This window comes from Pelobates fuscus, chromosome 13, assembly GCF_036172605.1.
Source record: "Pelobates fuscus isolate aPelFus1 chromosome 13, aPelFus1.pri, whole genome shotgun sequence".
Classification (NCBI taxonomy): Eukaryota; Metazoa; Chordata; class Amphibia; order Anura; family Pelobatidae; genus Pelobates; species Pelobates fuscus.
This window is the reverse complement of record NC_086329.1, coordinates 9,750,501-9,882,205: the sequence shown is the minus strand read 5'-3', so window position 1 is coordinate 9,882,205 and position 131,705 is coordinate 9,750,501. Positions and strand designations below refer to the sequence as shown.

General features: G+C 41.4%; 5 protein-coding genes across 6 annotated transcripts in view; 2 read left to right on the top strand and 3 right to left on the bottom strand.

Annotated features, from left to right (window-relative positions):
* Positions 1-5,735: 5,735 nt before the first annotated feature.
* Positions 5,736-14,611, top strand: TIMM9 (translocase of inner mitochondrial membrane 9). The gene is made up of 4 exons (XM_063440076.1): positions 5,736-5,801; positions 8,085-8,150; positions 13,538-13,633; positions 13,880-14,611. The coding sequence occupies exons 2-4, from the start codon at positions 8,109-8,111 to the stop codon at positions 14,012-14,014; spliced, it is 273 nt and encodes a 90-aa protein (XP_063296146.1). The 5' UTR covers positions 5,736-5,801; positions 8,085-8,108; the 3' UTR covers positions 14,015-14,611.
* A 6,160-nt stretch (positions 14,612-20,771) lies between these two features.
* On the bottom strand, positions 20,772-85,696 carry ARID4A (AT-rich interaction domain 4A). 2 transcript variants are annotated; one of them, XM_063440248.1, is made up of 25 exons: positions 85,607-85,696; positions 83,509-83,565; positions 80,585-80,695; positions 77,924-77,989; positions 76,261-76,351; positions 73,048-73,127; positions 72,868-72,962; positions 69,186-69,315; positions 60,817-60,896; positions 54,537-54,610; positions 50,570-50,730; positions 35,959-36,031; positions 32,381-32,475; positions 32,176-32,273; positions 30,419-30,641; positions 29,962-30,218; positions 28,964-29,161; positions 26,920-27,004; positions 26,423-26,612; positions 26,218-26,280; positions 24,044-25,198; positions 22,413-22,517; positions 21,857-22,066; positions 21,513-21,659; positions 20,772-21,024 (listed from the first exon to the last, which is right to left on the bottom strand). In XM_063440248.1, the coding sequence occupies exons 2-25, from the start codon at positions 83,512-83,514 to the stop codon at positions 20,921-20,923; spliced, it is 3,897 nt and encodes a 1,298-aa protein (XP_063296318.1). In that variant the 5' UTR covers positions 83,515-83,565; positions 85,607-85,696; the 3' UTR covers positions 20,772-20,920. The 2 variants fall into 2 exon arrangements, with proteins under 2 accessions (XP_063296318.1, XP_063296319.1); XM_063440249.1 differs by lacking the exon at positions 28,964-29,161.
* A 343-nt stretch (positions 85,697-86,039) lies between these two features.
* Positions 86,040-94,902, top strand: LOC134582788 (THAP domain-containing protein 1-like). Its single transcript, XM_063439439.1, has 3 exons — positions 86,040-86,289; positions 89,040-89,125; positions 93,198-94,902. Exons 1-3 carry the CDS (start codon positions 86,074-86,076, stop codon positions 93,754-93,756), a joined length of 861 nt encoding a protein of 286 aa, XP_063295509.1. The 5' UTR covers positions 86,040-86,073; the 3' UTR covers positions 93,757-94,902.
* A 12,563-nt stretch (positions 94,903-107,465) lies between these two features.
* On the bottom strand, positions 107,466-121,580 carry PSMA3 (proteasome 20S subunit alpha 3). The gene is made up of 11 exons (XM_063440528.1): positions 121,475-121,580; positions 120,358-120,440; positions 118,102-118,225; positions 113,791-113,892; positions 113,608-113,681; positions 112,338-112,410; positions 110,302-110,367; positions 109,408-109,454; positions 108,007-108,074; positions 107,708-107,772; positions 107,466-107,617 (listed from the first exon to the last, which is right to left on the bottom strand). The coding sequence occupies exons 1-11, from the start codon at positions 121,493-121,495 to the stop codon at positions 107,573-107,575; spliced, it is 768 nt and encodes a 255-aa protein (XP_063296598.1). The 5' UTR covers positions 121,496-121,580; the 3' UTR covers positions 107,466-107,572.
* A 5,167-nt stretch (positions 121,581-126,747) lies between these two features.
* The window catches only part of ACTR10 (actin related protein 10), a 16,038-nt gene continuing 11,080 nt past the window's right edge, over positions 126,748-131,705 (bottom strand). The window contains exons 7-13 of the mRNA XM_063440527.1: positions 131,697-131,705; positions 131,387-131,422; positions 130,590-130,669; positions 130,139-130,212; positions 129,557-129,638; positions 128,542-128,743; positions 126,748-127,134 (exon numbers count right to left, since the gene is read on the bottom strand). The exon at positions 131,697-131,705 is cut by the window's right edge and continues 71 nt beyond it. Of these exons, the coding sequence (XP_063296597.1) occupies positions 126,953-127,134; positions 128,542-128,743; positions 129,557-129,638; positions 130,139-130,212; positions 130,590-130,669; positions 131,387-131,422; positions 131,697-131,705 (665 nt within the window). The 3' untranslated portion in view covers positions 126,748-126,952. The remainder of the gene's footprint in view (positions 127,135-128,541; positions 128,744-129,556; positions 129,639-130,138; positions 130,213-130,589; positions 130,670-131,386; positions 131,423-131,696) is intronic.

The window sequence follows — 131,705 nt, the reverse complement described above, 5'->3', positions numbered from 1 at the left end:
ATTTTGGCGAGTCATCTACGGCCTGTCTCCAACAATCAACATAAGGAAACTGGCCGTAAAGTTCAGGCCTACCTGATACAGCCACGTGTAAGCGCTGTACCAGAGTTGGATCCAAACTGCCACGTGGCGGCCATGCCGCAACCAAAGTAGGCCACTCCCTAGTACACAAAGTGACCAAACGTACAGGAGACATTTTAACCCCAAAATCACAAGTTTTAAATCCCTTTTTAAAATTCTTCACCATACAACCTAAGGGATCCGGAATCGTTGACTGCGACGCACCCATACTTAACAATGGAACGTCGTCGACAACGAATACTATACACGCGTACTATTCAACAGTCACACCCGTTTCCTCTGGCAACAGCACCACGTGGTACGGTTACCAAGTGAAACGTACACAATAACAATAAACACTCAGGGAATTCCCGTACACACACAGCTGCTACACCAGTCACTATATAATCAATATTATGCCCTTTGGCGTAACTATACAGTCACCCACGCTATAATTCTCTATATATGAATTACCCGTCTATAACACACCCCAGTAACATCGTCTTTTACAAATAGCGGTTACAGTACGGTTAGCATAGGTCAAAGCACAAGTTAAGGTCACAATACAATTATTAGTGGTTATGGTGTTAAACATGCAATGGACGACAATGATTAGTACTTATATACAGTGTCAGTAAATATACAGGGTTATGGTACCGTGCACTATAATACAGCAACACACTATTAACACTCTCGCTAGACGGCTGAGCTCGCGCTATCTAACAAGATATACACTTTACTAAACAATCGTTAACACATTTACAATTCCCAACTAAACTATTGGCCAGTACCTTGATGGACTACCTAAAACTATATACACCCGTTTTGGTTAGCCACACTGCCCAATCACCACATATAGCGAGCTAGAGAACCGAATTTACACAGGCGCCTCTTAGTCGCACTATCAAAAGTCTAGTGGGTTCCAAATTTACACGCCTTCCCACTTAGCCCAGATAGGTTGAGAGCTAGCGAACCGAATTTACACAGGCGCCGCTTAGTCTCCCGGTCCCTCCGACCTAGCGAACGTAATATACACCCTAGAACGCTAGTCTAGACAAGACACCGGTGTCCGGCTAGGGCTATTTACACCAGGACCCCGCCTGACTAACAAAATCAAACGGTCTGACTAAAGAGCGTTCGATCGAGCGGTGCGCCTTCGCTCCTTCCCTCCGACAGAGGGGGCAGATACACAGATTCAAAACCCCTTTGGGCCTACCGCACAATCGGTATACCCCTAGTGGGTCCTGCCGTCTAAAACAGCAGTTGTCTTACCTCCTCGTTCCTGAACCTGAGTTCACACTCATCGACGGGGACACCCCAGCACTTCTCACGTAGAGGCCGATGATCTCCTGGACAACAGACCAGTGGCGCCGAGACGAAGGGAGGTCCACGCAGAAGTTCAGGGGTGCAGCCGTAGAGAACGTGGGCAAAGATAGACCGTCTCACGCCTCTGCCTCTCAGCTACCGTTGAACTATGAGCTTCCCGGCCAATGCACCAAATGATACCGGAGAAACTGACGGAAGCCAAGCACAGAGAGATGGACACAGGTTTCTTCAGGAAGGAAGAGATTCTTTATTGGATCACCGATCGGGACTCAGAGGGACTAACGTCACCAAAATACAGCAAGTTCTGAGCCCCGGACAATAGTGCAGGCTCCTTATATAGGCACATAACTCCTCCCATATTAAGCTCCACCCGCACATTCTCTTAACCAATCAACACAAATAAGAATTAACTTCCTGTTTGACCGCATGGCTTGTCCAGCACAATGGAGGAGGGGGAATACTATATCCTGTATTCTTGCACATGCTCCGTACACTACTGATCGTATCTTGCCTCGTGCAACCAACTGATCGATACGTCAACATATGCACGTACACATGCCACGTGGTAATCTCGGCCTACTAAATTTATTTTTACCGAGATTCCACCACAATACCTTCCATGGGGTATAATAGGATGTATTGATACTGTATCCAGGATGGAGACTGTTATCATACCTTCCATGGGGTATAATAGGATGTATTAACACTGTATCCAGGATACAGGACTGTTATCATACCTTCCATGGGGTATAATAGGATGTATTGATACTGTCTCCAGGATACAGGGCTTTTATCATACCTTCCATGGGGTATAATAGGATGTATTGATACTGTATCCAGGATACAGGACTGTTATCATACCTTCCATGGGGTATAATAGGATGTATTGATACTGTATCCAGGATGGAGACTGTTATCATACCTTCCATGGGGTATAATAGGATGTATTAACACCGTATCCAGGATACAGGACTGTTATCATACCTTCCATGGGGTATAATAGGATGTATTAACACTGTATCCAGGATACAGGACTGTTATACCTTCCATGGGGTATAATAGGATGTATTGATACTGTATCCAGGATGGAGACTGTTATCATACCTTCCATGGGGTATAATAGGATGTATTAACACTGTATCCAGGATACAGGACTGTTATCATACCTTCCATGGGGTATAATAGGATGTATTGATACTGTATCCAGGATGGAGACTGTTCCATGGGGTATAATAGGATGTATTAATACTGTATCCAGGATACAGGACTGTTATCATACCTTCCATGGGGTATAATAGGATGTATTGATACTGTATCCAGGATACAGGACTGTTTTTATTCCTTCCATGGGGTATAATAGGATGTATTTATACTGTATCCAGGATACAGACTGTTATCATACCTTCCATGGGGTATAATAGGGTGTATTGATACTGTATGCAGGATGGAGACTGTTATCATACCTTCCATGGGGTATATTAGGATGTATTGATACTGTATCCAGGATGGCGACTGTTATCATACGTTCCATGGGGTATAATAGGATGTATTAACACTGTATCCAGGATACAGGACTGTTATCATACCTTCCATGGGGTATAATAGGGTGTATTGATACTGTATGCAGGATGGAGACTGTTATCATACCTTCCATGGGGTATAATAGGATGTATTGATACTGTATCCAGGATGGAGACTCTTATCATACCTTCCATGGGGTATAATAGGATGTATTGATACTGTCTCCAGGATACAGGACTGTTATCATACCTTCCATGGGGTATAATAGGATGTATTAACACTGTATCCAGGATACAGGACTGTTATCATACCTTCCATGGGGTATAATAGGATGTATTGATACTGTATCCAGGATGGAGACTGTTATCATACCTTCCATGGGGTATAAAAAGATGTATTAACACTGTATCCAGGATACAGGACTGTTATCATACCTTCCATGGGGTATAATAGGATGTATTGATACTGTATCCAGGATACAGGACTGTTATCATACCTTCCATGGGGTATAATAGGATGTATTGATACTGTATCCAGGATGGAGACTGTTATCATACCTTCCATGGGGTATAAAAAGATGTATTAACACTGTATCCAGGATACAGGACTGTTATCATACCTTCCATGGGGTATAATAGGATGTATTGATACTGTATCCAGGATACAGGACTGTTATCATACCTTCCATGGGGTATAATAGGATGTATTGATACTGTCTCCAGGATACAGGACTGTTATCATACCTTCCATGGGGTATAATAGGATGTATTAACACTGTATCCAGGATACAGGACTGTTATCATACCTTCCATGGGGTATAATAGGATGTATTGATACTGTATCCAGGATGGAGACTGTTATCATACCTTCCATGGGGTATAAAAAGATGTATTAACACTGTATCCAGGATACAGGACTGTTATCATACCTTCCATGGGGTATTATAGGATGTATTGATACTGTATCCAGGATACAGGACTGTTATCATACCTTCCATGGGGTATAATAGGATGTATTGATACTGTATCCAGGATGGAGACTGTTATCATACCTTCCATGGGGTATAAAAAGATGTATTAACACTGTATCCAGGATACAGGACTGTTATCATACCTTCCATGGGGTATAATAGGATGTATTGATACTGTATCCAGGATACAGACTGTTATCATACCTTCCATGGGGTATAATAGGGTGTATTAATACTGTATCCAGGATACAGGACTGTTATCATACTTTCCATGGGGTATAATAGGATGTATTGATACTGTATCCAGGATGGAGACTGTTATCATACCTTCCATGGGGTATAATAGGATGTATTAACACTGTATCCAGGATACAGGACTGTTATCATACCTTCCATGGGGTATAATAGGATGTATTGATACTGGCGCTATATGATAATATTAGGGGAGAACTAAGGGTGGGGGAGGGGGGGGGGGGAGAGAGAGTATGGTGTCCATGGTGTCCTGTTTCTGTTCCTTCAATTTGACCAAATATCATTTATAATTTCAGGATAAAATAACAGAAAAAATCTGACACATTTTCAGCTAAAATGCTGGTCTGGAGATACAATATGCTAAAATGCTGGTCTGGAGATGCAGTATGCTAAAATGCTGGTCTGGAGATACAGTATGCTAAAATGCTGGTCTGGAGATACAGTATGCTAAAAGGCTGGTCTGGAGATACTGTATACTAAAATGCTGGTCTGGAGATGCAGTTTGCTAAAATGCTGGTCTGGAGATACAGTATGCTAAAATGCTGGTCTGGAGATACAGTATGCTAAAATGCTGGTCTGGAGATCCAGTATACTAAAATGCTGGTCTGGAGATTCAGTATACTAAAATGCTGTTCTGGAGATGCAGTATGCGAAAATGCTGGTCTGTAGATGCAGTATGCTAAAAGGCTGGTCTGGAGATGCAGTATGCTAAAATGCTGGTCTGGAGATGCAGTATGCTAAAATGCTGGTCTGGAGATGCAGTATACTAAAATGCTGGTCTGGAGATACAGTATGCTAAAATGCTGGTCTGGAGATGCAGTATGCTAAAATGCTGGTCTGGAGATGCAGTATGCTAAAATGCTGGTCTGTAGATGCAGTATGCTAAAATGCTGGTCTGGAGATGCAGTATGCTAAAATGCTGGGCTGGAGATACAGTATGCTAAAATGCTGGTCTGGAGATGCAGTATGCTAAAATGCTGGTCTGGAGATACAGTATGCTAAAATGCTGGTCTGGAGATACAGTATGCTAAAATGCTGGTCTGGAGATGCAGTATGCTAAAATGCTGGTCTGGAGATACAGTATGCTAAAATGCTGGTCTGGAGATACAGTATACTAAAAGGCTGGTCTGCTTTGATATTTTAACCTTGAATTTTACCATTTGCATATTCACTCATTCCATTTTGGAATTCAGTGAATGACTCTGCTAGTTTAAGAGATTTCCCTGATTTCAGTTCAGATTTTAGTGCATTACAGTGATTAACATGCAATTATTTATATATAGAAAGAAAAACACACACAAAAATAAATGGTGCAGTCAATTAAAAAAGGGAACTATATTTCGGAAGACTCGTTTCCGGGGGTGCTATTGACAGAGAGCACAAGAAGTGCCTGGCAACATTAAGTAAATTTAGTTGAAAATTCTCAGCCACACTTTCCCCTATAATATAAAATAATAATAATAATAAAAAAAATCCAACATTCTCTGGGGGTTGTCAGCATTCTAACTGCTCCATTCATTGCATTAAAACACCCGTGCTATTTTATTCTCCTACTTTGCCAGTTTAAGAGGGAGGATTGTGATGAAAGTGCGGCTGTGAATGTGACGCTGACTTCGCCCCGCCCACGTGTTCCTGTGTCAGTGTAAGGAGAGCAGAGTGTGGCTGTGTTGGAGCTGTGAGTATGGAGTGAGGGGTTACAGGCCTTGTTAATGCTGTGTGAGAGCAGGCCCCCTCCCTGCCAGGGGACATTGTATAGAAATATAATGTAATATAATATAATGTATAGCAGGGTAGACATTAAATGGCACCATTCTCATCAATGAATATTAATTAGCACAGAAGGTCATACATTGTATCTGGGAATATTTCATTCAATTCATTCCATGTAGGAAGTAGCTGATGCACATTCTAGGATCAGGGGAGATCTGTAGAAATGTATGCTTTTTAATAAAAATTGTATTTAATTGGAAGGCAGATTTGGAAATCTCATTGTATTCCTCTGCTAAGAATTTAATGCCCATTGTTACTTTTATATAAAGTATTCGTGTGATACATGTGTAGAATTTAGTATTTTGTAACCGTGCGTGAAACACTAATGACCTTGGTAATTTTTTGTTGTTGTTGTTGTTTGTTTTCAAGGTCATGACAACCTAGCAGATTCACCATAAAGACAATTATTTTTCTTTGTTAGCATATTATCCACCTTTTACTATAGGTTACCGCTATCTCATAATTGTTATGTGAGATAGATGCTTGCAGGAAACTCTACCAAAAAAAAACAAAAACTGCAGTGAGATCATATGGGAGTTTTCCCACTGGATGAGTTGATGACTTGATGACTTTTGTCTCTTTTCATTGAATGATTCCCCCCCAAAAAATATATATATAGGCTTATCTTGAATTTAACTTTTTTTATTTATAAAGTGAACCTGTCATTTAAAAGTGGGGTGCTGTCAAGTAACTTGGAGGCAAAGTCACAGCATCCACAGTCACTCTAGAGATGGTAGTAGTGTTTATTGCTATGCCAGGTGTCTAGATGAGCAGGATTAACCCCTTAAGGACCAAACTTCTGGAATAAAAGGGAATCATGACATGTCACACATGTCATGTGTCCTTAAGGGGTTAAACACATTTTTGGATGAAATATATTAAATGTGTTTTATGTCTCACGTATGTATGAGGGGCCTGTTCCCACTAATGAGCAGAGAGGCAGGATTAGTGCAGCAAAGAGTGATGTCACTCGCTCCCTACACTATCTTGAAAAGGGCTGCATCAGTCATACTCTGAGAATCATTGCTGCTAGATAATTGGACTTCAAGCCGCTTCCAGAAATGGATGCTGAATAAATATTTCACTGAAACTGGTGGGCTAGCAGTCTAGAATCTGTAGGTATGCCAACTGCTATTGTTTAAAGAGCTTCCAGATATTTGCTGTGGGTCACTTCCAATGACCTCTATAGTGAAGGGGTGGGGTGCTCAATTAATGTACGACCCACTGATATTCGGGTACTGTGATGTAGTGGTGGACTTAACACGATATGGTCATATGGTGTAACTGAATCCCCATATTTGTTTAAGATAGTTAATCAGTGTAGTTCAGGTGGGTACACATTATCAATGTGGCTGAGATCAGTCAGGGTGAGCCGGGTGCACAGTAGAGCCCCAGTTTAAATCAAACTATTGACTGCCTTGTGTGCTTGATGTAATGGCTTTCTACAAGTAGAATGATGAAACTTAAAACACTTCAAAGTTACACCAAGTCATATTGGGCATGACCAGGGGTACTTTAAGTAAAATAGATGTGTGTGTCCTGTGATCATATATTGATACCGTTTGGAACTGTTGTGTGACATCAACTCTACTGTGCGAAAAGTTCTGATATATGGACAGGGCTTCCCATAAAAAAAGCAATGGGAGATCCAGGATAGGCTACCATGGTCTTCCTGCCAGTCCTCATTAACCACTGATGTTTCTGCTGCCAGGAGCCCACGTCAGAGTTGTACTGTTGCGCATGTGCGAGAATACAACACTGAGGAGACCGCGGGATCCTGAATAGACTATGCCCTTCTCAATAATAAATAACAAAACTTTAGGGCAGTAGCTCTGTCTTCTGTCAGGCTTTGTCAAGCTTAGGAAATATATGAAAACAAAGTAGTTCCTACGTTGTCATGTTTTATGAATGAGTTGGCATTTGAGCAATATCCCATCACAGTCAATGTTACTATTGCATAAGTCATGGGGGTGGTGACAGAAGCTGAATGGAAAGCATAGCTGATTTAGAGAATTTGTCCAGTTTGACTGTTTTCACCTTAAATTAGAAATTTCATTTAAATCCACCTTAAATTTGCAGTTTAATAAATTACTTAATAATATGCCTCATTTAGTGAGAGTGCGTAATGCTGTGCAATGTTAAGCTGTATCGGATGCTGAAGGTTTAAATGTGTGTGGTTTATTTACAGGTCCTTGCCTGCAATCCAAGATAAATGATGGCAGCTCAAGCCACTGAATCTGATCAGATCAAACAGGTTAGTTCTTAACCCCTTAAGGACACAGCTTCAGAAGCTTGTCTTACGCTTAATGACACAAGCAATTTTTGCATTTTCTGGCTGTTTGCGTTCAACTGCAATTTGCATCTCTCTCGTTTATTGCACCGACACATATTATATACTGTTTTTTAAAGGACAGAAAGGGCTTTAATTTGATGTTATTTATATATATATATATATATATATATATGCTTATTTATTATCAAAAAAATAATTTTTTTTTTTTTTTTTTTACAGTTTTTGCAATAATAATGTGTACATAATTTAGTGCAGGTTAAAGCAAGCAATTAAAAATAAATTAATTTTTTTTTTGGTAGTTACAGGTCACAAAGCACAAGGAGTAAAATAAACTTTTAATGTGGAGCGATTTTAGAATTTGGTATGTTTGTCTTGTAAGCTTAATAGCCATAAAAGAAAACAAAATTGCCACACAAAAGTATATAATTATATAAAGTAGACATCACAGGCTATTTACCTAAGGTTGTTTTGACACTTTCTACGTAGTCATTTCACCGCCAACCTCTGCTAAATATTGGAGAAAAAATTTGTTTTTTGGGGTTTTTGGCACACAAACTTATAACAAAGAACTTCTCATGTGTATTTTGTAAAGTTGGTGTGTGCTATTCCTTTACAAAGTTTTATTTTGTGTTCAGTTACACCTGCTGAGTAAAATGACACCCCCTTTGTATGTCTTTGGCACTATTTCGTGAAGCTACAGTGCCATATATGAGACCTGTCCTTTTCAGTATTCACAGTAGATTTTTGAGAGACGGATTTAATGAGCCAATGCTTCCATTTGGGGTATTATAACAGTTTGACTGTTCAAAAAAAAACCACAAAGGTCTACCATTTGTAAAAGTAGACACTCCAGGGTATCTCATATGGTGCATATTTTGCCTTAACATGCGCCCATTTTTTCACCAATATATGCCAAAGTATGTGGTAAAAAATTATTTTGGGCATTTTTTACATACGGATTACATTTTTGCTGGGCCTTTTGTGTATTTCATATGTGCCACTAAGTTCAAACCTCCCAAATTATGCTCAGCTAAGTCTTCTGAGTAAAATGACACCCCCATTGTATGTCTTTGGCAATATTTTGTGAAGTTACAGTGCTGTAAAAGAGACGTGACAAGTTTACGTTTTTAAGTGAATTTTCATGGAGGGTTTTGATGTGTCCGTGTTCCACTTTGGAGCACTTGAGCAGGGTACATATTACAACTACACCATCAAGGCATGCCATTTCTTAAAGAACACATCCCAGGGTATTTCAAAAGGCATATTTTGAACCTTAGCGTGGGATCATTTTTCCGCTAGCTTGTACCAAGTGTAGTTGTAATAAGTGTTTTTTCTTCCTTTTTGACACACAAAGTGAGTTTGCACAGTATATTTTGCAAACCTTATGTGTGCTACGACTGTAAAATACTTCATATGTTGCTCAGCTATGTTGGCTGAGTACAGCAATACCCCCGTATGTACCTTTGCCAGGTATATGTGAATGTTGAAGGGGCACATTTGAGACGCAGCCATTCCGTTTTTTTCTAACTTTGAAGTTTTACGCTGTGTCCATGTTCCATTTTGAAGTAGTTTAGATGGTTGGTTATTGAAACTTCCCCCCAAACACATGCTATTTATTAAAGAAATAAATTCAAAAGGGTAATTCAAAAGGCATATTTTGAACCTTAGCGTGGGATCATTTTTTCTCTAGTTTGTTCCAGGTGTAGTGGTAATGAGTATTTTTTAATGTATTTTTTTACTTTTTTAACTTTTTAAAACTAGTTTTTAAACTTTTGTTTTGCTTATTATTTTTTTTAAAAATTTCTAAACTTTCTTAATTTTTTTTTTTTTTTTACAGATCTAACATTTTTCTAAGCTTTTTATTACCGTTAACCCCTACCTAGCAGTAAGCAGCACTAACCGTAAATTCCCCATTTTCCCATAACTCCCACCCACCCCAGCTAGCAAAATATATAATTATAAAATATTTAAATTAATTAGTTAATAAATAAAAGTTAATCCTCAGGGGTTAAAACAAATTAGATCACAGTATAATACTGTGAGCTGTATTTTGATCACTGTAGGCAGTGATCGACTGGCAGGGAAGGGGTTAATTTTTATTTGGACTGGGTAAAGGTGGGTGTCTTTTTTTAATTTTTTACTTAAACGTTATTAAAAAAAAAATTTAAAATGTAATTTTTAACTTTTTAAAACTTGTTTTAAAACTTTTTTTAAAGGGACACTATAGTCACCTGAACAACTACAGCTTAATGTATTTGTTCAGGTGAGATCTATAGCTCCCTGCAGGCAATCTAATGTAAACACTGTATTTTCAGAGAAAATACAGTGTTTACATTGATTGATAGGAATATCTCCAGTGGCCGTCACTCAGACGGCCACCAGAGGGACTTCCTATCACGCAGGGCCCTAAAAAGGCCCTGTACAAGTCAGACGTTTGAAAATATGTCTGACGTGTTCAGGAGAGAGAAGGCACTGTGTGCGCGCCCTCTCTCTCCAGCCTGTCAGCGGAGGAGGGGGGCGGGCAAAGACCGCGAGCTGAGCTGTCACTCAGCTCAGCTCGCAACCGCGCGCATGTGCGGTAGTGCGCTCAGGACTTCAGAGGGCGGCATGAATGCCGCCCTCTGAAGTATGTGCGCATGTGTGGCGAAGCTGCGCATGCGCACAAGGGAGCAATGACGCTTCCAAATGGAAGCGTCTGATTGCTCCCTGCTCGCGCCCGCCTATTTCGTCATTTTGACGAAATAGGGGGCGCGACTTCACGAGGCTCCCGGCGCTGGAACCAGGTGAGTAAAATTGCCTCCCTGGAGATCTGGGGTTAATTTTACCGCGTGACGGACAAGGTCCGTCACCCGTCGTTAAGGGTATCCCCAGGATGACGGACCTCGTCCGTCACCCGTCCTGAAGGGGTTAATAGCCAATTATGACTTTAGAGAAGTATTGTGCCTTTGTAGTAATCTGAACGATAAAGTTGAGCACTTTTGAATTATAAACCAAGCTCCCATGTATGCAATGCAGTATTTACAATATACACTGTGTGTGAGCCTGGGCTGACCTTGCTGTTGTGGAGCTACTACTCCCATTCTGCATTATCTCCATTTTCTTTGGCAAAGCATTATGGTAGTTGTGGTTCTGCAACATATAGAGAAGCTACGTTGGGGCACCTTACTGTCCCAGTGACAAAGTGGAATGTTCCTCTAACCAGTTAGTAGGCTAGTCCAGAATAGTGTTTATTCTGACTCTGAAGACGGATACTGTAACATGTCCATTGAAGGGGCAGTCTGTGCTTTGGTTACCAGTCATTTTTATTGCAGAGGTATTGCTTTAAAAGAACACTAATATTAGTAATACACTTCAAACACTAGTGTTCCTGTGCATCTTAAAGGAACACAAATTTACTTTAGAGGCAATTCATAAAATTTGCACCAGCACCCCAAACCTGATCCAGATGAGCTTTAAAGTGGAGCTCATTTGAACCACGTATTCCCAAATTATTGCTAGATTTGTAACTAAGTATTTCCAAAGACATTAACCAAGAGGGACGTGGCAATATAATTGGAGTCCAATATATGACCTATGCCTGAGGGGTACCAGCTAGGGATCGACCGATGCCGATAGCCGATATAATTTGCCGATATTCTGTACATTTACCATTTTGGAAAATAAAAACAATTTCTAAAGGTAAATGCACAAAATATACATGCCACGTGTAGTGGATGCAGTGTGTTTAGACAGGGGAGCTGTGTGTGTTTGTGTAGTGTGAGTGTTGTGGATGTTGTGGATGCAGTGTGTGTTTTGTGTAGTGGATGCTGTGTGTATATAATGAAAGCAGTGTTTTTGTAGTGTGTGGGTAGTGTGCGTAAAGTTAATGCAGTGTGTGTGTGTAAAGTGTGTAAAGTGAAGCAAGCGTTTACTCACCTCCCTGCAGCTCCCCAGTGTAAGTCTCGCGGCAGCGTGCCACGGGTCTCGCAGGATTTACGCTGGAGGAGCTGCAGGGAGATGAGTAAACGCTTGCTACCCGCCCCCCCCCAGGACCGCCGGGCTTGTAATGAGCCTGGCGGTCCTGGGAGGTATTATCGGCAATATCGGTATCTCTATTGGCCGATACAGATATTGCCGAAAATACCGAATATCGGCCGATTATATCGGTAAAACCGATAATCGGTCGATCCCTAGTACCAGCTAAATATTTCCCCTGTTCTCTCCTGTCTATAGGGAGATTATTAGGGCCCACAAGCAGAAATGTCTCCCCGGTATATTAATGCCAGCCCCACTTTAATATCTTTAAAGGAACACTATAGTCACCTAAATTACTTTAGCTAAATAAAGCAGTTTTAGTGTATAGATCATTCCCCTGCAATTTCACTGCTCAATTCACTGTCATTTAGGAGTTAATGATTGACAGAGCCTGCATGAAAAAAAAACTGGTTTCACTTTCAAACAGATGTAATTTACCTTAAATAATTGTATCTCAATCTCTAAATTGAACTTTAATCACATACAGGAGGCTCTTGCAGGGTCTAGCAAGCTATTAACATAGCAGGGGATAAGAAAATCTTAATTAAACAAAACTTGCAATAAAGAGAGCCTAAATAGGGCTCTCTTTACAGGAAGTGTTTATGGAAGGCTGTGCAAGTCACATGCAGGGAGGTGTGACTAGGGTTCATAAACAAAGGGATTTAACTCCTAAATGGCAGAGGATTGAGCAGTGAGATCTGCAGGGGGCATGTTCTATACACCAAAACTGCTTCATTAAGCTAAAGTTGTTCAGGTGACTATAGTGTCCCTTTAATGATGCCATACTGTGGTATACCTGTATCCAAATCTCTCACAGGAATGCACAGTCAGTGTCACTAATAAAATGACTGCCTCCCACTCCACCCCCCTAAGAATGTGGGTGTGTGGGTGTGTGTGTGTGTGTGTGTGTGTGTGTGTGTGTGTGTGTGGGTGGGGAGGGGGGGAGTCCTGTTAATTTTTACTTGCTTCTTTAATTGTTGGTAAAATGGCTGACCTGAAAATGCCTTTACAGCAGATCATTTCTAACTCTCTTATATTAGTAAGGCAATTGTGATTGCCATTTGGCATCAGCACCTTCAGTTTTTTCTTAATCTGTCTTCATGTACACCCAAGTTGTCAGCTGTGTCTTTCCCTGCTGTCATCTGCCTACTTATAAGTTGTTGAATGTAATCTCCAGGTCCCTTTCATCTCCTGTGTCATCCATAGCATTCCACTCAAAGTCTATGCAGTCATAGCGTTTTGTCCTAAATCCATAATTTTGCATACCTTAATATTACATTTTGGATCTTACATGCTCAACTATTCCTCTAATTAACTGTCTGCTGTGTCTACAGTTCAAAGAATTTCTTGGAACGTACAATAAACTGACAGAGAACTGCTTTCTGGACTGTGTGAAGGATTTCACAACACGAGAAGTCAAACCGGAAGAGGTAAATTATGTAACCTATTAGGGGTTCATTGATTTGTTTTCTATTTAATGTGCTACCACTGGCATGGTAATTTCTAAAGGGGGAAGTGTAGTGTAGAGACTTTGTTGGTAATACTTTGAATGGCGTCTCCTGGATATTTGTTAAATTGATGTGTGTGTGTGTGTGTGTGTGTGTGTGTGTGTTTATATCTTTGAAATGTACAGCAGGAAAGTTTGTATATATAATTTTATTATTAATTACTTATAGATTACCTGCTCCGAGCACTGCCTGCAGAAGTATTTAAAAATGACACAGAGGATATCTATGAGATTCCAGGAATACCACATACAACAGAATGAAGCCTTGGCTGCCAAAGCTGGTCTCATCGGTCAGCCACGGTAATGAAGAATTGAGTGTGCTCCACAAGCTTCTACAGGTTCTTCAAAGGTTCTGCATTGCAAACCAAACATGTACCTGGGTTGTGGGGAGATCCACCCCTCTAGTGGGAACTAAGATACGTGCTACCAGAACAAAGCATATCATGAGGATTCACATATTATGTTGCAGAGAACAATAATGGATTGGTCATCACAGAAAAACATTCAGAGGTCAGAATGACACCCAACACACGTCTTCTCTGGGTCTTGAAACCAACCTTATAAAACTGTGGTTCTGAGAATTCTCCAATCCAATGTCAATAGTCCAGAGTGGTGGAGACAGCAAAATTCCATAATTGTGAGCTCTGAAGACAGTCATCGAAGAAGCCGCTTGTCTGCAAAACCAGGACAGTCAACAGATTTCTAACTAACTTCTTAATCTTATACATAAGAGCAAATGTGTGACCATAGGTACTTCTCTTTATCTCGCAGTAATTGTTTGACATCCAGTACAGCCAATGGGATTATTTTTTCTTCTTTTTTTTAAATCACTCAAATATCCTGCTGCAAGTGCTCAAATCACTTTGAAACTAATAAATATAGAGTTTTATTAAAAAGAGAGTATTTGTAAGTTAAGCTCTTGATGGTAGCCCACATACAATTTTGAACCAGAACAGGGCCCACAATCTTGCCATAGCAATAAATACGAATACCTTAGACCGGGAATTAATGAATGAGGGGCAAGTTGTAAACCACAGTAGCCAAACTGGACAAATCTTGACAACTGCATTTTTAAAGGGATCCTAAAGTCCCAAAAAACAAAACCATGCCCACAGTCTGTGTTTAGAAATTAAAGTACACTAAATATTACATTGTTTATGCCGCTAAGATGCCTCCAGCATGGCTATTAATGTCTACGCAATCTCCTCCAATCCATTGCTTTTAATAGAGGTATGCATGCGCTGCCTAGCGCTGTGCTCTTCCTTTATTCAAAGACAGAGTTTTAGTCTGTCAGCGCAGAGATTGCTCCTCTAGTGGGAGTCAGTATGACCTCTACTAAACGTGGATAAAACACTGCAATGTAAACGTTGTAGTTTCTACAAAACGGCTATTTTCTGTATTGCAGGATTAAAAGTCAAGGACCACTGTACCGAGACCACTTCATTGAGATAAAGTGGTCTGGGTGCCTATGGAGTTCCTTTAATATCCCTAATAGTTCGTAGCCATTAATAAGAGAATGCATTGACTCCTGCAAGTCAATGGTGCTGGGGGATTAGATCTGCTAGCAAAAGGTTATACAAATTTGAAACCACAGCATTTTTTTTCAGCTTCTGTAGCGAAATCTCAGACTAGGAAGTGAATCAGCCAATATATGATGTTCACTTGACTTTATGTAGCACTGCTGAGCTTATCTCATAATCTGCGCTTTGTGGGAACAGTGAATTTCGGAGAGTTTTAGTTCTGTTGTAGAAAACTAGCACTTGGTCCCAAGGGACAGATCAGTCACGGAATCAAAGGCAAAGCGCTAAGTCTGCCATTTCCCACTGCTTTTGTAACCATTGGGTAGAAACAATCTGGGCAGATAGTCAACTGGAGACAGAAATAGGACAGATGAAATCAAGATGAAAAGAAAGTGAAATATGAAGGCGAGAACATCTAAGGTGTGGAAATAGCAATTGATGAATCATGGAGGGTGCATAGAAAATCAGGTGTGTGAGAAATCGCAGTGTAATATAAAATGGCTATAGAGGGTCTCTCAATTCAGCTACTCTGACCGTTAATTTGAAATTAACTTTATTAACAATGTAAAAGGAAAAAAATAATTACAATTAAATCTCCACTGCACAAACCCTGTCTTTACATTTATCTGACAAGTCATTGGTTACACTGCTATAAAATTAATTCTACCCACTCACTTTATTTCCCCACCTATTCTTCCCACTTTACCCCCCTCTTTCAGTGATATGTGAGTGCTAGTTAGGTTACTGTTAATCGTTGCTGTATAATGCAAGACATAAAATACATGTGATTGTTCCTCGTTTGCAATAAATTTGAGTGTCTGCTATGTCCTCCTTAGCCGACTATAGCTGTGATTCTGGTCCTCGCTTTGTATCTCCCATAAACTGCTGGTTTCCTTTCTCATGCGAGCAACAATTCTTGAATTGTTTCAATGAACAACAAGAAAACTAGGTCTATTGCACGTTTACGTGGCAGATCCCCATATAATAATTGGAGAGAGATGGTTTCCCTTTAACACCAGGCACGTCACATGCTGCATTATTAAATAAATAAACTTGCATTTCAGATCTTGTGGTTCCATTCTAATTTGCTAATGTGAGAGTTCCACTCCACTAACAGACATCCAACATACAGATCAATTATTCTATCGGTGCACAAGATGGTAAATCTTAAATCTCAAACATCCGTAACTTTTTGCTTATTTAAGGTTTTAACCTCTTCACGACAAGTGACTTGGCAAGACCAGGGTATTCGTACTCCTTTAAGCGTATACAATAATTAAGCTCAATCACCTTGGAAGCTGGCTGTGCTGGAAAGAAAATATGTATAATAAGCTTTCTTTTATGTTGGCATTAATACGCTTACTCAAAGTCACTTTACATTCAATGCCCTCTGATGGCTGCCTGCAGGGTCTCGGCAGTATGATATAGCACCCTTCCTATACTTGTGGTAGAATATAGGGGTGTTGTATAAATACTCATGAGAGAATGTACACTTTTATTTTTTTAAATCTTCTATGAAAGCAATTTTGATTTCACACAAACACTGCGTTGGGAAAATTAAACCTGAAATTCAATGTCTACTAAAGAAAGATATGAATTAAATGGTGAGGCCATTTAAAGGGACACTCACCGCCTGAATAATACCGTCTAGTAGATATACCCACAAAGAAACATGCATGCATTTAATTATCCATTTGTTTATTGGGGGTAGATCTCTACGCTGCAGCCTTTACAAGCCCTCCCCTTCTAACCCGCCTTTCTGTGACTGTTCAATTACAGACTTCCCAATGCTGCTTAATGACAAGTCTTTGCAAGACTGGTGCTGTTTGAATTCATAAATGGGACAATTTATATTAACTCCACTTTGAAAAATGAAGGACACTTTTTTCCCCGCACATAAACCACTTCAATAAGCCAAAGTGATTCAGGTGTTTAGAGTGTCCCTTTAACTTTAAAATGAGTCCAAACAATACTAGTGTTAAATAGTAAGGGATCAAACGTCATAACAAGGTGCATATTTAATACCAGGTACATTGTCTGTCCTGATGTTTTCTGGTTAGATTGAAATGGGTCTTAAAATTGACCATAATGGAATGTCTCCTGTACACCTACTCATGCTGAATGTCCATCCATACGCCTCTTACTTCCTAAGTGAGGATTATATCGCTACACGCCGTTGGTTTTGAGCTAGTTAACTCAATATTTGTGACTGCATTTGCACTTTCCTTTGTATTAAATACTTATTTTAAAACCACTACATTATCAGAGGCCAGTTGTGTTTATTCCTGTTGCATATTCCATACGTTGGCCTGTTGAGGATAACAGACTGGTACCAGAATTGCCCAACCTTTATTAAGTTTCATCTAATAACCAACTTTGGATTATTAGAAATACTAAGGCAAAATAGAATACATTCCTGGAATTTTCTTTTTTTGTATATACGGTCAGTTTTGTACACTCTACTATTACTAGGTGCAACCTTTTTGCTCTCACAGTTGTACCTGTGTTTGCTGCCCCACAAGTTAGCACTGTATCTAGTCTCTCTATAAGAATCCACACCAAATTATGCCTTCAGTGGGGTTTGTTCACCTACAGAATAAATATTGAGAAAATTAAAGCAACAGACATCTTGTGAAGTGGACCCCTGGAAACTCAAATACTGCTATCAAAATGCTCACCTCCAGTACTGGAGCAATGTAGTAAAGGGAATTAAAGCAATCCATACACTAACTGACACTTTACACTAATTTGATCAATGAATTTCGAGATATACCAAATGTTGAATGATAATACGGATAGATGTATTCTCTCTGGTACTTTAAGAAAAGGATCTGTGATTAAGCCTTCTTAATAAAATGCATGGGATTTGTTTTTTCTTACATAGTGGTGCATTGAAAGATTCTGGTTCTTTAACTTTACAAGAGACACAAAGAAAGTGACCACCTTGTCAGCAGAAATGAGTCCAGAATTCAGTTTATCTGACAGAAGACTGGTGACTAAACAAAACACGCACTTTGTACCTCCATTCTGATCTATAGGGAAACAGAATTATTTATATTTGGAAGCCTTATGATATAGGTGGTGTTATTTTTCCAAGGGCTCTATATGGCTCTGTACCCCAGTTTTCTGTCAAACATTTTGGAGCAATTTAACAGAAATGGGGCTTCTCCTAGTCACTCCTAGCTTAATCCCTCAGAATCCACAGATAGCACAGACAGTACTCATCAAACCGTGGATGGCTGATAGCCTGTCTGCACTGGGGGCTTCAAATTTAATGTCTGAATCTTTGATAGCGCTTTGCATTGCTGGATCCCACATAAAAACAAGACTCCAGTTGGATGTTGTAACTAGCAGTGCAGCCTGCATGCTTTGCACTGAAGCAGGGAGACATTCTGCTTAGAATTAAACAGCAAGCATCTTTAATTGTACACGCCATTTTATTCTTCGACAAGATACATATTTAAATGTTGCTTCTGTTATAGAAATATTTTATTTCGCTCTTAATGCGGCTTAAGTCTCTTCAATTTGTATAAAATGTTTGGATGACACAAACTTGTAGGAATAAGCTCTGTTTAATGAATACATTCTGTTAAAAACGAACAAATAAAATAAATTGAAATAGCAAAAAATAGCTATGTTTAAACCATGGCCTTTATTGATGCTCTTTAATGAGCGCTGTTTACACACACAACTCTGCGTTGCTATAGAAAGACAGAAAAAAGTGCATATTACAGGAGTACTTTTTCTTTAACCCCTGTGGCAGCCAAGGAGTTAAATCTGTGCTGGAAGGAATCAGACTCACAAAACTTCACAATGCGGCAAAAAAGAAAATACATTGATTTTAGTAACGCTATCCATCGCTAGTGTTTAGCTCAAACTATCAGCTCTTGTGAACACAGTATTCGGATATACAATCTAGGGCGGTTTCTCACCCCTGTTTTCTGCACACCCCAGCCAAACCGAAATGAACGAATAAAAACAAATGATAAACCCTTCACTGCTAAAAGTGCCCAGATTACTGATGGCACATCTAGCAGCGAAAGGAGGTTGCCGAAAATAGCCGAAGATTACAAAAACACATTTGTACTGATTTAATATGTGAATGTGCGGTTAAACTGGTTGTCCCCAAGACACAGCCTGATTGTGGCATCCCAAGGAGATGGTTGAGAAACACTGGTCTAGATAAGTCTACAGCATATTAAACACAGAAGAAGGGATTAAAAAACCCTTTTTAATGTACAAACATGAATAAAAATTGATAAAAAAATCACTTTTGTACATAATGTATATGTAAAAACTGTTTTAAATACAGGTTTCAGGAAGGATTATTTACAAAATGTATTGTCCTACAGAACAATCCATATTTCTTGTATACATAGGTGCTTTGCTGTAATGCTGCATCTCAACTTTAGGAGAGAAATTAATTCGGCAGTAAAGCAAAACTAAAATTAAAATTAAACTTGGAAGGGCCATTTGAATAACAAAAAGTCTGTCGGTTCAAGGACTGCCAAAGTTTCAGAAACATGGGATTAGCAATTCAGTGATGTAAAACAAAGCGCATAAATCACCTTAAGAGCTACAGTTGGAAGAGAGAACTAAGCCTTTTGCTTATCTTTCGTGGTTGTTTTTTTATTTTTTTATTAATATTTTAAAAAATACATAAAAATACAACATCCAATGTCTGAATAAATATATTTAACAAGTTGCAAGATAATACCGTATTTTACAGAAAAAAATAAAAAAAAAACATGAAAAAAAGGAAACAAAAAAAAAATTCAGCTTTAGAAATCTTGTTAAATAACTTCGCTGTTGTCATATATTTTTGTTTTGTTTTTTTTTGTAACAAAATAAAAACTCTGAAATTACATAGAAAAAGACAAAATATATTTGCCAAGGGATAAGATAGTCAACTGAAAACGTACTCACAATTCCACTGTAAACATTAATAAACATTAAAATATTTGCATAATCATGTGCTCTAAACTCCTGTAAAAAGTGGAAGACGTTTTATAAATGTACTTTTCAGTCAACTACAGTCCCTTTCACAATTTATTTTGTCTTGCTTACAGCTTTAAAACTGGGCACTCTGCTGAACACAATGGACTTTGGCAGTTCTCTTAAGAGCAAGTGCTTCCCCGAATGAAAAAAAAAAAAAAAAAGCCTTCTATATATCAGAAGCTAAAAAGCAGCCCTATTAAAAAAGTGCAGCTGCTATTAGAATCATCCTTGCTAGCACTCTAACGTTTGGTATATACACTTGCTTTTTCTTCCTTTTGTTAAGTGGGTATTTGATAGGTCTCCTGAAAAATGTACTCAGACATATGTCAATTCGAAAAAAAAAAAAGAAAACAAAAAAAAATATTAAAATATTATATAAAAAAAAAAAAAAGAAAAAAAAAAAGAGTCATACTTTTTGGACAAAAACTAGAAAACCATTGTGGCACACTGAATGTTAGTCTTCTACTTTCTAATCGTCTTATTTAATAAGAATATAATAATAATTATAATTAAAAAAAAAAAAAAAAAGTATGAAAAAGGGAATTAAAGTTGCAATTCATCAGAGATTTTAAAGAAAAAAAATACTTGGCAATGTAAAACCGGTTGAGTGCTTTGTGTGGTTGTATTACAGAGGGGACAATGAGTTTAAGTGTCCATGGCAGCAGAATGCTGGAAGGATGACAGGTTGAGTATCACCTACACTCTAAAGCAAGTGTGTTCTGTGGGGGTGAAGAAGAGGACGGGCTCATGCCTGTTTCTGAGGATGCTGAAGACATGGATGCTCCTGTATTGGACACTGTGAAAACATAAAAGAAAATCAGTTTCTAGAACACACGTTCCATTGTAGAAAGACACAGAAGGTGTAGGAATTGATGGACCATCCACAATTCCATGGCTACTATCACAATTCTCCTCTGTCTAGCAAAGACACCCGCAGCCCATTCAAGGAACACGGAGCAGCAAAATACACCACCAGCCACTCTAGATGTTCATCTCTTATCACTGCAATAGATATCATGACATCACCACCTATATCTGTGCAACAGTAAGTGACAGTATGGGCGCTCTTATAGCTCTTTATGCTAAAGTTCATGGCTTATAATTTCAAGTCCTATGCCACTACTAGCCAGGCTTTAACAGTTACTAGTCACTGTAAGCCAGAAGGTTCCATGTCTCACCAGGAGCTACATTTTCACTCGCCAAAGTTCATACAGTTAAATATTCTATACACATTCATATAATTCATGCAATATTACAAAAGCAAGCAAAAATTCAAGGGCTCACTTTCTCGGTCTTTCTTTTTTAACCGTTTTCTCCTCCTGTCAATTGTAGCAACTTCAGACTTCAGAGACATATAATATTTTCGGATTTCCTGTAGCTTGTCTTGGAGAAAGACGATCTTCTCTGTGCCACTCATGTTATCGAGTTCACCTAGAAACAAAAGGGGCATCAGGTCAGCTAAGCAAAGATTAACATTACAGACGTAAAGGTCATCATCATCCAGCACGTGTCCTATAATGACATTACACCCGCCCCATCTGCCTTTATATCACACACTTGTTACTGTGTGCATCTGGGACTACGGGGCTTTGTACGACTAAAAAGTTTGAAAATAAATAAATACTTACTAAGCTGTAATGTCCACTTGTACGCCCTAGGAGATGAGTGCTGATGTTTTTCTCGATGTTTTTCTTTTTCGCCATCTTTAATGTGCGGAGAAGTGATCCTTGCTGGAGACCTTGCGATCTTCTGTGGCTTAGCTATATTGATGTGTTTAACTGGAGTACATTTAGTCGAACTATCAAGCACAGAGAGGTCTTCACTGTCACTACTTTGTCCTGGGAACAGAAGGAAAAATAAAATAAAAAATTAAACCTAAACAGATGCGTTCTGAATGATAGTCCAACAGTTACATATTACAGGAAAAGATTACAAATCAAATACCGGGGAATACAAGGAAGAAATCAAACAAAAGATCATTTTAAGTATTGCGGTAAAATAGCTGAATTTGTAAAAAAAATAAAATAAAAAAAAATCCCCAAAGATTTTATATTTACTTTGAATTACTGACAATGCACACATTACTGAATAACCCAAACAGTTTTCCAGCTAAATTGTGTATTTAGTAACTAAACGACCAATTGTGGTGAAAAAAAATAAATCTAACCACCGTGTACAGCTTACCTATTCCATTCTTTTCACTTTTCGATACAGCGCTAAGTCGCTTTGGGGTCCGCTTTTGCTTCTTGGCTAGGGACCCAGCGTTGCTTTCACTCACCCGCTTATGACCTAGATCAAAAGAAATGATAGAGTTTAACATTCCAACCAATATAGCTTTAATCCAAACGCACCATGCTAAACATTAATAAAATGATCAACTTCTGGTTAATCCATGCAAGACATATCTACATACAAGGGATCAAATCAAAATTTTAGAGGGCTCAAATGCTATGTAAGCACATTTTAAGGTCTTAAAAATGAGCAGAACATAATGCAGGCTTACATGGAAACACCAATTCAAAATGGAGTACGGGATGCACCAAAAGCAAATAGTAAATACAATATATTAAAATACATTTAAAAGACACATACAGGTTTTGCTGCTTGCTGATAGGGGTCTTTAGAGGGAATCTCCCACTTTCAGGTGCTGTCGATACCATTTGTGTTCAGTTATATGTATAGCGCTGCTCTATTTTTTTTTTTTAAATTCGTTACATGGAAACACTGATTTATAAACCCAAAGTAGTAGGTGCCCAAGACAATATGAGAGATAGTGACCAGGAATGGAAACATAGGGGGGTTGGAAACATTTGGGGGGTTTCCTATATCAGAACTCCTTGTAGGTTGCTGCATTATTTTAATACTCGTTTATAGTAATATTTTGTTTAGTTCCTGTTGCGCCAACTTATTCTGTCTATATATTTTTATTTTCTATAACAATGACTGTGATGGATACAGAGAATAGTAAAATGTGCAGGGCTGGATTTATACATCAGACCCCTTATTCCCCCCCAGTTCTCTGTTTCTTGCTTCAATTTGGGGGACATGCAGGAGAAGATCTTTCACTTTCTCCACGAATGATGGGATACAATTACCATGTAGCAAAATGAAAGTGTATAAGGTATGCAAATGTACATTTGTAAGCAGGCTAAGATCCCTAAGAGAGGCATGTTGAAGCAGCTTCTCTGCACACTAGAAATCTGGCTTTAGAAAAGTGTGAAAATGAAAGCACCATATAAAAATCCACTCTGCGCCCATTGCTCCCGTTCATCAGGCGAGTAACTAAATCCCAAAGAAATCTTTACTGTAAGATGTACAAGTTAACACATTTAAACAAATTACACAGGGAATACCCACGTCAATCCTCCACAATGACCCGTTTATGGAATAAATACACACTGATCTGGCTACATGTATTTTGTGTGACAGCAATATGTATCCATGAAATCCTGTGCAAGCCATCCTTTCCCCTAACAAGCAACACGATTGGTAATGTTGAAATATGATGCAACTATTCTATTGGCTGAATTTTAAGACTTGTATGTTTGCCGTGATGGTTCCCACATGCAGATCCCCACTGTAGCGAGACAGTTTAGACTGTGAATTCATGAAATCGGGGTCCTCACTGCCCCATGTATTATCGCACTATAGACTAGGCCTCTACTAACTTAACAGGAGAAAGATTACAGGAATTCACACAGCTGGATGAACAATTGCTCTAGGGATGTTTGGCATGCAACAACTTCAGTATTATATTCAAAAACAACACAACCCAAAACCCAATACGTTCAAAATGAAGAATCGTGTTAAATTACCTTTTTCACGCAGGTCAGCTTCCTGAACAGTTACACTGCAGTTGCTAGAAGTAGTGCTTGCTTCAAACCCATTTGCAGACTCGCTCTCACACAGGCCTTCCTGTGATTCTTCTGCAACACTGTCTACTTCAATGGTTATATCGCTCTCACTCTTTATACTGTGAGACTCGTCGTGACTAAGTGCAAGGGGAGAAGCCACAGAGTAATTCAGAGGCTGGACTGCAGGGGGCAGTGCAGGCGGATGTATAGTTTGTGGCTCAGGCTCTGCCTTCTCCATGACAACATCCTCTACTTTCTCCTTCTCATCAAAGTCGTCCAAATCTACTTCATGGCAAACCAATGTCTCTGGACCAATCATTGGCATTACATCGTGTTCCTCCTCTTTGGAGGACAGGTTAGTGATTTCATTCAGTGGCGTTTCTGTTTCCCCAGTCCTAGTGCTGGCCACATGCTCCAGCTCAGCTATTAGAGAAGGCATTTCCTCATTTACATTCTGAAGCCGTTCTTCGCTGATGGTATTAAAGTGTTCCTGAGTCTCATTACTTTCAGCAGGTTGCTCTTCTGCCACAATAACGGGCAGTTCTAATGGGCATTCGGTGCGAACCTTCTTCTCTGGAGATGCTTGTTCCAGTGGCTTCCTCTTTAGACCTTTTTTCTCTTTTATCAGTGGCTCCATTGGAAGGTCTACTTCCTTAGTAGAGAACGACAAGTCCTTACTTTGTAGTGAAGGAAAGTCTAGTGTTTCAAGCTCCGGTTGTGGCTCCACAAACATATCTTCCTGAGTGACAGGCAAACTTTGTGTGTTCTCCTGAGGAGGGTCTTTTGTCTTGCTTCGCCTCCCTTTAGGCTTTGGCAGAATCTCTGGCAGAATCTCTGGCTCCTGTTTTATTTCTTCGATTTGTTCAGTTTGTTTCCCATAAATCTGAACAATGTGTTCACTCTCCTCCACTTCTTGTTTTAAAGTTTCAGCTGGCTTTGTTGGGCTCATTTCTGGATCTTTTGAAATGCAAATGGGCTCGGGCGTTTCTTCCTCAAGGCTATTTTCAACCAGGTTGTCACTTTTCTCAGATTCTGTCTCAACCTTTGGCAGAAAAGTCTCTTTCACGGGTGACTTTTCAGTGATCTCCTCAGACTCGCTTTCAGATGTGCTTGACTCTAATTAAAGAAAGAAAAGAGGTTTGAACGTAAATCAAGTAGTATTTTGTAACAGATTTCGTGATTATTTGCCTTTTATTCCCAACTCAGTTGCAAAATACAAGTTCCATCTAAATAGAACATAATTCAAATATTAAAATGAACTGGATATGCAGGACAGGCTATTACAGAACAACTAGCCCAGGAGCAGAAAGTAAATGTGACTTAATAGCTCCATTTTAGTTGGTATCTCTTTACAATGCATGTATATACGCAGGGATGGGAGGGTATTGGCTAACAGGAGCTCTCACATATAGAATATCCAATCCAATATTAGACACTACAATTAGAGTTCAAAATAAACAAAATATATCCAGGAAAGTAATACCGGTGGTTCCCAATTTCAGTCATTTATGTAGCATCTCTTGTAGTTCGCATAACTTCCAATAATTCAGATGGCAAAAGTGGGATGCTGCTGTTTGATTAGGTTAATGGCTATAAAGATGTGGAAAATATTCTCAAATACTTTGCTGGCTTCACTTGCAGCTCTAACTTGGAGTTAATGAGTAACATCACTAAATGAGTCTATACCCGCACACATTAATATCTCTACATGCCAAACTGTCCGTTGTATTTAAAGTGAACCTATAATAGAAAAAATATGACTTGCCTTAAATCGCTTCCATATACATTGAATACACCATATATACAATGATACATAGCGTATTCAATGTAAAATAGAAAGATTTACTCACTTTTCCTCTGTTCCAGCTCAGCTTCATGGGTGTTACTCTTCGTGTAACACACACCTGCTGGCTGTCCTCCACTCCGCCTCTGTTCTAGTACAGCTTATTGTAATGGCTATGGTGTAAATGGTGTATGAGAGTACCAAAGAAGGAACAGGTTGGCAATACACATGGCATGAAACAATCAGCACAAACTGGCTTTGTATAATTCATTTATGGGCAGTCCAGCAACTTAAGAGGACTAGTCACTCCCAAACGCCATTACATATACACAGACAAAATAGGACAACTCACCGTTTGAACCTCTATCAGAATCATACGCCCCTGAACTCCTTCTTGTCCTCCTCCGAAGTGCTCCTAATTTTAGTAAATTGAGATGAGAAAAAAAATAAAATAAAAATGATCTATGCTATTAATAGCACAAAGTACCTGAATATAATCAAATAGAATTTGCAATTAATTAAAAAGTTATGAACATTGTTAATTCTAAAACACGTACCTTCTAACCCATTTGACAAGGAAGTGTTTTCAGGCAAGCTGGTTCGCATGGGTTTTATGGAGCTTTTGCCTTCACTAATTAGAGATTTTGCTAGAGCACAGGCCAGGTTGGACTGAAGCGTTGACTTTAAGGGAGGACGCCCACGTTTAGATTTCTGCTTTTCCTCCTCCTTTTCATTCTCATCTTTATTCTGTAAACACAATGAGATTAATCTTGTATTAACATATGTAAATGGGGGAAGGTACTTGGAAAGCATTTAAATAAATTATCCTACTTTTATGCAAGCCTATGAGCAGTTTTGGTTTTGCAATAAAAGAAACAAAGAACAGAAACACAAATATGCAAAAAAGTTTAGTCTTGATCTGGTCTAGTCGTCTAGTCTAGAAGGATTTCCTCCAAATGTATGGCTGCATTCATATTTTCCTTCTCATACTGAACTGTATTTGCAGATCCTGCATGATGAATTATAAACAAAACAAAGTGTAGTGCATAATCACCTTAGCTTTTTTCTTTTGTTTTCTTTTTGGTCCACCTTTGTCGGAAGGCCAGATGATTCGATCAGCTTTCACCCATTCATCGTACCTGGAAGAGAGTGCATTACATTTCCTAGTGAAAACAGTGAAAATTATTTATCTTAAAGGGACACTATAATCACCAGAACAACTACAGCTTATTGAATTTGTTCTGGTGAGTAGAATCATTACCTTCAGGCTTTTTTGCTGTAAACACTGTCTTTTCAGAGAAAATGCTCTTTATACAAAACACAACGAGGGAACCGGCTGGATAGAGGTCCTCTATTTGTATTTATTTTATATACTTTTATCCAAATTAAAGCCGCTTTTTTCATACCTTCACCCGGAGTCCTGCTTTTTGGGTGGAAGTGTCCAGGGGATCCCCCCAGCCCCCCACATCATCAGGGGTGGCACCATATATGCCTGAATTGTCCAAGATCCTGTGAGTGCATTTCATATTGCGCAATGTCAATATTGTAAAACTGTATCACACTATATTTCTTTGTATTTATCTTTATTTAGGCTACCAGCCGGTTCCCTCGTTGTGTTTTGTATATTCTTGTGTTCAAGTTGATTGCTAGCTGGGAGCGATCTGAGGGAGGCTGTATTTACCTACCACTGATAAGTATCCTTGTATATAAGTGTGTGTATAAGGTGCATTTCTTTGTGGTTTTAAAATGCTCTTTATGCATTAAATGGTCTATTGACAGTGTTGTGCAGATCCTATTTTGTTATACATGACATATATCCCAAATGAAGAAATGGTTTACTGTTAGGACAGTTACAGTTCATGAATTTAGGTGCTCAACAATAAAAGGCTAGGCTGATTTATAAATAGAGGCATATTGGCACCTGCGTTCTGATTTCTTTCTTGGAGTACAAGCTTTATTAGTTTAATAATGTTATAAACAATGTAAAAATGTATGCAAAAAAATAAAATGAATGTTTTTTTCCCCTTTACAGAACTTCATTTAATGGCCAAAAGAAAGCAGCAATCAATTTCCAACCTCTACTCTTGGAGGGTAAAGGCTGGCTTGGTACGAAGAAAAAGAGAATCCACAATATATTCATGGTGAGGTTCAGCTAATCAGCTTATCGCAATGTTACAATGTGTAAAATGCCTGTTGGACACCACCAATGGAAATAGGCAGAATACTAGGCTTTCGTTTTCAAAAGGATGGCATTATTAGGTTATATCAATTTATCACTTTATAATGTTACTTTTCCATTATTTTGATCCAAACCAAATAGGTTATTGAGCAGTTAAATGTGCTATTCCACCAACCATGTTGAATCCACCATACGCGTTAAATTTATTTAAGCCAAGATCACAAACCATTATATATGAATGGTCAAGCAAAAATACCTTCACTACTGTCCTATCCATTACTCTCGGATTAAAGTGAGCTGGTAGTCTGGAATGCTATGAGATATTCAGGGGGCCCTAAATAGATATCGATGAGTCCACCCATTAAAAGATCATTCCAAAAACTATAATCACTACAACCCTTCCACAAGTGTCCTGGTGTTTTCCCATGATAACATATCAAACCATTTCAGTACAGTTTGACTACTTGTCTGTGTCCCTGTACTACATCTGTCCTTTTCCTTCCCCACCCATTTTACTTTGCTCTGTTCTCTTCATGTCCTAATCGGAAACCTTATACTACGGAGGCCTCCCATGTTCTTTCACCTTCCTTCTCTGTTTTTTAGTCTCTTTTTGTTCTTTTTTAGTCTTCACTCTTCCTTGTGGTTTTGCAACACTCACTTTTGTATTTGTTTCTGCTAATGTGGCCTGTACCCTCTCGATAGCAGCCCTGCTTATTAGCCATGCGTTAAAGAAAAAAAAAACACTGGAGTTTTTGTTAATAACATAACACCAGATACCAGCTTAACATGCCTGACCACTCACATAATGTATTTTCAAGGTGGAACAGCACCTTCAACATCTAGTGATCATGGAAAGGAAATCACTAGGTTCTATATGGAAAATGCAGACACACAATCATAATACACCCTGCCCGCTTACCTGACGTTCCAGCCGTAATAATGCACCAGGTATAACACATCTCCACCATCAGTTTCAGTGTTCTTAATATTTGCTTCATAGATTTTCTGGGTCTTCCCCCGCCCATATTTAACCTTTACTTTGGTGCCCGCTAGGCAGTCTCTCTCCTCTGAGTCCTCCTCCTCTTCAGTATCCCCTTTGTGTTCCATTTCTTCTCGTCTGGAAATTACAAAGGACACAATGCTGACAGGTCCTTGGAAATCCGGTCTTCAAGTTGGCAACAGAGTTGCAAAAGTTGGGCCAAAATATGTTAGGTGAATTGGATTTTTCCCCCTAGTTTGGCAATGGTGGCCTAAATATTGCAACCTAGATGTCAACTTGCTGCTCAATTAATGAACCCGTAAAAGGTTATTTACTAAATTTAAAAGAATCCCCAATCACCAGCCCAACTGCAGTAACCTCATGAGGAACTGACCATCCTTACTCCCTCCAATAACTCTCCCCTCCCCCAAAAAACTCAAAAAAACAAACAAACCTACTTTCTAACTGGTGCCAAACTTACCACAATTTAAACTGATTGTGTGTGCGCATTTATTATCAACATAAACAAACTTTGTGGTTTGACCTACTGTGCAAATTACAGTCAGACTAGGAATCAGGTCTGCATTTTAGATAGTCTATAGCCAATCGGAAGCAAATTTTGTTTTCCTGCCTCCATGCCATTGCATGGATGTGAATGAATATATTTTCAGATAATACATTTTGGAAGCACTTACCGAGGCTCCTAAAAAACAAAGGGGGTATCCAACAGGTTGCTTATCAGCTGTTGAACTACACCTCCCACAATGCCTTTGCCATGGGATGCCCCAAGAGTACTCCAGGTGTTGTGGAACTGTGCCTCTGGTGATGACTGGCAAAGCATCACTGGAGTTGTAGTTCCAAAACAGATGGAAAAACCAAACAAAAACTACCTGTTGGCTGACGCTACTTTAAAACCACACATGCATGTCTTAACTCACATGTCACTCTCTTTATCATCATCATCATCATCTTCATCGGATTCCTGCTCAGACTCCTCCGCTTTCTGGATTTTGCGTTCTGCTTTTGGTTTGCATGGTAAGCTCCTGCGTCCTGGAGTGCTGTCATTTTCCTTTTTTTCCTCAGTTTGTTCGAGGTCTTCTTCGACATCTTTATTTTCCTTGTTGCTGTCTTTGCGCTTCTCGCTTTCTTCAGGATCATTTACCATAGGAACAGTGGTAATTGGTCTCCGCCTCCCCTGGGGGACACAGAAATTATTGTCAAAAGATTTTTGACATACAGCTTTTAACGTGAAATTAAAATCAATTAAAACAAAAGTGCACGTTATAAAAATAAATATCATTTTTTTTTAAAATAATAATATAATTAATTGTTGCCCACTTTATTTTTACAAAGAAGTCTGTATTAATCCACACTTTTGTGCCAGTAAAACCATACCCTTGGTGTTTTAATCTCGGTGTCCTCTCTTCCATTTTCGCTGCTAGAATCGGTCTCATCATCTTCCTTCACGTCTACTGGAAGTGCTATGGCCTCTGTGTCAGTGTTCTCCATTGGTTTTACTTCTGGCTCACTCTCTTTTACTGGTTTAGGATCATTGTGATGAATTGTCCTAAACTGAATGTCCGCAGAACGGCAGTACTCCTCAAATCCATAAAGATACCTTGAAACAAGCACACGATGGGTAAAGAAATGACAAATCATCCAGCTGTTAACAGTTCTGTAATGCCACTAGTAACCCATAATTAGCCAGTTATTTACTAAAACTGCACACGCGCTTGAAACACTCCAAGTCATGGAGGATAAAAATGACTGACTTATCTGGAGCACGATTAGCTACCACAGAAATAGAACATTGAAATATTAGTACAAAAAAATAAATAAATGAAGAAGCAGTCAGTGTTCTCATTAACAGAACCTTGCCTATAGTGTGGCCCGTGATGCATACCAAATTTTTGAAGCGGACCTCAACTTCCGAAAAGGTTGAGCATGCCTCGTGCAGATTCTATAGGTTTCCATGTAAACGGCTTCACACGATCATAGCTTTAGAATTGACAATTAAAGATATGTCTCTCCCTACATGCCCCAGTGTGCACAGCACTGCTGCACCAGAAGTATTTTTGCAGCCTGCAGTCTCAATACCATCAGCACACACAAGAGGAATTCCAAGTTCGGCCCACTGTGATAACTTTGTGAATATACCCAGCCTGTAACGTTTGATAATCACCTTTGGTAGCTATACACAATGAATTTAGTTCAAATGCTCGCTTCCATTAATCTAAGTACCCCTGCAACATTTCTGTAAATGACATCTGTGGTTTATAAACACTGTGTAACCAACTCAATGTTTTGTTGGTGCTGCTCGAAATTTCCTTCACCCATTGCACAGTGAACAGGAATATTTACTACCAAAATATTTGACACCGACATCAATCACTACCCCCCACCCCACCCTTTCCTTTGTAAGCTCGTTTGAGTAGGGTCTTCTTCACCTCTTGTCTTTGTTCATTTTCTGTATTTAAATTACTTGTCAAAAATACCCATCTAAAAATTGTAAAGCGCTGCAGAATGTTTGCTATAAAAATGCTAATAATAATAAAATCAATGGTGCAGGGTCTTCTGCTCACCAATATTAGTAATATGGTGTTCCAAGTAGACATAGAAGCAATGGTGCCCTTTTCTGATAATTACCAAAATCAATATAGAACTTGACATTTCATTTTAGGATTATTTTTATCCTATCAAGAACTAATGATTGTTCTAAGAATTTGGTCCTTACAAACGCTATGTTTAATATTCAGTGATGACAAGACCATAAAGAGCTGCTGATGCTAAATGAACAGAACATAAAATTCCGCCAGAAATTTTGCAAAGAGCAGACTGTCGGAATTCCATTGAAAGCCATTAGCTCTTACGGGGTTCGGGTTCTAAAGGTTTACAAAGTTTGTAACACCCCCGATCCCCTGCCAGACATAGGATTACAGATACCATAACACCGACGTACCACTGTCTTATCACCGCATCTGTAGCACGGCAAGGGATACACTTTCCATTAGCTGGAAACTCAATGCAGCAAGAACAGCGACAAGTGTGGTCACAATTAGAACAGAAATGGTAATATATACACGTGCCAAGCCTTATTGAAAAGTATGTGGTTTAAAAAAATACATTGCTTCCGGTTACACAGTAATACTCACTTTTTGTAAGCAGTTTTTACATTGTAGGAAGCTGCTGAATTTAAAATTGGAATTCCAAGGTCCATATAAATTTGCTTCCAGACAGCCCCACTTTCAATCTGAAGTATGAAAAGAAAAAAAGAAAAAAAAAAGAAAAAGATTGCTCTCTCTAAACTCCAACATTTGTTAAAACACAAAAACAGAAACAAATAAAGCATCAACCTACATTGTCACAACCACCCTGAAGATACACGAGTCTAAAGAGTTTGAAGAGGTTCAGATCCTTGTAGCCCAATACAGGTGGCTTGTTGATTGGGGTTCCTAATGGACACAAAAGAAACCTGAGTGTTAATCAAACATCCAGAGAAAATATAAAGATAACTGTATTTTGCTATCACGGATGGAATGACACCAGCAGGGAGGCAGATATACCCAGGACACGTCATATGGCCAGTACCTCAGAGACCCAGCATGCGCACACCTTAAATAAAAGTCAATTTAAGATCTTAGTTGGTGGCTGACAAGGAGGTTGAAAAGAAAATATTTTAGCCACACTGAAAACATGGACAGTGAACAGGACGAATAATACAAATCTCTGCTTATACCAGTAAAGTTTGTTCAAGGACATTAAATCCATGTAAAAGAAACACTAAAACCATGCTGTCTGTAGCAATGGTATGACCTTTGATTTTTGGAGGCAGCTGGAAGCATTCTTGCTCCTGTGGATGAGAAAAGCAGGATATGATACTCTCTAGAAATTGCAGCCAGCTGTTTTGTAAGGCTCCCAAAAAAAAAAAAAAAAAACAGGAAAAGAAGGAGGAGGAGATCAGCCTAATAAAAGAAGCAGTTAAGGCAGGTAACTTGTATTACCCAAGGACGGATGTCTCCCTAAAATGATGAGTTATTGAAACCTTTAGGGCCCCCACACAGACCGACCAAACTTACAGAACAAGTCACAGCCTTGGGGAGGCGAGCACCCCCGTGGCATGGTCTCTTGGTCAGGTCGGTGGGTAGGGACAGCCTACAGTCTGATGTCTGGAGGCAGACACTGCAAAAATAGAAAAATCGAAATCAGGTTGATGAGAGATCTCCTAATCCACAGCTTCACGAAACACAACCACCAGGAGCCTTGATTACAGTTTTATCAAGTCAAAATTAATTCACTTTTAGTTCTAAACAGCAGAATGAGATTTATGGTCAGTAACAGTAGACATCAGCAAGTGTTACAGATTCACTAAACTCTATGGGGAAAAAGGAAAAATTAAGTTACGTAAATATTCTATAGATTTCTATTTAAGGCCAAGAGGCCTGGTTAGGTTGTGCAGAATAGCAATACAGAATAAATGTATAATATATATATATATATATAGAGTAGAGAAATGTGCTTTAGTCTGGTAGAAACAATTCCCAATGTAAAAACATATGCACTGGCCAGCAACACTTTCCATTTCAATAAGCAATGTTCAATAACATGAAAGGAATTTCAGAAATCCCACCTGGTAGAATCATTTATTAATTATTTATTCAATATAAAGAAAAAATACATTGCCTCAAACATCTAATAGATAGCTGTGTAACCCAGCATCGGATATATCAGGTGAGAAGCTGCAGCACAAACGGAGCGATGTCATGATTGCTAAAACATACAGGCTGTATGACAAGTGTTGGCACCCCGACAAAATAACGTCTTTTTACTGGAGCCAAACATGTTAACACTCCTATTGCAGTGGAAACAAAATGTAAAATCTGCATATATTTGGCTGCAATCTCAATCGTTATGCTTAGAAAGGTATTTTATTCAAATACGTGTATATATATACATTTATCTCCAACTGTTACGCAGGGGGTTACTCTAGTCTGTTTCGAGGTTGTGTGACACAGAACATACGGTCAGAGTAGAAGGAAGAGTGGATTCTGACAAATATTAACAAACCCTAACAGCTAATAATGTTCCACAATCCGGGAAAAACTCAAGCTTAAAACTAGCTAAATATTCCAATAAAACAATGATCCAAATCACATCTTAAATCAACATGTACTACGTCAAGATATTAAGATTTTGAAATGGTCTTCGCAGTCCCCAGGCTTGAATAACATTAAACATGCCTGGGGTGATCTCAAACATACAGCGTGTGAGAAACAGTTAAAATAGATTTCTTAACTAGTAGTATTCTGTAAGGTAGATTAGGCAAACACAAGTGTCTGGAGGCTGTGATTTCTGCACAGATAGTGTTAATGGTAACTACAGGGTGCACACATACGCTTTACATATTAACGGTGTTTTATCTAGTCAGTTAATAGTAATGGTGCATTAAAATGGATATATGTAGCAATTCCATTTTTTCGAGTAAGTGTTAATGGCAATCAACAACAGATTACTTTGTCAAGGTGCCCAAATGTTTGCATACAAATGTAACGTGTTGGGAAAAGGAGAATTCTAGAAATCGTTACAAAGAATGCTTTAATTATTCTATGAATAGAACTATTTTCTCCACAAATAATAAGATAGTTTTTAAAAGCATGGTTTGAATCTGGCTGCAGGTCAAACAGGCTAAGTAATTAAACTATCCGGTGACTTAACATCTACAATGCAGCACACAAGGAGGAGGGCTTTGGGAAATATTTACAGGCTACTGTTTCATAGCACCCGAACTGGGCATTCACACAGGTGTTCAATATGATTTTACTAAAACAGATTTATTATATAAACCAGACACAACATAAGTGGCAAGAGGAGTCTGGGTGCTGGAGAAGAATCACAAAAGCTCAAACGCAAAAAGCAAGTAAAGGTTTAAATCTGATTACATTTGGCTTTAACTTTTCAAAGTCTCTTAAAGCACCCTGATCTTGTAATCATTCATACCTAGGCACAGAAATTAACCCCAAAATGCACATATCAGTGTTTTAACATACAGCAGATGAGACGTTAATATATTAATACAGGGGTGAACTTTGAGTATTTGTAATTTCCCTGCTGGTACATTCTACAACATGTCACCAGCAATGGATACTGCATTTATAAACAGCATCCTCTCCAAAAAGACTAAACGGACACTCCAGATCTCTAAGGCACTTCAGCTTTATCGTCTCTTTTTCCATTTTACAAAGTGCAGACTTCAATAGAAATTGACACTTTTATAGATTAACCTTGGTACACCCCCATGCCTGTCAATCAGACAACTGGTCCCAGTCAGTGGCGCTAAACTCGAGAGGCGGCAATTGCCCAGAGTAACTGGCTTTCAAAAACCTCTCATTGAGCTGTATTGGGAAGTCTGTGATTGGACAGCCACAGAAAGTCTGGGCGGGGTTAGAAGGGGAGGGCTTGAAAAGGCTGCAGACAAGAGTACTGCAGGTTTTACAAGCCGTTTTTAGCTATACCACCAGTGAAAAAAATGCATAATGAAATACATGGAAGTTTTCATTTGGGGTATATGTACTAAACAGTGATATTTATTTTGTGTTTTGGTAATCTTTTTAATGAATTAGAAGTACAATCATGTAGCTTTGTGTAGACTAGACACAGCTTTTAGATAGGAAGATTATGACCAAGAGGGACATTTGCCATCAGTGTTTCTTTGTTAAATAAAATCATTTACAGAAATATGACAAAATGAAGGTAACAATGTTGTTTATTTAAAAAAAAGACAGTTTTGTTTAACCGAGTAATTGGGTGCATAGATTGTTTTAAAACTGCACTTAGATACATTGCCAACAATAAATAAAAGAACTGAAATATGATCTGTTTGAACTAGGAATTCATTTCACACATGAATAGCAGGATTTAAACACTGCATTATACTGTACCTCTGTCTTCCATAAACTTATAAAGCTGCTGAAGGAAGTTCTCTCTCTCCTCTGGGTCTGCCTCCTCTTCAGGCTGGAAGAACAAACAAAGATTGGAACTTTACAATCCACACTTTTAAAGATAAGAACACTTTTATTAAACGTTGGCAAATAAAGCGTCATCATCTAACAACTAGAATGTCTTACCAGCAAGACAAATATTAAACCACATGGTAAACGAATGGGGAAAAAAGTACCGGAATAGGTATACTTGGTAAATACGTCCCATCCTGGGATTACATGTTAGTATCCCACATACAGTTTGAACTCCGTGAGACTAATCGTTTGTATAATATGTGTGTATGAAAAGTACAAATGTATTTAACAGTAATTGCTCTCTACTTTGACTGGTAAAAAAAACCTCGCTTGAACATGTATAAAGACAGGCTTTAGCGCATCATTTAAAACAAAACATTAGAACGATAGTTTTCTATGTTATTGCAGGTAATATTGCATAAGCTGCCAACAAGCGCCATGGTTCGCCGTCGGCTCTCTATTAAAATCAGTGCAAAACACTAATGAATCGATTCGGATTTTTTTTCTTTTCCCAAGCCAACGGTAAGCCGTACAGCTTTCAGTAAAGAGCAGCTACTCCCATCCCGGATAATACAGCTATGAATTAGGACAGGACACGAAGCAGAATTTGGACGTTCTTGCTATGTGAAGTGACTCTTTGATTAACACATTATACAGACCGTTCAGTCGATGTTTCAGTCCTCTCACGGACTTTAACCCCTTAAGGACCAAACTTCTGGAATAAAAGGGAATCATGACATGTCCTACATGTCATGTGTCCTTAAGGGGTTAAATTCCTTTTTTTTTTTTTTAAAGAAAAAAAAAAGGTCAGGTACAGTACTGAATCATTGACTGAACGGTCTGTATTATGGATTAATAGAAGAATCCCTTCACACAGCAAGAAAGTCCAGAAAGAGCATTCTGATTTTAAACACACACACACACTATATATATAATATCATTATGGTGAGCGGAAAGGAAGATATATATGGAGGTAGTTTAATTTATGTATATAGTGTGCCAACATTTTTACTTTCTAGGTGTAATAAAGCCAGTGCGTACCAGAACTGCAACAGTTGCACACTACAACCTCTGTCATAGCCAGCCAATTACTGAGAGAGCTGTGTGCCATAGGATATCTATACCCTTCCATGTTAGCTACAGCTTCCATCACAGTCATTCAACGTTCACAGCAAAGAGCGGTGGGGGAGAGTAACCCAGCACCTACGTCCATAAGAAACCAGCATGCTCACAGATAAACAAAATATAACCGGCATGGTGGGTCCATACTGTAATACACATAACACACAAGGACCCTGTGTACTGGCCGACAATATGAACAAGAAGGGTAAGGGACTGGGAAAGAATCAAACCTCTCTCAAGTCTCCCTCCCCCTTCCGTCACAATAACACTCCAGACTGGCGATAAACCAATAAACCGCGGTCGTCAGGTCATGAGGGGGGCGATGATAACCTACTGCGCTATGTTATGAACTGCTCAACAACATGTTATGGTGTCATCTTATATCACCTTCATTTACATATGATGCGTAAGACGTATTGTACACTGCACTTGCTATAATTTTGTGTATAGCTGAACCCCATAAACAGTGTTTCAGCAACGTTCATTGTGCAAAGGATCACAGCAGCTGATGAACCATAAGTTGCTTTACACTACCACAACTGTATCATAAGATACACAAACAACTGAGTCAACTCATGTTTATGATACCAGCAGTCCCAAAACTCACCATTTGTTTCTCTCTAATTTTGTACATTTAGCAGAACAGTTAATATGTTATGTACATCTCTCTCTCTGCACAGAGGAAAGGTAGACTTATGAAATCTCCCAAAAAGCAGCATCATGGGACTTCTCATGATATGGCTGCGGGTAAGGCACAGCAACGAAAAAGTGATATAGACATTTTGAACACTTGTAAAATGAAGGAGGCACACATTTGAATTGAATTTTTTTCTTTATTTTTTATTATTATTGCAGATTTGATTGTAGCAGCCCATCAAATATATATGACAACAAATACAGAATAATATAACAACAGTCTTGTTTGCCATCTGTTGACTCCAAAAACAGGACGTTTTTGGGAACTTATTTGAAAGGCAATAGTTTTACCCGTCAGGGTATCTTGCTGCTCACTGACAGGATCTTGGAACCCGAAGTCGTCCACTGTCCGAGTGCCACTGATTAAAATCAAGCTTCATTTCCCAGTGGAGTTAGAAAGATCAGGGGCACCGTTTGTGATCACATAAACAGAAAGTACACTATGTTCGGGGGCTCTTGTCACAAAGATCTATGGCTTTGTGGATATTAACTTTTGACTCCATACATACCAACATTGCAATATAGTTTACATTTTGCTGCATCGGTTTCTTAGCTGCCTTGGGGCATTTAAAACTTTTTCTTTTAAGTGCTTAGACTTATTCTGATCAGAGAGGTTGACACTGCAGCAGTTTAAATATAAAAAACTAAAGAAGTATTTAACATAGTAAAGCTATATAAAATGTCTAGTTGCTCTACCAACGCACCCTGCTTCACTGCTGTGCAGCCATTGCAAAGCATTTGCATGGAAGGCAGACTGCTGATTAGTAATAAGAGGAGACATTAATTGGCAAAGACAAGCGCAATAGGAAGTACAATGATGCAGGAAAAATGGCTGGATACATATCATCCTAAGCCACTAACAGTAACTTCTACCCGCGAATCACAGCAAGAACAAGCTAAGACAAAACGCATGCATTTAAAAAGCCAATTAGGACAGCCTTTCAATGCTTCCCATGTGTCTGTGGAGGAAGCAGACATAAGAAAAAACAGGGCAGTTTGTTCAGGAGAGTAAAACACAGAGGGTTACTCCAGCATGAAGGAAAGACTGCATTCAGAATGCGAAAGATGAGCCCAGCGATTTGTCATCTCTGAATAAATCACAAAGAAATATGAAAAATCCACGAAGGCGATGTTTAAAAGGCTGCAGCAAACAATGGATGGATCCTGTGTGCAGCCACTCTGTGTGTACACACACACACACACACTCACAAAGCCTCATGACCACATTGTATCAGACAGAGAAAGAGAGAGACACACTCACTAATGGCTACATTGTAACACACACACAGTATCAGCCAAACAGCCTCATGGCTAGGCTACATTGTATCAGAGACACACACACACACAGTCTCATGGCTACATTGTATTAGAGAGAGAGAGAGACACACACACACACAGCATCATGGAATCATTGTATTAGAGAGAGAGACACACACACACACACACACATCCTCATGGCTACATTGTATCAGACACACACACACACACACAGTCTCATGGCTACATTGTATTAGAGAGAGAGAGAGACACACACACACACACAGCATCATGGAATCATTGTATTAGAGAGAGAGACACACACACACACACACACACATCCTCATGGCTACATTGTATCAGACACACACACACACAGTCTCATGGCTACATTGTATCAGACACACACACACAGTCTCATGGCTACATTGTATCAGACACACACTATCAGACAGCCTCATGGCTAGATTGTATGAGGATGGATCTCTGCTGCCATCTAACTCCTCCATGGAAACACTGCCTTCCTTCCCATCATTGTGTGCTGCCTGCATGGCGAGCTGAGCGTGTGCAGCCAGGCCAGCTCGCCATTTACCGCCGGAGAGAGCCTGGCCAGTCTCCCAGCTCTGTGCTGTGGGCTGACAGCTTGTACTCCCAGTCTGAGACCAGCTCCCATCTCGCTCTGGCGGCAGATCTCGCACTATTTACATAGCATTACCGTGCACACCGAGCCATGCTGCCCGCCCAGCTCGCACACATCGCTTACCTACAGACAGATCGTGGCGGTGTGGGGGCAGAGTACCCGGGGGCCGTGTGCCGGACGGGAAGGATCAGACAGGAGATGAAGAAAGGAGAGAGCCAGCCCCATGTCCCAGCATCTGGCAGCCTCCCCTGGCAGCTCGCCAGCCTCTGCTCAGCCTTCCTGCCCGGCCGAGCATGCGCACTGCACCCAGCAGCCCGTCTCCATGGCAACACTGTAGGCAGCCCCCCGACAGGGGGAGAGAGCCCTGTGTTCTCACAGCCCACAAATAATAAAAAAAAAACAATCCCCATCACTGGCCATGTCACCCCTCCATCAGACACAATGGGCTCCCTGCCGTCCTGGGGACACACATACTGCCCCTCTGAGAGCCCCCTGCCTTCCTGGGGACACACATACTGCATCTCTGAGAGCCCCCTGCCTTCCTGGGACACACACACTGCCTCTCTGAGAGCCCCCTGCCTTCCTGGGACACACATACTGCCTCTCTGAGAGCCCCCTGCCTTCCTGGGACACACACACTGCCTCTCTGAGAGCCCCCTGCCTTCCTGGGGACACACACACACTGCCCCTCTAAGAGCCCCCTGCCTTCCTGGGGACACACATACTGCCTCTCTGAGAGCCCCCTGCCCTCCTGGGGACACACACACACTGCCCCTCTAAGAGCCCCCTGCCTTCCTGGGGACACACACTGCCTCTCTGAGAGCCCCCTGCCTTCCTGGAGGGGCACACACTGCCTCTCTGAGAGCCCCCTGCCTTCATGGAGGGGCACACACTGCCTCTCTGAGAGCCCCCCTGCCTTCCTAGGGGACACACACTGCCTCTCTGAGAGCCCCCTGCCTTCCTGGGGACACACACTGCCTCTCTGAGAGCCCCCTGCCTTCCTGGAGGGGCACACACTGCCTCTCTGAGAGCCCCCTGCCTTCCTGGGGGGGGGGGGGGGGGGGCACACACTGCCTCTCTGAGAGCATCCTGCCTTCCTGGGGGGGCACACACTGCCTCTCTGAGAGCATCCTGCCTTCCTGGAGGGGCACACACTACCTCTCTGAGAGCCCCCTGCCTTCCTGGAGGGGCACACACTGCCTCTCTGAGAGCCCCCTGCCTTCCTAGGGGGGGGGACACACTGCCTCCCTGAGAGCCCCCTGCCTTCCTGGGGACACACATACTGCCTCTCTGAGAGCATCCTGCCTTCCTGGGGGGGCGCACACACATTCACTGCCTCTCTAAGAGCCTCCTCGAGCCACACAGTTATTTCACTAAACTGAAAAAAATATCAAAATCATTCTACGTTTTTCTTCTTCTACATGGCAGCCAGGCCATGCAAGCTCTGGGCCCTCAAACAGTTAAAGATGATGGATCAGAACCTGGAACAACCCACAAAAGTAAAAGAACAACATGTTTTTTGTATTTCTATAGCAAAGAATATCAAGATAAATGCCAAAACGTTATTATTAATCCACCTACAGCTGCCATAATCCAAAAAGCTTTGTTATCAATGTCCAGAATAAAGATATATTGACCACATGCAAGGCATGGACATCAATACTATAGGAACCATCTAATCTACAGGCACACTGGGGCAAATCTCAACTTAGAAGTAAGAGACCAAGTTTGATGCAGACTTCTAAGACAACATCAAGTAATTTTAACAAAGCAAGAGAAGGTAGTCCACCCATTACTTCTTACTAGTCACATGCAAGTGGTCTAATAACACAGGCCACCAAGTAACTATGGAGAAAATCGAAATAGGATCAGCGCTAAAGTGCCACAAATATGAAAATATATAAAATAGGCAGCACACCTATAAACAAGGGAGTACCCTCCAAACCTTTATAAATGGTTAAAATAGAACAATAAAAATAGAAGAAAGGGTGCTCCTTTAATACAGAAGAATATGTATAAAAATAAACTCAAAAGTAGTTACAAATAAAGTCCAGAATAATAGTCCACAGTAAAAAAGAGGTTCTTGTGGGACAGCGGTATTTTCGTCTCAGGTGTAGGTTGAATTTTTCAGTGCGCCATATGGAGAGAAGAACAGAAGAGAAATCCAATGGTATAGTACGTAAATATAAATGGATATATGAGCGTATATAATAATTACTCACAATTTCCAGAGCTAAAATCCAGCTCTGGTATGAAGTGCGTGAAGTGGAATGATCCCCACTCAAGGATATATGGAGTAGCAGTGATCCAACAGTAATTTCAGCCGGAAATAAAAAAATAAAATATATAGTGCTCTCTGTTTAACTAAAATATAAGTTAAAAGAAAGTTAAAATGTTCTCACAATATGTTGAGCAGGCTTATACTGCTCGGTGTATGACGTTTGGGTGGTATAATCCCCACCTAAGGATTCTTTTTGGCGTGTTCTTATGAGATGGTAAAAGCAAAAAAGTCAAGTTAAAATAGAATAAATAACTGAAAAGGAAAAATGGCCACTAACATTTTTTTTAGGGCTAAAATTCCTTTATTGTAACAGTAATAAAATATATAAAATAATCTCTAAACGCGTTTCGCCAACAAAAGGCTTCTTCAAGTAGAGTATAATGAAAAGGCATAAACCTGACTAACAAATGCTTTATATAAGGGACCATAATAGTATTGAAATTACAAATTTCCCGCCAAAATGACACCATATTGAACTTGGTTTTTAAATACATAACAAAAAAGGATGGCATTAATAAGAATAAACAGACATGATAGCAAGTTCTAAATGTATATAAATATGTAAAACGAGGTGTTAAACTAATGTAAAACGATATTGAAAAAAGTCACGTAGCCGCGCGTCACATTTTTTTTTTTTTACATTAGTTTAACACCTCGTTTTACATATTTATATACATTTATAACTTGCTATCATGTCTGTTTATTCTTCTTATTAATGCCATCCTTTTTTGTTATGTATTTAAAAACCAAGTTCAATATGGTGTCATTTTGGCGGGAAATTTGTAATTTCAATACTATTATGGTCCCTTATATAAAGCAGTTAGTCAGGTTCATGCCTTTTCATTATACTCTACTTGAAGAAGCCTTTTATTGGCGAAACGCGTTTAGAGATTATTTTATATATTTTATTACTGTTACAATAAAGGAATTTTAGCCCTAAAAAATTTTAGTGGCCATTTTTCCTTTTCAGTTATTTATTTTATTCTATTTTTAACCGGACTTTTTTGCTTTTACCATCTCATAAGAACACGCCAAAAAGAATCCTTAGGTGGGGATTATACCACCCAAACGTCATACACCGAGCAGTATAAGCCTGCTCAACATATTGTGAGTACATTTTAACTTTCTTTTAACTTATATTTTAGTTAAACAGAGAGCACTATATATTTTATCTTTTTATTTCCGGCTGAAATTACCGTTGGATCACTGCTACTCCATATATCCTTGAGTGGGGATCATTCCACTTCACGCACTTCATAACAGAGCTGGATTTTAGCTCTGGAAATTGTGAGTAATTATTATATACGCTCATATATCCATTTATATTTACGTACTATACCATTGGATTATACCATTGGATTTCTCTTCTGTTCTTCTCTCCATATGGCGCACTGAAAAATTCAACCTACACCTGAGACGAAAACTGAGCTCTTATAAAATAAGTTTATTTACAGAGTTTCAGGTCTTAAAAAATGATTTGGCAAATAAACATTCTGCATTTTGTATTCAATTTCTTGGTGCTAGATGATGCTAGGTTGTGCTGAGCAGCAAAAAAAAAACCCAGCTGGCTGCAAGAAGGGTTTAAGTTTTCCGCTTAACACTCCTTACCACAGTACTCCGGTTGTGAAGTCATGATAGCAGCACAGAAACAGGGCCTACGGTTTGGACTCCACCACATATGGGCTGGTTAGAAAGTGGAAGGAGTTTTGAGGTTGAGGATTACAGTTACCATTACTTTGACGATTTACCCAGTGTTAAAAACATATTGGTGTTTCATGTAGGGTCTATGATCACTGTACACATTGCTTCCTGGTAGCATGAGCCGAAGTGTAATAGTCTGCCCCTCTGCTCTGTAACTTGATTGTTAGCAGAGGTACAAATGATTCCAAATACTGACAACGATATACATGTAGATTAGCAATAAATACATACAGAACGAAAAAATACATAGACTGCAATGTGGAGTTACCATATATAATAAATATAAACAGAAGCACACAAACTACAAATACGAAAATTAAATTTTTTAAATATATTTTGTTAGCAATCTGGCTAAAGCAACATCCAAATAAACTAACTAGGGTAGGGGTCAGCAACCTATAGCCCCGCAGGCTTTATACGGTCCACCCTCTACGAGTTTCTGGCACACAAATGCTCATGAACTGGCTTGGAGCAGGGCAGGCACGAGGTTAAAGTGGCCATCTTTGGGCACCCCAGGAGTGCAACATAAAACTGGCTGAGCTCTTGGGACTGAGGGTAGACTATGGTAGGCTAGGGTAAAGGTAGCGGTGCTCTTTCTGCACAGCAAATCATGTGGGTTTGTGTGAATCTTTCTGAATATGTCTGTGAATCTGTTTTTTTTTTTTTTTTTTTAATTTATTTATTTAAATAATATAGCTCTTTAATTTGGTATCCTTAAAAGGACACTATAGTCATCACTATAGGGCTGCATAAACAAAGGTATTTAACTCCTAAATGACAGAGACAGAAAATTAAGCCGTGAGACATGTGCATGATCTATACACTAAACCAGCTTCATTAAGCTAAAGTTGTTTTGATGACTACAGTGTCCCTTTAAATATGGCAATCCCACGAGCTAAAAAAAATGATACTAATAATAGCAGATTAGGAAGTTATTAAGATCAAAATTAATAAAAATGACTAAGTCATTTAGTAGGTGGTTCACTAATTTGGTATCCTAATGTGTGATTGCCATATATAAGAATACCAAATTAGGGAGCCAACATTATATATATATATATATATAGATATATATATAGAAGGCAGCCCTCCATTAATTTACAGATATCACATCCAGTACTCATGTGGAAAAAGGCTGCTGCCCCCCTAAGCTAGAGATTTAAAATAATCCCATTACAGTTTTTAGGTCATTCTTTTTGAACAGGTTTATGTAATGAAAGCATTATTTTAAATAATCCTTGACTTTTCAGCATTGACTTAGCTGGATAACCCTGTGTGAAGAGACCACCCTTGGTATCAGAGGGGTTACAATGCTTAGCGCACCGCAGGGGGAGCATCTTTAATAAAATGTGCATTCTACATGAAGTTAGCATACCTGTATCACTTTCAGTCCACAAGTCTGTTCAATGATTTAAAAGGTAATCTTCAAGGAAATCTGCGTATTAACCGTTACGCTAGTGCCTTTCAGCTTGCTAGAGCTCCACACAGACAGGCTACCAGCTGAGCAGTTTGTCAGTTATTTTTCAGATATATACATTGCAAACTGTTTATCAGCGCCCTGTGCTGGAGCAAAGGCACGTCGCATACTATGTGAAATACCATTCAAAAGCAAAAAAATGGAATCACACTTAAAAGAACACTTTAGTCACCAGAACTACAGCTTAAATGTAGTTGTGCTGGTGTCTATAGTCCGTCGCTACAGGCTTTTTAATGTAAACACTGCCTTTTCAGACGGCCACCAGAGATGCTTCCAAGCTCAGTGCTGCACGAACGTTCAGTGTCCACATGCTCTGCATGGAGGCATCAACATTTCCCATAGAGATGTCTTAATTCAATGCATCTCAACGAGGAGATATGGATTGGTGCAGCATTGGATTGGCGGAGTCACCAAGATTGATGATCTCTGCCATGGTGGCGGGACGAGCTGCGGCGAGGGAGAAAAAGTAAGTTTTAAACCTTTAGCCTCCACGTAGCGGGGTGCCTGTGAATGAACAGCGATTCCTGCACTATAGTGCAATGTGAGTAAACTCTGAAAAAATAACGGATGAGCCACAGGCTCATTCTGATCCTAATACAGTGTTTTCATGACACAGAGGAGTAGACTTGTACACGTGTTGTATGGGTGGATCATAAGTCAGCAGCAAAGCACTACAAATTCTGTGCGTATATGTGAAAACATTTCGAAGTAAAATCATTCCATCAATGTTCATATTTGAAGTTTATTATCCAAAATATTCACTAAAGCATGAACTATCAGCAATTATTACTAATGTTTTTTTATACACTATATACACAATTTTAGTTTTAAGGGTATTTTACATTTTATTATTCCTACTTTGTTTTTGTTTTTCAAGAGTATATATCAGATAGTGTATCTGTTTGGGAAGAGTTTGGTATTTATGCTTTTTTGGTATGTTTTTAACATATCTATACTTTTTTAAATACATTTTCATATGTTCACCCTAGAGACTGAAGATACACAAGACTAAGGTTTTAAATTGATGAATTTGTTACATTAGGTGTGTAATACAATGCTTTGAAATTGGCATCTTTTCGATTGTGGTATAAAATATTTCAATGTTTGGTGATTTAGGTATGCCTTTTTTATCCTGCTCTCAGGGATGTATTTGATTGCCTTAGTATTAGGTTAGTTGATATAGTATTATGCATTAGCAGGTCTCTTTAATCATGTTTTTGATATATCTATTATAGTGTTTCAGAATACTTGTCCATTTTTAAGTTTTGTTTCAGAGACTAAAAATATGATTTTGCTTTCATGGACTGAGTGAATAAAGGGTGTAATTTGCACTTTTAGGACTTTTTTTATGTAGACTGTGATGCCAGAAAGGGCTGGACATTGTAACTCCTCTAACAGCATATAAAGGATGGCCACAGGAGAACTCATCTTATGCTTGAAAAAGCCCAGACAGGTGGGGCAAAACGCGTAGCACAGCTGAACCCGGAAGTATATGTACGTGTACAGTGAGATGGCGATCAGCTGGGGGATACAGTGAGACGGAACTCGGACTGTTTATCTACTAATTTCTAGGACTTTGATCTGCTGCAGTCCAGTGAGAACTATCCTTTTTACTTTTACATTTGTTTTTGTGTGAATCAAGTATTTTACTTCACATCTTCGGCTGATGGTGAGTTCGTCTGATTACCCACGTCTGGATCCAACGTACACAAGGGTCTGATCCTCCCTGTGCCTGATAGTTATATTGTATATAGTACTATAACCACTCCACAACTGTGAGTTCAATTCTTACAGATTGCCACGTACCAGATTATATTTTTACAATATTGCACCAGGTCTGTGTTTTAATTTTATATATTTTAAATCAGTGAGATCTACTAGTAAGGAAGAGTGCAAGTATATATTTGTTTGCCACATAATTTCATCCACTCCATCACAGTGTGATCTTTACTCTGGTTGTACAGATTTCTTCCTTATAAACCATCAGGCTCTTGTTGATGGGCGATTTGCATATTTTAATGTTCTGATTGTCGCTTTTTCTACACTGTTATCTCCATCATTGTTTGCACACCTACTATTTTTGTTTTTTTATGCTTATTCTGGGGATTTATGTCAGAGCTCCTTGTAGGTTGCTGCATGCCCAAGTGGTTGACATTTAGTTTTTGGTGGTAATATTTATTTAAAATATTTCGCGCCATTTTTTTTCTTCTTGCATATTGAATTCTTTATACAGCTCCATCATACATTGGAGAGCTGTACAAGAAGTGCACTAACAAACAAGTCAGGCTTAGAAGAAGAGACGAAGACCCAGCACAAACCAGCTTCATCTCCAAGATCCATGTACATAAAGTAAATAGCTTTCAGTTGATATTATAACCATATACATATACATTCTTTAAATGGACACTCTAGGCACCAATACAACTTTAATTTGATAGATTTTGGCCTCTTTAACATGCTGTATTCGTTTGCAAGCTCAAATTTACAGTTTTTGTACAATAAATAGTATTGCAGAATGTTTCACCACAATTCTGATGCCTTAGCCATGCACCTCATGTTAGAAATACCTCCTTATCAAATGTATATACACAACTCAGGCTCTACAGCACTGAGTGAGTGGCTTTTCATAACCTGGTTGCAGACAGTCACAGTAACTATAAACCGGTAGTGGTGTCCTTACTAAATGCCTCCTGGGTGTCCTCTTCTTCTAATGGAAGCTGCTTTGCAGTTCTGCTCATTCAGTACTGTCAGTGACTGAGCTGTTTGCAGACATTTGATAAGGAAGTTTTTTTCTGGAATGGGAAGGCGTGACCAAAGAGGCAGGCTGATGGTGCAGCATTCTACACAACTTTTAATGCAAAAACTATAAAGATTTGTGGTATTGGTGCCCATAGTGTCCTGTTAAGCTATACATTTTTTTTTTTACAATTAAAGGGACTCTATGGACACCCAAACCACGTCATCTCCATGTAGTGGTCTGGGTGCCATGTCTTTGTAACCTTGCAATTGAATATGTTGTCATTTTGCAGGAATGGCAACGTTTACACTGCAGGGCCAACATGACTCTAGTGACTATCAGGAAGCCAACCACTAATGGTCCTTCTGCAGATGTAAACAAGTTACACTTTGTTATAAATGAAAAGACTCTCCTAGAGAGCATTTTGGTTTTTTTTTTGTCGCAGGACGGCATTTTGCTGCATATGAGCAATGGCTTTGAGATTGATGATCTCAGCCAGGCAGGAGAAGCGGCAACATGGAGACTGGTACAGCACGAAATGTGAGGAAAGTAAATGTTACTTTAGGGGGACGACACCTACACAGGTAGATGAACAGTATAATGTTAGCAATAAATGTTTGTATTTCTAACACTGCTTCTTTAAAATGTTAGTAACCTGGTTAAAGATTTTGACAATAAGAGTTAAAGAATAAATAAATGTAAAAAAGCAAACACTTTGTTAACATTTTTTTTTTCTTCTTTTAACGGCCTTTGGAAATGCTAAAATCGCTGCATTGATACCTCTTAGCCAATGTGCTGGATTTAAAATGTAAATAAACATTTCTCTGCAAGCCTGTACCTGCTAAGACTGGGAAGTGGCTGACTTCAGCGACGTCAATAGTAGTATTGTAGTTAGTATCTTATGAATGTTTGTTGCACAGAGCCGCCGTACATAAAAAAAAAAAAGAGTCATACATGCCAATTTGATGCCCCCGTTCAGCTTCCATTCACATTGTTTTTTTATGAATGAGAAGAATCCAGGTGTGTAAGCCACTTATTACCTGTACATTTCTAAGACCAGGACTAAAAATGTAAAATCCTACGCGATTAGTCAGGCCTTAAAATGTACTTGTCTCGGCAAACCTTGAGACTCCATGACACACCATGGGATAAATTTCCGGTTGCCAATGGCAAGTGTAATTCTGAGCCTTATCCTAGATTGTCTTTTGTAAGAGTGAGATGGGACCCGGCTATGCTGTGCTTTCTGCATCTGCCATTCTCTAGCCTGAAAAGCCTGAATGATGTTTGCATGATTTTCCTGTATCTCTATAAAATGCTTTGACGTAACATGTTTCTAGATTAGTGTTTAGAAAGCACAATGCATATGTCAGCAACAGGTGTGCTCCAATGCCACCCATCAAACGCATTGAGGCAAAACGTAGAAAAAAGGCACGTTTTCTCTTTCTTTCAAAGAAGGGCAGCTTTGTAGACCATGTCTTATCACAGAATGTGATATGTACAAACACTCAGTGCAATAATATTAGATTGTGCATTTCAATGTGTACAGAGACAGGGAAAGTCCTCTAGGAGAGAGGCAAACACACACTTTACTTGCCACTAATCATTGACTTGAAAACGAGCTCCGTTGCCCGCGGCTAATCAAAGCCACAAGGCAAGATGTTTTCTCACTTTTGATCATGTTGGTTAACTCCATCAAGCACCATCACAACATCTACTTCTGTCCCTGTCACTCCTTTCCCAATCTTAGAAATGTCATAACTTGCAAATTCTTGCTGTCAGCATCTGGTCTCCCTGTGTAATCATGACAGGGTAATCTCTGCTTCTCACAGCAGTGAAGGACAGTTCCCTCATTGCTGCTTCTGCAGTCTTTATTAATGAAATCACAGCTGAGAACTGAACTATAGCACAGCACAGTTTGGTGTAGCGGCCTTACCTGTGAGCTGTGCAATCAGTATACACTCACTGCTCAGTGTAAACACCCAATGCAAACTTATGTCGTACAAATATGTGTGCAGCCAAAAGAGGCAGTACGGTTACTTGAAATGTGACCAGCCAGGGTTCCCAAAATGTTTAAGTTCAAGGCACACTTAATATTTTTTCAAGGTGCACCAAGTGTGTGTGTGTGCGCTCGCTATGTATGGTGAGTTATTCTGTGGTGTAAGGTCTGTGGGGGTGGGAGGGCAAATTCATTTTTTTTTTTTAAATTACAAATACCGGTAATACTTTTCAGAACCCTCCTCCCTGCTTACCTTTGCCTGGGAGGGGGGGGGGCGTTTCCTGCAAGCCCTGGTGGTCTCAGTGGTAAGAGTGAACTCTAGCAGCCTCAGGAGCTGCTATAGATCACTCTAGCGAGATTCGGAGCGTTGCCGTGTTAACCGTGGCAACGCTCCGAGCTCGCGAGAGGAGAACCCAGCGGAGCTGCAGGTTAGAGCTCCCCCGGGTTCTCTCTCCCTCCCCTTCCAGCATTACAATGCTAGCGGGCCGGCGAGGGAGATCTCTGATCTCCCCTCCGGTCCTGCATTTAATAATAAACGACCTATATCATCGCAGGTCTTGGTTGTGTTTTAAAATAAAAAGGTGCAACAAATCACAGTTTTATCATTTCTAATAAATCAGTTTACCAACCTCTGCTTCTTCCTCTTCCTCTTTGTTCGGCTCGCCATCATGAACGTCTGCCTCTCCATCCTCATCATCACTACTCGATGACTCCAGGATTTCACTCATGTCCATTTTCCAACTCTCAGGGACAGTTCTTGAATTCAGGAAATGGATTGCCTCCTTTACACCTGGAGAGGAACAAAAGGAGGGCTTCCTTATCAATATACAGCAGTGCAGTAATTAACTAGATTGTTTCCAGAACATTAAAACCATTTTATTCATAGTTAAACATATGTTAAAAAACTAAATAAATAAAAATTCCCAGTAAATCAGATGGTGTGATGATCGATGGGTTAACTTGAGGAACAGAGGTGGAACTTACTCTGAAGCTTGTAACTAAACTTGCTTCAGTTCATATGATCCAATGGGCACATGCTGGCCTCTTCAAGGCTTAAGTGGCCCATGATTAAACTGGTACGTGTGCATGGTTTGGATCAACATACATCTTCAACTGAGATATCTCTACGTTTATCCCAAACTCAGACAGGAACGTCAATCATTGTTTTTACTAGCCAGTTCCCTTACAACTGTCTGGACATTACTAACAGAGCCCACAGAGTGTGGATAGGGAAAACAGGCTTTAAAATACACTCTTGGTACCAAAACCACTACAGTTTAAAGGGTTACTCCATTAACCATAATAACTTAATTGCTTAATTGATTTGAAGTGGTCATGGTGGTAGGAGTCTGTATGTAGTGTTACAGCTTGAAACATTGCATATCCACAAATATTTAGAATTGTTCCACCACAAGCACATGTGACATTGGCAGCCCACAACTCTGTTCCTGTTTGTCTAATATCAGTTCTGTGCATATTTTATGTCTGTTGTCAGAGCGCCCTGAATGCCAACAAAAGAGGTTAAAACCTTCCCCATGCAGGCAGAGTTTTCAAGGAGAAGCTAGCTCTCCAAGTCCACCCTCTCTCCCTTAGGCGCTCCCTCCATTGTAGGAATAAAAAAAAAATAACACACCTCTGCTCTGAGCCGGCAATTGGTCCAATCACAGGTTCCTCTATGAGAAGCCAGTGACCAGTCCTTGTGGCGCGAGGACGGAGTGTGGAAGGCAGTTTCACCAGAGACTTAATTTTTTTTTTTCCTTCTTTGTTTTACAGCAAGGAGAGCCCAATAGGTAATTTTACACAGCAAAGGTCCCCCACTCCGAATTGTTAAAGTAATCCTTTAGTGTAATGGTTCTGCAGCAAAGAGCCTGTTCCTGCAGGCTGAGCAGTGTAAATATTGCATTTTCTAAAAAATGGTAGTGTTTACATTGTTGGAACCAAAAGGGGTTACATGAATTCCATCCCACATAAAATTAAATCCCTACCCACATTTAAATAACTGAAGGTTTTTTAGTATCACTCCAACGGCCATTTAAAGTGTAAGCTCACCTTCCACATCAAAGCAGAACCTCTAAAGTGAGTCCTACACCACCACAAACCTCTAATGAGAAAGAAAAGGGGGACTTTTATGAACCACTAATGTATGATGCATGTAAGAGGTTTTGCCTTGACGTGGCAGATGAGCCAACACTTAAATGACCATTGGAGTGATGCTAAAAACCTCCTGCTAATAAATTAGGAATTTGGGATAGTGCGCAGGTAACTTTAGTTTCTGTTCTATGTATTAGGGCTGGTGAATACTGTAGCCATTGCTGCTACCATGGAGTACTGGGAGTTAAGGCGCAGGACTTCATTTTGTGTGTTAGTGTTTACATTGCTGCACAGGGCCACCTCTAGTGGCTGTCACCTCCTGAATGCGGTTCTGCAAAGATTACAGTTCAGAGTCTCCACGCTCTGTATATAGACACAGAATGCTCCCCACTGACTAAGGTCTCCCAAGATGCCTGTGAAGCTCTACTTTAAACAGTGCAAAAAATATGTTAATTATATTTAAAAAGTACACACACACACAAACGCTTTATTTTTTTAAATTTGATTTGTGCCTTTTACTGCTTCAGACTTCTGGGGCAACCTTTTAAAAAAAATAAAAATAAAAAAAAATATGCAAAACTATGTGTCCAATCAGATTCTTCCTACAAAGAAACATTGAGGGCACACAGTACATGCGTAGCAATCACAGTAATCAGCCAACAAACGGAAGATAAATTTAAACCAACATTTCACAGCATCAGGTATTAACAAACTTTGCATATGGACGTTGGCCATTAAATACATTTATTTTTAAATTTGTAAGACTGCAGGGGGACATTTTTGCCCCAAGATCACTTCATTAAGAAGTTATATTGGTCCTTAGATTGTCCTTTTTACAACTGCCTTCATAACAGATTTGATACAACTTTACATTGGGGATTAACTGTATGCTATGTCTACCCTTTAAATGCTGTAATAATTCTCAAACGGAGGATCCCGCCGAAACGTTGAAGTTTTTACTCCTTATATGCCATCACTCCTATAGACATTTGTAGTAATTATACTCCAAGTCTATGCTTTGTGCTTGTCTGTGTGTATAAGTTTTCCTTAAATCCTTAAGGACCAAACTTCTGTAATAAAAGGGAATCATGACATGTCATGTGTCCTTAAGGGGTTAAAGGGACACTTTAGTCACCAGAACAACTACAGCGTATTGACTTTTTCTGGTGAGTAGAATCATTACCTTCAGGCATTTTGCTGTAAACACTGTCTTTTCAGAGAAAATGCAGTGTTTACATTACAGCCTAGTGATAACTTCACTGGCCACTCCTCAGATGGCTGTTAGAGATCCTTCCTGGGTCATGGCTGCCTAAAATGCATCCAAACATTCAGTGTCTCCTCCCTCTGCATGCAGACACTGAACTTTCCTCATAGAGATTCATTGATTCAATTCATCTCTATTAGGAGATGCTGATTGGCCAGGGCTGTGTTTGAATCATGCTGGCTCTGCCCCTGATCTGCCTCTTTGTCAGTCTCAGCCAATCCTATGGGGAAGCATTGTGATTGGATCAGGCTACCACTTCTGATGATGTCAGCAGACCGCTGGTTTTTCTGAGTCTAACAGCATGCAGAGTTACAGCTTCAGGCTTGAATACAGTAAGACGTTGCTATATTTATGGAGGCATGAGGGCCCAGGGGGGCAAGATGGTGGTTTTAACACCATAGGGTCAGAAAAACATGTTTGTGTTCCTGACCCTATAGTGATCCTTTAACATTAGTTTTAAAGACTAACTGTGGGACCAGTTGAAGTCCCTACACCAGGTGAGCAGGGCACATAGGGGGAGTGTTAACCCCTATACAAACAGTGTTACACTATTGGAGAATATATGTGCTTTGTCTCCCAGATATCAATTGGGACCCGGTACAGATCAAGTGCACTGTAATAAGAAGTGCTGGAGAACCTAGAAAGGCTACTACATTTATGGTGTGGACTATATGACCTTGGAATCATAAAGAGAGTCCTTCACATACATCAGGACAATACGCTTATCTGTATGAACATTCTGCAAATAGGTTCATTTAACGCTTTGCTCTTTAATTTGAGAGCTTCTAGCAGTTTTGTACGCTAACTCATTGTTTTAAAATATTGCGTTTGAGTTTTGTATATAGGGGAAAATTAGAGGATAGCAGCACGGGTCAGAAAAAGATGAAAGATACACTTCTTATATATATTATAAAACATTAAAGGAGAAGTGCCTCAGATCGATATTAAATTAACACAAATTAAGGAAAAGGGGGTTTCATAATCTAGTCAAACTTTATGGTTATGTAAAACACAGGTCTAACAACACATGGCATGATTCTCCCTCCCTTACCTTGCAGGGCAGAATGTTCAGATTTCAGTGTATTAACTTTATGGTTATGTAAAACACAGGTCTAACAACACATGGCATGATTCTCCCTCCCTTACCTGGCAGGGCAGAATGTTCAGATTTCAGTGTATTAACTTTATGGTTATGTAAAACACAGGTCTAACAACACATGGCATGATTCTCCCTCCCTTACCTGGCAGGTCAGAATGTTCAGATTTCAGTGTATTAAGGTCAATTTCAGCGAGATCTTTCCTTGCATTGGAATGGCTAGAGGGGAAAAATACACATAAAATTCATCACAAAAAAAAAATAGTTCAACAATTTACCTTTAAAAGTGTAAAAAATAAAATGGAATATAATGTAGAAATCTGCAAATTAAATCACGAGAAGTTTTGCAAACGTCAACAGATTAACTGTTGCATATAAGTGACGGAATATATGCAACACAACATATTATTATTGCCATTTATATAGCACCAAGCGCTTTACAGCACTATAATGGGGGAATTTTAAAATATTTTTTTTTTACAAGGACAACAGGATAAGGAGGACCCTGCGCAAACATGCTTACAGTGTTTTATTAAGATACAAAGCCAAAGCGGGACTGAGAACTCCTGATACAAGAATCAACTATGCATTTAGACTCAGATCCACATTGTGCACATGGCATTAACTTCATAAACCATGTTTCAACTGTAATAAAATGTGTGTGGTGATTCTCTCTCTCTCTCTCTCTATACACACACACACACCTATCTATCTATCTATCGATATGAGAGGAGAGAGAAAGATAGAGATATATATTGAAGTAAACATGTTACCTGTCCTGATGAAAGCTCCATGTTGGAGCTGAAACATTGATACTTTATATGGAATAAATAAAAGCTAAATTTTACTACTTCAAACAAGTCCCAGGAGTGCGATTGTTTCTACACCCATATATACCTTTGCCACAACCAGCACCGGGCACTACAAAAGTTTTCTTGGAGTGCAAGGTACTACGATGTGTGTGTGTGTGTGTATATATATATATATATATATATATATATATATATATATATATATATATATATATATATATATATATATATATATATATATATCCCTCTATTTTTTTCAAAGGCCCTCTGCATCTCCTGTATGGGTTGAGGGATGTATACTGAGAAGGCGGATTACTTCCATCGACCTAGTGATTTAATAACACGGACTGGTATGTCCTGACTGGAGGCCGTATCCCACTCCTCAGGGATGCACAGTAAGCAGCCCTGCTGTTCAGCGTCCCCATGTTCTGCATGGAGACGCTGAATTTTCCTCATAGACATGCATTGATCCAATACATCTCTATGAGGAGGTCATGATTGGCCAAAAGGGCATTTGGCCCCACCCCATACTGATTTTAGCCAATCCAATGCTTTCCCTTTGTGACATCAAATGGCTAAAATTCAGCCATTTGATGATGTCACAAAGGGGGCGCGGCGCTCGAAATAAGATGAGTTTTACACTTTTAGAGGGGGGGCAAGCCATCTTAATGGTGGGTTAAACACTATAGGGTAATACATGGTGGGTTAAACACTATAGGGTAATACAGGTTTGTGTTCCTGACCCTATAGTGATCCTTTAAGGTGGCAAAACGTAGTGAATGCTACCAATGATGTAATGTCAAACAGAATATGAATTGTATGTTCAGCCATGAATTTCTTATACAAAGAGAAAGCCCTATCATAGGCTTGACGGGTATTGGTTGAAAGGGCTAAGCTAGTCAGGACTCGGCTATGGACCAGTAATTCATTTAATCCACGACTAACTCCTGGAACGAAGGGGTGGCCGTGGTTGTCCGTGAGGCAGTAGGTAGCGTTTCTCAGAATGCACGGAGTTTAAAACAAGAAAACTGGTCAGCTGCGGTGTTAAAAACTCCAGGAACATGGCAACAAACTAAATAAAAATGATTACAGGCTGTAATCTCCTAATGAAACTCATAATAGCCAGCGAGGATGAACGCCCTTTGTTATTCATATGGCAAGTGGCTAGGTTATCGAAAAAGTATCGTACTGAGCAGCCAGTTCCATGAATGGCTCCATGCCACTGCCGCAGCTACAACAGGATATACTTTGAATAATGCAGAGTTGCAGTAGAACCCATCAATATCCTGCACGTCCACTGGTCAACTACCACAAAGCCACTGATCGCCAAATATGGCTGCAAAACCAGTGGTAGCTGCAGCATCCGTCCAAATGACAGGGGAGTCCACCGACAACTGAGGAAGAAACAGTGCAACAGAAATTCCCTCCACATGAGAAGGTCAGCGGTGGCATGCGGATTGAGGGAGGTACAACTATCATCGTTGGAAAAAACAGGCAGTAGGCTAAGGAGTCTAAAGATAAAGGCTCTACCCTGCGGGATGATTCGTATGGCAAGATTCAGGAAACCCAATAGTGATTGTAACTCCTTGCGATTGCAGGAACCAACTTGGACGTATTGGTTGATGATATGACTTATTTTATCTAACGGGAGGCTGGCTTCCATGGCCACGGAATCAAGGTGAATACCCAGGAAACTAACTATGGTGTTGGGACCTTCAGTTTTGCTGGGAGAGACTGGTACGCCTAAGGAATGAAAAAGTTTAACCCCTTAAGGACACATGACATGTGTGACATGTCATGATTCCCTTTTATTCCAGAAGTTTGGTCCTTAAAGGGTTAATGGCTTTAAGTTGCCTGGGGGGAGGAATTGTTCTCAAACAGAAAGTCATCCAGGTAGCACAACCCAGCTTATCCTTTGCTGGTTTGTTAAACTTGGTTCGGGCGCCTGGGAAGATCGGACTGGTCGGAATAGTCTGTGGCATGCGCAGATTGCACAGGCTGGTGTCCTCAGTCCGGCGAAGTGCTTGCAAAACAACTCAGTGTCCATTCTGCTCCAATCTGTTTTGATGTTGAACGGAGCCAGAATGGCAGATGCCCTCGCCGAAAAAGACCGGTGGTAATCGTAAAGGGATGAACCACCGTATTTATTACCTAAGTCCACCAGCTTGTGCAAGTAGAGATCCAACTCCTCCCTCCTATGAGGGTGTACCGAGCATATTACATGCCTATAAATCCAAAAGGCAATGACAAAATCTGGGATAGACAATTTCTTACTTAGTCTAAGATCCCTAGATTTCAATACAACAGATATATCGCCGTAAGCGTATGTGCTATTCTCCACAACATCCTGAGAGGCATTCAGTAGTGAGACAAGATTAATGTCTTTGCCTTCCAGGATGTCTTTTTTGAGATTCGCAGGTACCATATGGGTGGGGGGTGATGATATGAGTACCCGACTCAGGGGGTACTTTACCCGATTGTATATGTGGTGAACCTGGAACGTCAGCAGCTAAAAGTCCCAGATGATGACAAGGGAAGGCTACAAGCCTCAATTCTAGCCTGTCTATCAACTTTCCCCATGGAGGTAACGAGTGAGGAAATCATGGCGTGGAGCTCCGAGATGCTGGAGCCACTTGTTCCTTCCCCGGCCCCAGCGTCGTCAGAATATGTCTGCATGAGCTGAAACAGTCCGCTTTCCTGGCCGTTGCTGGGAAAGGAATGTTGCGTTTACGAAGTTCCGCCGTGAAGCGGGGAATGGTCCAAGACCTAATAAATGCAGGACTACCGATATCGCCATTTTGAGTAGGAGAAATGGACCTGACAGGAGTACTGGGAATTGACAACTCATCCGCTTCATCAGGGATCTGAGACATACTGAAAGATATATTAAACACCATTTAGAAAATTCGGTGTTTTACTGACTGGTTTACTAGTGACAAGCGGCGAAACAATTCACCAAGTTCGGTGACAGATGAGGGCCTGCTAATTGCCAAGTGGCTGGAGAGGCTCTACCTAAGATTTGGCGCAAGGGAATTCGGGACCACTGCACATGTGGCGGGGTGTCGGCCACTCGGTGCGAATTAAGCCCAAAGATAGTAGGGGAGTGACATGGGAGGCCCTCCCTATGCAATCGTGCGAGGCGGTGGACTATGATTTGGCCAGAGAGGCAAATTTCACCTCTAGCGTGGAGGATGGGTGTTGGCCTCGCGGGACCACTGTAGACAAGGCGGAGGTGCCAGAAGTGTTACCACTAGTGGGTCAGAAGACTCTAATAAGCCAGTAAAACCTAAAAGAAAATTGGCATGTTGAGGAGTTGCCTTTGGTAAATGTACCAGAATTCTATTCTCGGGTTTGTTAGGTCAGAAAGTAGTTGTAACCTATTGAAATCGAATGGTACAAGTTGCAGCCGTGGATACGGTAATAGGGGAAAAGCACACCAACCAAAAGGGAGGGAAGAAAAAAATATATATATATTTATATATTATTAACTGACCTGTCACAGAATACTGTGTTTCCAACTAAGGGAGTAAAGAGGGGAAGGAGAGGCCTATACCTAATAACAAAGATGAATATACAAATTAGCATGCATATACACCAACACCTGGAATCATACCCCTTAACAAGAGCACCTACTTACAAGATATAGGAGTCGAGGTCTGAAGAGCAAATGCGGCTCTAAATCTTCACCTCGAGAACTGAAAATGATTGGCATGACACATAAATAAGTTTGTAAGCAAGCCAATGACATGTATTAACATAGTTTGTTTAAGGAACTATTACACAGAAAACAATGTAGAACCAAATACCATCCTAAACAAATCGCTATGCATATACTATGTACCTATAAATGTGCGAACTAGAAACTGCATCCAGACGGACCTGCTGAGCCCAACATTATAAAGTACAACCTATACATAGAAGAAAATACATTCTGTCAACCAATAGTTTCCTAGTATGAGGGTCTCCTATGTACCTCTATACTACTGCAACATCAAGTTTTGACCGCTAGAGGGCCGCCAGCCAAATTACCCTGAGCTAGGAAACCATAGCAACGTATGGAGAGTATTTGCCAAGCTTTCGTGAGCATAGGCGTAAATGTTTGAGAATAGTTAAGCTACGGCTAGCCGAACCTAGGGAAATCTTACTAAGCGAATGAGTGGGAAAAGGACACGAACGGTAAGAGAGTCCACCAGTCAGTTTACCATGATTACGTGCGAACGCAGTCATGCGCCTAAACGACCCGTTCATCTGGTAAAGAGACGAACAGGAGGGGGGATGAAATAACCAGGCCACCGTACAAATAATAGACACGACCAGTTAGTATGAAAACGAGACGAACGGATAAGTAGAAAAAGGACAAATGCTCTATGCAGCAATAGAGCCCATGTGTCCGCATATCAACACGTAATTGAAAGGAAAAGCAGAAACCGTGAAGACGCCAATGGAGGGCAACGGTGCAACTGCTCGTCCACGGGGTCAGAGGTCAGGCCGGAGCTTCTGGAACAGAAGGCTGTATGGGAGAATGGCGGAACGGAATGTAGCCACGAAGACTTGGGCATCCAGACAGCAGTTTCCACAGACAGGTAGTAGGTGAGATGGTGGTCTGTATGCACCGGAAGAAGCAGCATGCAGATCGCCCGACCAATGACAGTGAGGTAGGCCAGGGGGGAGTCCCTTATATAAAAAAGTCTATATGACCCTCCCACAACTCCAGGGAAAGCCTTAAAACACACACACACACACACACGTATAAATATAATGGGATTATCACCACTTGCCATCAATGAAACTATCATTTTATGTACGGCATTTTTCTCCTTTTTGTGGGCTTTGTATATAGACTGTAAGCTAGTTGAGTAGGGCCATTAATTGTAATTGTCCTATTATAGTTAAATCCCCCCTCTAATAATATTGTAAAGCGCTACAGAATCTGTTGGCGCTATATAAATGGCAATAATAATAATAATACTATAACATCATCACTGGTAGACAGGTTGGTGGGGGCTGCAGGTATTTAAACCTACCATGCATGATCATGTATTGACACACTGTTGTGTATCATAAGAGACATATTGAAGGGATAAACCCGTTAAAAGGAGAACGCAGTAAACAAATAAAATAATGCAGTTATGGCCATCAAGGGCTTCCCCTATCCATTTCTCTTTTTCCTGGTGGCAGCTAAGAGTGCAGGAGTATGCATGCTTTGTATAGAGGCCATACTGAAGCGGAGTATTGGCATCATGATACATAGATCATTACACTGGACTGTAGCGCTGTGACACTGCATGCGTTATGATACCAACATGTCCCCTAATAATTTTGATATGGAGTCCACTCCCAATAAGTTGGCAATAGGGCAGTTCCTTATGAAACACATGTACCCTTGGGCTGCCTCAGGCTGTAAAACATGAAGAACCAGTCACCCAGTGCAGTTATTTTGAGGTTCTGTTGGGAGATCAGCGCTCTGCTCCCGCTTCCTTTGGAACCATTTCAGTTCACGTTTTCCCTCTGGCTTTGCTTATCACGAGATGTTTAATAAATGCCCCTTTCATCAAAGTATTTGAGTTTGAATAATATAAATAAGTAAATTCAATTTATAACATTAACACTTACAATTTAGAGTCCACAAACGATCGCACCAAACACTGGTCTTTCTTCACTCCAGCATCATCACTGCAGCTCGGGGACACAACCTAAAAGGGGGGAAAAGCAATACATACATTTGTTAATCGCTAACCATCATTCAGTGCAAACATATCTACTCCAACTTGTAAATGTACAATAAATATGGGAGGGAAAGCAGATCAGCTGAAGGAAGCTCACTGTCAAACACTGGTTATTCATTGATTAGAGATTTTCCCCCTCTGGCTACATTTAGGCTTTGGGGGTGGAGGTGACGCACCACAGTAATATCTCTGCACTGTGGGGACATTTATCGGCCTGGTCTCAGCACAATCTTTCTGGCACCTAGCTATATGCTTTGAGGGAGACGTCAACTCCCAGAGCAGAGCCAGCGCAGTGCTGACGAGAGCCGGAGCAGAGCCAGCGCAGTGCTGACGAGAGCCGGAGCAGAGCCAGCGCAGTGCTGACGAGAGCCGGAGCAGAGCCAGCGCAGTGCTGACGAGAGCCAGAGCAGAGCCAGCGCAGTGCTGACGAGAGCCGGAGCAGAGCCAGCGCAGTGCTGACGAGAGCCGGAGCAGAGCCAGCGCAGTGCTGACGAGAGCCGGAGAAGAGCCAGCGCAGTGCTGACGAGAGCCGGAGAAGAGCCAGCGCAGTGCTGACGAGAGCCGGAGAAGAGCCAGCGCAGTGCTGACGAGAGCCGGAGCAGAGCCAGCGTAGTGCTGACGAGAGCCGGAGCAGAGCCAGCGTAGTGCTGACGAGACCCAGAGCAGTGCTGACGAGACCCAGAGCAGAGCCAGCGTAGTGCTGACGAGACCCAGAGCAGTGCTGACGAGAGCCAGAGCAGAGCCAGCGCAGTGCTGACGAGAGCCAGAGCAGAGCCAGCGCAGTGCTGACGAGAGCCAGAGCAGAGCCAGCGCAGTGCTGACGAGAGCCAGAGCAGAGCCAGCGCAGTGCTGACGAGAGCCAGAGCAGAGCCAGCGCAGTGCTGACGAGAGCCAGAGCAGAGCCAGCGCAGTGCTGACGAGAGCTAGAGCAGAGCCAGCGCAGTGCTGACGAGAGCCAGAGCAGAGCCAGCGCAGTGCTGACGAGAGCTAGAGCAGAGCCAGCGCAGTGCTGACGAGAGCCAGAGCAGAGCCAGCGCAGTGCTGACGAGAGCCAGCGCAGTGCTGACGAGAGCCAGAGCAGAGCCAGCGCAGTGCTGACGAGAGCCAGAGCAGAGCCAGCGCAGTGCTGACGAGAGCCAGAGCAGAGCCAGCGCAGTGCTGACGAGAGCCAGAGCAGAGCCAGCGCAGTGCTGACGAGAGCCAGAGCAGAGCCAGCGCAGTGCTGACGAGAGCCAGAGCAGAGCCAGCGCAGTGCTGACGAGAGCCAGAGCAGAGCCAGCGCAGTGCTGACGAGAGCCGGAGCAGAGCCAGTGTAGTGCTGACGAGACCCAGAGCAGTGATGACGAGACCCAGAGCAGAGCCAGCGTAGTGCTGACGAGACCCAGAGCAGTGCTGACGAGACCCAGAGCAGAGCCAGCGTAGTGCTGACGAGACCCAGAGCAGTGCCAGCGCAGTGCTGACGAGACCCAGCGCAGTGCTGACGAGAGCCAGAGCAGAGCCAGCGCAGTGCTGACGAGAGCCAGAGCAGAGCCAGCGCAGTGCTGACGAGAGCCAGAGCAGAGCCAGCGCAGTGCTGACGAGAGCCAGAGCAGAGCCAGCGCAGTGCTGACGAGAGCCAGAGCAGAGCCAGCGCAGTGCTGACGAGAGCCAGAGCAGAGCCAGCGCAGTGCTGACGAGAGCCAGAGCAGAGCCAGCGCAGTGCTGACGAGAGCCAGAGCAGAGCCAGCGCAGTGCTGACGAGAGCCAGAGCAGAGCCAGCGCAGTGCTGACGAGAGCCAGAGCAGAGCCAGCGCAGTGCTGACGAGAGCCAGAGCAGAGCCAGCGCAGTGCTGACGAGAGCCAGAGCAGAGCCAGCGCAGTGCTGACGAGACCCAGAGCAGAGCCAGCGCAGTGCTGACGAGACCCAGAGCAGTGCTGACGAGACCCAGAGCAGTGCTGACGAGAGCCAGAGCAGTGCTGACGAGAGCCAGAGCAGTGCTGACGAGAGCCAGAGCAGAGCCAGCGCAGTGCTGACGAGAGCCAGAGCAGAGCCAGCGCAGTGCTGACGAGAGCCAGAGCAGTGCTGACGAGACCCAGAGCAGTGCTGACGAGACCCAGAGCAGTGCTGACGAGAGCCAGAGCAGTGCTGACGAGAGCCAGCGCAGTGCTGACGAGAGCCAGAGCAGAGCCAGCGCAGTGCTGACGAGAGCCAGAGCAGAGCCAGCGCAGTGCTGACGAGACCCAGAGCAGTGCTGACGAGAGCCAGAGCAGTGCTGACGAGAGCCAGCGCAGTGCTGACGAGAGCCAGAGCAGAGCCAGCGCAGTGCTGACGAGAGCCAGAGCAGAGCCAGCGCAGTGCTGACGAGAGCCAGAGCAGAGCCAGCGCAGTGCTGACGAGAGCCAGAGCAGAGCCAGCGCAGTGCTGACGAGAGCCAGAGCAGAGCCAGCGCAGTGCTGACGAGAGCCAGAGCAGAGCCAGCGCAGTGCTGACGAGAGCCAGAGCAGAGCCAGCGCAGTGCTGACGAGAGCCAGAGCAGAGCCAGCGCAGTGCTGACGAGAGCCAGAGCAGAGCCAGCGCAGTGCTGACGAGAGCCAGAGCAGAGCCAGCGCAGTGCTGACGAGAGCCAGAGCAGAGCCAGCGCAGTGCTGACGAGAGCCAGAGCAGAGCCAGCGCAGTGCTGACGAGAGCCAGAGCAGAGCCAGCGCAGTGCTGACGAGAGCCAGAGCAGAGCCAGCGCAGTGCTGACGAGAGCCAGCGCAGTGCTGACGAGACCCGGAGCAGAGCCAGCGTAGTGCTGACGAGACCCGGAGCAGAGCCAGCGTAGTGCTGACGAGACCCAGAGCAGAGCCAGCGTAGTGCTGACGAGACCCAGAGCAGAGCCAGCGTAGTGCTGACGAGACCCAGAGCAGTGCTGACGAGACCCAGAGCAGAGCCAGCGTAGTGCTGACGAGACCCAGAGCAGTGCTGACGAGACCCAGAGCAGAGCCAGCGCAGTGCTGACGAGACCCAGAACAGTGCTGACGAGACCCAGAGCAGAGCCAGCGCAGTGCTGACGAGACCCAGCGCAGTGCTGACGAGACCCAGAGCAGAGCCAGCGCAGTGCTGACGAGACCCAGAGCAGAGCCAGCGCAGTGCTGACGAGACCCAGAGCAGAGCCAGCGCAGTGCTGACGAGACCCAGAGCAGAGCCAGCGCAGTGCTGACGAGACCCAGAGCAGAGCCAGCGCAGTGCTGACGAGACCCAGAGCAGAGCCAGCGCAGTGCTGACGAGACCCAGAGCAGAGCCAGCGCAGTGCTGACGAGACCCAGAGCAGAGCCAGCGCAGTGCTGACGAGACCCAGAGCAGAGCCAGCGCAGTGCTGACGAGACCCAGAGCAGAGCCAGCGCAGTGCTGACGAGACCCAGAGCAGAGCCAGCGCAGTGCTGACGAGACCCAGAGCAGAGCCAGCGCAGTGCTGACGAGACCCAGAGCAGAGCCAGCGCAGTGCTGACGAGACCCAGAGCAGAGCCAGCGCAGTGCTGACGAGACCCAGAGCAGAGCCAGCGCAGTGCTGACGAGACCCAGAGCAGAGCCAGCGCAGTGCTGACGAGACCCAGAGCAGAGCCAGCGCAGTGCTGACGAGACCCAGAGCAGAGCCAGCGCAGTGCTGACGAGACCCAGAGCAGAGCCAGCGCAGTGCTGACGAGACCCAGAGCAGAGCCAGCGCAGTGCTGACGAGACCCAGAGCAGAGCCAGCGCAGTGCTGACGAGACCCAGAGCAGAGCCAGCGCAGTGCTGACGAGACCCAGAGCAGAGCCAGCGCAGTGCTGACGAGACCCAGAGCAGAGCCAGCGCAGTGCTGACGAGACCCAGAGCAGAGCCAGCGCAGTGCTGACGAGACCCAGAGCAGAGCCAGCGCAGTGCTGACGAGACCCAGAGCAGAGCCAGCGCAGTGCTGACGAGACCCAGAGCAGAGCCAGCGCAGTGCTGACGAGACCCAGAGCAGAGCCAGCGCAGTGCTGACGAGACCCAGAGCAGAGCCAGCGCAGTGCTGACGAGACCCAGAGCAGAGCCAGCGCAGTGCTGACGAGACCCAGAGCAGAGCCAGCGCAGTGCTGACGAGACCCAGAGCAGAGCCAGCGCAGTGCTGACGAGACCCAGAGCAGAGCCAGCGCAGTGCTGACGAGACCCAGAGCAGAGCCAGCGCAGTGCTGACGAGACCCAGAGCAGAGCCAGCGCAGTGCTGACGAGACCCAGAGCAGAGCCAGCGCAGTGCTGACGAGACCCAGAGCAGAGCCAGCGCAGTGCTGACGAGACCCAGAGCAGAGCCAGCGCAGTGCTGACGAGACCCAGAGCAGAGCCAGCGCAGTGCTGACGAGACCCAGAGCAGAGCCAGCGCAGTGCTGACGAGACCCAGAGCAGAGCCAGCGCAGTGCTGACGAGACCCAGAGCAGAGCCAGCGCAGTGCTGACGAGACCCAGAGCAGAGCCAGCGCAGTGCTGACGAGACCCATAGCAGAGCCAGCGCAGTGCTGACGAGACCCATAGCAGAGCCAGCACAGTGCTGACAAGACCCACAAACTGTGCAGTACAGTACTGGTTCCATGTCAATGGTAATTTTAGATCCCCCTATGCTTTGGTTTTAAAACAAGCTTTGTTTAAAACAGCACCCATTGCTAAGGGTACCTGTGAAAAATGCAGAGTGAAGTCTGAAAGACATACACACACACGTACATAGTACTCATACGCTTTAGGTGACATATATATTTTGCCTTTTTTCCCCCACGTTCATGGCAGTAAATAACACTGGATCCACATTATATGTCCACTTTGCAAAGCCCAATATGCAGTGGATGAAGAAATAGTAAAACTATTCCCATGGAGAATGCTCACTTCACGGCTACAATCCGCAGACAGCGTTTCATTTTACTAACTGGACTTCCTCAGACAATAGCATTAACTTTCTCACCCCTCTACCAACACACAGAAAGAAAGCCAGTTGTGCTGAGATAGGGATTTAATATCCAACTCAGCCTTGATAAATAGACTTTTTCCAGATGATTCATGACAAAAGAGAAATGGGCTGTCCCAGACAAAATGCCAGCTGAATTCTCTATGTGAAAGCCACAATGACAAGGAAATAAGTGGCCAAATGCCAACTGAACATATTACCTAGTGAGCAAATAAAGCTGCCCTGCTCACGGGCCCTTGTTTGGTTCATGCAGGTGGCACTAATAATACATGTTGGTAATGCATAAGCCTGGCTTTCCCCAAGTATATTGCACACAGTACATATTTAAAGGGACACTAACAGTATTGTTAATTTTATTACAAAGCTAAATGGATCCCCAATAGCCCATCCCCTCTGATCATTGACTGAGAGTGGCAGCTGACCTCTTTCAACCTATCACAGCCAAGCAATGCTGGTATAAATTGGTAGGACTTAAGAAATATGCCACCTCTACCTTAACCATTTCTCTAGTGGTGGCGCCGTGCTGTCGGCATCCAGGGACCTTCAGTGTTAAACAGCTTGGAAAAGGCCATTTTAATGAAGTGAATGGCAGTGCCAGGAGGCTCCAAACACTATAGCCAATTCATTGAGATGAAATGGCTATAGTGTCTCCTATAATGTCCATTTAAAGAAAACCCAAAAAGAGCAGATATTCTTTGCAACAACATTATCAGCAATAACTCCTCCTAGGGAAGGAAGCTCATTTAGGAAACATTACTACCAGAACATTTCTTTCATTTAGCTGTTATAATAATCTAGTAATAATGTAGAATTTTTCTTTAACTTTTATAGTCAAATATTGTATGTATGATGGGCAAGTACAATTGCATAACGATCTGAGCCAGAGGACAAGCTGGTTCAAGACAATCCACAGAATAATTGTAGATCGCTTTGTTAGACGTGGACAGCGATGCAATGAAGGGTTGGGCTCCCAAAATGGCTGCAAGTGAAGTTTATTTTTATTTTTAAAGTTGGTGCTGTTCTATGGAATTAATTTTTAATTAGTAAGTTTACTACTTGTGTTGCACGGCTGATATTCTGCAAATTAACAGCAAAGCCAATTTTTTTTTTACTTTTTCAGTAACCTCTACCAACACTGGAAAACTTAAACCAAACAACATGTATGTTTGCATACCCCACTTCAGGGATTCTCATAAGGGATACCAGACTAAGCAGGGATATAGAGGGACACTCCTGTGTATGGACAGTATTAGCAGAGCGCTACCAACCAATAAGAACAGTCTTGTATCGGCTGCGCTGAATAAAACCATCTTGCTTCCCCTGCAGGTGAGACCAGATACTACGTGAGTGCCCAGGGGACACAGAGGTTGCTGAATGCATTCAGGGCATAATCATGGCTCTTGTTACATTAAATCAAGGGTATTAAATCACATCACCTTCCTGATAAATAAATTTAAAAAAAGCAATAATGTTCTGCTGGCTTGTGGTTAGTAAAGCATGATGGGAGTTGTAATAAGTAGCCGAGGGACAGACTGCAGTATGTAAACTCAAATTTAGATTGGAGTTTCCTGCACTGTTTGCAGGGCAAACGCAACAAGACATTGCTATTTTCACCTGCATGCTCGCAAATGAAAAGCAAACTATTTACTTTCTAAAAAATAAATAAATAAAAAGCAAAAACAATCATCCAAAACTTTCTCTTTCAGCCAACAGGGAGACAGATGTACAGCTCTTGTTGAGCAAGGACTCCCATAAATTACTAGCTGGGAAAGAATCAAGGGAGGTGAAGCTATGTAGTTGGTGGGCTCTATTTTACTCCCTGATCGCCCCCCCTTAGTAGAGGAGCTAGACTCGGGGAGGACATATTACACAGAAAGCATGCACAGTGTTTGCAAACATGTCTACCCATTAATGACATGATGGTTTGCCTGAAATTACACACTTCTCTCAGATGCTTGCAAATTCTGAGTCTTTGTACGGACAGCATCAAACATGACAGCACGATCACTTGATTTACAAGCATAACACAAAAACAAACATTTAAACCGCGAACACAATAAAACTTGTGCGATACCATGAATACATGCTAGGTTTTTTTACTGTGCAGTAAGTCATACATGCAGCAAACTTGACAACAATTAATCGATCACTTAATTCCGAGAAGCATATTGTGAGTACGGTATATAACCTACACAGAAACATTTCCCTTAATGGGGTGAAACTTGGCTCCAGCAATATTCCTGGAAAGCCTGGTGTAGAGGATAATGATAGGTTGCACGGTTGTTACCATAGCAAAATAAAGTACTCCTAAATGTTTTTGTCTATTTATGATGTTAAAGTTTAACCCCTTAAGGACCAAACTTCTGGAATAAAAGGGAATCATGACATGTCACACATGTCATGTGTCCTTAAGGGGTTAAAGAACAACTGTCACCTCAAAACAATGTTTTTAATAGAATTATCAATTCATCAATTTTTTTTTTAGATGATTTTTTTCTTTTAGTTTTTTCAAATAAAGGTATATGTAAAAATAAAAAGCAATAATAAAGATTAAAAACTCATCCCCGCATTTATCCTTCTGCCATACATTGGATCAGACAGTGTTTGAAAACCAACAGTTAGTCTATATGGTCTTCCCTGCTTCCGTGCTGGGAGTGTAGCAGGACGGATTTAAATACCATCAGTCCCAAGGTGGACATATATGGCTGAGGGATCCGGTCATATACTAAGTGTAGAGATGAGTTTTTCCTCTCTGTTTTTTACATATACTTTATTTAGAAACACATTTCATCCCAAAGGTAAAAAGATTACCATATTAAAACAATAATAATAGTTTTGAGGTAACAGTTATTCTTTAAGGTTACCTAACCTGGTAGATTAGCTAATTTTATTTCCTTCAAATGACAAAGCACTCACTCTAGAAGGAATTTATAAATAAACAGCTGGAAAATCAAGTCCCCGGGATATTTTTGTACATTGCAAATCACCTGCTAGTCCCCCCTATTCTTCCAAACTTTGAATGAAGGGTTACAAACACTTATTATTGATATCAAGAATACGTGGGAGAAAAATTCACCGCAGTGAGAGTAATCTCTCCATTCATTTTGATCTTCAATTCACATGTTAAAATATTTATATAAAAAAAAAAAATCCATATCAAAATATAACATTAAAATATTTTTTCTGAATTATAAATCATATTAATAGTTTATCCAAACATGTAAAACGGAGGCCATAGTGTCTTACAGCAGTGATAATTACAGTATTGGCAATGCAGTTTGCCTGCTCGGAGTGTAAGGGGGCAGGCTGGACATATTGGTTCTTACCAGAGCTGGATACCATTCTTGGGAATCGCTAGATTTCACGCTGACTACTTTGCCGATTAGTTCATCCCCTAAGCGTTTCAGATCATCATCTTCCTCCTCACTGCTCTCCTCCTCTTTTTCATCTTCAGTCCTAAAAGGTAAGAAGAAGAAAAGAAAAATGAATTAGAGAGACTTTTAAGTAGTTACAAATGGAGGAGTACAAACCCATTTTTGGGGAATTTACTTCATGGGTCAGATATAAACATTTTACCAATAGAAACCTGGTCATTAGCCACACTATTCGTTACCATACTGATATTTCAAATTCCTTCTGCCAGAAAAAAATCCCTGTGTAATCATAAAATGTTACAAATAGGTGCCAGGTATAGATCGTTATACAGATGGTAGAGGCACATAGGTAACAACATGACCAGCAAAACCCTTCTTGTTAGAGATTGCACCATTACTCATTCAAAACACTTTATTTTGTGTTGAATTATTTTACTTTTTCCTTCATCGCAGCAATCTTCAAACTGCTACTAGATTCTGATTTCCCTTCTGTATGTTTAAAAATGCAAGAAAACAAAAATATCTTTGTGGCTTAGGAGGAGAAATAAAAAAAGCCAACAAAAGTGAAATGACAGCACTTCTTGCTCAAAGGAACCAATTAGAAGGGTATCTGTAAATGCTTCTATAATTACTCCCAATATAATAGGTTACAGCAGACAGGGGAGTAATTGTCATGGTAACTGTAATTAAATAGCGGCTGGCACTGGTGTAAATGGCGCTTCGGACCTGCCTTTCTCCCATTCTCATACACTGCTCTCTGGGAGAAGGTTATAATAATAATATTTAATTATTTAAATATAACCACAATATTTAACCCATACATCACTTTTCTATCTCCGTGTTTTAAAACTTTTAAAATCAATACAGAATTTGTAAGAGGACAGAGATGGTATTGCTAGCTTACACCAAAAATGTTACATACATCAACTTTTTAACACAATCCTCCAACCCTCAGAGACGGAGACAGATTCTTTAAAACATTTTCCCCCATTCTTAACAGCTAGACCATCGTGAATGGGATCTGTTCACTTACATCCTGCCCAAATGTGGGGATCTGTCCTCCCTGCCAATACTCCACATCCTACACCCATGCTCCAACTTGGCTAAAATCTGCAATTACTTCGTAAATAATTCATGATTAGCAGTTCAGTTAACCAACCTCAACTAAATATTCCCACGTAATTCTTGTGCCAAGCAGAGGATGTTTTGTTAGGAATAAAAGCCTCTTTAATCTCAAGGTTATTTGACAGAGGTCATTAGCAACATGTGAAAAGAATACATAAATAAAGACTTTGCCCATGTAGAATTTTGTGGTAGCAGTGTTGTACTGACTAAGGGGTAATATGGCTAATGCCATATCAGTATGACAGGTATAACAAAGAAAACATGACACGATGGGGTTACATTGATGTCATCATACCAGTAGCAAACAGAAGATTTCTGATTCTCTCTAGATCTTTTAATCTTTCCCTCAGCAGGAAGTTATGCTGATATGGTGACTGGGTCACACAATCATGTATGCATCAAGTTAATAACTGTCAAAAGCAGACACAACTTGGGCTTAAAGTGACACTATAGTCACAACTTTAGCTTATAGAAGCCGTTTTGGTGTATAGATAATTCCCCTGCAGTCTCACTGCTCAATTATCTGCCATTTAGGAGTTAAATCACTTTGTTTATGCAGCCCTAGTCACGCCTCCCGGCATGTGACTTGCACAACCTTTCTAAACACGTCCAGTAAAGAGCCATCTAATGTTTATACTTCATTTATTGCAAATTCTGTTTAATTAATCCTTTATTATCTCCTGCTCTGTAAATAGCTTGCTATACCCTGCATGAACCTCATGTGTGTGATTAAAGTTAAATTTACAAAGCAAGAGACAAAAACATTTGGAGTTCATTATATCTGATTGAAAGTGAAACCATTTTATTTTCCATGCAGGATGTGTCAGTCAAAGCCAGGGGAGGTGTGGCTAGGACTGCATGAACAAAAACAAACATAATTTAACACCTAGATGGCAGATAAAGCAGTAAAACGTCAATGGCATGATCTATACCCCACAACTGCTTCATTAATCTAAAGTCGTTTTGGTGACTAAAGTGTCCCTTTAAATTAAACCGAATTAATAGTTCAGCTATATATTTAAAGTGGATTAAAGTGAAGTAAGCTTCCACTCTCACCTGTCCAGATAAGGTGCCATAGAAAGTCCATCTTCATCTTAAATTTCTAATCTGTTTAAACCCTTTCTATTTGCTTCTTTTAATATTATAAATAAATAAAGAAAGATAGTATTTAGTTAAAATAATTTTTCTACAATTTTGCACTTTGTGTCACGGAATTCAACATAAGTTATGCTCCTTGATAAGGGAATGGCAGTAGGAGGTTCCTTGTCCCTTTCTTGCTGCAAAAATTGGCCGATAACTGCAGCGGTGTAAGCCTGCCCCTTTAATGCCTTGAGACACTTCTGCTCATCCAAATATTTGTACAGCACTCAAGCTATACAATTTAGTTGTCAGACTCCTTCACAGCTTTTACTGAAGGAGCCTGAAATAGTTTTGTATGACAGCTCAACTCACAAAACGGAGATGGAGTGGTCGACAAACCCATTGCATCTGCAATCAGCTTAGGCAACAATTCCACTGAACACATGCAATCGAGGAATCACTGCAGTGTCATCATATTCCATACATCCCTGCTGCATTCTGTTTAACAGGAAGAGGTTTCTTATTTGACAAACTCAATGCAAAAGCAGGACACTCAACAAATGCAACTCGACAAAAGAGGATTAGGGTTTGTAATGATCTTGCACATTTTTAACACATCTACAAAGATAGGAGTGCGTTCCAGCCTGGAGTGCATTTTGATTAGCTCTTATTAGCGCCTAGACAAAGAATTATTTTTTAAGTTCACCTTGTATCTCATCCTTCCCAGTGTTTTGATGCATCCTTCTGCACTATTCTAATCTGTGTTATTTTCACTACGATTCCCTTTTTGTCACTCAATCCCTCCATAAGTCCTTTCACTTACTCTTACCTACAAGGCTCTCCATAACTGTGTCCCTGCTTAGATCTCCTTCTTCGTTAGCAGATACGGTCAAGTCCGGCCTCTTCATTCAGCTGAAGAACTGTTACTGTCCCGTTCTTGTACTCGCTCCCCAGACTCTTGCCTGCAGGACGTCTATAGGACTGCCCGCTCCTTACGGAATGCCCTCCCGCACCACACGCGACTCTCCACGTCTCTGCAGACTTTGAAAAATCCTTAGAAACGCTCTTCTTTAGAGAAGCCCATCAAGCTCACCCCAAACTCCTCATGCCTCTACATTCTCCCACCCAATGTGCTCCTTCCTCCCAAACAGCCCTCCCCCTTTTTCAGGTATATACAGATCATCTGATTCCCCCACTTCCTTCTGCGTTTGCCCTTCGTCCATTTAGACCGTAAGCTAGTTTGGGCAGGGCCCTTTTCACTACTGTTCTCATATGTTAAATGTGTTTTGTTGGAATTATTTGTCTTTGTTAAGACATGACAGCCTGAAAAAAAAACCCAAGTGAATAATATATGCTCCATGATATGGGAGTAAAATACAGTGTGCATTATTCTCGCAAGATCTTAAAATATATGTAATCTATTACTTACATTGGGAGAGATGATCTCCTTCCCCGGTTTGATTTCTTTCCAATGACTGGAGTGCCAAAATGCTCAGGGTTTGTTAGTGGGAGTTGATCCAATGTCTACGTGAAAAGAAAAATCAGAGCCGGTGTCGACTTCATGCCAACTTACAGTAGATTTTAGAAGTCATATAGTATAAATAATTACCTCGCTTTCTGCAAAATGCCTTTCCCCTTTCAAACACAGCGATGTCCGCCTTAAAGTCCTTTCATCGCCATCATCAAAAACTGCAATAACCCAAAATATTTCATATTAATAAAAGCACAAAAGATAATGTCTCAGATTTCTAATGAGTGACTTCTACAAAGTGCAGAAATGTCGTATGGGTATACAAAGGCTTTCAACGTTTTAGCAATAAAAAATATCTTAAAATAATCTTAACTTCCAATGCAAGAGGAGGATTAAAGTGCAAGTGTTTAAAAATAACCTGAAAACAGCAAGAACAGAAACGGAAAAAAATATTAAAATTCACATGGTGAACTGGTAGGATTCCTTGCAAAAAACTTTATTAGCTAGATTAATATCTCAGTAGTTGTTTCTTCTAATTACAAAAATACTATGTATAGAAGCAAAGTAAAAAAACAAACTTTAAACACCATAACCAGGTAGGGGTTATTGTGCAGAGAATCTTTACCTAAAGATTGGTCAAGTCCAGCGCTCACCAACCATAGCTGCTACCAACTATTGACAGATGAGGTGGATGATCAATTTAGCAGATTACAAGTGAACGTAGAGGGAGGGCAGGTCTGTTTTGCTTTCAAACAGCATGAGGAAGGGGAAGCATCCAAAGACTTTCTATAGTATAAACACTACAATGAGCTGTACTGGTTATCGTGCTTCGAGTGTCTCTTTACACAAACTCGTCCATGGCATAATTTGCTCATAGAAATCGCATAATAAGGTTTGTGTAACTGCACACTCTCTTGATAAGTAATATTTGTGACACCCAGTGGGGGCCTCGCACATGAAAACCCAAAAATAAACTCGCACATAATCTGGAGGATTTTTCATTCTGTGCCACTCAGCAATAATCACACTACACTGTGTTTTTCATAATTTATGTTTTTAAGTTGAACATTTGAGGACATAGAATTGTCCACATATCTACAGGATTCTTTTCTATTTGGAGAGATGAGCTTGAGAGAGCATACTGTACCAATTGCGTGTTGTTTTGTTTACCCTCTGTACTACAATGTGGATTATGTTTGAGCTTTATTAATAATGATTTGGGCATTATATACGTACACCCTCCCTAGATTAGCAGAATCATTCGGCTCAGCAGGTGCAGAATCCATTTACCTCTATCCACACCTTTACAAGTAACTCTCCGAAGGTAAAGTAAATTTTACAAACTCAAACTATCTTTGAAAGAAAATTGTCTTTATAAAACAAACATGCAGATTGCTGCAACTAATGTTACACAAGTCAAAATTAACGTGCACAAACACTCCGCCTTACTTTTAAGTTAGCGGCTGGTATTATTTGAAGAGGCAGTCTGAGCACCATAGCCATTGTGGTTATGGTTCTAGCGAGCTACTGACACGATTTCTTGGTTCTGTAAACCGTTACGAGGTTTGATACAAGCAAACACAAGTTTGACACATACTGGCACGTCACCTATTTACTTGTCCACTTTAGCAATGTTAATTTTGTCCATATTCAGATGACACGCATTAGCTAAGAGTATCAGAGCATGTAAGTGGTGCTTGTGAGAATATTATACACACACATATTTCACCTGTCAAGAGATTAAAGCCAAAACCAACAAATTATGGAGCATCCCTGCAATGAGTCTCTAGTACATAGTCATGGAACGTGCTAGCAACAAAATCCCAACCGTGGCATAAATGTAGTGACACTAACGGCTCTTTAAATCCAAACGTCATATAAGAAATTTCCTCAAAATACTAAAATGCTTATACATCACGACAAATGCCTTCAGATTCACATGATTTGCTCTGGAAGAGGTGTCGAGCTACCAAAAATATATTCTTTAAAATAAAACACAAAAATGTTATCTAAACATCAAGGACACCAGGGCGCAAGTTCACTAAACAGAATCTGGACTATTTCAAAAAGCAGGAAAAATGGATTCAGTCAATTTACTGCAGATCCATATTTAATCTGAGGGATCCCAGGGTCAACCAATGCTTGACTTCAATGACATGAATGAATGACAGCAAGGAGATGCTTTTTAATAGGTGCCTTGCTTTGGGACTATTTTACATATAGTGGCAGCAATATAAAACAGCCAGGCCATGGTTGCCAGGCCATGCATGCCCAAGGGACACATGAATCATAACAATATAAAGAAGTAGGCACACAATACAAGTTTTTATTCATTTACAAACAAGTAAAACCTTACACCACCCCCCCCCCCCCCCCAAAAAAATAAAATACAGCAGACCAGAGGGGAAAAAAGAAGGAGAAACTGAACACCCTAACTTCCAGTTTGTACCTAACCCCTTAAGGACACATGACATGTGTGACATGTCATGACTCCCTTTTATTCCAGAAGTTTGGTCCTTAAGGGGTTAAAGCTGCTCTGCCACTACTTCATGCTGATAAAGCACCCACACATGACAATGCTGGAATTTCACTAACATTTCAACACAATAAACAGATACAAAACAAAGTAGCGGTTACTTAGCCTTATGGGTAAAGCCAAAAGTGACAGCAGGTGGAATCCTCAATAAACTTTAGGCAATTTCCACCAGCTGTTGTTGGTGACAACTGTGGCTACGTAGTTCTATGGAGGATCTCGTGGTCTCAAGGGATCTTCCATAAAACTGTGTTGTAATCTAAAGCAGGTGGAAGATGCTGAAGTTCCCCCTGAGGAAGATTGCGGCACATGTGAGGAAGTACTTCAACTGAGTAAATCTCCAGTTAGCTGCTGCCATGTGATGCCGCACATCAAACAGGCATGTCAGCTTCGCAGGTTTTTTCAAAACATGTAAAGCATCCCAAAATGGCAGAACTGCTTTAATATAAAGATATATATATATATATATATATATATATATATAAAATAAAAAAAATAGAAATACTACGTGCGATAAATAAATCTGCACACACAAACTAGCTATACTTAGACATGCCTAATCCCCAGCTGTGTAATAGTCAAACCCACTTAATGTTTGAGAGCATCATCCAGCCTCTAACAGGGGGACTGCTCCAAACAGCCATGTGTGGATGTACAGCTGTCCGTTGCTCCCCCACGAGGTTTGCTCCATTTTTAGACGTCTCACTGTGACAGCCAGCAATCCATTCTATCTGACTATTGGTAAACATGCATTAGATCTACACTGCACATTCTGCTGTCAGTAAAGCAACAAGTTTTATTAAAAGATTGCTACTCACCCACAGTGTACCAGCTCGCATCAGTCAGTTTACTTATAATTGCTTCCTGCGGAGACCCATCAGGTGCTTTCATTTCAACTGTTGCTCCAACCTGAAAACACCCAAAGAAAATTCAGATACTCATCCAGGAGTTTACACTAATCCATTACCCCCAACACTTTCAATGTTTAAAGACAAAGTCACAATAATCTATCACTTTCGGTTAAAACTATTTTACAAACAAAATACCCGTAACCATAACTCTCTGAAATTAATAAGTTTTTTTTTAGGAAATCACAGCTTTATACCAAACCAGATTCCATTTGCTACTATAATTAATGCAGACAGAAATAATCAATTTAAACCGGTCAAGTAGTGCCTAGTCTGTGCTGATAAACCAGCTTTATTTATGGCAGAACACTGTGGCATTTGTAAAATATAATACCCAAATATCTTTGGTCCATTCGCCAATCAGGAAATGTATTGAGAATCGTGATAAACAATTTTATGGAATGACCGCAGTGTCATATGTCAGTACTAGCAGACTTGGTGTCAAATTGAGAAGGTTGTCAGTGTTCTGAAGCATTAGCTATAACAACAGTTCCGTTAAATGGATTTTGTTTCACTCACGAAAACGTTAGTAGGGCTCTTACCATTTAAATACAATTAAAAAAAACAACAGTAAAATATTCGTTTTTAAAAATGGAACTCAAATCACCACAATACAAGCTTTATCACTGTATAGCGGTTTGAGATATTCAGAGAATTAAAACTCAGAATTGTGGAGATATACATATATACACCCAACTTGATTTCATTCACAAGTTATGAGCATTCACAGGATTTTATATAAACAGAAAACCAGCAGTGACTATTTTAGGAGTGATGTTTTCCTGGCTCCAAGGTTTTGTCAAGCCAATGATTATAAAAATGAAAGTGTTTGTAATATTTCCAAACGTGTAGGAGTTACCATGTGCTGAAAAGCTTTTTAAAACCTCGCCAGACGTCGTGACGTATGTTTAGAAATGACGTACATCTGTCATATTTATGAACGACACTGTATACATGAAGGGTTAATAAGCCTTCTGCTTCGTTCATTTACCCTATGACACAGCTAAGGGAAAGATACAGGGACACTATAGCAGCAGGACTAATTCCATGAAACAGACCCACACTTGGGAAAGTTACACATTAAACCAAGTTGTAATTGAGGCTTTCTTTAAAAATAAAAGGTCAATAAATCTAATTCTGCATTTTGCTCTAAATGCCAGCTATACGCATTTATTTTATTCTCGCTCCCCATGAGAGCAGTAGCTGATAGCTGGGTGTACAGGAGTGGGTGATGCTGTGTGTGACTCACTGACTTCTTCTTAAATGAGCGTATTCCACTTAGTGTATGTCAGAAGAAAGAGACTACAAGGGACTGTACCGATACATTGCTTCTATGTCAAAGAACAAACAATCCTTACTATCTATATCTCTCACCGCATTCTGCTAGCCATAACAAAGACAGGATGCCAAAGGACAATAACACAGTCCATGCAAATCTATCAAAGTGATGGATAATCCTTGATACTCCCTCTATACTGGGCCCGGTCGCTTTAGCAAGCTAAGCCATAGTTTCGGAGTACCAAAGGTTCGCTATCACTGACCTATCTCAATTTCCCAAAAAACGCACACTTACCCTTAATGGCCCTTTGACCTGGTCATCTTGCAGCAACTGCGTAGAGTTATCCTGCTTCAAGGTAACCTGCAAACAATCACATGTACAAATTAGCTGCCTTTCAATTGGTAAACTGCTGAACACAAGGAGCGTGTAAAACAAAAATGACTTGAAAAAAATTTAAAACACACTAACAGGCATCGAAAGACTGGTCTGCAAACTACCAGCAGTGGTGTTTTAGGAAAAGACAAGTGTCATCGAATTTACCATAGTTTAATTAAGAAATAATTTGAGTATTACTGCTATACCAGTCAAAAACAGGTGAAGGTTCCTTTCCTTCCAAATGTGCATAATAATGTTAAGCAACAGTTTCTATAAAATGGTACCAGTACTCATGGTGCATTTTTTTGGAAAAGGAAATCCTAAGTGACACATTCACTTAAATGTTAGAGCCTGGACCAAGGGGGAGAAAGAGAAATTTACCTAACTCTCCCCCTAGCGTGCCCCCTACCTTCCAGTTCCTATAAGAGGCGACCACGTACAGAGGTTCATGGAAGATATCCATTGTGCAAAAATATACTTCCTCTCTCTGGCCTTCACTGGAAAGCCTGTCCTTATCCCATAAACTCCCGGCGTTCAGCAGCAGTAGAAAGGCAGATTGTGGAACCATTTGTAAGTAATGGGTATTTTCATGCACTGACTGACTATCTGCCTCTCATTGGGGAAATGAATTAAATGTATTAATTAAATGAGGAAGATACATTTACTTGTGCAAGCCTCTCTTACGTTGCATTGTTTTCTTTAATAGGAAACAGTGAGTCAGTAGGTAGGTGTATGCATGCATGCTGCATAGAACGCTACTATATATAAACCCTATGGGACAGGTTTTGGTTTTCCATTCACCCCTATATATAGGGTTATTCACTGAATTCGGAAACTTTCCAGAACAGCTTTTTGGCCTGAATTTGACATTCAGATGGCAATTCACTACAATCTGCAGTTTAATGAATAATGAGGATGAGCCTATTTTACAGGTGTGAAGAGATCACAAGTAAATCACAGTGAAATCAGTCCAAATTTGCCCTGTCTCATTAAATGTCCCCTTACATCTTCACATAAGCAATTACCATTAAACTATTATAACTTATTAGAAAGTTGGTTATGTTTTAGAACAAGTTTCTAGATTTTAGTCTAAGATTTTACTCCAACCAAAAAAAACGTTTTACTGTTTTTTTTTTACGGTTAGAATCAAACTTGCTGCTGCTGTGCCCTCCCCCCAAATCTAAAAAAAAGTAGAACCCCACCTGAAATCCAGCGCCGGGCCAAATTCTCACTTTACACCAACCTCCTGTGACTTCACTCCCCCGCACTGCAGTGGGAGGGAAGTCATGGCGGCAGTACGAAGCGAAAGCTTATTGCGGAATGAAAGAAAGTACCCCACCACCAAGTCAAATCCATCACCAACATGCTACATGTGTTTTTGCATTATCAGATTTGTGGACTTACAAACCTGGCACCGTCGTCTGATATCTGTGTGTGTAGCTTTTCAAACCGAAACATTGCACATACAGATGGCTTGCACCATAACCACTTCAAATCACTGATGTGGTCAGAGAGCTTACAGTAAGTCGTAAAGTAGCAAGTTTGGTTAGAAGGATCACAATACTGGGCATATATAGTCTAGAGGGCCAATTTAAGCAGAAAACGCACTTTGCCTTATAGCAGCAATGGTTTGCCAAACTGATTGCCACTAAAGATGGCCCACCAGGATTGTCAGTCAAGCAGTTCACTTTGTTATTGGTTGCCTAGATTCATTTTGCCACTATATATGCATATAAGGCTTTCTCTCCATGTGTGTGCCATATGTGGTTCACTAAACAGTGAACTGAGCTCCCCATATATTTTTCAACCTGCAAAGCCCTAAACTGGCTTGCCATTGAATCAACCCCATTTAAACTCTATCTATGCGTACAAAGCCCTCCATGACTCTGTGCCTTCCTACATCCCTGCCCTTATACAGTTACCATCTATAAGGCCTTATATTGCTCTTACTCTGACCAAAACCCCTAGAATGTACTACCATGGGACTGCACCATCTTCAAAATACCCACATGTCTATCCACTAATGCAAACAAGCACCACAACAGCCACAATCTGATCAAAACATTCATTCTGGTACACACCATATTATTTGGTTGATACTATATCAAACAGTAACACACCATATTATATGGAGTGTACCAGAATGAATGTTTTGATCAGATTGTGGCTGTTGTGGTGTTCCACACAGCTTGATATGACTAATGGGCATAGACAGGTATATCTACTTTTTATAGGTAGAACATTTATGTTTTGAACTTCCTGTCACCAGGTTTATACTTGACGGTATAGGACATAGATATACTTTTAGATATACTTTTCTATGCCCTTTAGTCATATCAAGCTGTGTGGAATAGGCTGTACTATATCAAACAGTAACAAGCCTAGTGAATATTGGTGGAAGGTTTAAGAGGAACAAGCGAGACACTAAACGAATTCATTCTAGATTGATGCAAAATACTCCATGTACAAAAAAACAGGCCCTGCGCTCAAACTCCCACTACTCTTGGGCGGCAGCAACGACCACAGTGCACATCAGCTCCAATACATACAGTAAAAAATTTTTTAAAAAACGATATGTACCTTGACTTTCACCAGCCGCTTCACGGTCTTGATCTTTGCCTCACAGAAGGCTCCCCGGTACTTGGCGCTCACATCGGTTCCCACTGTTAGGTAGGCAGGCTCATCCGCTGCCTAAAGAGACAATCAGGAGACCGTTAATAGCACAGCAAGAGAAAGCTAAAGAGATAACTACAAATATTCTGCCTGCATTGTTTGATTATATATTATATATACACATACACACTTTTCTTTGTATATTTAACCAATCTATGCAAGTAGCAAATTGTGCACCCATACCAACATAATATTTTGGAAGAATAAAGAAGGTGGGGAGACGTTAGTGACTGGTCATAATACAAACATATGACGACTGGGATAGGGAGATAGGAGTGGGTGTCAGCTGTACTGCTATCAGGTCTATCAGGTCGTAGCTCAGCACACAGGAAGATATACAGTGTAATAACTAGGAATAGGAAGCCCTCTATCACAAAATGATGAGCTTAACAATGTGCTGTATGACATTAACTTAAACAGCAAGCATGGCAAAATCCAGTAGATCACCTCAACGCTGGCACTGCGGAATTATTAACATTGGGACTCAGGTAGATGGTAATATGCAGTCACAAACAGCAACCACGAAGGAATTTAGATTCAGATAGTGAGCAGAGTTTGCAGTGCATTAATACACGTTCCCAGTCTTTACATTTTGGACGAATTTAAATACTGGAAAGTGTTCAGATACTCACAGTAAAGATCACTTTACTCAAACAAGTTTTAAAGTCTAAAAAGGTTAAAAGAACCAACGTGGGGATCAGTACAGACCCATACCTTCAAACTTAGCAATGCACAGTGCAGATAGAACGATAGAGCGATCTTTGGGGACACGTCTCGTTTATTGGTGCACTGCTCCCTCACGACACAGACAGGGATATTCACTGAAGTGAGTGAATTTAAAGTGAATTTCAAATTTAAGGCCAGAGTCGATGAACTGAGAGCTTAGCTTAATGTAGAGAATTTTTCTGGTTCAGCAATTTGGGCCTTAAATTTCAAATTCACTGTGAATTCTCAATTTAGTGATAAACGAGGTTGAGCATAAAAATGTCAGTACTTTTTTTGCTTATGAATTTTCTCAAGTACATGCTGTGTACCATTATATATCTAATTGCAGTTTTTTTTTTTTATAATTACGGTAAGGAGTAGGTTTAAAGGAATTTAAGGGTCCCAACTAGGATTGTCCAATCTGCCTGATTTGACAGGAATTACACTGCCTGGTAGCAACTGCTATGTTTGGCTGCTTGTTCTCAGATCAGATATTTTTTCCCCTTAAATAATATGCCTGGATAAGAGCCGGAAAGACTGTCTCTGAAGAAGCATACAGCCGCAGTTATCAGCCGCGCTGCCGCTGTCAAAAGGAATTTCAAATTTTAGACCAAAGTAGCCGAATCAGATGCACAGCTGGCATTCAGCTAGTTCGACCTTAAATCTGAAATTCACTTTGTCTTGTTGGTAATCCCTCACAGTGTAACACGGGATCGGACATATGATCTGACTTACACGAACATACATATGTGGTCTACAAGGCAGATTTCCAGATAAGAGGAAGCAGAAACAAACCAAAATAAACAAAGTGATGTAGCAGCATGTCGCACGAACATATGTAACGTACAAAGCGTGCACTATATAATAAGAACCCTCGTATCGGAGTCACATTGAGATTGTATATGTTTAACCATGATGCTTTTCCCAAACAGATTAGTATGTATGCCCTTATTAAACCATTCAGGTCATGTACCAAACACATGCACTGATCATGGAGTAACAAAGAGGCTGTTTATTTCCTAACAAAACCAAGCAGAGGATGTTAATAAAGAAAGAATGGCCCAACTAGCACAAAAAAAAAAAAAACAACAACACACATCCGTGCTATTACAGAACCGTATTATACTCAATGTACAGCCACAGCTCATTTTAACCTACTCGAGAGAATAAAATTAAAAAAAAAAAAGTTTTGCAGTCTAGAAGATTTTTAGCAGCTAAACCTTTACTTATCGGTCCTTACACTCATTATGCTACGCACAATATTTTAACACATTTAAGTCGCCTTCTATACCATTTCCTAAAGACTGAAGTAATGAAATATGTTGTAAATTAAAAACATACAAATTGAGGAGTCAAGTAGGACTAGGAGGAAGCGAACAGGAAGGCAATAAATCTGCAAACACGTCATTAAAGCTGCCTTAAAAAATGACTGGGCCCTTTAAAACACAACTATATACGTTTTTCATGCCTATAGATAGGAGGTTATTGTGACACATCTTAACCTAACAGTGCACGGGTACAGATAGAATTTAGTGTAAGAATGGCACAAACACAATAATTCTGCAAATGCGGTTATCAAAGTGTGTTATGTTATACTAGATAGGTTTTTCAGAATTTAGCAATTTTCTAACCCGGTGTATACCACACTTACAAATGCATGAGTGAAAATTCTAAATAAATAGTGGCCATTGTTAGATTTGAGAAGTAAAGTACTTGAAATGAAACTGACCAAAACAAAATGCAAAGCTTTGACATTTAATCACATGTTGTAAGATAATGCACTGACGAATTAGGTGGAAACTGTCCTAGCTCGAAAACCCATTATAAAAAGAATACATGTGCAGGTTTATATGAATGACACACCAATACGCTGGGACGTGACAAACACTGATTGCGTTAAAAAGAGAAAAGACTAGTCAAGTTTTCTTGCTTGTGACAAAAAACAAACAAACAGAGAAGACTTGTGTGTGTCAGAGATACAAACATGAATACGTTTTACAAGCAAAGCACCCCAGCCGATAATACACAGACATCTGCAGTGTAACACGGCACAATGCTACGATTAGCTTACCAAAATGGACACAATAAGGAAAAAGTTCAAAAGCATCTCGTATTAAAACACTTACCTTCATCGTCGAAGGTTATTTGAGGGATTCCAGCGCGGAGATTTGTCTTCACAGCAACTAGATTCACTGAAGGCAGGAAAAAAACAAAATATATAGAAATAAGGATCGGAGCAGAACTGCAGCCCACACTGAATGACATATCAATACGGAATTATTTTAGTACATATCTCTGCCCCAACAGATAAACATCATCAATGTATCGCCTGCCAGACTGGCTAATTCAGACGGCATTGCATTACTCTGCGTGCAGTCATTTAAAAGAATAAAAGCACAATATAAAGACACAGATCAGTATGGAGTTAGGGAGTCACTGCTTATACTGTTCTATGATGGATAACCTCTAGCACTCCCACCATTGTTGACAGGCAGGGTGAATTCTTGGGAAATGTAATGTGCAGTTCAAATTTTAGGCCAAAATAGTCAAACTGGGAAAAATATCCAGCTATGTTTTCAGTTTGTCTCTTTTGACCTACATTCTGAAACTCACTTTGAATTCATGACAATTGTGATGCTCAGTCAGCAAAAGCTGGAGGTGCAGTCAGACCATGAGGAGAGAGTCAGCTAACACCCAGCACTACAAGGCAGCCATGGAATGGGGGGGGGGGGGGGGGGAGTCAGCTAACACCAAGCACTACAAGGCAGCCATGGGATGGGGAGTCAGCTAACACCCAGCACTACAAGGCAGCCATGGGATGGGATGGAGTCAGCTAACACCCAGCACTACAAGGCAGCCATGGGATGGGATGGAGTCAGCTAACACCCAGCACTACAAGGCAGCCATGGGATGGGGGGAGTCAGCTAACACCCAGCACTACAAGGCTGCCATGGGATGGGATGGGGGGAGTCAGCTAACACCCAGCACTACAAGGCTGCCATGGGATAGGGGGGAGAGGGGGAGTCAGTTAACACCCAGCACTACAAGGCAGCCATGGGATGGGATGAGTCAGCTAACACCCAGCACTACAAGGCAGCCATGGAATGGGGTCAGCTAACAGAGCACTACAAGGCTACATGGGGTGGGGGGGGGGGGGGGTAGTCAGCTAACACACAGCACTACAAGGCAGCCATGGGGGCCTGAGAGCCCCAGTAACAAGCCATGTGGATGCTGGAAGAGGGGCCCCCGGCCTTGTAGTATTGGGGTGACTTGCTGTAGGGCCCAGGCAGGGAGGATGTCATAATGCTGGGCTGAGCAGCCAGGAAGGGACAGGCAGACACAGCTCCTGCTTGGACAGCCCCATCCAGGCAGGCGGTATGTCACGTCGCCATTGCTGTCCTCTGTATGTCTCCATGTCAGACCGGGGCAAAGCTCCATCCATCCTCCATGCACTGCAGAGCTCCCTCCATGCACTGCAGAGCTCCCAGAGCTCCCTCCATCCACTGCAGGGCTCCCTCCATCTTCTGCAGGGCCCCCAGAGCTCCCTCCATCCACTGCAAGGCTCCCAGCGCTCCCTCCATCCACTGCAAGGCTCCCAGCGCTCCCTCCATCCACTGCAAGGCCCCCAGAGCTCCCTCCATCCACTGCAGGGCCCCCAGAGCTCCCTCCATCCACTGCAGCTCCCCCAGAGCTCCCTCCATCCACTGCAAGGCTCACAGAGCTCCCTCCATCCACAGAGCTCCCTCGATCCAGTCAGAACTCTCTCCATGCACACACAGAGCTCCCTCCAGTCACAGAGCTCCCTCGATCCAGTCAGAGCTCTCTCCATGCAGACACAGAGCTCCATGCAGTCACAGAGCTCCAGTCAGTCACAGAGCTCCCTCCATCCACTGCAAGGCTCACAGAGCTCCCTCCATCCACAGAGCTCCCTCGATCCAGTCAGAGCTCTCTCCAGTCAGTCACAGAGCTCCATGCAGTCACAGAGCTCCCTCCCCCCGATACTCGCTGTGTGTGTGGTGTTAGTTGATGAGCAGCCCGGGCTGAGTCCGTCCAGTAGCCCCCCCCGGTCCCTGCCCCCCTGTCCCCGGGGCCCCCTTCAGAGAGCGCTGCCCGGGCCTGCAGCCCGCTGTGAGGAGCTCGGAGAGCCGCGGCCCCCTGACACCGAGCTGCCAAGCCCGCCCCCCGCGCACAGCCCGGCCGCGATCCGGTAAAAGTTTCACTCACACAGAGCTCCAACTCCCAGCAGCACGGAACTGCGAGCGATCAACGAAATAACAAGCTGTTGAGCAGAACCAATCCTTCTCGGACGCCGATTGGCCCGTCGTCATGCCATGGAGCGAATCTGCCGCAGCCTATTGGCGGAGGAGAACCGCTCGCTGATTGGCCGCGCTCTGCTCGATTCTGATTGGTCAGACCGGATGCAGGTAAGACGGACGCGGCACGCGATTGGTCCGATTCCGCTGTCACTGTCAATTGGGCAACCCGGGGTGAAGGCAGCCCTTGGCTGCGAGCGATTAGACGCAGGAGATCCGGATGGAGGACGCGAGCCGCTGATTGGCTGGACGGCGGTCCCGCCTCCGCCACCTGATTGGTCGCTCTGTTTCCTGGAAACGGAACTAAAGCCGAGTTTAGAGCGAACTGAAAGTGCTGCGCAGGGGGCGGGGCCCGGCGCGCGCTCCGCGACTGTGCGCATGCGCTCGCCAAAAGCTCCAGCGCCATTTTGTGGAGGATATTTACCATTTTATGACCGGGGGAGGCGAGAAACGTCACCGGCCCAGGCCTTCTGTGTCAGCGGGGCGGGAGGCGCTCCGTCCGCCGCCCATAATCCCCCATCTCGGCCCCTCGGAGCGATCCCAATACGGCCGGACTCCGGCTCTCCGCTGCAGCAGCCATTTTGGCGAAGTCAGGTGCGTGAAGCTCAGTGACTGGCGGTCTCCGGGCAAATGGCGGCGGCGGGTGTAACGCTGTGCGCGGGGCCTGCTCGGGCTGGGAGCTCCGCGGCCTGGCGGGAAGCGATGGCGGGGCTCGCGGTGACCGAGGGCGGTTCAAGGTCGGGCGGAGAGGCGGGGGCGCTGCCGGCTGCGGAATCTATTTCCTGCGATAACGACATCCACAGTCCCGGACTCGGTCTGCAGGGGATACAGCGCCATCTTGGTGAATTACTGGGTCCCTGCAGCCTGTCTGACAGACACAGAGACAGCACCTCGCAGGCAGACACAGAGACAGCACCTCGCAGGCAGACACAGAGACAGCACCTCGCAGGCAGACACAGAGACAGCACCTCGCAGGCAGACACAGAGACAGCACCTCGCAGGCAGACACAGAGACAGCACCTCGCAGGCAGACACAGAGACAGCACCTCGCAGGCAGACACAGAGACAGCACCTCGCAGGCAGACACAGAGACAGCACCTCGCAGGCAGACACAGAGACAGCACCTCGCAGGCAGACACAGAGACAGCACCTCGCAGGCAGACACAGAGACAGCACCTCGCAGGCAGACACAGAGACAGCACCTCGCAGGCAGACACAGAGACAGCACCTCGCAGGCAGACACAGAGACAGCACCTCGCAGGCAGACACAGAGACAGCACCTCGCAGGCAGACACAGAGACAGCACCTCGCAGGCAGAACAATATAACAACTCTATAACACAAAGACAGCCACACAAAACGGCAACACAGAGCTCAGAGACCGCAACTCTGTATAACAGCCACACAAAATAATAACAATGTATAACAGCAACTCTGTATAACAGAGCTCAGAGACACAAAACAATAACTCTGTATAACAGCAACACAAAACATATAACGGCTACACCGAGCTCAGAGACCGCAACACAAAACAAGAACTCTAGAATGGCAACACAGAGTTCAGAGACAGCAACGCTGTATAACAGCAACACAAAACAAGAACTCTGTATAATGGCAGCACAGAGCTCAGGCAGAAACACAGAGCTCAGAGACAGCGACACAAAACAAGATAATAACTCTTTATAACAGCAACTCTGTATAACGGCAGCACAGAGAGCTCAGAGACAACAACTCTGTATAACAGCGACACAAAACAAGAACTCTGTATAATGGCAGCACAGAGCTTAGGCAGAAACACAGAGCTCAGAGACAGCGACACAAAACAATAACTCTGTATAACGGCAGCACAGTGACACAACTATAACTCTGTAAAGCTGCAACACAGAGCTCAGAGATCACAACTCTGTATAGCGGCAACACATAGCTCAGAGACAGTGACACAAAGCAATAACTTTGTATAACAGAAACTCTGTATAACAGCAGCTCAGAGTACGCAGCACAGAGCTCAGACAACGAGACAAAACAATAACATCAACATAGAGGCAGTGACACAAAACTTTGTATAATGGCAACACGGAGCTCAGCGACCGCAACTCTGTATAAGGGCAGAACGGAGCTCCCTGACAGGAATATTCGCCTCAGAAGCCGCAATACATTATAGCAAAACAGGAGAACTCAAAGCTTCCTGACCAGGACTATTCCCTTCAGAGTGAACGAAACAGCGCTCCCGGACATTATAACTAAACCCGGAAAACTCTGAGCTCCCTGATGGGGATATTCACCTCACAGACCGCAACCCATATTATAACTGGAGATGGGTAGAAAACAATCTCCACGCCAGCCATGTGTGGGGGTTTTCTGGTTTGTTAAAGCACCATTATAGTCACCCAGACCACTTCAGCTCAATGAAGTGGTCTGGATGCCAGGTCCCCCAGGTTTTAACCCTTCAGATGTAAACATAGCAGTTTCATAGAAACTATGTTTACATTCCAGGGTTAATCAAGCCTCTAGTGGCTGTCTTCCTGACAGCCGCTTCTGCGATGCTAAATGCGAAAATCGCATCAATCGTGCAGAACGTCCATAGGAAAGCATTGAGATGCTTTCCTATGGGTGTTTTTAATGTGCGCTGCTCTGGCCCCGCATGCGCCTTCTGCTCCACTCGGGAGCTGACATCAGAGTGAGAGGAGAGGTCACCAGCGCCGAGGGAGCCCGGCGCTGGATTAAAGTAGCAGAAGGGGGGGACGGGACCTAAGGGTTACATAGTGTCAGGAAAACAAGTTTTGTTTTCCTGACACTATAGTGATCCTTTAATAACTAACTTTTAAAATTTGAAATTCAATTTGAACTCACAATAATTAACACTTTAATGAATACGCCCTCTAATACACCTATACACAAACATATATATTCCACGTTTAATGCTTTCTAATGACACTAAGCTTCCTTAGCAATGTTATGGGCGGAAGAAAATAAAGTAGTAAGTAATAAACTGGGAATTATGATTTGACGAGTAAAATGCGTAGGTGAACATAGTGATCTCCACCTCCTTATCTAATTGTGCAAAACGTTTGTATTCTTCTTAATAGCTTTTCGCATTTCCTGGACTGTAAAGTCTATATACAGGGTTATTCACTCATGTCAGAATTCAAGGTGAACTTCAAATTTTAAGGTTAAAAAAAACCTATATATATATAATATAAAAAATGTTCTCCCCCATCTTCTAGTAACGTATAGGTTGTAGTAGTGCAGCAGCATTTGGGGCTGGCTATTTGAGAACTTCATGACGCATGGGTCTAGTTATTTGGATTACTACAATGTTTGTGTTTTTCTCCTCTTACCCTCTAGGTTTATCTAAAGAAAACCATGACTGTGTGTGCAGCATCTGGTTGCAAGAACCGTTTGTCCAAAGGATGCGGGAAACATTTTTTCAGGTAGTTGTGATTCTTGGTCTATTATCAAGGACATAGCATGAAGAATGGTGTTTATAAATGCCTTTACGAATGTATTTATGAAGGACTTTATTTCCAATTTGTTACTTGTGTTACAAGTGACCTGATCGTCAACTTTCAATTTTAGGCCAGTTTGCTTTTCTATAAGCAGCTAAGTTACATCAAAATCCACAGATACATTAAGGTTATAATACATAATACATTGTGTGGTTAAAGCAGGGTTTGACAAATCCCATGTCGACACGTGTCAAACCCTGCTTTAACCACACAATGTATTATACCCTAAATGTATCTGTGGATTTTGATGTAACTTAGCCGCTTATAGAAAAGCCCCCAAGGCAGGTGTCAGTGTGGAATAGAGCCAGGTGGCGGGGAGCTGCAATTTTCTTGCTCTGCTCCTTCGCATCCTCTTGTGATGCCGGAAGCCAGAATATGACGTCACTCCAGCATCGCTAAACTGTGTGAGGGAGCAGAGCAGGAAGATTACAGCAGCCACATGGGTTTTAACCCCTTCAGCGCTGAGGGGGTATCCCAAGAGCCTAACGTGTATTGTTTTTCCTGGCACTATGGACCCCTTTAATTTTGTTGACGAACCATTTTAAATTGCATTTTAGTCAAAAGATTAAAGGGACAAGAGACAGACCAGGGCTTGGGAGAGACTAGTAGAGAGGCTAGGAGGACATAGAGGCACAGAGGATCTGGGGAAGGGGCAAAAGAGACAGAGTTTTTTTTTTTTTGTTTAAACACATTAGACTAAAATCTACTTGAGATTTAGTTGACTGAAACTAAAACAATTCAAATTACTAAAATACGACTAAACTAAAATGGCTTTTTAGTCAAAAGACTTACTAAAACTACCGTATATACTCGAGTACAAGTCGAGTTTTTCAGCAAATTATTTGTGCTGAAAAACCCCAACTCGACTTATACTCGAGTCACTGTCTGTATTATGGCAATTTACATTGCCATAATACAGACAATGGGGCTGTGTAGGACGGGGCTGGCAGAGAGCGCTTACCTTTCCTGCAGCTCCTGTCAGCTCCCTTCTCCTCCGCGCCAGTCCGGTCAGCTCCCACTGTAAGTCTCGCGAGAGCCGCGGGGTCATAGCGCGGCTCTTGCGACACTTACACTGTGAGCTGGCAGAGGGAGCTGACCGGACTGGCGCGGAGGAGAAGGGAGCTGACAGGATCTGCAGGAAAGGTAAGCGCTCCCTGCCATGAGAGCCCCCCTCCCTGCCATGTATCAAGCAGGGAGGGGGGGACGAAAAAAAATAAAATAAATATATATATATATATATATATATATATATATATATATATATATATCTATATCTATAATAATATTTAAATAATAATAAAATAAAAAATATTAATATAACAAAAAAAGTTATTAAAATAATAATAATAAAAATGCCCACCCCCCACCAAGGCTCTGCAACACATGCACTCATACACACACACACACTGTAAATACATATTCAATTAATATAATTTTTTGGGGATCTAATTTCATTTAGAAATTTACCAGTAGCTGCTGCATTTCCCACCCTTATACTCGAGTCAATACGTTTTCCCAGTTTTTTGGGGTAAAATTAGGGGCCTCGGCTTATATTCGGGTCGGCTTATACTCGAGTATATACGGTAAATTGAAATTTGCCACCAAAATGAACACTGCACCAGAGGTGTTACTAGCTTTCGTGATTCTGGTGACTATAGTGTCCCTTTAAGAATTGTATTTTTGTCTTTAAAAATAAAGCTTAAATAAACCTTGGCTCTGCTGATGCATTAATTTCATTGCCATAAATTTTTAGTCACAGAACGTTCTGTGAGCCACCTTCCCAATTTTTTGCTTTTACTCATACATTGTGATTATCAAACCTAAAGTAACACTTTCTAATGAGAAAAACACTTTTCTCACAGTTGAACATTTTGCTACAGCCTGATCCCCCTCTGAACTAATCCGTTCTGATTACTTTGTCTATTTCTATGCTTTTCATAGAGGAAAACTCGGGACACATGGTGTGTGTTAACTGCAATATGCCAATTGGTAAAGCACAATTCAATTGCACACACCTGCTGTTGACATACTTTGCTGGCACAAGACCTCAAATAGATTATTAAGCCTGTTTGTGTTAGAAGCTCCTAGTGGCTGTCTGATAGCCACAAGTAGGCATCGGCCGGAATTGAGAGACCTTGTCACAGTTGTACTTTAGTGCATGTATGAGAGTACAACAATGAGATCTGTGGGGGGACACTAGGGGTGCTAATATAATTTCTTATGTGGAAGGTGCTTCTTTCCCATATACACCTCTAGTAACAGCTGTGGAAACTGACAGACGTTGGGCAGGTTACCTCTATCTTTTTGTCAACCTCTGACCATGAGCCAATATAATCTTATAACATTCTTTGATTGCATTTTACGTTTCAACACTGTCAATATGAATATTTTATAGTAACAGAACAGTTTTATAATACAGACCAAACTGAAACAAGTTGTAAAATTTAAATATATGCTCCAAGACTTCCCAGCCGTGCAGCTACATATGGGATAAACCCACACCAGCCATGAAAGGTATGAAGCATTCTGCTTATCTGTTATTTCCGTGGCCTGAGCAGAGTTTACTGCTAAAGCTGCAAATCCTGTGAATTTACAGCAAATACAGTAACTTCAGATTTGAGTATTTTTTTAACAGTATAGGTTTTAATGCTTAAAGGGACACTATAGTCACCAGAACAACTACAGCTCATTACCTTTAGGCTTTTTACTGTAAACACTGTCTTTTCAGAGAAAATGCAGTGTTTACATTACAGCCTAGTGATAACTCCACAGGCCACTCCTCAGATGGCTGTTAGAGATCCTTCCTGGGTCATGGCTGCCTAAAATGCATCCAAACATTCAGTATCTCCTCCCTCTACATCCATACACTGAACTTTCCTCGTAGAGATTCATTGATTCAATTCATCTCTATGAGGAAATGCTGATTGGCCAGGGCTGTGTTTGAATCATGCTGGCTCTGCCCCTGATCTGCCTCCTTGTCAGTCTCAGCCAATCCTATGGGGAAGCACTGTGATTTGGCTCAGAACAACACTTCTGATGATGTCAGCATACAGCTTGCAGGTCTGAGGCAGACATGGGCAGGGCCTGCAGCTTCAGGTTTGAATACATGTAAGATTTTACTATATTTAGAGTGGCAAGATGGGGCTAGGGGACTAGATGGTGGCTTTAACACTGTAGGATAAAAAAATATGTTTGTGTTCCTGGCCCTATAGTGCTCCTTTAAACTCAACTGCAGCCTGGGGTTTTAGTTTTAAATGTACAACTAAAATATACACACATCAAAAAGGATCCTCAACACTTGGAGTGTTAACACATTACTAAGTTTGTAATTCATGGACATACCGTTACCTTATATTGGTAGGTCCAGATTGTGACAACTCCCTCCCCAGTACCTCTGGTTTCCCTGTTGTGAAGAAGCTATGTGTGGATTGTGAAATGCCGCTAGCCTTGCAAACTATAGTGCCAACAGAGAACTTAAAACAACTGTTACTTATTCATAAAGATAGAATCTGTTTGAAAATATTATGCTCTGCTTTTTAGAAAAAGGCAAAGCCTCAACTGATTTGAGCTGTCTTGTTTTGCAATTTGCACATACAAATATACACTCTCACTGGGGGCAGAGGGTGGCATGATAACTTTTCTTCCAGTGCTGCCACTAATGATTGCCCATGAAGCGAAGCAGAGAAAGCTGCTACAATGACACCTAACGAAAGTGCTCTTTTATAGCATGGGAATCTGATCTTCTTTTGTTTTTGTTATGGTGTGTTTTTTTTTTTTTTTTTTTGTTTTTTTGATGGCAGGAAGGGAAATTATTGGTGCTGGTGTCAATTTCTGTGTCAGATTAGCACAGTGATTATTACCCTTCCTTCCTGCATTCATGGACTTTCTCTCTCAGAAAGGGTTTTTTCCCTCTTTCTAAAAACTTTCTAGTACTAATTTCTATATTATTTTTTTTCTATTTTTTTTTTATTATTATTTTTTTTTAAATCTTTGGTAGGTTTCCCCTCAAGAATCCTGAAAAGCTTGCAAAATGGATTGCAGCAGTTCGCCGGGAAAAGTGGACTCCTACAATTTACAGCAGGCTTTGCAGCGATCATTTTACAGAACAGGATTACATGCTACGCCCAGGAGCATCAAGCCCTTACCTGCGTACAGATGCAGTGCCATCTATTTTTCCTGGTTTATCTCCACCTTTGAAAAAAAACAAGAAAATGAAAACTGAGAGAGCATTTAACATTGATCCATTGCCTGCAGTCGCTGATCCCATCATTCCAGAACCATCCATTCCAGAACAAAAGCTGGTGGACCAGAAGGTGGCATCTGCTGACCATACGTACTCTGCAGTGTCTAATGATAAAGAAAACGATGCCCCTCCTGCAATTGTAAATACTGCAACCATTAAAATGAGGAAAAAAATTAAAAGGTTACAAAAACAAGTACTTAGACAAAGGAATAAAATAAGAAGCATGAAGTTACTATTAACAGAACTGAAAAGACATCTTGCTAATAATGTGCAGCCCATATATTATCTGATCACTTCAGCAGATGATGACTAGGTGTGTCTAGAAGCCCGTCAGTCTCGAAGCACTAGTCAAGTATTGGCATAGCATATTTTTGCTATCATTTTACTTGTTTCTGAAAGTCTAAACTTTGCAAGTAACTATTGTTTACCTCATGCAGTGTCTCTTCAGACATGCTGCGCCCTTGTGGTTGCTAATCGGAGCAGTCCCTGCCCCAATTAAATGATACGTGGTCTGCTTTTTGTTGAGTTATCACCTGTTTGAGACACTAGCAGGCTGTGTTATTAAACTTGGCATAAGATGATCACTAACTTTGGAAGATCAGCATGCTGCAGTTTGCCTGTCTAGGTCTCTAGAGTGTACCTGACAGGTCTAACACTGACTCGTGTTATTTAGACTTGTCAAACTTGAAAGTCTGTAGGCTATCTAGAGCCCTCTAATGGAGGACTTATGGGAAGAATGCATTCTTCCTTTCTTAACAAAGCAGAGCTGGTTGGTTTTTTATTTTAATTTTTTTTCCTCTATGTAAGACAGTCGACTTGTTTGTGTTTTTTTTTTGTTTTTTTGCCACTTTTTTGTTAACTCTTTTTTTCTTTTGTCTGTAATGGTTTCCGAAACATCTTTATATTTCTTGCATGGCATGTACGCCAGTTTGTACCAGCTATGTGGAATCCTTGGGCAATGCTAACTTTATATGTAATTAGAAAGTCATTTGGACTTTCATTTTTATAACATTCTCTTGGACTTTATATGTATTTTTAGTAAAACTGGCATACATTCACACATTTACTGCCACGGCTAAAATATTCAAAAGCTAACGCTGCAAACCTTCCTTTCTAGGCAGATAGAGGAACTAATATTTATACTTCTGCTCTTATAATGGGGGTATATTTTGAGATTGGAATTGGCTGATGAAATTTTGTATATATCATTGGAGTGAGTGATGAAGGGTTTTTTTTTTTCTCCCTTGAAAATTGCAACTGTGTAAACTTCTAGGTCTCTGGAATGTCAAGGAATATTTTCTCTAATGCTAATTGTATTACAGGTTTAATGCTCAATCTGTAGGAGCAGTGTGTATCCAGGGGATTTAATAAAACAAATAATATTTTCATTGTATTCTACAGCCTGCCTCATTGTAATGCTAAAGTATTTTCTGGCAAATAAATATCTTTTGAAATGTAATTGTCAAATTGTCGATCCGGTCTTTGTCTTGTCTCCATCGTTTCTGTTACTTGCTGCAAAACCACTTACTTTGTTTATAAACTTTATTATATTGGATACAGCTGTAGTTCCTGGCAAAGTTGAATTCTTTTGGTTTTAGATTAACGGCAATGTGTTGTCTCTTGTACTAAGTCCTGATGGGGGGTGTGTTTTGAGGTATTAGAGTCACTCCTAAAGCATATTTGTAAATGTTATGGTGCAGAGTATCCATTATCCTGCTGAGTGCAGCAGTGTGAAAGTGCCACAGCTATGAACTTCTCTCCTGGCCTGAAGGAGCAGTTCTTGTGTCCTTTTTCACTTTGTGAAATATATGTGCATGTTAAACAAACCTGCCTCTTCATCCCAAATAAAGCCTCAACTGCAGCTCTATGAATTCAGCATGGAAATTATCCACTCTTTGAGCTGTTCAGCTCAGCCTATGTTAAGAGTGAGGCTCGTCTACATGTTCCATAAATGTCTGCTGTTTAACTTTTTATTTTTTTGTAGACTATTAAACTAGTGGTGTTACTACTGTAGATCAGTCTTGCCCTTGTAACAGTGTCATTGCTCCTAGTTAAAGCTCTTCATTTTTACTGTTGTGTTCTGTTTGTTGTTCCTATCTTTTGTCTACTACATGGGAGAGAGGGTACATTCTAAAGTCCTTTGGCATGAATACCAAGCTGGAGAGTACAAATATGGCTTTAATGGAAGAGGAAAATGTATTTTGGGAACAGGAATTCTGCATGTATGCTCACACATTTTAAATGAAGGTAAATACATTTTAATTAGTTTAGTTAATATAAGATGTTTTGTATTGGAGAATCTGTGCATACACTGTTATGCTCACATAAGTAAATTCACCAGTTCAGTGCATCGCATTGTCGTCTAAGTTGTCTTTTGTCAGAAGTACAGTTTATCTGACTAGTGTCAGTGCAGGTGTTGCTTCAAAGAGAACTTAAAGGTGGCGTCCTATTGCCATTTAGGAGATAAATCTTTGTTTATGCAGCCCTAGTCACACCTCCCTGCATGTGACTTACACAGCCTTCCTAAACCGTTCCTGTAAAGAGATCTCATGTTTAACCCCTTAAGGACCAAACTTCTGGAATAAAAGGGAATTATGACATGTCACACATGTCATGTGTCCTTAAGGGGTTAAAATTCCTTTATTAAATAGTCTGTTTAATCTATAATTATCTCCTGTTCTGATAATGGCCTTCTTGACCTAGCAAGATCCTCCTGTGTGTGATTTAAAGGGACACTATAGGCACCCAGACCACTTCAGCTCATTGAAGTGATATGGTTGCAATGTCCCTGTCCCCTAAACCCTGCAACTGTAATTATTGCAGTCTTTTGAAAAACTGCAATAATTACCTTGCAGGGTTAAGACTGTCCCTAGTTTATGTCAATGAGACAGCCACTAGAGGCACTTCCTGGAGGTTGCCTGACACTGGACATCCTCACGGTCTGCATGAGGACGTCCAGCGTCAAGCAAGGCCCCTTGGGTAAAACAAATAAAATGTTTTCATTTGTGTTGCGTCAGTCAGGGCCAGAGGAGGTATGAAGCTAAAGTGATTTAACTCCTAATGGCAGAGAAATGTGCAGTGAGACTGCATGGGCATGATCTATACACCAAAACTACTGCATCGTTAAGCTAAAGATGTTTTGATGCCTACAGCATCCCTTTAAGGCAGTTACTGATACAAAACCTTTCTAGGGCAAATGTCTGGGGAAAGGTCTGACACCCCAAAAAAAAAAATATTCCTGCTGGTGGTTCAGCATTTATCTCTGCTCCAGTATACATAAACCTCATTGTATTAAGTATTCCCTCAGTCAAATGACAATTTGTTTAATCTCGTAATGTACACAATGTGCCAAAAATGAATTTAGTGTTTCCTAGGGATGAGTGACTGAATATTGGCAATACAGCTACTGTCCTGTGATGCTTTGATTATTAAAGCCTTGAGTGTACTGGCATAATGTATTCTACAATTGCTGGTGGGCCAAATCCTGGGCAAATCTGTTCCTTGACAAGTGATTATGGTTAAACTGTATAATGCAACAAGCTACAGTGGTTATGGTGCTTAGTGTGATATTTTATTTACGTTTTTTTTTTTTTTGCCCTTATCTTTAAGGATCTCTGATATTGGTACCTGGAAACAGATTGAGCATATGTTCTGTGACTTGCTGAACAGTTTTTGGTTTGGAGCTGTGTTTTGGCTTGAATTTTAAACTGTGATTTAACTGATAGTGACAGTGCTAAGGTACAAATTGCTTCTGATGTCTTATTGGTGCAATTTATTACACCTTCCCATTTATCCATGTTGTGGAATTACCAATGTTCCCTTTCTTCTCGTTCCCAAGAGAGGGATGCATGTATTGTGGTCGCTATAGTAACTCCCTAACTGATGCTGCTAGCTTTGGCTAGAGAGTATAGGAACAAGTGACTCATGTCACTCCATTCAGACACGGACAATACAACCAGCATGTTAGAGTCACACTGGTGTTTTTTCCTGCTTGGGGAAGCATCCCATAGCAGATCAAGTAAATTAAGACTTCTGGGGGAGCGAAAGCAAACCGGAACTAAGTGCAATAGAAATGTAACATCAACCTCTGTAAGGACAATGGAGCATGGAACCCGGTGTTAAGGTAACGACCTGACAGATTCCCTTTAAAGAGACACTAAACACCACAGTCATTACAGTGAGATATAGTTATCTTCATGCATAGATGCTGTCCCTGTAATCTGACAGATATAAGTATTGTGGTTTCTGAGAAAATAGCAATGTTTGTTTGTCAGTCAGTGTGCCTCTAGTGCCTGTCAAGCAGATGGCCACTAGAGGTACTAATGTCTAAAAAGTGTAATTAGTGAAGACTCCCCATAGAATAGTATTCGTAATATTCCGGCTCTCAGTGCTATTCTGAGGAGAAGCTTTGGCTTGGCCCAGGATCATACCAGTGCCACTGTCATTAGTCTAATACTGTCCTTACCTTTTGTGTCACTATACCCCACTCCCTCTAACATGTAAACTCACTGAGCAGGGCCTCAATCCCTCTGTTACTGTGTCACTATACCCCACTCCCTCTAACATGTAAACTCACTGAGCGGGGCCCTCAATCCCTCTGTTACTGTCACTATACCCCACTCCCTCTAACATGTAAACTCACTGAGCGGGGCCCTCAATCCCTCTGTTACTGTGTCACTATACCCCACTCCCTCTAGCATGTAAACTCACTGAGCAGGGCCCTCAATCCCTCTGTTACTGTGTCACTATACCCCACTCCCTCTAACATGTAAACTCACTGAGCAGGGCCTCAATCCCTCTGTTACTGTGTCACTATACCCCACTCCCTCTAGCATGTAAACTCACGGAGCAGGGCCATCGACCCCTCTGTTCCTGTGTGTCCAACTTGTCTGGTTACAACTAAATGTCTGTTCGTCCACCCACTGTAAAGTGCTGCGGAATAACGTAATAGTGATTACCACAGTAGAAGGCAGAGGTGATGTCTGCTGCGAGTTGGAAAATGAATTTAACTTAATTTTACTTTGTAAGGGGTTGGGCAATATCCAGCATTCTAAGTGCATGTTTCTTTAATCCCAAGGTGACATCTTGTACATGTTTGTACCTGGGTCAGTGGGAAATTAGAAAATGTCTTAAAGCTCTGGCTCGGTGCATGCAGTTCTCTTGGCATATGAAGCTTTTTGTTTATTACATCAATATCCTGCTTTGTTTTGGGGGAGGAGCGATGAAATATTCTAGCTGACTAATAACTAATTAAGTTGTCTGCATCTGCTCATTCTTCTTAATTCGAGTTGTGGTTCAGGAAAGCTTAGCATAATAAAGTACAAGGCTTGTTTACATTGTGAATACTTCTAATACCAAAGAGAAATGTTTCCCTGTAAGGCCCACGTGTGTACAAGCCATTCCTGAGCTTTTGTTTTAAACTGACATCACTGAGGCGGTTGGTATGTAGTCTGGCCAGCAGAAATTTACAGCTCAATCTGCTCCAGGTCATATCACGCCTTCAAGGAATGAATTGGAAACTCTTGCAGCAATTAAGCTGCTATAAAAGGCTATCCCACAGCACAGTCACACAGACCTGTACCTACCAGAATAACGAGTGGGAGAAAGACCAAGCCTTTAAATTCAAGGCTAATTATCCAATTTACTCATGTTGTGAGATATATGGACAATTAATACCGTGTGAATAATCCTGACAGGTGCTCTGGATTTATTTGTTATTGTAGGATTACAAATATATTCTGAAATATCTCCAATATTACTGGGGGGGTTATTTGTGTGTTTCCATTATTCTCCCATTACTGATATGCTGAGATGGACACCAAGTGGTGATTCTCCCTCCCCCAGTTCCTTTTTTGGCATGTGATTAAAAGGGTAGTGACTACGTTTCATATAGGATCTGACCTTTTGGTAAAATGTGGAAATGGCTGCTTCTTCCACCTGGTCATTTCCCTGCATGATGCAAAACCATGCCTGTTCGATCTCATTACATATGGGGGGAGGGGGTCTGCTTTTTGCCACTTTGGAGTGTGACTCCCACTGATCTGGTGTGGATTGGCTCTTGCATGTCATGGCACTACCACAAGATTGGAATTCTAGCTCTTACAAAAATAAAATCTATCCTATTCTATAAGACCCATAACAGAAAGGGTTGCAGGTACATTCATTAACTGCTTAGCCTTTTATTTATTTTTGTTGGTATTTATTAGGTCTCCAGATGTACGCAAATTCTTCTCAGCTTGTAAAAATGAATCAAATGCCCTTTTAATCGATTTACCACTGGAGTGATATTGTGTAAATGCAGGAGTGATCGATCCGTTCGGACACAGATTAAAAGGCATTTGATTAGTTCGTAGCAGCTAAAACTGATTTTTCAACAAGTCTTCTCCTTAGTGTGTTATATTGTTACTCTAAGATATCAAAGTGAGATTAGCCAGCATGCTTAAATAGTTCAATGTAGTGAATATATTTGTGCAGTTATAACATCAAATCAGGTTTGTTTTTCCTCCTTGAATGAATACAATGCTTTTAAGTCAAACCACAGGTTTATAATGTATTAGAGGCTCAGCAGGTTCATGTGTTTATGTGTATGTGTGTACTACAAACTCCTAGAACTATGAATGTGCACTGGTAGTGCAGGTTTTACTGCAGCTGAGCGAGAATGCCTGGTAAGGGCTGTAATGTGACACTAGAAGCCTGTGGGTTTTGCTTGCATGGAGGGTGTGTCACTGGTTGTAGTGTGTGTTTAGAAACTGGTTTAGGCAGCGTGGTGCAGATAGGACATGCTTTGTGATTACAGCAGCTGTTGTGTATTATGACACTCAGAATGCTGATCCAGCCTCCTGCTTGTGCTCAGAGTAGAGATGGGAAAGCAAAGTATTAAACATGGTTATTGCAGCACGTCTTTCCTGAATGCTGACTTTAAACTAATCTCCTGACACTAAACCAACCTGTCAGCTGCTTGACTACACTTCCTAAATTCTCTGCTAGCTAAAAGCTGAAGGTCAAATGTTGAACAAACACCTATCTGTTGTTTTTAAAAGGACCACTTAACACAACTCACTCCTGAAGTGCTTTATTTGTTCGGAGCATCTCCTGTTAACAAAAAAAGCCACTGCTTTATATGAAATCTGCACTTCTATAAATTTCAGAAACTACACGTTGGCTGTGCTGAAGCTGTGGAGTTTTTCTTCCTGCTCGTGTTGGATCTACAGAGCAAATGGAAGTAGCAGACTGCACCCCCCCCCCCCCCCCCCTCCAAGCCTCAATGTGTCTCTATGCACACCCACAGGACTTGTATCTTGACATCCCTGGTTCCTTGTGGCCCTCCATAGCACACAGCTCGTGGGGGGCAGAAATCCATTTATGTTCGGCATCTTTTTACTAATCTGCATCAGTCTTGTAGTTTACTGATATTACAGATAACATGCTCACTTCTCCCAGTCACCAAATGCCGTCATTCTTATCCAGAAACTCCAGCCAATGAGGTGTCAGGTCACATCCTGACCCCTCCATATCCGTTGCCGCATGCAGATCTTCTCTGAAGTCAGGTAAGCAAGACCGTGAATAATCTATTAATGTACTGGCTGACTTAGAATGATAGCTGTCAGCAATCACTGATCCCAGAATGTATTGGCTGCCTCACTGACAGTTTGGTTGCTTTCAGCATGTTCAGTTAATGCCAGATTTGTGTAAAAATAGTGTTGCTTTTTCGAAACTTTAAATGTACAGAATATTGGCACCAGTTATCAGCTCAAAAGGTGACTAATCTGTATCGGCATGAGCTCTGGAATATTTCCAAACCTTGCATTAGAACCTTGGAGTGTTGTTCAGCTAAGTCACATTTATTGCAGCAATGCAAAGTATTGTTATATGCTATTTCTAACAGCAGCACAGACTATTTAAGAAAGAAAAACAACCTTACATAATCCTAAAATCATTAGCTCAGTACCATTTAAAAAACGAAATTTGACGTGACAGTGTGACGCCTAAATGCGTTTCCTCGTGTATAACTCCGACTGTAAGCTCGTTTGAGCAGGGTCCTCATCAACCAATTGTGTTCCTGTCTCAATTGTTAAATTTCCTCCAATATTGTAAAGAGCTACAAAATAAGTTGGTGCTATATAAATGCCACAAAGAGCAACACCATACTGTATGTGGGTTTATGGCAGGAGCACACAGCGGACACACACAATTACAGTAATAACAGAGAAAGATGATGCAAGGACAGCATGTAAAGTATATAAATTAACCCAAAGTAATTTGCCTACATGTTTTGTGTTCTGTGATCTTTAACCCCTTAAGGACAGTGAGCGTGCTATGCCCTCCTTGGCGACCTGGCTCTAAACGCCAGTGGGCGGCATAGCACATCCCCGGCGTGGAGGGGTGACTTACCTGCCATGCCAGGGAGTCCCCCTGCTGCCATTCTGGCCCTCCTGGGCCATGTGATCGCGAGGACCTCACAATTACAAAGACAGCATAACCGTCCACAGCATTGCCAGCAGGGGGAGTGCCTGGAATGACAGGTACTCCCCCTGCTGCCTGTAATAAATTAAACGTCCATTAAAGATGGACATTTGCCCCTACCTAAGCCCTTAGTGGCAAGGGCTGTATGACGAAGTGCCCTTCGCCACTTGTGCCTGGAGAGGACTAATTGCCAGCCTCCTGCCCTGCGACTATGGCCCCTGGAAGATTTTGCCCTTTAAATACGTTATTTGGGCATAGTGAATTTTATTAGACTGATTCTGGCCCTTTAAATGCTCTGACAAAGGATCTGCAGTTTTGCTATGCACTTAGGATGCAGAGTGTGAAGAAAACACCTGTTTTATGGACTTAGTTTGACTGTTTATTCCCCCCACCCCCTTAGAACACCAGTTAAACCCTTAATAACTGTCATATATACAAACTTTTAACTGTCATTTTGTTTTCCTCTGAGGAGGAGTTGTTTTGCTGCATGAGTGCTGTTGCTTTTGTGTGCTCATTAAACAGACCTGTTTGACCCTTTCTTGAAGCCTTGGTTCATGCTTTGGGGATGGGATAAGTCTGCAGTGCTGATGGTGTCGGTTGGAGTGCTTGGAGTCCTCGGCAAGCATTCGGAGCATCGATTGGCAGAGGTACTCGTTCGGAGTGCCAGCGGGTCCGTCACAGGCTGTATCAGCTTCTAATGTCCTGACGAAGCTGCCTGTGTACGGCGAAACGCGTAGACGTGACGTCATCACGCACCGAGGTGGGCAGAGCCAAACACAGCCGGGAAGTACAAACGGCGGCCAGACAGCTAGATTTTGGAACTCCACCATAACGCGCCTTGACGGATTTAATCTCTACATGGGAGACCCCCAGTGTGAAGAGGCGTGTCTGTGAGTAAACGGGCAAACATACCGTTATACTCGCCATTTATTCCTGTAAGCAGCAATCTGGATGCTTTTTTCTTTTATTTTTTAATATTTTACTCTGTTCAAGTGACTTATTTATTGTTTGAGAATACATTATTTTTTTACCATCAATGCTAATGAGCATAATGAATGTTTTATGGTAAATTTAATATATGTGCAACAATTCATTTCTACAGATCTGCACTATTTATTTTTTCTTTTATATGTATCATACTGCTCTGGCTCTGAGGGCCAACTACTGGGAGTATAAGTATATTTGCTACCTGTTCTCATTTTATATGCATGTGGTATGGGGCTTGTCCCCTAAATATCACTCCACTTTTTTTTTTTTTTTTTTAAGTTCTATTTTAGATGTGGTGAAGGGTGTACATCGAAGTGTTGTAGTGACAGTAGCATAAAAAGACCCCGGGCATTTACTCTACTTAGCGCTCCGATATATTAACTTTTTTTTCCTAAGTATATAACCCCTATATATAAATACTGTGTATATATATTATGTAATTTTACATAATTAGGTAATTTTATTAATTACAATTAGCGGTACCTGCCTGACAACCTAGTCGGAAAGTCCAGGGAATTTAATTTGCAAAACCTGTACATGCGGGGGTACTGTTTTACTCAGAAGACTTCGCTGAACACATATTAGTGTTTCAAAACCATAAAATGTATTACAACGATGATAGTCAGTGAAAGTTACATTTTTTGCATTTTTCACACACAAATGGCACTTACACTGACGATATAATTGTTGATACCTTTTACTCTTTTGAAACACTGTGTTCAAAGTCTCCGGAGCATAACAGTAAAAGCAAACTGTATTATGACACAGGTAAAATGTCATGTAAAACTAAAAAACAACTTTTTTTTTTTAATTTTATGCATATTACATAGTTTCATAGCTAAATATTTGATAAATTAAAGCCCCGTTTCCCCTGAATAAAACTATCTATAGGTGTGGGTGCATTTAATATGAAAGAGGTGAATTACGGTTGAACAGTCAAATTCCACATTTTGTTTAAGTTTTGATCATGTGTACATTTGGCCCAGTCCTTAATTAAGGGGTTAAATTATGTGACTACAGTCTGTAGTTCTATCCTTTCACAGACCAGTTTCCCTTTAGTAGTCTTAGTTGTAAAGTAGTGACCTCTTAGTCACTTCCTCCCCCACTCTTTGTAAAACAAACAGCAACAATGGAATAGATACTCCTTGTGACAGTGTAGCTTCCACACCCACACAGACTGCTGCCTGGTCAAGTCTCTACTGCCATCTACTGGCTGCACAACGTCTGACACGTGCAGCACATGTCAAAGCAATACAATGTGGAATGTTTATCGTAAAAGCCTCTGAATAGATGCATTGTCATGGGGCAGTCCCATTTCTTTTCCATGATAGCATTCCTAAGTGGGGGAGTGAGTGTACATGCATTATAAATAATCTCCTGCCTCTGTTTCCATTAGCAGCTACACTATGCTAAATATAGCTGATCTAGGAATGCAGTATTCTGCATCTAGCTGTGGATGCACGGATACCAGAAAGAGCTCCATCTTGGTAAAGTCATCTAAAACAAACTAATTCTAGCACTAATAAATAATTACATCCACTTTGCACAGGTCTGATTTATCTAGAAACTCAGATTAGAACTAGAACTGACTTATGAGCTATTAAAATGTGCCCTGACATTGATGAAAAAAATGCCACAGGTAAATGTATATCCATCTTCCTGCCCATTTATATTTCTATCACTAGCCAGGGTTAAAGGAACACTATAGTAGTCTAAAAAAAATAAAAGCCACTAGCTTAAGCCATTTTTGTGTATAGATCATGCCTAAAGTCTCTCTCCTCAATTCTGCCATTTAGGAGTTAAATCACTTTTGTTTCTGTTGATGTAGCCCTAGCCACACCTCACCTGGCTGTGCCTGACAGCCTGCATGGAAACAAAATGGTTTCCATTTCAATCAGATGTTACTTTAAAGGTTTACCTTGCTCTCCAAATTTAACTTTAAAGGACCACTGCAGCTCAATAAAGTGGTCTGGGTGCCAGATCCATTTAGGGTTAACCCTGCAGCTGTAAACTATGTTTACACTAGGGTTAATCCAGCCTCTAGTGGCTCTCACTGACAGCCGCTAGAGGCATTTCTCACTGTGAAAATCAGTGAGGAGATGCTGACGTCCATAGGAAAGCATTGAGAAATGCTTTCCTACGGACAGATTGAATGTGCGCGCGGCTCTTGCCGCGCATGCATGTTCAGGGAGGATGTCGGAAGAGGGAGGAGAGTTCCGCAGCACTGAGGGAGCCCAGACGCTGGAGAAAGGTAAGAGTTTATCCCCCCTTGAGCCCAGCGGCGGTGGGACCTAAAGCCCCTATAGTGCAAGGAAAACTAGTTTGTTTTCCTGGCACTATACTGGTCCTTTAGTTACATACAGGATGAATAATAGATCAAGAGAAAAAAAAAATTTACATTTGCGATAAAGTGTAAACACTCTTTCAAGGAAGTATTTAGGGAGACTGTATAAGACACATGCAGGGAGGTGTGGCTATGGTTGTATAAATAAAGTGATTTAAGTCCTAGTGAATTAAGGAGTGAGACTGTAGGGGCATGATCTATACACCAAAACTGCTTAATTAAGAAAGTTATTTTGCTGACTACAGTGTCCCTTTAAGTTTCATTCTGGTTTTTTGAACTGTAGAGCCTGCTCATTAGAGGTGAGATGGCTGATTTCCTAAAATTAAAATCTATCATTTCAGGTGTAAAAGGAATCTGAGATCAGCTACTTTGTTCTCGAATATTGAAATGAAAACCAAATTGCGACATTTAGGTTCAAATCAAGCTGACGTTTTTCTAAAATGTTGCAGTTTTGTTTTCCAATTCACTTGTGTCTAAACTAACTGGAGAACAGCTATGCCTCACATGTAATATACATTTAGCAATAGAAATTTCAAAAAGGAATGAGCAGACCACACATAGAAGAAACACTCCAAGCACCATAGCCACTTCCATCCCACTGCAGTGGTTATGGTGTCAGGAATACCATTCCAGCATAATCTGTCTAATCATTTAGCATGGTTTAGATTTCACAGAGGTCCTGGGAGAAAGTTGTGCTGCACTCAGTCTTCTTGAGTAGCAGAATTAAAGAGGTGTTTTTTTGGCTGAGAGTCGGTCCTAACGGCCGTCACCAGTGACTGCTTCAGGGAATTGGCTCCATCCTCCATAGACCTCAATGCTATACATTACATATGGACGTGCAGTAATGCCTACTTCAGCGCCAGAAGATGTGGGGGACATGGTAAGATAAGTATAGATCACATTTACCTCCCCATTCCTGATGTCACTGTCAGGAGTCTTTGCAAATTTAACAAAGTTCTCAGACTGTAATAGTGGTCTGCAGTTTACATAGTCAGATGATTCCATATACTGGGCAGCCCTTTACTTTCATATTGCTCTAACAAATGCATAGATACCTTAAAGTTACAGCTCATACCCATTTCACATAGTGGGGTTAACTTTGATGTCAATGTTCCAGTTATCTAGAAACTGTTGGAGAATATTTTAATAACTGTACATATTTGCCTGAGGCACACATCCAAAACCACTGCAGCGAGCCAAAAGCTCTCTTCACCAAGTAGCTGTGCAGAGCCTTGAGCTGTAGTGCCCAGCCTAGTGCCAACTGTGGCGGATATCGGGTAAGAAGTAAAAATAAAACCTCTGGACTATTTACATGGTTTGGGTGGCACCAGGGCAAAATGTGGTTATGATGCTCTAATTGTTTCGTTAATATTGAAGTTCTTATATTCTGATCTCTTATCGTTAAAAGTTCAGTGTAAGCACCCAAAGCCCTTTGCATTATACCATCCTCAGAACACTTTCATTAGAGAGAGTGGTCTGTGGCAGTAGTAGCCTGGAACACGAAGCTCTAGGTAGAGAAGTGGGTTGGCCCATAACGTTGTCAAGTGACACCGGACAGGGAGGGGGTAACCCTCAAAGTATAAAGTACAAAAAAAGAGAGAAACTGTCCTTGAGGAGAAACCTGATAGAGTAGGTACAGTATCCTGTAGCGATAGGTATAAAAATATCATACTTTAATAGGGTAAATAGACGCCAGTTCTGAGTAGCAGTAGGTGCCAGCACCTACTGCTACTCAGAACTGGCGTCTATTTACCCTATTAAAGTATGATATTTTTATACCTATCGCTACAGGATACTATACCTACTCTATATCTTTTTTGATACCAAAATCCCTCTATCAGGTTTCTCCTCAAGGACAGTTTCTCTCTTTTTTTGTACGAAGCTCTAGGTTGCTTATATTAGTTGTCCTTACTTGTGGGTGCACCATGTGTACTCTCCACGCACAAATGGGAAAGATCCCTTACTGAAGACCGATGTGCACAAACAATGCATATCCACATAAAACTCAAACCGCAAACAAAGCTGTGCATAAACAGGATGGTGTCAGTTATCATAACTTCAATTGTTAATATTTTAAATGCTCTTTAGGATTAAACTTAATCATTCCATAATCCCCTACTGAGTGAGTTGGTCTGGCTGCAGTGCCCCCCAGAGGACACTTAATATTGCATCAAGTTTTGACAGCCCATTTAATAAATTTCAGACAACACAGGAAATGTAAACAGTGCCGTTTTACTGTTAGCATCCTACGTTTTTTGTCTGGAGTCCAGTACATGTACACATTAAAAAAAACAAAACAAAAATAAACTGTATTCTTAGTGTATCAATGACGCTGTTACATATTGTCATCATCTGAATCATCCTCTTCTTCTAAAGATTCCTATAAAGAAAGAAAGGAGCACTTAGTACCAGCCAGCAAGCAAGCATTGAAGTTGGAGTTAAATTGATAAAAATCGATAGAAACATTTACCTTTGCATATTTTTCTGCCTCTTCTCTTAGATCTTTTGGAACAACTTCATGCTTTCCTTTTGTTACTGTTTGGAAAAAAAAAAAATGAAAAAAAAAAATCACAGTCACTTAGTGAACATAACGGTTATTAATCACTGGTGGAGCTACATTGGTGTTAATCTGCCAAAGGTAGTTGTAATAGTTAGATTTTTGGACAAATGTACCGGTATTTAGTTTTTTAAAACTCTAAATACAAATAATATGACAGTGCTGTCAGAATAATACCATGTCAGTAAGAAAGAACATTTGAAAACACTTACTTTCTCCTACCCAGCTTAGTTCAAGCTCAAACGATTTATCCTTGACTTCATCATGGACGATATATATTCTTAAAAAGAGAAAGGATCAACATGCATCAGAGGTCTAAGGGACAATTTTAGTTTGCAACAGATTAATTTTGTCTGGGTGCCAACTCCCACTACCCTTAAACTGCAATAATTACCTTGCAGGGTTAATTCCATCTCTAGTGGCTGTCTACTAGACAGCACTTCCTGCTCTATTGCACAGAAAACCTGTGCTAGAGCGTTGCTGGATGTCCTCACGCTGTGTGAGGACCTCCAGCGTCGCTGGATGTCCTCACGCTGTGTGAGGACCTCCAGCGTCGCTCAATTCCTTACAGGAAAGCATTTTCAATGCTTTCCAATGGGGAAGCTCTAATGCGCATGATTGCCGCGCATGCGCATTAGGTCTCCCCAGCCGGTGGGCCAGATCAGTCTCGCCCACCGGCCAACGTGATGACTGGGAGGAGCGGCAGCGAGAAGAAACCACTGCCGAGGGACATCGGTGGGGTCTCAGGTAAGTGACCTGAAGGGGTTTTCACCCCTTCAGCTACCGGGGATTGGGAGGGAGAGGGGACCTGCAGTGCCAGGAAAACTGATTGTTTTCCTGGCACTTGAGTTTCCCTTTAATAATCAATTTAAATTTGCTATCGCTGCACTGTCTTTGACACAGAGTCAAATGAGTTTGGTTATGTATTGCATCAGGAATAGCTCACGGTGTAAATTTGAATACTAGGACAGCAAGCCTATGGGAAGTATGCAATTTGGATCACTTTTAAAATAGGTTAAAGAACGATTACTTCTCTATTAACGCTTCACTGTTTTATCACTGCACCTTCTCCATACAAATACTGAATAGAATTTGTTCTCATGTTTTCCCTGCCTCTCAATTTAGTATTCTGTTCAACCTTCCAGAGTTATTCAGTAAAGTGTGAATAGTTGGCATGCAAGTACTTATACTATAACTGAACCACTGATTATGTCCCTATGTGTTTTTTCAGACCAAAGTTTGTCATTGCCATGGTTACTGCTTTATTTCATGATCTTTGTATACCTCAGTTCCGGGTTTCCTTTCTAGAATGGTCTGGTGTGTGTTTTCTGTATTGCCTTATGTGAGGTTTTCTTGAAAAATAATTCAAGATCTGAAATGCTGTATTGCTTAAAAAATGTAAGCATGAAAATCAATGCATCTCAGAGGAAAGTTCAGTGTCTCCACACAGAGAGTGGAAATATTCAATCTCAGTCGCACTGCCCCAGGAAGCACCTCTAGTAGCCATCTGAGGTATCACTAGGCTATACATACATGTGGTTACAGAAATATATAAATAGGATACACTATATAGAAAATTGACCAAGCAGCTGAAAGTGAAATGGAATACGTACATTTTCGCTACCTCTTTGACTGCTTCCCGACAGGTCATGTCTTTCAACTGAAAATAGAAGCAGTTTAAAATGTATTATTTAAAATAGCCGCCAGTATGTGATTTGCCTATTTGCTAAGCCATCACTATTGTAAAGCATACCCAGAATACAAAATAAATAGAAACCTTAATGCATGGCTTTTAATCTATGCAGTGCACTGTGTTCATCATTGAGTCAAGCTTCTACCACTGAAGCATCCATAGACTAACCTACATCTCTGTCCATCACGGAAATGCATATATGACCCAATATTGCATTCACTTTAATATATCAATACAATCAATGGAACATATTTAAAGGATGAAAAGCCACGGTCCTGGATGGGTAAACCAAAGGTATACTCTCCAGCTTCCATGCGCTGCTGTTAACAGCTAGAGAATTGCTTCATCACAATATACTAGATAAACTGCCATTGTTATTGCTGCATTACAGTCAAGGAATAGGTGGGACACAAGACTATAATCAGCAAGCCTTGAGTATAGCTGGAATCAGTTCAGCTTTACACAAACTGTTATTAACCATTTTTGCTCCCTCTGATTCTACATTTACTAACTGAACAACCAAGAGAGATTGTGGTATTTACATAAATTAATGACTTTTTGTGGGCAGTTTTCTATGAAGATTTACTGAATGCTCAGTTACTTAGTTGTACATTCAATCTGTGCTACAATGTTTGGGAGGAGTTGCTTTTTTCCTTTTAAAATTATAAATATACCCTGTATGTGAATGACATTCAGCGATTCTATAGAAGACATTTAACCAGATGAGAATTTCTCTTTAACTTTTGAAACATTTTGTCTCCTAAGAAAGTCATCTATAAAAAAAAAATTCTACAAGCTATTTAATTCACTTTACCTGGAGCTTTTCAATCTCTGTCTTTGCCGCTTGCTTGGCTTTTCCAATTGAGCACCCCCAATAACCCTGTAATACAGAAATCACATTGAAACACAAGTTAATTATGTTATATTTAGGAGTTCTAGAATTTACATTTACAGACACCAATAAAAACAGATAAAAGAAAAATAATATTTAAAACTGTTAACATCTGCAAGTAAAAAACTATATTAAAACAATCACATATAGATATTCGATAAAAAGAGAGGGTCACTTGAAACCCCCTAAAAACACTTCAGCTTACTATCTGCATGTCCATTTTATCCGAATTCCTTAAAGTGCTGATTTTGAGAGATCTGCCCATTTATGAATACATTTAGGAACATCTCTGGCAGCCAAGCAGTGTTTGTATATGTAACGGATCGCCTGGCACCCCGACTTGGTACCTCCGTTAATGGATGCTCCTAGTGCTTCCTGAGGACTCCAAGCACTCTGGCAGACACCATAATCACCGAATCCGAGAAACCTTTAAATTCTCCCAAGCGTATGAATGCTGTAGACCATTGAATAGGAACCATACGAATAGGCTTGTACTCCTAGCAGTCAACTGGAACAGCATACAATAAATCCTTCCCCCAATAATGAGACGACACATCACTTTGAGGGTAAAACAGGAACTCTGGACTGGCTCATCCAGCCTGGCTTTTATTACAATGATACACATACAGGCCCCACCCAGGGGGAGGCATAAAATAACCAATCACATACATGGTTCAGCCCACACATCCCCTCCCCTCAGATAACATTAAACCCAATTATCCGGTACACTTTTCCAGCCAAGTTCTGGATGTACCCCAAAAACAGGGGGTACACCTTTAAATCCAGCGTCGCTGGATAGCCCTTATTCAGGGGGACAACATATCCAAAATTCAAGTCATTCGGATGAACAGTTCGGGAGATATGAGGTTCCAAAGATTTGACCGACCGCATGGGTAAAGTATCCGAAAACAGTTCCATGCATTTTGGCCCTGCGGTCGGTCACAAACAAGGGAATGAAAACAGACGAATTGCCTGTGTTATAGAGCCTGGAGAGGGTTTGAATGAATTCCCTTGTTTGTGGGGTTCTTTCTACCGAACGGCGGGTCATTCGGTAGTTTCTATACGAATTTCTGGAAGTATGGAGGTCTCAGCGGTGTTTGCCTAGTCAAGTGTCCGATTTTAGTTCCAGACACTCGACGGCAAAACACCGCTGTTCGGTAGTTTAAGATGGCCGCCGCCACGTGTTTGTTTCCCGAATGGCGGCCACCCAGAGGACAAAGAATACATTACACTGATTGCCAATTACCCGTTTGCAACATTGTTGCAAACTGTAATTGGAGGCACACTTAGTCCTGGGTGGTCTGGTTGTTCGGTAGTTTCACTCAATATAATGAATGGAGTGATTCTACCGAACGATCAGGTGAATGCTGCATACATATCCCAGGTTAAACTCAACACATAAATACATATGCAATATTAAAGGCAGTATACTGGAATATGCTCCACAGTCTTAAAGGGACAGTAGTCCCAAAAGTCCCAATATATCCATTGCTGATTTTAAAGGGCCAGTAGCAGTACAATATGCCCCAAATAACCCAGGGGCCATAGTCAGCAGGTAGGAGGCTAGCAAACAGGCTTCTCCAGGGCCCAGTGGCGAGGTTGGTTTCGCCACAGTATATCAGTATATCTTTGACTACCTAATTATAGTGGGGGAAAAGTCCTTGTTTTTTGTTCCAATAACCACCACCACCAGCTCATTCGTATATCCTAATGCACCATGAATTAAATTACACATTGCATTAACATTGTGTATAAGAACACAATTGAAAAAATATTCAAATATTGATTTGCAAGTGCCATTTACACATAAAATTAAATCTCGGATTCCAGAGCATTCAGTTAATGCTTTCAGGGAAATTTAGTTTTTATTTGCTATTAATTTGCTTTGAATTCAACACTGCAGATAGCAAGCTATACCAGGAAACAGTTTAAAATAATGCTCCAAAAACAAGACTTACATAAGATATACCTGACGGGTCAACCATATACAACTGTGGGCCATCATCCTCGTTATAAGATCCTAGCATGAAACTGGAAATACAAAAAAAAAAAAAATATAGGTAAATAAGCACCGTCACGGTGCACTTGTCATTTCGTTTAGGCCATAATGCAAATCTGCATTACTTAACACTGAAACTTTAGTTTCTTTATTTGCAAGGTAAAGCAAAGAGGACACCTCGCAGAAGGAGGGTATGTGCCCACATGTAGTCAACAGCTACAATAACCGTTTAATCTTGGTCAGCGTGTCTAGCTGATAACCTTCCAGATATATTTAAGGTTATGTATAAAGAACAACTCTGGGGGAAAAGTTCTAAATGTGGAACAAGATTCGAGAACATTCTGTTGGTTTCCACGATACTTTCCCCCCACAAATCTCTTTATACAAAACCCCCCCACTGGGCTTTTTAATATACAATTTCCCTCCAGATTAGTGTCAGTGCACAACTGGGATATCCTCCGTCTGAACAGGTAGAGGCAGACACATAGAATTGTAAAAGTTAGGCTCCTCCTAATCGTCCTATTATAAAACCGAAATCTGCTCACATATCCCTAGAAAAAACACAAGCCAATGAATGAACTGCAAAAATATATTATATATATACATGATCTTTTCCCTCCAGATTAGCAGCAGTGCACAACAACTGGGACAGACAAGCAATCCCCTCAGGGCAGGAATAAATCATTTCACCATGGCGTGTAACATCTTATGTCCCAAAAAACATTATCATCACAGGCCTGTATGTCCAACATATAATGTTTGGAGAATGTGTGAAATGACCAGGTAGCTTGTTTGCAAATCTGAGAAGGAGTAGCTGAAGCTTTGATTATCCATGAGGCAGCAAATAGGGGGGAGCATTTATGGCAAGAAAACTAGATCTTTTTGTTGGTTCTTTAATGCAGTGAATTTAAAATAAACCGGCTAATTAAAAATAGTGTGTATCTGCAAGGAGACCAGCTCCAGATGGGAATACATCCAGACAGTATTAAAACAAAGGGCTAATTAAAAATACTCATCTTGTTGCAAAGATCTGTCTGTTATTCCACCTATTGTACAATGCTGCAGAATTTGTTGGCAATTATAAATTTTAATAATAATAATAATTATTATTATTCTACTAAAGTTAGCAAGATGTACAAAAGGTTTAAAAAAAATTAATAAAAATCCAAACATATTTATGCAGTTTTTACATACAGAAGCACAGGAGAGCCTCCCAAACAAAATCATACCTGCAGCCAAACGGTCTGACGGCACTGTATAATGTGTACGCATGCACATACATGGCCACTCTGTCTGATAGGTGCTACAAATGACAAATGGAAGAAGAAGAAAAAAAAAAGTTAAGATGCTGGATTTAATTATTTAAAAAAAAATATATATTTTTTTTTTTTCAGGAAGCATCAGAATTTTACCTTGAGAGGAATTTCATATCCATAGTTAGATCTGAAGTTGGAAGCTTCCTCTCTAGCTATGTCAGCCAAGGAGCGGGCATCTGCCAGGAGACCAGCTACAGCCTATAATACATGTAAGTAATAACAATAAAACCAACCCCCATCCACAGGTACATTCTAAAGCCTGTTATAAAGTAGCTAGAATTCTTATGTTTTGCAAATATTAACTGCACTTGTGAGTTTGTTAACCATGGTGCATCGTGCGTGTGAGCCTTTCTGAAGTGCCAGGAGCCGAAATGTTCCTGGAGCTTTAACATGGCGAGAGGGACAGATGGAGGAAAACAAAGGTTAATAAATTGATATTACTATAATTAATTACTTCGGTAGTGGGGGGGCCCTCATCAAATGTGAATAGTGTGCAATTTTACTTTACAATTCTTGTAAACTTCAAGTAAAAGGGCGTTCATGTATATTTAATTCAGTGACAGTAGAAGATGTGTAAGAGTAGAAGCTCTCTTGGTAAGATCCTTCCTTACAGGATTGTTGTTCTGTAATTTGGATTTGAATCTTGCAGAATCTAAATACGAGAGTGACATGCACAATATACACTGTCTTTAAAGCGGCACTGTCATGCCGAATTCCGTTTTTTTTTTTAACCCCCCTCCCGCCTCAACTACATCCAATCGACCCCCTAGTCATCCCCAAATGCCCCTATGCCCCCCACATTACCTATTTTTTATTCTTTATTTTCTGCCCCGATCTATATTCAGGGCGCCGCCATCTTTGTGTGGGTAGGTGAAGTCCCTGTGGGACACGTCATCTACCCACACTACACAGACTGAGATTCCCGCACATGCCCAGTGAAACATCTGGACATGCGAACAGGAATTTCACCTATTCATTCATTCATCAGACAGACGAATGAATGAATAGAAAAAAATCAGACGAACAAACTAACACTGTGAATCAGTGTTCGTTTGTTTGTTCGGTTTATTACAAGGAGGGAGCTACCGGCGTGCAGCTCCCTCCTTGCATTATGTAAAGACAGAAGCGGCAGGGAGCAGTGCTCCCCACCACTTCATTAGCCCCCCAGGTCCTCCCCTCACTCTATGGGGGTCAATATGACCCCCATAATAGCATAAGGGAGATTCAAATCTCCCCAATGCCCCTACTCGCCATACCGCGAGTAGGGGCATGTCCACTAAACAGTGAGCAGCCTGTGGCTGCTCACTGTAAAAAAAAAAAAAAAAAAAAAAAGGGTAATAAGGGGGGGACGGGGTCCTACTGTCCTCCCCCGCCGGCCCCCACCCCTGGACGGCGGGTGGGGGCCATAATAGTAATAAGGGGGGGGGGACACCTACTGTCCTCCACCCCCCGGCCCCCACCCCTGGGCGGCGGGTGGGGGCCATAATAGTAATAAGGGGGGGGGGGGGGGACCTACTGTCCTCCCCCCCCCCCAGGCCCCCACCCCTGGGCGGCGGGTGGGGGCCATAATAGTAATAGGGGGGGGGGGAACCTACTGTCCTCCCCAGCCGGCCCCCACCCCTGGACGGCGGGTGGGGGCCATAATAGTAATAAGGGGGGGGGGGGACACCTACTGTCCTCCACCCCCCGGCCCCCACCCCTGGGCGGCGGGTGGGGGCCATAATAGTAATAGGGGGGGGGGACCTACTGCCCCCCCCCCGGCCCCCACCCCTGGGCGGCGGGTGGGGGCCATAACAGTAACAGGGGGGGGGGGCCTACTGTCCTCCCCCCCGGCCCCCACCCCTGGGCAGCGGGTGGGGGCCATAATAGTAATAAGGGGGGGGGGATCTACTGTCCTCCCCCCCCCGGCCCCCACCCCTGGGCGGCGGGTGGGGGCCATAACGATAATGGGGGGGACCTACTGTCCTCCCCCCGCCCCCACCCCTGGGCGGCGGGTGGGGGCACTAAGTAAATTCCCCCCCCCCCCATCAAGGTGACTAGGGGTGCCCAAGCCCCTAGTCACCCACCCCCCACCCAAATAAAAAATGCCCCTACCTACCCCCCTCACCCTAAAAAATAGTGAGGGGGGAATAAAATTGCTAACCTGTAAAGTAAAATTAAACTTACCATTCGACGTCTTCTTTTTTCTAAAATCTTCATTTTTCAGCCCCAAAAAAGGCCAAATAAAAAACCATCATAGCCGTCGAACTAAAAATAAAATAAAAAACCAGAGCGCAAAAAAAAAAACCCCGACGAAAAAGAAAAAACCCGAGCGCACAAAAAAATAATCCATCTTCACCCATGGAGGGCTCCGCGCAGACTGAGCTCCGCAGGGCGGGGCAAGGCTTATAAAGCCTTGCCCCGCCCTGCAATTAGCCTAAGAACACTCTGATTGGTGGGTTTAAGCCAATCAGAGTGCTCTTTGTCATTTTACAAGCGTGGGAAAGTTCTTTGGAACTTTCCCACGCTTGTAAAATGACACAGAGCACTGTGATTGGATGGCTTGAAATCCATCCAATCACAGTGCTCTGTGTCATTTTACAAGCGTGGGAAAATTCTTTGGAACTTTCCCACGCTTGTAAAATGACACAGAGCACTGTGATTGGATGGCTTGAAATCCATCCAATCACAGTGCTCTGTGTCATTTTACAAGCGTGGGAAAGTTCTTTGGAATTTTCCCACGCTTGTAAAATGACACAGAGCACTGTGATTGGATGGCTTGAAATCCATCCAATCACAGTGCTCTGTGTCATTTTACAAGCGTGGGAAAATTCCAAAGAACTTTCCCACGCTTGTAAAATGACACAGAGCACTGTGATTGGCTTAAACCCACCAATCAGAGTGTTCTTAGGCTAATTGCAGGGCGGGGCAAGGCTTTATAAGCCTTGCCCCGCCCTGCGGAGCTCAGTCTGCGCGGAGCCCTCCATGGGTGAAGATGGATTATTTTTTTGTGCGCTCGGGTTTTTTCTTTTTCGTCGGTTTTTTTTTTTTTTGCGCTCGGGTTTTTTATTTTATTTTTAGTTCGACGGCTATGATGGTTTTTTATTTGGCCTTTTTTGGGGCTGAAAAATGAAGATTTTAGAAAAAAGAAGACGTCGAATGGTAAGTTTAATTTTACTTTACAGGTTAGCAATTTTATTCCCCCCTCACTATTTTTTAGGGTGAGGGGGGTAGGTAGGGGCATTTTTTATTTGGGTGGGGGGTGGGTGACTAGGGGCTTGGGCACCCCTAGTCACCTTGATGGGGGGGGGGGGGGATTTACTTAGTGCCCCCACCCGCCGCCCAGGGGTGGGGGCCGGGGGGGGGGGCAGTAGGCCCCCCCCCCTTATTACTATGATGGCCCCCACCCGCCGCCCAGGGGTGGGGGCCGGGGGTGGGAGGACAGTAGGTCCCCCCCCCCCCCTATTACTATTATGGCCCCCACCCGCCGGCCAGGGGTGGGGGCCGGGGGGGAGGACAGTAGGTCCCCCCCCCCTACTACTATTATGGCCCCCACCCGCCGCCCAGGGGTGGGGGCCTGGGGGGGGGAGGACAGTAGGTCCCCCCCCCCTATTACTATTATGGCCCCCATCCGCCGGCCAGGGGTGGGGGCCGGGGGGGAGGACAGTAGGTCCCCCCCCCACTACTATTATGGCCCCCACCCGCCGCCCAGGAGTGGGGGCCGTGGGGGGGAGGACAGTAGGTCCCCCCCCCTCTTATTACCATTATGGCCCCCACCCGCCGGCCAGGGGTGGGGGCCGGGGGGAGGACAGTAGGTCCCCCCCCCCCTACTACTATTATGGCCCCCACCCGCCGCCCAGGGGTGGGGGCCGGGGGGGAGGACAGTAGGTTCCCCCCCCCCCCCCCTTATTAACATTATGGCCCCCACCCGCCGCCCAGGGGTGGGGGAGGACAGTAGGCCCCCCCATCATTATCTTTATGGCCCCCACCCACCGCTCAGGGGTGGGGGCCAATAGGTCTCCCTCCCTTATTTTACTTAACGGCCCCCACCCGTCATTTAGGGGTGGGGGGCAATATTTTTTTTTTTTTTTCTACAGTGAGCAGCGCCGCTTTAAGAAAGGAGTGGTCATTCCTTATGTATTGCTTAAACTTTCCTCCCCTTATTTCAAATGTTAAACTAAAGTTTAAGTCAAATTTCCATTTATTTCGACTCACAATTTAATATTTGAACAAATAAATTTTGAAAATTATTGATAAAATTTGGAACGTTCAGATTGTTAAAAACAATGCACATGTACAGTGTTAAAAAGTACACCATTGAATTGTACTGTAATTTGTGTGCAAGCTAACTTTGACAAACACGTTTCTCCTTTCAAATCTAGTGTGCCTCTAACAAGAGCAAAAACATTAAAATATATTATCCCTTACCATACCAACATGGCGATCAACATTGAAAATTCGCTTGTTAGAGCCTTCTTCATAGAGTTTAGACAGGACTAGTTTCTCAACACCAAACACAACCCCATCCTTACATCGGATGCCGAGGGCAGTGCTAAAGTACATTACAAAAAAATTGTAATTAACATACATGTCATATAAATAGAAATCAATTGTATTCATAAAAATGGGCATGCATCGGGATAGATAGGCTATCACTTATATGGTAGAACACAGTAATGGTTAACATACTGAAGTCTACTTATTTACTTTTATTTAGTTAATGGGGGCAGGAAAGAGATTGGCTTCCGGCTCTCTGCAATGCAGAACTAGGATGAGTTATAGCAGGGTGGCCATTGCTGCTGAAAGAGTCAGCTGCCGCTCAACATATCAGAATCCAAACATTCAGCTGCCGCTTAACATATCAGAATCCAAACATTCAGTGTCTACACCCTCTTCATGCAGACACTGAACTTTCCTCATAGAGATTCATTTATTCAATTCATCTCTATGAGGAGATGCTGATTGGCTAGAGCTGTGTTTGAATCATGCTGGCTCTGCCCCTGATCTGCCTCCTTGCCAGTCTCACCTAATCCTATGGGGAAGACCTGTGATTGGATCAGGCTACCAGTTCTGATGATGTTAGAGGTCAAAGGAAGTTCACAGGCAGAGGCAGCAGCTTCAGACTTGAATACAAGTAAGATTTTACTATATTTAGGGAGGCAAAAGGTACTAGATAGTGGTTTTAACCCTATAGGGTCAGGAATACATGTTTGTGTTCCTGACCCTATAGTGCTCCTTTAAATTAAAGTTCACCAGATCTGATTCTGGTCTAAAATTTAAGTCATTTATTACTTCACCATTTCTCACGTTTAACCAGGAGACCCTACAGTTTCTTATGTAAAAAATGTTCACACACGACAACAGCTTAAATAGCAATTATTTTATAAACTAGCCAACATATTATACAGAGCTGAACAATAGGTAAACAGAAAAAAACAATAGCTAAATTATAACAAACATGTGAAATGGCAGATGATGAGAGCCTAGCTCAAATAAAGATTACAATCTAAATGAAGTGTGATATTAAAGTTACACTATACGGTCAAGAACACAAACTTTATTCCAAATATCAAAATACATTTATTCCTATAGTGTTAAAAACACCATCTGTCCCTTCTTGCCCCCATCAATATAGCAAAATCTTACCTTTATTCCAGTCTGCTGCTGCAGGCTCTGCCTGCTTGGCTGACATCTCAGCCAATCACAATGCTTTTACATAGGAAAACATTGGATTGCCTGAGCTTGTCAAGGAGGTAGATCAGCCAGCACAAGCTCAACACACCCCTGGCCAATCAACATCTCCTCAGAGATGCATTGAATCAATCCATCTCTACGAGGAAAGTTCAACGTCTTTATGCAGAGGGTGGAGACACTGAATGTCAGTCACATTGTGCTGCACTGCCACAGGAAGCACCTCTAGCAGCCATCTGAGGAGTGGCCAGTGGAGGTATCCCTATGATGCAATGTAAACACTGATTTTTCTCCAACAAAAGAGTGTTTACTACAAAATGCCTGAAGGGAATAATTATACTCATCAGAACAAATACAATAAGCTGCAATTGGTCTGGTGACTATCTAGTGTCCCTTTAACGGGACACTGTCGGATTCATCTAACTGAAGTGGTAACAATGTCTGGAGTTCCCAGACGCTGCCCCTCCATTCCATATTTTAACGTTTCAATGCTAAAAGAAAGTCGCCAGCAACCAAATTCCCTCTGTGCTTCTTGGGCTAATGAGGAAGCAATAGCCTACACAGCAATGGGCGGCTGTGACTGGCTGAGAGTGTCAGCTGACAGCTTTCAGCCTATCAAAGAGTCTATTGCTGGTATGATTTAGTAGGACTAGAAGGAAGTGTATAATTTCTCTCTTAGCCATACCTACAGTAGGGGCTAGATGTGTGTAGTCAAGGATCTTTTGTTAGCATTAAACTGCTTGAAAATGGTTTAACTCTGAATGGAGGGACATTACCAGAGGACTCTTGGCTTTGGCGTGCAGTGTAATATGGCGTTCATTGTTACAGTGTAATGTAAAATTATTATCTCATATTGGGGATGCAGTAGGTTTCTAATCAACAATATAAATATTGTAAAATTGACTAACATACAATGCTCTTCAGTGGTGCTGTCTCTTGAAAACTATTTATTTTACTTTTTTCTGCAATGATACTAAAGAAAGCAGTACCTACCTACTGTTCTCCACAGCTTTACCTGCGTACTCAACTTGAAAGACTCTGCCATCTGGTGAAAACGTGGAGGCTGATAAGTCATACTGCAGATAAACAGGGGGGGGGGGCATTAAGAGCATGCTATTACATGTGCATATGACAGGAACACTTGTGACATAATGTGCTCGTTTTCAGTTTCTTTATCTAAAAAGTAAGCAACACAGAGCCTCCCTACCTTTCAGAATATTTGAACATATGTGACCCTATCACCATTTGCTTCAATGGGATATGTTTATCAAAGTGCTCCAAAAAGTGTTGGTTAAATTATGTTATTATTTAGAGCATATTTATTAAAGTGTTCTAAAATGTGCCCTTTTCTTTTCCCCGTAGTAATTCCACTAGTTTTCACAGAATTTTCAGTTTCAGGAGACCGCCAAGTTCGGAGTAGCGGAAAAAAAGAGAGAAGTGAAACAGAACACTTTCCAGTCTGAAAAAAATATCAGAAAGATTGATGGTCGTATCGCCTAAATAATTGTGTATATTAAAAATAAATCCAGGTAAGGGCACAAAAGAAGCAACAGATTTATAAATCTGAAGGATTTAATCAACCGCATCAAAAATGTTCAGTAAAATATATGTCAAAGTTTTGCCAATATTTTAATAAATCTCCCCCTAAAAAGCCTGTCTTTTCACTCAAACACAATATGCTGAAATGCAGTCACTCAGCACATTGTCCCAGCAGCCATGGCCTCCCTCTGGCATTGTCCTGGCTGTGGGTCAGTCCCATGATGCTCAGCCTGACAGCCACATCAGGGGCTATTTACTAAACTCACAGCATTGAGGAGAACTGAACCCATGAATCAGGTGCAGTCACAGCCGGGATTGTAGCGGTCAGGTTTTAATTCTCAGTTTAGTGAATACAATCGGTTTATCGCCATGAATATCGCAACAAACACGACTGACTTTCACTTTTCTTTCTGTGATTTAACCCCCACCCCGGCCAGAGACAGGCCCAGCTCTGAGACCCCCCCCCCCCGGTAACCCCCCACGTAACCCCCCACAGACAGGCCCAGCTCTGAGACCCCTCCCCCCCCACAGACTGGCACACAATGCATCCCGCCTCCCCGCGAGCACTCACCCCGGTACCGATAGAACTCATGGCTGGATGGACTGGCGGTGAGACTGCACTTTCACTCCTGCACTTCCGCTGTACGGCCGCTCACCAACAAAGCGCGATCCGATTGCTCGGGAACGGACCAATCAGAGCGAGCGACACGCCCCCTCGGCCAAGGCGCGCGCAGACCAAACAAACTACCATAGAGTCCGAATAGAGAGAGAGACACCTAGCGGAGCCTGCTAGTAACACAGCACAAACTACCATAGAGTCCGTAAAGAGAGAGAGCGACATCTAGCGGAGCCTGCTAGTAACACAGCACAAACTACCATAGAGTCAGTATAGAGAGAGAGAGAGAGAGAGACACCTAGCGGAGCCTGCTAGTAACACAGCACAAACTACCATAGAGTCAGTATAGAGAGAGAGAGAGAGAGAGACACCTAGCGGAGCCTGCTAGTAACACAGCACAAACTACCATAGTGTCCGTATAGAGAGAGAGAGAGAGAGAGAGACACCTAGCGGAGCCTGCTAGTAACACAGCACAAACCAAACAAACTACCATAGATAGAGGACCAATAGACAGTAAGTGACCGAATTTAATGAATTATAGAAAATACATGGGAAAAAATAAAATAAAATCAACTTCGGATTTACTGGACACACGAGGGGTTTACTTGTTGATATAAGAAGAACCCCCATCTTACCCCAGGTAACTGCACCAAGCAGAAGCCTCTTATTCTGTTCAATAAGATTATTATTATTATTATTATTATTATTATTATTATTATTGCCATTTATATAGCGCCAACAGATTCCGTAGCGCTTTACAATATTATGAGAGGGGGGACGTAACTATAAATAGGACAATTACAAGAAAACTTACAGGAACGATAGGTTAAAGAGGACCCTGCTCAAACGAGCTTACAGCCTATAGGAGGTGGGGTGTAAAACACAATAGGACAGGAAATAGCAATCAAATAAGGTGAGAGTGAAGCAGAGCCGGAGGAGAGAGTAGAGTGCCGCCCTTTAGGAGAGAGCAAGAGACAGGTATGTGAGGTAGAGGTTACTCTGGGAGGCCAAGGTCTGCTCTTATCCCATAAAGCTGTGTGCGGCGGCGGCAGCAGCAGCAATTTATGGGATCATTGAAACTGCTCAGTAAAGGGATATCAGCCATAACATCGCAGTTATTGGTTTATGTACATGCGCAAGAAAAAAAGGTTGAGGGAAAATAAACCACCAGCCTATAGATTGGAGCATTTATGGTGTATAATTCAAACACCTACCCCCCAATGGGGAACAGGGGAAATAACTATAAATATGGGAGAAAACGTTGAAACTATATAGTGTAAAACCATACAGCACTGAGATATGTAATAGAGGAGTCCGGCTTAGATCATACACACAGTGTACTCAGGTGACACAATCCCCATTTTCTGTCTTCTTGGATAATATGCTCAGGAAAAAGCAAGCACAAACTACTAGTGTAGTATATCTAGATTTCAAGTATGTAATAATATTATTGCCAACAAATTACTGCTCACCTTTAATAGAGCCTAAAGATGAGCAATAATTTGTTTTGTGTATGATATGAGAATTTAAAAAAAAATATTCTATTTTGAATACTTATACACGGTTTCCAAGACTTAAAGGGGCATTATAGTCAACAAAACCACTTTAGCTTAAAGGGAAACTCCAGTGCCAGAAAAACGATCCGTTTTTCTGGCACTGGAGGGTCCCTCTCCCTCCCACCCACCAATCCCCGGTTACTGAAGGGGTAAAAACCCCTTCAGTCACTTACCTGGGACAGCGGCGATGTCCCTCGCCGCTGTCTCCGCCTCCGCGACGCTCCTCCTAGTGCTTACGTCGGCCGGTGGGCGAGACTAATCTCGCTCACCGGCCGAGGAGACCTAAAGCGCATGCGCGGAAATGCCGCGCATGCGCATTACATCTCCCCATAGGAAAGCATTGAAAAATCATTTCAATGCTTTCCTATGGGGTTTTCAGCGACGCTGGAGGTCCTCACACAGCGTGAGGACGTCCAGCGACGCTCTAGCACAGGAAACCTGTGCTAGAAACAAGGAAGTGACCTCTAGTGGCTGTCTAATAGACAGCCACTAGAGGTGGAGTTAACCCTGCAATGTAAATATTGCAGTTTATGAAAAACTGCAATAATTACAGTTGCAGGGTTAAGGGTAGTGGGAGTTGGCACCCAGACCACTCCAATGAGCAGAAGTGGTCTGGGTGCCTGGAGTGTCCCTTTAATGAAGCAGTATTTTGTATAGATCATGCCCCTGCAGTCTCACTGCTCAATTTTCTGCTATTAAAGAGTTAAATCACTTTTGTTTCTGTTTATGCAGCCCTAGCCACACATCCCCTTGCTGTGACTGACACAGCCTGCATGAAAACAAAATGGTTTCATTTTCAATCTGATGCAACGTACTTTAAAAATTTGTATCTCCTGCTCTGTAAAATGAACTTCAATTACATAAAAGGAGGCTCCTGCAAGGTCTAGCAAGCTATTAACAGAGCAGGGGATACAAAACTATAAATTAAGCTGAATTTGCAATAAAGGAAGTGTAAACATTAGATGACTCTTTACAGGAAGTGTTTAGGAAGGCTGTGTAAGTTAAAGCCAGGGGAGGTGTGCCTAGGGCTGAGTAAAGTTATTTAACTCCTAAATGGCAAAGAATTAAGCAGTGAGACTGCAGGAGCATGATCTATACACCAAAACTGCTTCATTAAGCAAAAGTTGCTTTGATGACTACGGTATCCTTATAATCAAAAAACAAAACAAGGGCTCTTTGTTTATTTTAGGTTTATTGGAAAATAAGTCAGCTAACAGCAGGGTGAAAACATGACAATTTTATAATTACAGGACACCGTTATTTACAAGCTTATTTTCAACATCTAAACACCTCACCTGTACAATATTTATTTGCCCTCTTAACCCCTTAAGGACACGACATGTGTGACATGTCATGATTCCCTTTTATTCCAGAAGTTTGGTCTCTAAGGGGTTAAGAAAGGTAAATTTAGGAAGTTATGTGCATACACACGTGGGTGCTAGGATTTTCTTTAATTGGGAGGAGAATAATATTTTCCAGGTAATGATATAGCAGGAATAGAATGGTTATGTAATACTAAAAAACACTAACAGAGCTATTTACTAAAGTGAGAATAGTCGAGAAATCAAAGTGAATTTCAAATTCAAGGTGGAAATAGCCGAACTAGAAAAAGTCTCCAAATCTGTTACTTTGGCTTTACATTTTAAGTGAATTTTATAAATCTTTCATGTGATAAAATCCTGCATACTAGCAAGCTATTGTATACCAGATGCAAGTGTTACTATTAAACAATGTGCCTTATTTACTTACAGTGGGGGTCAGACACAAACACACACACACACACACACACACACAGAATGGCCATTCACTTTCACACATTCACTTTGCACTATTTACGGTAAAGCTTTGGAGTTTCTGACACTTGCTACATTTTAAATTTGTATTTTTTCTAAATAAACTAATAATAATCAAACAAACTACTGTGGAACATACTTTTTTCTTTTTTTTTGTAAACCAGTTTATAGGTTTGGTCTTTTCAAGTCATAAAGTAAAACCATTCTACAAGTTACATTAATGGTCTTTGATCAGTCTTTTTGCTGTTCCACCTTCTTTCATATTATTCCTAGGGGAAACGGCCCTTGTTACACAAAGATTTAGCAAAAATCCTAAATGAGCAAGATCTGGGTCAGTATTTGTAAAACACATTATTATTACTGGAAAAAAAAAACCACACAAAAATAAATAAATTGTGTTATAAACATTTAATTGCAGTTTTCTACAGGATATGGTGTTAGTGGTCTTATTTTGCTGAGGTGACAGCAATACATAGTGTGAGATTAGAACTGCTGGTAAACAGATAGAACATAGCTCAATAAGTGGAGATATGATGTGTGTTATAAATACAATTAAGCTCAGTTCATTATCTGGGAATCGTTAGAAATAAAGAGTGAATTAACACGAAATAAAGCCATCATGACCTGACGCAGAGCACTGGAATAAACATTTTAAAATGATTTGTGTGGCCCAGTTCAGGAATCCATTGCACGGGGAAAGGCATCGTGTTTTCACTGATAATACTTCATAAGTAAAGCAAAGAGCAATATCAGAAAGGAAGCCTTTTTAATATTTTGGTATCGCAGTCACTGCAAAAATGTTGCATATTGGTGCCAGTCAAGATTAAGTGCTTGATTTATGTAAGTGTTCATTATAGTGGAACAGAAAGCATCATTGTTGCAGTTAAGGTGTATCGATCACATAACTGTAACAAGGTACCACTTGAAAAAAATAACAGTATGTGCCCAGTGAAAGATCACAGGCTAAATTGTGGGATGTCAAAAGTGAGCATTTTGGGTTTGGCAGAGGTGGGCAGTAGCCATCTTGGAGCAGGCAGATGCAGATGTGGAGTATGTATATGTTCACAAAATCAAACCAATATGTGAGCGCTATAGAAACACCGTACAGATATTATGGCAGCACTTAAAATACAATACACAAAAAATGTGCAAAAAATAGACAATAGTTACCAAAACAGCGCGCTAAAATAATCTGCAAATATAAAATACAAATAATAGTGCAGACTGTCTGAATACACTCCTATATATTTAGAGAAATCTTAGGGAAAAAAACTCACATGTCCCAGAGCCCTATCACCCCTGGCTCTGGGTTTGTAAGGCTCTTTAGGAGAGGGGATATCCCCACACTGCTGAATCCTTCAAAGGATATGTTCACTGCCGATCCCTGCTGTGCTGTGTGTGAAAACAGAAGGGGAGGACCTCCAATTGAATAATATCTTAAGTAAGTTTATTACATAAAAAAATTAAAACCCTTACTTGGGATGTGGTGGGTATAGACTCGCAGAGTCACCCACATAAAAGCATGAACAAATATTGTAAAAACGCTTCCTGATTGCAGTCCGATCACGTGACCGTTTCCGGGTCCGCCCCTCCAGTGACGTTCGTGTGACGCGTTTCGCCCGCCTCCACAGGCTTCCTCCGACCTCCGATCTGCACTATTATTTGTATTTTATATTTGCAGATTATTTTAGCGCGCTGTTTTGGTAACTAATGTATATGTTCACACCTATACACATGATGGTAACTTTATTAACATAATTTAAAGATTTTTTTTTTTTAATGTTTACTAGAAGCCAATAGCATCTCATCCACTGTAAGAACACAAGAGAACACTTGTGCAAATCTCCCCTTTAAGCAGTCTACATATGTTTAAATGTTTAACAAAAGAAAAAAAAAAAGGCAAGCAATTTGTTCAGGTTTAATGAACTACAGGAACAAAAAAATAAGTTAGAAAACATGGCAGTCTAAACAGAACATTTATTTTTAGCACAGAATAGTAGAATAAATATTGCAAATCAGAACAGTCAGTTTTAAGGGAGTTGAATTGATACATTATACAGAGACAGGGGTCGGTGTGAGTGAGCTCACTTCTCAGTGGAGAAGGCTCTTTTCATGAGTGGAGGGCCAGATTTTCCAATATCAAACATGGATACAAGAGGAGGATTATTCAGACAGCACCAGTCTGGTATTCGGCCCGACTGGTTATAGTATTCTTTAGCTAAAGAGCGGCTCCCAAGGATATCTTGCAAAGCTCCAAATATTGCACCTATAAAAAGAAAAAAAACATATCCTTGTTAATTAGTTTTTTCCTAAAAAAGGAAAACTGTCATAAAACATTTTACATCCTTTTTAAAAATGTATTGCATTTAATAAAAATGTTATATTTTTTTTAATTATGTATATTAATTTCTTTGAGAAAATATTAATTTGTATCTGGTTGAGCAGCCATGTTGGGTCAGATTCTACTGTTCTGACCAACTGCTGCTGCCATAGGTTCACACTTAGCAATCAAAGCAGCAGCAAGTTAGATTGAGCAGCAGTTGGTCAGCGTTAATTCTGGCGGCAAATTGCACTTTCATTTTAGTCAGTCTTTTGACTAAAAAGCCATTTTAGTTTCAGTCCTATTTTAGTAATCGGAATAGTTTTAGTCGAGTAGATCTCGAGTAGACTTTAGTTGACAAGATTAAAATCTAACGGGTTTAGTTAAAGCCTCTGTCTCTTTTGCCCCTTCCCCAGCCCCTCTGTGTAGTGTTCATTTTGGCGGCAAATTTTAATTTAATCTAGTCATAGTCTTTTGACTAAAATGCCATTTACGTTTTAGTCATATTTTAGTCATCTTAACTTTTTTTTGTTTTAGCCGACTAAAATTGTTAGTCAAAAAAATGAAAACTGCAATTGGTCAGATAACAGTGGAGTCTGAATGAACACGGCTGCTCAGCCACAAAGTGACATTTTCTATAAAAGTTTCATTTAATGCAATAAACCTTTACAAAGTGAGAAGTGCAAATTTGACGACAGTTGTCCTTTGATGGTAATTTGTTTCTTGATTCACATCATATTTTTTGTCAAATATGAAAAAGTTTCCAACAATTCACACCGATCCTTTTCCTAAAATAAATCTGGATAGTAGAATTATACGTTTAGGCAATATGTCTGAACAAAACTCCTGGCAATTGTTGAATGAATCAATTATGAAAATTAGGTTTGTTTTAAAAACCCCTTTTTAAAAGGATTTGGTTCCTTTATGAACAAACCAAACTTTCAGAATTGATTCGTTAAATGAAAACTAGGAATTTTTTTTGGACAAGTCACTTAAAACATATTTTTACACATTAATTTTGCTGAATACTAAGGGGAGATTGTTACAGCAGATCTCACGGTCTTTTTTTCCTGCAAATATTTTAAAACTACCCCTAGCACCTGGGAGACAATTTTCTGTGCTTTTTAACTCCACTGTGACTTACACTCCACGGCACAATCTCCAGATATTATATTATGCATTTATGTAGAACTGCCCACGGCAAAATATTACACAAAGAACAGAAAAACCATGTCAGAGTTTGCTTCAATTTAACTTTCTAAATTATTGTAAGCCTAAAACATGCTCAGAGTTTGTGATAAATAATTTCAGAGACCCATTGGACTTGCAGAACCGATCTGTTAATCACTTTACCTCCAAGCCATGCGACACAATTTGGCTTTGCGGGGGGAGTATGGACCTTGTAGGTTTTGGTGGAAAGGATTTCTTTGTATTTTGGTTTTTCGGCCAAATGTTTTATCTCTGCCATTAACCGGTGAAGGAATCCAGGTAGCATGGCTGTACCACCAATTACCACAATGTTTTCTGCCAGCTGCTTTCTGGTATCTATAGGACACTGACAAAGAAAGATGATTTTGTTAGTGCGTTAGTTGCGGAACATGCAAATTATTATTATTTTATTATTTATATAACGCCATCATATTCCGTAGCGCTGTATAAATTCCTCTTCAGCATGATGTAGCAGGACAGTGCTTCATTGTGAGCAAAGTATGGAGCTGTACAGAGTGATATCTAAAATCAATGCTCAGCAGTCTGGCTCTCTCCAAAGTTCCAATCTGTGCATATAAACAATGACTGTGCTGCAAGCATGGAATGTGTCTGCTGGTAGTGTGGCGACCCCTGGTGGTGCTGCCAAATTGCAATAGTGTAACGGAGCCTGTCACCAATGATCTGACACTGCTTTTCCAAGCAGGGAAAATCTCCTTCATGACACTGCCAGCATGCCGGTGTCTAAATTGAGTGCCACTCTGTTCCTATACTCCCTAGCTGGTACCAGCGTATTCTTACTGGGAGTTACCATAGCATATGCTCTGTGGTTGCTATGGGTGTAGAGCAGGAGGACCGTCTGTGTTCGGTTTATTCTGCTGTCCTTTATCAATCAATTTCTAGGCATAGAGTCTATGCACTAAAACAACACCAGCTTAATGAAGCAGTTTTGGTGTATAGGTCAGGCCCCTGCAGTCTCACTGCAATGTAGCAGTTAAATCACTTATTTCTGTTTATGCTACATTCTTAATACCTCACATGATTAGTGATGAAATTAGCAGTATTCACTTTCTATACTATACTCCTTAGCCTGAATTTGCTCACTCTTTCTTTAGATTTATCCCAATCTACAGAATAATAAGCAACTGTATTGTACACTTACCTGTACAAGTGAATCCAGAATTAACGTTGCAACAGACTTCTCTTCATTGTCTTGTTCAAACAATAATTCTACCACAGAGTCTCTAAAGAAATAGAATTATTGTATATTAGCAAATGCACTTAAACATTGCATAGATTCAGGCACTGCTTTGAACAATAAAAAACATTTAATAAACCGGTTTGAGAAACATATGTATTTTTCTAAAGTGTTTTTTTTTTGTTTTGTTTTTTAAGAATGGGAAGTTACTGATTAAGACCGTCACCTGAAGCTCTCAGGCTGATTTGGTTCGAGTCCGAGGCTTCCCGTTTGAAGAATCTCACAGAGGTGGAAGAACAGTAGCAGAGTTAGAGTTTAATTTGCTTAACCTCTAAAAAAAAAAATTGGTACCAGGGACCTCCTGGCACCATAACAACATCATTTTAATTAAGTTGTTATGGTTCACAGAGTGTTCCTTTAAAAAGAAAAAAAAAAAATTATGTTGCTATACATTTGACTGCTAGAATTTTTTTTTGCTTTCATTATTTTCTTGTTTTGGTTAATAAATATAACAAGTTAATATATTAATAATAAATAAATAACAACCTGATAGATCCATTGACATGCAATATCTTTTGTCCATCTAGCGGGTAGTCAACATCAGGAGGTGGAGTGGGGCGCTGCAGTAAAACCAAAAAAAAAAAAAAAAATGATTGGTCAAATAAATGACACTTTGAAAACACTAAAAAGAATTCAATATTCACTAAATCCAGTGAGTTAAAAAAAGTACTACACACTGCGGTGTCTGACCTCCAGGACTAGGATAGATTTCAGCTTATACGTTGCGGTAAAACATCACCGGCATTGTCAGTAATCCTCAAGGTGATACATGCAGGCTATCACAGGATTCCAACTTCTAGTTCCGTGTGGGAACTAGATAATCAGAATGTTAGGTAAATGAATAGCGCAGTGATGGATAATTGTCACTTTTGGTGCCCATGAACTACATTACCCATGATGCTCAACTGGAAGGAAAGTATAAAGTTAGAAATTCTACCTCAGATTTGCCATCGATGTTAAATTTAGCAGCTTGGATTTTGAGCCCTCGCTGGAGATCGCTTACAAAACAAATGCGCACTAGAAAAAAAAAAAAGAAAGTAAATACAGATTTATTCTGGGGTTGGTTTCGTTTTAATCCATTACTGTACTGGGTATAACACATTATAGGGAAAAAAATACAATTTACTTTTAGTATATTGATCAGAGTACATTATTACAATTCCATTACAAATAGAGACGCCAAGTTTAATAACTTTTACATGGTTCATTGACATGGAATCAGAGGAAATCACATTTACATTAATTCCGAAGTCACTTAATGTAAAACATAATGCCAAAACAAACAAACAAACAAACATGAATATAAGTTGGCAAATAAAACGCTGACAATGCCCCTCTCCCATTACCCTAATAGTAGGTGGAGGAATAAATGAACACGGATTTATTATTAAAGTCTTTGTGAAACCTATCAGAGTAGAAGTGGTTTCCTCCTGGTGTGTACTATGATTGTGTAATTTGAAAACCATGTGCAAGCTCTATGACACATTAGTCCTCTGCTATTTTAGTATTGCTATTTGTGATGATTTGAATTTTATTTTTGTGAGTGTGTGCAGTGGTTAATTTGTTAATAAAGGTCCATGGGAGATATTTAAAACCCAGACAATATTAGCTCAATGTTGGTAAGGGCAGGTCATTATTTAACAGTCAGTTCATATTTGATGTTGGGGTTATATAACCTCAAAACGTATGTTAAATTAGAAATCCTAAATGTCTAACTGTATCATGGGAAATTACCTTTAATATCTTCCACAATTTCCTCGGGGACACTGCCTGAAATAAATAAATAAAAACACAAATAAATTCATGGACATCAAGTCACATAGTAAAGTGAGAATTCCAATTGAATTCCAAATTTAATGCCAGAGAAGCCAAACGTATTCCAGTTCAGCTATTTGGACCTCGAGCTGAAATTCACACAATTCTCAGTTTAGTAAATGGCCGTGACAGTAATATTTTCTAATAGTAGTAATTCATTGAACATGTTCCAGTGCTTGAAATTAGACGACTGGTTATTTAAGAACAAGCAATAGTCCACATTTCTTACTCATGACGG

Excerpts from the sequence above, each read along its gene's own strand:
- LOC134582788 (XM_063439439.1), top strand. The coding sequence starts at position 86,074 with ATGCGCTCGCCAAAAGCTCCAGCGCCATTTTGTGGAGGATATTTACCA. Across the intron at positions 86,290-89,039 it reads AGCCATTTTGGCGAAGTCAG|GTTTATCTAAAGAAAACCAT; the intron begins GTGCGTGAAGCT and ends CTTACCCTCTAG. Across the intron at positions 89,126-93,197 it reads TGCGGGAAACATTTTTTCAG|GTTTCCCCTCAAGAATCCTG; the intron begins GTAGTTGTGATT and ends AATCTTTGGTAG.
- PSMA3 (XM_063440528.1), bottom strand. The coding sequence starts at position 121,495 with ATGAGTTCTATCGGTACCGGG. Across the intron at positions 112,411-113,607 it reads GTCAGACCGTTTGGCTGCAG|TTTCATGCTAGGATCTTATA; the intron begins GTATGATTTTGT and ends TTGTATTTCCAG. Across the intron at positions 110,368-112,337 it reads ACCCGTCAGGTATATCTTAT|GGTTATTGGGGGTGCTCAAT; the intron begins GTAAGTCTTGTT and ends TCTGTATTACAG.
- TIMM9 (XM_063440076.1), top strand. The coding sequence starts at position 8,109 with ATGATGGCAGCTCAAGCCACTGAATCTGATCAGATCAAACAG. Across the intron at positions 8,151-13,537 it reads AATCTGATCAGATCAAACAG|TTCAAAGAATTTCTTGGAAC; the intron begins GTTAGTTCTTAA and ends CTGTGTCTACAG. Across the intron at positions 13,634-13,879 it reads GAGAAGTCAAACCGGAAGAG|ATTACCTGCTCCGAGCACTG; the intron begins GTAAATTATGTA and ends AATTACTTATAG.
- ARID4A (XM_063440248.1), bottom strand. Across the intron at positions 69,316-72,867 it reads AGGAGATCATCTCTCCCAAT|GACTGAAGATGAAAAAGAGG; the intron begins GTAAGTAATAGA and ends CTTACCTTTTAG. Across the intron at positions 22,518-24,043 it reads AGCTGACCTGCGTGAAAAAG|GTCATAAGCGGGTGAGTGAA; the intron begins GTAATTTAACAC and ends CTTTTGATCTAG.